Genomic DNA, 144,179 nt, shown 5'->3' on the forward strand with positions numbered 1-144,179 from the left:
TAAGGGAATAAGGGCAGATTTTTTGTTTATTACACTGGCAAACAGGAGAGAAGCAACACTCTCAGATTTCTGCTAGAGACTGCCTCCTTCCATCATGTATGTATGGTGTTTTGGGGGGTGGTCTTGGGGGCTACAGGGTGGGAAATTTCAAAAGTCTATATAGGAGCTTGCCCACCATTGTTCAGCATTCTCCCTCCTGTGTGTGGTGAGTAGGGACCCTGTTGCAACAGTTTATTTCCTTGAATAAAGATCAGGCTTACTAGCCGCGTTGCTTTCAATATACAGTGGTACCTCGGGTTAAGTACTTAATTCGTTCCGGAGGTCCGTTCTTAACCTGAAACTCTTCTTAACCTGAAGCACCACTTTAGCTAATGGGGCCTCCTGCTGCCGCTGCATGCTTTCTGTTCTCATCCTGAAGCAAAGGTCTCAGCCCAAGGTAATATTTCTGGGTTAGCGGAGTCTGTAACCTGAAGCGTATGTAACCTGAGGTACCACTGTACTATTGTTGACCTCTGCTTTCTCTCCGACTGATAGAGATCTCCTGAGGGACTCTATACAGGCTCTGGATACCCCATAAGAGAATTAGGGGTATTTTTCTTATAACAACAGTCACTTGCCGGCCTCTTTCCCCACCCCAGCAACTTAGCCAGTGACTCCTACTTCCTTCCAGCCAAAGTTGTGAGACAGGGGTTTCTGGGAGCTGGCACCACTTGGCCCATGTGGAGGAAGAGAAGGGGGTGGTGCATGGGCCCAAGACGAGAGTGTGACACCATTAAAAAATGCATCTTTGGTCTCATGCTCTGCCAGAGCCAAAACAGGACATCCCAGGATGGAATCAGAAGCTGAGGTGGCTTCTGTAATTCTGGGATGTCCCAGGACAGTTAAGCAATATGAAGTCACTCCAACTTTACCTGGAGCTACCAGGGATTGAACCTGGGACCTTTTATGTGTCAAGCAGGTGTTCTATGACCACAAAGCTATGGCCCTTCTGCATGTAACTTATTCCCAGAGCATGCTTCTCTCCCCCCCCAGATATGCTTAATTTTATGTTTTTTGACTAGCTATGTGAAAAGGTGAGCCCTATCATTCAAATGGCAAACTCAGGTGACAAGTGATGCTAAGCAGAGAACCAAACAGGGCCACTGGGAAACAATAGGGAGGCATGAGCTGCTTGAGCAAATCCCACATTTTTTTTGGGGGGGGGGGGGCTACAGTTCCCAGGATTCTTGAGTGTATGTGTTCTAAATACATTTTGACTCTATGATGTATACAGAGCCTCAAAATCACCCAGAGATCTAGCAGTCAGTCCCTGTTTGCTCACTTCTGCTTTATACAAACCAGAGTTTTAAGGAAATGACCAAGTTGCTGCTATTATTATTATTATTATTATTTTATAAGCATGAGATTTTAAAACAACAACTGCTGCCAAAAACTGCAGAGAAAAACACTTAAGAAAAACAGGACAAGGAACAAGTAAAGTTGTGACAACCAGGGAGACGAAATCCACCAGAGTTCAAGATGCCGCAAATGTAGGAAATGACAGCAAGGAATACTTGACTTTCAGGAATGCTGGGAGGATCCTCTTGCTGAAAATTGGCTGTTAGGCTGGAGAAGCATTAAATAACATGTGGCAAAGAAGTTTGGGTTTTGCAAATGTAATGCAAGATTGTATTTCCACAGAAAACGTTCAAAAAAAAATAATGAAGCTCTTTTGTGGATGTTGCTTGCCAGATCAGGGTTTTGAATTTAGGAGTATGAAGTAAGATAACTCATTCACTCTTTCGGTGGTTCTTTTGTTTTCAAGCTAAGGAAGGCTTATCTTGGCACAAAGGTGTCTTGCTTCTGAGACAGCAAAACAGGTCCTGGTGAAGCCTAGCTGCAGAATAAGGACAAAGGCACAGCTGGGCAGGGGCAGCCTGCTCTGTTTTGCCTCCTGAGGCAAAATGGGAAGGTGGTGCTGCCTCCCAACCAGAGCCTTGCTTAGCAGAATCAAATGGCACGGCTGCAGTTTCCAGATTCTGGCAAAATTCAATGAGAGGATCTCGCCGAAACCTGGCTGCAGATGCTTCTCCAGTGGCAGTGGCAACAGAGGAAAGGCCACCCCATCCCACTATAGGAGAAGTGAGAAGTGGCAGCAACAGCAAGATCTCGAGAGAAGCTGTCGCTTCTCCTCAATTCTCCGTCACCTTCACGAGACACACATGGCCTCAATATCTTGGTTAGCAGTGGAGTCTTGTCCATTGAAGCAAATGGAGCACTGCTCTACAACATGGGATTCTGCTTTCACTTTCACTTTTTTATTTTTCACAACTGACCTATCCTTCTGAGGGGATGGGGAGAGGGATCCCTCCAGACTGGTGGTTTTGGGCAGGTGTATTCTTGGGTAGCCATATGTCTGGGGAAACCCAGACATGTGCTCTTTTGGAGGGCCAACATGCCCACCCAGGCAGATTGTTACATTTTAAAGGAAATGTACGAGTTTTTCGGGCTTGGGCTTGCGCGGCTCTGCACACTGTAGCTGCTGCTAGCCTGAGCCAGAGAAGGAGGCGTGCAGACAGGCGGTGGCCCTGTGTGCCCACATGCCTTTCCCCCCAGGCTGGCAACAGCTCAGGCTGTTCTCTCTTTTGCTCTTCAAGATAGGGCAACCCTAGGTATTCTGCAACTTGCTATTAATGTAATGATAGTGCATCAGTAGTGGATTTATCCTGGACTCTCCATACATCATTCTGCTTTGTTAGTTATTCTGCAAGGCTTCCCTCAGCCATCTGGAGAGGTAACTCTTGTGCTATACCACAACAAAAGTGGGACAAAATAAAATAAAAAAACTAGAACATTTGTGGCATAGAAAGTTAACAGGTTTTCAGCAGGAAGCCAAAGGACATTTGCCAGTTGGAAACAGAAGGATTGCCCCATAAATTTTTGCAGGTGCAAACTGTATTCAGAATGGGATGGTGCCATGGTGTAGCATGGGTTGCCAGCACCTGGGGCAAGAGAAGTGTTGCGCCGCCTAACCCATGGGACGTTAGCAGTCCATGAGTTCCTTCCACCATTCTAGTATTGAATAAAGTAAATTAAATACTCTATCACACTGACTTCTGTATCTTCAATGTGCACATATCAAATCACTTGAGACAAGCACAGCGGAGAGCAAAACAGGGAATTGTTTGGAAGTGAATTTCTTTCTAAAGCCTGTGCAGACGGTGCCTTGGCCACCACCCAAATCTGCTCCTCAGCCCAAAATATTGGGAGATTTTCTGTGTGAAGGGGTGGGCGTGCTGTTTAATATGTATTATTACTACTTCCACCCCTCTCTTTTTTGACAGTTTTCACTCCCTAAGAATTTTGAGCCCAGGGCAACTACCCCTGTGACCCTGCCCACACAACGCCACTGGGATGGCTTATGACCTGATATCACAGTGAACACAAATATTCATGAAATTCATGAAATTACAATAAAAAAGGATGCCTCAGGGCCCAGAAACAAAGTGGAAAAGGCAAGGGAGGGTTTTCAATTAAAAAATTAAAATAGAATGCATGGCTACTTAGGGATTCCTCCAGCAGAAATCCCTGGAACTTCCCTTGTCATTCCTTTTTGCTAAAGGCTGGTTAGTTTCTTGCTTTCTAACACTGTCCAGTATCAAAGCAATGCAGCAGGAAGCCCAGGTAAAACCGCTCTAGTGAGCAATATGAAAGCATACAAGGTAGGCTCTGAGGGGCTCGTTTTCCTTTCAAGGAAGGCTGGAGATATCTCTCTCAGGAGGTGGGCCTGAAAGCTTTGGGTTGCTTTCGTTGGCTTTTCCTTCAAACATCATGACCCTGAAAGAAAAGCAGAGAAACAACAGAAGAAAACCTGTTAGGAAGAGCTGGGGTACAAATGTAATGACTAGCAACCTGTTGCTTGGGAATTCTCAGTGAGCAAAGAATCATTGCAGTTCTGGAGTCAGGGCTCCTTGATCTTGGGAACCATCATGCATTGATTACGATATCTGAAGAAGCACCCAGCTGCATAGCCAACTTTCCAAAATATAGATATAAAGGTAATAATAATAGTACAGTGGTACCTCGGGTTACATACACTTCAGGTTACATACGCTTCAGGTTACAGACTCCGCTAACCCAGAAATAGTACCTCGGGTTAAGAACTTTGCTTCAGGCTGAGAACAGAAATCGTGCTCTGGCGGCGCAGCAGGAGCAGGAGGCCCCATTAGCTAAAGTGGTGCTTCAGGTTAAGAAGAGTTTCAGGTTAAGAACGGACCTCCAGAACGAATTAAGTATGTAACCCGAGGTACCACTGTATTATGTCCTTAAATGAAACGTGTGTTTATCTAGCATTAGCCAGCAGAGGGCAATATTGGTCACTAGGAGTCACCCCAGAATCCTCCACTCCAAAACTTTGGCTCAAATTCTGTTTGGGGTGTGAATGCAAAGTGATCCATCCTGCTCCCAGGGGGAGCAACGAGAGGAGGAAACAATCTTATCACTGAACCACTTGATGCAAACGAAGCAAGACAAACAACTCTTTATCCTCTGTGTCCCGTTAGAAGTTTATGGTGTACTTTTGCTAGGCACACTCATGGTCATAAACTGCTATTTTTAATAATAGTATAAAAATGCTGCTTCTTATGAAAACAATGCATTGCAATTTAGGGTCTTAGTATGAAGTATAGATATTCAAAAGAGTGTTTAGATCTGTTCACATGGGTTGTATTGGAATCCCTCCAAACAGCCCGGCAAGGTAAGGCCCAGCTGGGACACAGGTGGAGAATCTTTTTCAGCCTGAGGGCCACAACAACTTGGCCCCTGGGCCTGCAGTTCCCCACCCTTACCCTGGAGCCACATTGCAGCAGAGGCATTGTGGGAAATCACCATGGCGATGCCAAGCCACCTCGTTCTTTTACTGCTGCTGTTCTCCACCACTGCCAGATACAGGCTCACGGACACAAGATGTGGCCTGCCAGAGACTCTTTTGCCAGACCCTCCCTCAGACCTAGAGCTGCCCCCTCCCCAAGGAAATGCACAGTGGTGGGTCAGCCACCATCCCTTCCTAAAACAGCAACATGCCGCTTGAAAGTCTTATGGCTGTAGCTATTGCATTTTGCCCCACCCCACTGGTCAGCTTTTGAATTAACAGGCTGAAGAGGAAACTCAGTAAATGGACGGAAATATCCCAGAAGGCTTTGCAACAGGCACCACTTCACACACTCACAGCCGTGGGCACTTCAACAGCTACCTCGGCCCTCACTGTCTATTGTTTGCAGATGGGGAGTCGGCTTCTGGAACGGGAGCGGAAACCGGGACAGGAGGCCAGAGACAATGAGTGGCTTGTTTGCGTGCTCATTTCTGAAAAAGGGACCTGTGTCTTCTGAGGGCTATTCATGTCGGTATAGGGACAGGAGTGGGGGAGAGAAAACTGGCCTCCTCTATTCCTCAACAAACAGAGACAGAAGCCAACTTGAGAAGGAGGGTAACATGAGGAGATAAGAAAGAGCCCTGATGCACCAGGCCGAAAGGTTTTGCTGAGTCCAGGATTCAGTTTCCCACAGTGGCCAATCACATGCCTCCGGGATTCTCACAGCCCGGTTGCAAAGACTTGAGGATATAAGAAGAGCCCTTCAGGATCAGGCCAATGTCCCATCTGATCCAGCATTCTGTTCTTATAGTTGCTACCCAAATGTCTGTGGGAAACCTGCAAGCAGAATCTGAGCACAAGCGCCCTCTCCCCTCCTGTGTTTTCCTGCAACTGTCATTCAGAAGCACTGCTGTGGAGGCTGGGGGAAGAGGGGGGGAAAACCCTGTTCAGCCGCTGCCAGTTAGTGTAGACAGTACTGTATTGAGCTTGATGAACCAAAGGTCTGATTCTGGGTAAGGCAGCTTCCTCTGGTCCTAAGGCCAGAAAGCAGAAGATTGCAGCAGTCAAGGCCTCAGCCCTGAGCAGCAAGCAAAACTCAGTAATGGCAGAAGATGAGCTGGCTAAGAGTGGGACTGATGTTCTGCTGGCTGAAGAACAGAGCCTGGTTTCAGTCACCACATTCAAAACTCTAAGCCAGGGCACTCACAGATGCCTTCCCCTGAGCCCAGTTTACATGGGTGAGGGGTCACGTACTTCCCGATCCATAGCACCTGTCTAACAGCGCAAGGAACACAGCAAGCCAGAAGCCACACAGAGAGAGACGCACTTGCCTTTAGGAGCTTATCCCTTTGAGAAGTCGTGCCTCTCAGGTGTGAGGGGCAGAGCCTAGGATGGGAGAGGTAACCTGGTCAGAGGGAGTGAGAAGGCCTCAATCAACCTCCAGCTTTCCCTTGGAGCAAGCTGTGCAAACAGAGCTATTTGAGGTGCTGCCATGGATGCTTCAGCTCAGATTCCTGCATTGCAGGGGGGTTGGACTAGATGACCCTTGGATACCTTTCAGTTCTACGATTCTATGATACTATGAGTCTTGATCTCAGGGTTCCTTCCACTTCAGGGTCAGATGGCGCTGTGCCAATCATTATGCGAAGTGACCCATTTGCCCTGATGGGCCAGCCTCCACTGGAGCTCAGTCACCCCAAAACAAACCTCTATTCCTTCCCTCTTATTATGGATACTCACAACTTGAGGACTGCGGACCGTTTCCCAAGCATCAGGTTGACAAAATCTTGGTAAGAGATGGTGTCGCTGACACCTCCGGTGATTTCCGAGATCATTTTCTTCAGCTCCAGGTGGGTTTTGGGGGCTCCCAGCTTCTCCATCATCCTCTTCACTGACATCAGATCTACAAGGAATGATAACAAGGGGTGACGAGTGGTACAGACAATGAGAGACATGACTTCATAGTGCCTGATAGAGATGGATTAGGCATGGGAGACCGTTCCCCCTCCACTCTAGAAGATTCCTTAGAACCAACTGTGCCTCTAGTCGATTCTGAATGGCTATGATAGCTACTATAATAATAGCCAGGGCATATTTTTTTCCAGCCAGAACTCACTGGAACTCAGTTCCGGCACCTCTCAGGTGGGCACCATTGCCATTATAAGAGAACAAGGGAGATATTCACTGTGAGCTCCAGCACCTCTTTTTCTAGAAAAGGAGCACTGATAATAGCATTAATTTATATATTTTAGAGAATTCAAACACCTCTGTGCAAGCCACAGGGTGGCTTACAACAGGCTGACAGATTTTTAAAATCCATAAAATAACACTATCCTTAAAAATACATAACAAATCACTAAAGAACACTTGCACAATCAGGCCTCACCTCCTCCAAATGTCAACCAAAAAAATCTGCATATTAACCAGCCACTTTAAATGATGAAGAGATGGGGCCAGACAGTAAGGAGGGAGTTTCACATACAAGGAGCTGCCACTGAAAAGGCCCTTTCCTGGGGCCCCACACCATGAACGTCACATTGAGGAGGGACTACCAGGAGGGCCTTGTCCACTGATCTTAGAAACCATGAACGTCACATTGAGGAGGGACTACCAGGAGGGCCTTGTCCACTGATCTTAGAAACCAGGTAAGTCAATGCACACAGGTAGGTTAATAATAATTAAATGTATACAATGGATGGGATTCAGGGATCCACTGCACCAAGGGTTGTAGAGAACCTCTGGCCCATAGGTCAGAACTGGCCTGCCAGGACTCGCTGTTTGGCTCACCAAGCCATTTTTCTGTGTTCCTGTGTTCAGCCCTTCTTGGTTCAGGCATGCTAGCCAATTCGTAGGTAGAATTGGCTCATGCATCCGAACCCTGCAGAAAGCAAGAGTGAACACCCCATGCATCATACTTGTACAGTATCTACCCCAATCCCCAACAAGCTACCTCTGACAGGTGTTAGGAACAACCCACCTGCCAGTCAACTGCCATTAGATGGTTAGCTGGTGGATTGTCCCACCGAGATGGGGGAATGACAACCTGGTCCACTAGGTCAGAAAGGTTCCCCACCTCTGCATTCCCATTAACAAGGCTCAGCATAACCCAGGGGTGGAAGCTTTGCAAATTTTAGCAGAAGCCGCTCACCAATTTCACCTTGGTTGTTCAGGTCGAACTCCATGTACTTTTCTATAAAATAAAAGGAACATGTTAGCACAATCCAAACTTCTACCTGGCACCCTGCCACCTCCACTTGTCTTCAAAACAGCATCACAGTAGGGCAGGGAAATAAATTCAGTCTGGCTCTCACTTTCTGAATCTGCAATTTGCAAACTGAAACCCCGTTACCCTTCAAAATTTGCTTCTCCCTCAAATTTTGCAGTGCAGTTCTCAAAAAGAAAAGATACACAAAAATGCATTCTATTAAGGAAAAATGCTTGCAAAAATATGTATATGAGGAGGATTGCACACGTGGAACACAGGAAGCTGCCTGATACAAAGCCAGACCATTGGGTCCATCTAGCTCAGTACTGTCTTACACTGACGGGCAGCAGCTACCCGGGTTTTCATGCAGGTTTTCATCCAAGCCCTCTTGGAGATGCTGGGGATTGAACTTGGAAATTTCTGCATATAAGGAAGATGCTGGTGTGTTTTTTGAGGCCTTCTCAAAAAAAAAAGTAAACTCAAACAGATGTGGGAATGTGGTGAACTGAACTTATAACTGGAGTAAATGGAAAAAGAAACTGACATATTTGTCCATCACTCCTTCAGGGTCCTGTGTACCTGTTGGAAAGAAAATATAAGGGAAGATCCCTTTCATGGACCTTTCACGCCATGTCTATTTTGGCCGATTGTAGAAGGACCCTGTGAGATCTGTAGAACTTGTGCCCAGGTTGGCATCTGTAGAGACTGCAGCCTTGCTGCCTGTTTACTTGGAGGTTGGTGCCAGTAAGTTTTCCAAAGCATACAAAACCTTGCAAGCCATCTATCTCTCTGTGTTTGCAAAATCCACATTTTTGTTTTTTGGTTAGAGGTCCAATAGAATAATCAACAGCACCACTTCCCACCCTGCTGGAAAATTTCCCTGACAGATTTCCTGCTGCTGCTTTCTTTTCTCTTCTTTTTAAGTAACTTTCCCCAACTTAGAGCCCTGTAATAATTCTTCCTTTTCTTTCTTTTTCCTTTTGGGACCTTGGTTTCAGGCTTAAAAACTAAGCCACTTGATAGCTATCATCCTCGCTGGGCACTTAGCCCATGTCACAAAAAAGGAGGCTGGCAGGCATATTCCGTGGACCAGTCAGAAAGTACCCCCTCCCTCGATGGGGTTGTATGTGTGTGCTTGCGTGTATGAAATGGGTGCCACGTAGAATCACAAAGGCCCTTTAAGACAGGCCCAAACGTACTATGACAACCCAATTAGCCCATATGGCAGTTTAGAGGCTCTAATTAGGGGCCCCATTCAGAGGCTTTTCTTGGAGGTGGGACAGAACTGCTCTAGGGATGGCAGAGAATTCTGACAAAGCAGGAGCAGAAATTGCCGATGTTCGCTTATTTGTACCATGTCTGGAACGGAAATAAATCCAGTGAATGCAAGTGGTATTCACTGTTGTTGCTTTTAGTCCACTAATGATATGTAATTGATTATGTTAAAAAAAATAGACCCACACATGCCCCCCCCTTTGCACTGCATTCCCCCTTGCATTGAAATGAATGGGCTAGGATATTGCAAGGGCAATTGTGCAGTGAAGTTTTGTAATTTCGCCACAACAGAGCGCGAGAGGAATAGCATAGTTTTGGGGCAGGAGATGAACTGCAGCAGAACAGAAGTGCTACCGTATGTGATAAACACAGGGCAGAATTGGTAAAAGATGCCTTCCTTAATCTCCACACAGTTTATTACCTGTGGCATATTCTGGGAGGACTGGGTCCATTTCTGAAGCTGGTGGCCACACTGATGGGCAAAAGCACAATCCAGCCTTACCTAAACCAACAGCATTTTTTTCCTAGGTCTAGCTGGGAATCCTGGAGAATCACTTCCAGAGCTTCTTGGCTTGCCTGATTCAATTGCATGGCTTCCTTCACATTAAATATACCCCACTCTCTAACACTATGGGGCACCACCAGTAGAGCACATGATATGCATGCAGAAGGTCCCATGTTCAATTCTCAGAAACTCCAGGTACAGACAGGAACATGGAAAGATGCCATTGGTCCATCAAGCTCAGTATTGTCTACACTGACTGACAGCAGCTCTCTGGGGTTTAAGGCAGGGCACCCTCCTTGGAGATGCCAGGCATTGAACCCGGGACCTTAGGCATGCAGGGCAGATGCTTTGCTACTGGGCTATAGATGCTCTTGATGAGCGTAAGAAGCTGCCTTACACGGAGTTGGACCAATAGTCCATCTAGCTTAGTATTGTCTGCTCTGACTGGCAGTGGCTCACCAGGGTTTCAGGCACAGGAAATTCCCAGGCTTCCCTGGAAATGCAGGGAATCGAACCTGGGACTTTTTGCATGCAAAGGATATTCTCTATCACTGAGCTATTTCCCTTAGAAATGAAGATTCCAGTTCTGGATTAACAGCTGGTTTTAATAAGGAGTTGTCTATGGGCTTGATGCCGGAGGGCTGTTTCTTATAGCACCTGATCCTTGAATCTAGAAAGTTACCATGCCCTTTAGATTGCTAGGTTAGAATGTCTCTTACTGATACTCTAGCTTTCTATGTGAAAGGGTCTTCTTTTGGTAGTACAGTATAGAGAAGCATTCAGTTGTGTGATTCCCCACAATGCCACTCTTGATCAACTAACCGCACAGCCTGTTATTTGTGTAACCCGGTTCTAAGTTGCTCTCTGTGTGTTGTTGTCTCCCACCCCCAAATCTATTTCTGTCCATTGAGAATCCAGTTTCGGAAGCACAGCAGTGAACAAGACATGCTTTTTTTTAAAAAAAAAAAACACCAAAACCCTCCCCCTCCTCAAGCCCCTTCTCAGCAGTCTAAGCTTTCCTGTGTAGGGTCCAAAGGTTCCGTCTTTCATCCCCCGTTCAATGGGGCAAAATCTTGCCTTAGTACGCACACGGACAGACACAAATAGCTTTGACACAAATGCCAATTCTGCAGAGGGGCTCTTGCAACTTCTCATGCCCAGCGGGGGAGAAGGAGGCCAGAACAACAGGGTGATTGTTGGGAGACCCGGAGAAGGCGTTTGGCAGCAGTCTGAGCGACTCTAGGCTGAACGGGAGCTGGAATCGACATGACGAAAACATGGAAGGCCGGGGAGCAGCAGAATGAAGGCAAGTTGTGGGTTCGGGTTAGAGGAACCCACAAACTGGCGACCCACCAGCCACAATGTTTGAAGAAAGGCTTATTCAGAAGGGGAAATCTATCTGTGTGTGTTTCAGGCCTTGCTTAAAAACAAACAAACGAAAATGCAAGAAATAAAAAACCCACCCACACCACAAGGACACAGCTGTAGGGTGGGTTGAGAAATTAGAAACAGCATTGTTAAATATATTACCCGCCCTTCACTAGCAGGTACAAGGTCAAGTTAAAACAATTAAAAATTAAAAACAGCTAAAACAGATTACAGTGACAGGAATAGGGTGGGCCCCAAACACACATATCTCAAGTGTCGAAAGCCAGGGCAAAGAAGGGCATTGAAAGTTGTATAGTGAAGAAATGACAAACTGATATACATTGCGGGTTGTGACCAATGCTAGTCCTACTCACAGAGAAGACCCATTGAAAATGATAGACCCAGTGAACTTAGAGCCATCAATAGTCCTTGGTCCCTAAATTTTCAGACTAGATGTTGAGTGCAATGGCTCACTATGTGCAATGGCGATGATTGTTTTGCCAAAAGGGAAACCAGTAATTTCATAGGGATCCATGTGGAACCACAATAACCTTGTGTGGTTCTTGCAGAATCCTCCGGGCCCAGCGTGGGGGGAAAGAACTAGGTCAATTTGGGCCACTGTACCCACCTCAGACTAAATCCTAAACAGAAACATATCTGTGTACGCTCCAGAGTCCCCAGGCAAAGGAAATAAAGTGAGGCCAAAAAAACAACAACCCAAAAAACACAGATTCCTAAATCACATCTGTTTCTCAGAAACCTCGGTGTCAAAAAGAGGCAAGGAAGCAGCTGTCCCAAAGCCCTGACCCAAAGATTTGTGATCCTCTCCCACACCCTGACACTATTGCCAAAGAGTTATTACAAGACTATGGTGGCTTGTGGCTGAGGAACCTGCTTCCAAAGCCAGCTTTTCCATATGGACAAAGGCCACCTCTTAAGATTCTGGAAGCTCTCAAGCAGAAGCTTTCAGCAGACTGTCTTTCATTTAAAGGTCTTCAATCAGTGCGGAGAGTGGGCAGGGCATGTAAACCTAAGAGAGACTTTCAGCTTGAGTTGCTCTCTGAAGGGCTGGGCACAAGTTTTGGGACGGAGGAGAAATCAGGTTTTGTTTGCCCAAATTCACATTTATGAAATTAGTACTTCTCTGTATGTTGCAAAGCAGAACCAGAGGGTATGTGCAAAATGCACATATTGGGAGAGATTTGCAAAAATAAAAAATGCATTTATTTGTGAAAATAATGGATAGAAATATATTGCAGGAGGGGGAATTTATGGCCAAAAAAAATGTGTATAGTAGTCAAAAGTGTGCAGAAAGGTTAGGATAAATTTACACTAAAATGCTGATGAGGGTTTTTTAAAAAAAATAAAAAAAAAATAAAAAACCCAGCTACTACAGAAATGTAGAGAACTGAATTTACGACTGGACAAAAATTAGAAACTTAGAGAAACCAAAATTGACAGTGGTTAGTTACCATACACCAGCCATCTCTAACCTGGGGATTTCTGACTGTGGTTGGACTTCCACTCCTATCAGCCCCAGCTAGCATGGCCAATGGCCAGGAATGATGGCAGCTGGAGTGCTGTCTATTGCTGCCCATGCTTAGAAGGTGCAGGGGATATGTGGAGTAGCCATGGCTCAGTAGTAAAGCACCCACTTTGCTTGTAGCAATTCCCTGCTTCGGTCCCCTGCATCCTTAGTTGAAAGGGTCTCGGTATCAGTTATTGTGGAGCTGCTGCCATATTGGAATAAGGTAAAGGGACCCCTGACCATTAGGTCCAGCCGTGACTGACTGGGGTTGCAGCGCTCATCTCGCTTTATTGGCCGAGGGAGCCGGCGTACAGCTTCCGGGTCATGTGGCCAGCTTGACTAAGCCGCTTCTGGCGAACCAGAGCAGCGCACAGAAACGCCGTTTAACTTCCCGCCGGAGCGGTACCTATTTATCAACTTGCACTTTGACGTGCTTTCAAACTGCTAGGTTGGCAGGAGCAGGGACTGAGAAATGGGAGCTCACCCTGTTGCGGGGATTCGAACTGCCAACCTTCTGATCGGCAAGTCCTAGGCTCTGTGGTTTAATCCACAGCACCACCCGCGTCCCCCATATTGGGATAGAAGGATTAAATAGGCTGAGTCAGAGTTGGTTCACCTAACTCTGGTTCACCCAAGATGTAGTAGCATCAGCTGCTTTTTGTCACCCACTCTCAGTTTAAACAATGTACCTTTGAAAACTGCAAGTTTTTCCTCCAAATGCTCTTCATCGCTGAACTTTGGGTCACAGAGAAACTCCTGAGAAAGAAAGGGTGGTGGGAGAGAAATGAATTCAGTGCATTTAAGAAAGTAATAACAAAGTCTTCAGATGGGTTAATACCACATAACGCTGGTACTTCTTCAGGTGGGGAGAAGATCAATTTGAATTGGAGAAGCAGCAGGGTGTAGTTCAGTGACAGAGCCTTTGCCATGCATGCAAAAGCTCACAGGTTCAATCCCTGGCCTCTCCAGGTAAGCCAGATGTTTCCTGCCTGAAACCCTGGAGCGCTGTGGCCAATCAGTGCAGACAGCACTCAGCTAGACGAACCAATGGTATGACTCAGGGTAAGACAGCTCTCTAGGCTCCCATTTAAAACCGGATCTTTATTCCAGGACCTTGAGGACTAGAATCCTATTTTACTTCTGGGGGAAAGGTCACAGTTCAATGACAGAGCATCTAGTTTGCATGTGGAAGGTTCCAGGTTCAACCCTCAAGGGCATCTCCAAGTTCATTTTCGCCCCCATACTCCCATTATTTCTCTTGCTGTCTGTTGTGGTGAAGTGATGTAAATTACACAATTAACTGCTTACGTAAATGATGTTGTCATTGCTTCCCCGCCCCCCACTCGTTTCAAAGTGATGCAAGTTGTGTTGGAGGTGTTGTGTTGTGTTTACAAACATAACCACTTCTTCTCACTTGCAGACTGGAAGCAGCAAACTCCGGTCATATTTGCTAGATCCGTTCTGGACGTGGCATGAATATGCGGACACTGAGAATATTCGCTCCCATTTCTGTTTGTATTACGCTGGGCGGAGAGGAGCAAGAGTGCCGTGGGGTGCAGGCCAGGCTGCTTGGGTGACCCCCACTCAGCCAGGTCCCTCTGCAGCTGCGTGCCAGAGGCTCTTGTTCCAAATTTCCTCCCAGCCCTTAGGAACCTGATGGAATGTAATGGCTCCAGTCTGTTTGTCCCCCACCCCACCCCCACCCCATCCACCCCCAGGCACCAGCAACACATTCCACATGGCAGAAATCACCGACATCTGCTCACCATTTGGCTGTGGGTTTGTCCTCCTCTCTGCTCACAGAACCAGGACCTTCTGATGGGATGACACCCAGCTCACAGGATGCTGCCTCTCCCCAAGAGCATGTCTTCAAACACAAGCTGCACAGCAGGCTAGTGTTTTAGAGGCAGGCAGGCAAGATGTATTTAGAAGACATCTGAAGGCAGCCCTGCTGTATGGGGACGTTTTCTATGTTTGTTGTTTTATTATGTTTTCAATATTTTTGTTGGGAGCAGTCCAGAGTGGCTAGGGCAAGCCAGTCAGATGAGTGCCAGTCAGAAGGTCAGCCCCTTTTTATTTATTTTATTTATTTATTTGGAAGAAAAGGGGCCGACCTTCTGGATTAAATGGTGCCTGTTTTCCAACTGTCCCAAACTGATGAGCACAAGTTCCTGGTAAATTCCCATTTTGGCTTCAGGAAAGATTCTGGAGATGGGGCTCAGTAGCAGAGCATCTACTTTGCATGCAAAAGGTTCCAGGTTCAGTCCCCATTGGCCTCTCCAGGTAGGGCTGGGAGAGACCCTTGTCTGAAACCATGGAGAGCTGTTGCCAGTCAGTGCAGACAATATTCAACTACATGAACCAGTGATCTGACTCAATGTGAGACAGCTTCTTCCTTTTATCACCCCTTTATTTAGTGCCATGAGGACAGGGGTAGTATTTTAGTTTAGAGGCAGAGCATTTGTTTGCTGACATCTCTGGGTAGGGCTGGGAGAGATTCCCGGCCTGAAAACATGGAGAACTGCTGCCAGCCAGTGCCAGTGCCAGACACTATTGGGAGGGTGTCTTTCTCAGTTTTCCTCGGATATGCCAGGGGTTGAACCTGCAAGCAAAACAGATGCTGTACCACTGAGCTACGGCCTTTCTCCTAAAACAACAGGAAGCTGCTTTCTACTGAGTCAGACCAGTTGCCTACACTGACTGGCAGCTACACTCCCAGTATCTCAGATAGAAGGTCTCTCCCACCAATACCCAGAGATTCTGGGGATTGAACTGGGGACATGCAACACAGGTGATCTACCACTGAGGCCCTTTCCAGGAATATAGGAAGTCACACCAATAGTTCATTTGGCTGGCAGCAGCTCTCCAGCATCTCAGCTTGGGACCTTCTCCATTGCAAAGTAGGTACTCTGCCACAAAGCTATGGGTGCTGGAGAAATCAGTACCTAAAAATCACCCTTCCTGTCTCCATGCTTAATGCTCAGCCAGAGTCCCAATTTTAGGGCTCTGGTTTCATGCATGGAGTCAGAGGTTGTGTGCCCCACTTTGGAATCCCTGCCTGTTGCTGTGAACCCGAGACCAGGTTAGGAGCTGGGGATTGGCAGGGCTGCCATGTGCTGTGGCCAGTCGAGCCTTGGAAGGAGACTGAAAGAAGCTTCCTGCCTTTCCCATAGAAGGCCTTGGCTGTCTCCCAGGGGCGACCTTGCCATGCTATCCCCAACGAGGCTGGAATGTCAAATATTCCACAGTGATCTGGGAGGCTTTATGAGCAGGATCAACTGTGAGCCTCTGCACAGCTGGAGAGGTAATAACAAACTCTGACTCTGACTCATGCTTTCTAGCCCAGGCATGGGGAACCTTGGGGCCAGGGGGCCACATGTGGGCCTCTGGATCTCTCTACCATACCGTCTCAGCCGAATACCCTCTTCCCAGGCCTCATCCTGCACTGGCTCTGCTTTGTAACCCCCTTTAGTATTTCTGGTTGGCTGGGATGCGTCCTCGGACTCCAGTCATGTCTCTCACTGGGTGGAGGACAGAGATGGGTTTTTGTGGCCACAAATTAGCCCAACTGTACAAAGGAAAAAAATTCTCAAATATTGTTCCTCCTCCTTGTGTGTCCGGCCCCAACCACCCATGGCATGTGGCCCTTAGAGGGTTGCTCAGAATGAAACTTTCTCATCCCTGCTCCATCCCAAGAGGAAGACTGTGCATGGAGGAAAAATGGACTCAAGAGATTTGACAGCCATTCCAGATCCTCCAATATTTTCTCAGAGAAAGACAGATATTCTGGTCACTGGGAATGCCCTTGTCTACTCCTGTGTTAGTAGCTCCACTAATTTGAGATTGGAAAGGTATTTGCAGATCCTGAAGCATTGACAAGCCTTGTGTTTTCTCTCACCCCTTCTCAACACACCACTCCTCCAATTACCTTAACCAGAACCATTATCTCCATTCATTGGCTAGAGGCAGAAAGAATCTTATTTATTTATTTATTTTCAAATATTTTATTTGCTTACAAAAGCATATGCATTGTCTCTTTTCTCAGGTTGTAAAGTCTTTTCTTTATATCAGTTACATACAATGTGAGACATTGGTGTTGTACAGTCGTACCTCGGAAGTCGAACAGAATCCATTCTGGAAGTCTGTTCGACTTCCGAAACGTTTTACTTCTGAAGCACGGCTTCTGATTGGCTACAGGAAGCCCCTGCAGCCAATTGGAAGCTGCGGAAGCCCCGTTGGACATTCAGTTTCCAAAAGAACGTTCGAAAACTGGAGCACTCACTTCCGGTTTTCCATTGTTCGGGAGCCGAAACATTTGACTCCCAAGGCGTTTAGGAGCCAAGGTACAACTGTATACAGAATAAGGTTGTAGAAGAATAAAATAAGGGGTAGAAGTGGTAAAGTCATATTGTTATACTTAGTGTGTATGTGGGTTTTTTATGTCAGCGTCATTTGGGTAGGTTCTCTTTCTGTTTATTTATTATATTTCCTTCGTAGTGAGAGAGGTTGGGTGCGGGGCCCAGGGCTGGTTGTGTTTAGTTGGCTGCAATGAGATTTGTTTGTGAGTGTGAAGTGGGGTTGTTGGGTCAAGTTAGCCGGATTGATTTGTATGCTGTCAGTGGGTTCTTGTTCTTGTTGTCATCTTATTGGGATGTGTATGTAATAAAGTGAAGCCATACTGGGGTGAAGGCGTTTTCTTCTATTTGCCTCCTTGTCAGTTTGAGTCTGTTGGTTAGCTTTTCTAGTAAGGCTGTTTCCCATATGATTTGGTACCAGTGGTCCATGTTCACTCCTGACAGGTCTCTCCAGTCTTAAGACCAGAGGATGCTTAAAGCCTAGTTTGTGGGGCGACAGGAGATGAGGGAGGATGAAAGCAGGAAGAGGTGTGTGAGCACAAGAAACCTTGCAGCACCATATGTGAGAGGACATTCCAAAAGATACAGGCTCATCTTGCATTCCTGCCAGGCAGGGAAGCTGCCCTGAACACAGAATCCCACTCAATGAAAAGCCTCCTTCTGAAATGTACATTTAAAGCAGAATCATACCACTTTTAAACAGTCTGGGTGCAAGCATCCTGGGAACTGTAGCTTATAAAGGGTGCTGAGAGGAGACCCCTGTTCCCCTCACAGAACTCAAATTCCCAGAGTGGTTTAACAATCAGTCCCTCTTCCCAGGGAACTCTGGGAAGGTCAATGTATCAAGGCATACCCATATCAATTGTTTAAAGCATATAACTTCCCCCAAATAATCCTGGTAAATGTAGTCTGTTGGGAACTGGAACTCTGAGAGGGAAACTGCAGTTCCCAGGATTCTTTGGTGGAATTCTTAATATGTACTGTATCTTAATATCATTTGGTGGCATTGCTGGGAGGGGCTGAGGGGAGTTGTAGTTCAAAGCAGATGGAGGGCACCAGCTTGGGGAATGTTCCTTTGCTGATGAATCAGCCACACACAGTTTCCACTGGGAACTTCCTTTGCGCACGCACACACACACAAAATGAACCCAACAGTATTCTCCCAACCTAAACCAGTTGTCAAAGAGAGCTGTAAATTAGCACTTATGTGATCTTGCAAGAGGTAAACAGCAGCACATCCACATATCAACAGAGACAGACATTCCTGAAGTCCCAATGACATTGGAATCTCTTTCATTAAGGACCCCCCTCCCATATAAACAGGTGGGGAATAAGCCAGAGATTCTAAAGCAGGTTTTTCCACCTCCTGCAGGCTGAAACACCAAAATCAAAGCTGATGGTTACATCACTTTGTCACTTAAAGAGGTTGTTTTGAAATCTGTTTTGTTGCATCAGCAATGAGGTGGGAGATTTTGTGAGCCAAGGATCCTCAGCGGAAAGCTTTTTAACACAAAAATGGGGAACCATTGGGATTGAACCTGGCACCTTCTGCATGCAATGGTAGGAATAAATGGCATCTTAGGATGCTGCCTTGGCTTCTACAGAGTCAAACTATTAGTTCGTCTAGCTCAGAACTGTCAGCACTGACTAGCAGCAGCTCTGAGCTTTCAAAGGACTATCAGCCCTGCTTGGAGATGCCACTGAGGACTGAACCTGCATGCAGGGCAGATGCTCTACCACTGAGCTAAGACCCTACTCTTGCATACACACCTGTGTAGCTTCCTCTCCTCTTATCCTTGCCTCTGCTGACTGCAAATGCTTTGGGGGCAGGGACCCAGCTTCTGAATACTGTACATGGGAACACTCAGCAGTTGTGCAGCAGGGCTTCTAATCTCCACTCCACATTTCTGAATAGCTTCAGCCCACGTGCACCACCACAAACACCTGCACTTGTATACAGACAGCTTGCACGTGTGTAAAGGGATGGATGGATCTGCCAACAAGCAGACCTACATTTTGGGGGCCCTGAAGTTTCAACTGTCATGACAGCCCCTTCGCAACCAGAAACGAGGTTTAGGTAACCACTGTTAACCTCTTCAATGGGGTTGTTATATGACAGATCACCACACCTTTACAACACCTGTGCTTCTGACTCTCAGACTTTGGGATTGTTGAAATATGTACAAAAAATTAATCAATTTGAATCAAATCAAGGTGGCTCAAATTAAAGTCACAAATACTTAGTTGTTTCTGGGGCCCCTCTGGGATTAGGGGGCCTAAAGCTTCAGCTTCATTAGTTTCACAGTAGATCTGCCCCTGTCTGTCAGTTTCAGGCTCCATCTCTGAGACCCTGGAGAGCTGCTGCCAGTCAGTGTATGCAATGCTGAGCTAGATGAATCAGTGGTCTGATTCAGCATAAGGCAGCTACATGTGCTCTTAGTTCTTTTAGACTGCAAGCCTGATGGTAGGGAGCATCTTACCACTGACATTTGGGAGCTTCTCTATCAGTCTGATGGGGGGAAAGCTGGATTAGGGATTTGTGAGAAATTTGCATTTTGCATTTAAATGCACTTTGCCCTGAAATGCTGGTGAATTTCCACGAGGACTTAAAAAAGTAAATAGCAGACTGTGTGGAAATGTGGAGAACTCAAAACTTAAGAATGCAATTATTAGGAACTGAAATTGATAAGAGCCACCCATCCTAGAGCAGGCAGTAATGTAAGCCAGTAATTTGCGATTGAATTGCTCCCACCTTGTTGATCTCTTCCAGCCTTCCTTGCTGCTTGGCTTTGAGTAATCCAAAGGCTTTCCCTCCTGGATAAAAGAGAGAGAAGGGGCATGTAGTAAATCCAGGTGTGTCTGTGACCCTTTGGGTGTTCTTCAACTTCTGGGACTAGCGAGCAGGTGACATCCTCCCGGGCAGCGGCGCCGGTGTCTTGAGGATTTTGAAGCAGCCCTCCGGGACACCGCGCAGCAAGGAGGGGGCTCTCCGGTTGCTGTAGAGCTCGCTTGCCATGCTTTGAAGCAGGCAAAGTCCCATATTACCCCCACCCCCGGGCCTCCCCCCCCCCATCCCCGCAAGAATCACAACTGCACCACCATGCATACCTTGATATGCGCTGTTGAGCATGAGAGACATGCTGGAGATTTCACGAGCGAGACCCCGGCTGAGGAGTTTGCAGAAAGTTTCTCCGCTGGGTGCCGCCGCCGGCACGCTGCGGGTTTCCAGCCAGGGTGGCGAGCGAAGATCTCCCCTCTGCTCAGGACGGCTACCGAGCCAGCCCAGGTACTTCCAACAGAGTCATTCATGAAGTGGGACTCGGCAGAGGCCGGCTGAGGAGGCTCACACATCCCTCTGGCGGAGGAGGCGGAGGAATGCCGCCCTCCCCGGAGTGGGGCCTCAGACCCGTTGGAAATGAGCTGCGGGCAGGGTTAACCCTTTCCTTGCACAGAGAACAGAAAATGCAACGCCACACCATTCGGTTTGTTCGCTGGTTTGTTCGTAGCGTTGATGTGCCGCTTTCCCCCCGCTCCCGAGGAGCTCCAGGGGGCTGCGCTCATGGCTCTCGCCTTCCTGGTTTAATTCCCCACGCAACAACCCCGCGAGGTAGGTTAGGCTGAGACGCAGTGACCGGCTTCCAAGGTCACGCAGTGAGTTTTAGGGCCAGGAAGGGGATTTGAACCCAAGTCTAAGTTTGGCACTCTAACCACTGCACCACATTGCCTGTCTCTGCCTCTCCAAACCCACCCACCCAAACTACTCCAATCTGCAAACCGTGAGAGAGTCCAAGGGTTCCATGCACCTATGCAGGATCCGGATTCTGATTTTTTATGGGGCTTCCCTGGAGGCCTAGGGGCTTCACACCGAAGTCTCCCTGAACTGAGTAACTTGCTCAGGATCAGTCCATTTGAGAAGTGTCAGGAGCGTTATGGGAAACTTAAATGGTGTCTCCCTGATCCAAAGGCACAGCCCTTATCAGATCAGATTGCTGGTTAAAGGAGAAAAGGGGCAGGTGATACCTTAATCGAAATAACCTCCACTGTCAAAGGAGGCAATATGGTTCTGAACAGCAACTACTGCTAGGAACTGCCAGTGTGGAAAGTAGTACTGCTGCACTTGGGTCCATAGCTGTCAAATTTCAGATTTGAAAATAAGGGATCAGCAGCCTCACCTGTCCCGGAGACAGTCTACGGGATATATAACAATCCAGGATAGCAGTGGGAAGCAGCAGGAAACGGCGCTGAAATAAGGGAATTTCCCGCAAAAAAAAGGGAAGGTTGACAGCTATGCCTGGGTCCTGCTTTTAGGATCCCCATCTGGCCATCTGGTTAGCCATTGTGAAAAGAAGACACTGGGGTGGTTGGGCCTCCAACCTGATGCGGCTTCAGGGCTTGTATATTATTTTGTTATGTTCTTACCTCAGTTGCCCAAGGGTACAAAGGACGCTGGTGCCAGAACTTGTTATATGAATGAATACAAACATAGATGGATGGATAGATAACTCTACGCACGTGCAGAGTGCAGCACCCCTTGCTATGAGGCAAATTTGTGACAAATTTAAGCGGTGGCTCCCAGCTCCTCTTACCCTACTCCAGGGTTTTTTTTGGGGGGGGGTTAAAGAGAGGATCCTCCCTATGTGCTATAAATAAAGGATAATAACATGGATGCTTGTATACATAACAAAAATAATAAAGAATCTGCCTAAACCAGCTCAGTCTTGTTTTTTTAAATCTCCCCTCAAGTCTCTGGGAATAGATTTTTCTTCAAATACTCGTTTGAGGTGAGGCCCTTCCAAAACGCCGCCACCCATGTTGGCCAAGCCAAGGTTCTGAATCACCACTGGAGAGGCTCCCAAACATCCATTATGTAGTGACCTTCCTCTTTGGGCCTGGTGTCTTTGCCAGAAACAAAGGGAGGGGTTGGCAGCCTCTCCCCACCTGGCCCGGTCCCTCATGTTAATGGAACCCTAGTGGCTGAGTCAGACCACACACAACCCAATGCTGCCCCAAGACTCCTGTTTCTCAGGTCTGGATGTCATCTCCTTTGGGAGAGCACCACATACCTGGCTGTTGTTTCATCTCTGGAGTGAGCGGTGCTAAGGGTTCATCAGCTTGCCTTAAAGAACCAGAGAAGGCAATGGCTGTAGCTCAGAGGTTATAGTACCTGGAAGTCTCAGTTCAGTCTCCAGCATCTCTGGATAGGGCCTGCCTGAGGTCCTGAAAAGCTGCTGCCTGTCAGCGCTGACAGTACTGAGCTAGATGCAGCAAGGGGTCTGACTCTGCATAAGGCAGTTCCCAATGTTGCCATTCAGAATCATGAGGACCAGGAACTTTATTTCTGGATGGACAATAGTAAAGGTAAAGGGACCCCTGACCGTTAGGTCCAGTCGTGGCCGGCTCTGGGGTTGTAGCCCTCATCTTGCTTTATTGGCCGAGGGAGCCGGCATACAGCTTCTGGGTCATGTGGCCAGCATGACTAAGCCGCTTCTGGCGAACCAGAGCAGTGCACGGAAATGCCGTTTACCATCCCGCCAGAGCGGTACCTATTTATCTACTTGCACTTTGAAGTGCTTTCGAACTGCTAGATTGGCAGGAGCAGGGACCGAGCAACGGGAGCTCACCCTGTTACAGGGATTTGAAGCGCCGACCTTCTGATCGGCAAGTCCTAGGCTCTGTGGTTTAACCTACAGCGCCACCCGTGTCCCGTGGATGGACAATAGTGCATTCTAAACAGGTAGGAACCGAGTGCCAACAAACCAATGGTAAAGATTATGAACCAAATGGGATCTGAACTGTATGCAAACTAATGCAAACTGTATTCATGTAGAATTAACAGTGTTGTTATAAGAAAAATTGGGGTTGGCTTTTACAGCCAAACTCCCGAAGGACTTTGTATCCCCTCTGTCCATTATCAGAGAAGAATGGATGGAGGCAGAACCAGCAGAAGAAAGCAATATATTTATTTTCTGTAGCAACAGTTCCCCTCACCCTTGCAAGGAGGTGAGGACCCAGAACAAAGGTGGGTCCCAAACGTCTTTTAAAGGCTTTAGAAGTTGCCCAACCCCTTAAGCCAAAGGCCACCCAAAAGCATTATACAAGGAGTGCATGACTTGTCTCCTTTCTCAGACTTGATGCTTGCTGATTGCCTTATCCTGGCCACTCTGGGGCACTCTTTTGAAATTTTAAATATCCTAGTTCCTGAAACCATTGTCACAGACCTCCCCTATTCTTACATAAAATATGCTCCTTTGACAAGATTTGAAGAATTTATATGGAAAAGGTTTTTCCAACATACTTCCTTTTACTGCAGGGAAAATATCTGGGGACATTCAGCTACCCAAGATGGCTTCAGGATTGTTCTGTGTACTAAAATAGTCTGTTTTTTTCAGGGAATATTTCCTAATTTTGAAGTTGAAGGATTGGTTTTCTGTGGAGTGTGGCTTGCTATGTGTGTGCACCTTATAACAGGGTGGAAGTGTTTTATGTAATTAATATAAACAATGACAAACAGAAATCATGCCGGTCACAGGTTTAATCCCTGGCATCTCCAGGTAGGGCTGAGAAAGACCCCTGCCCAAAATCCCTGAGAGCCAATGCCAGTAAGGGTAGACCAGGGTTTCCCAAACTTGGGTCTCTAGCTGTTTTGGACTATAATTCCCATCATCCCTAGCTAGCAGGACCAATAGTCAGGGATAATGGAAATTGTAGTCCAAAAACAGCTGGAGACCCGAGTTTGGGAAACAGTGGTGTAGATGATACCGAGCTTGATGGACAAATTGTCTGACTCTGTACAAGGCAGCTGCCCATGTCCCTATTCAGAATCATGAGGACTAGAGTCTTACCTTGTATTTTCACTGGGTGGAATGTCAGACAGCAAAGACTTGCTAGCACTTGCCAAAATCCCAGGTAGGCTATTGTAACACATCAGGTTTGGAGGCGGACTCTGACCTTGGCTCCTCCAGAGCAGGACAAACAAGCCAGCTGTGATCTAACATTGCTTGTGTAAGGATTTCAAAGTGTTAGTAATTTCCCTCTGGAGGCCAACCCATAAGCAGCAAAGAGACTGCTTCCCTTCAAACCAGAATCTGCTTGTGCGATAATCCAATGTTCTGTTTGTTGTGTTTTGTAACACTGTTTGCTTTTGGAAAACTGTCCTTGAGGCAGGGAAAGGAAGAAGGAATCACAATGGACTTAGTTCCTCCCCCCTCCCAAAATAAGACAACACATTCCAGGAAAGGTTTTGTGAATAATGTGTGATTCAAGAATCCTGCATGCTTGGGGTTCGATGATCTCAGGGCCCTGAATGCCCTTTCCCCTAACTCCTAATATTTCAAAGTGGATTATTGTACTCAAGAAGACCAGCTATACAAGGTATGCATGTGCACTGCTGCATGTGGGAAGGTAAGAAGCTGCCTTAAACAGAGACCATTGGTCTGTTTACACTGACTGGCAGCCCCACTGCAGGGTTCCAGAGAGGGTTCTCTCCCAGCCTTCTCTCAAGATTGAACTTGCAAACTTGTGCATGCAAGGACTGAATTAAATGGAAACACAGGAAGCTGCCTTATACTGAGTTGCACCATTAGTCCATCTGGCTCATTGAATGGACAGGCAGCAGCTCTTCACAGATTCAGGCAGGGGATATTCCCATCCCTACTTGGAAAGTGAACCTGAGGCTGTTGTGAGTGAGTCCTGTGGAGACTTCTTGGCAGGGCTGCTCAGAGCGGGAGGAGTTGGGTCTTGGGGCGGAGTCCAGTGGTCATGGCAATATTGATCTGGATGCTGGGAAGAGTCTTGCCTCAGTGCCATCAGATGCCCATCCAAAGGCACCTTCAAACAGATTGGACCGTGAGCTGGATGCATTGACTCCACCTCCATTGTCAAGGAGAGGGTGCTGGCATGAGCAAACCCAGGAATGCATGTTTGTGTGCCCAGTCCTGAGGCTTCAGATGGATCCCATACAAATGACTATGCCCACCCCATTCTTCAAAAGGGGACGTCAGGGTGCATGTCAAGTGTGGGGACAACATATTAGTTTCCTCCTAACCATGGACCTCAGAGCTCTGATATAACTGCTGATCCATGCGCCTTGTGTCTATGTTTGGGCAAAATTCTTAATGAATTTTGGAATAAAGTCTTTGGCAATAACTGTGTTGAGAGTCCATGCATTGCATTCATAAGTGGTAGCCAGGACAGGGCCTTTATTTTGTGCAAAGTAGATGCTCTGTGGTTGAATAATTGTCCTTCATCAAAATATAAAGTAAGGCTTCAGCCCTCATGATTCTGAATAGAAGTTGCCAGGGACTGAAGTTATATCGGTGCATCACAAGCTTTTCATTAATATGTGCGTTATTATTCACATGTACCCTTAATATACACATCCACTGTTGCATAACTGAGGTGCAAATTTCAGAGAAGTGCAAATTTCAAAGGATACCTACATTTCAGTTCATGGATTGTTTTAAAGTGCCATTTTAATAGATTTGTATTAGTGGGATGCGGGTGGCACTGTGGGTTAAACCACAGAGCCTAGGACTTGCTGATCAGAAGGTTGGCGGTTTGAATCCCCATGACGGGGTGAGCTCCCGTTGCTCGGTCCCTGCTCCTGCCAACCTAGCAGTTCGAAAGCATGTCAAAGTGCAAGTAGATAAATAGGTACCACTCCAGCGGGAAGGTAAACGGCATTTCCATGCGCTGCTCTGGTTCGCCAGAAGCGGCTTAATCATGCTGGCCACATGACATGACCCGGAAGCTGTACACCAGCTCCCTCGGCCAATAAAGCAAGATGAGCGGCGCAACCCCAGAGTTGGCCACGACTGGACCTAATGGTCAGGGGTCCCTTTACCTTTACCTGCATCCCTACCTTGCCATGATGATTAATAATAGCATATTATGAAAGCTGAGATATTTGTAAACATTGATGACCTGCTATCTTCATAAGTGAACTGGGATTTAAAGAAACCTGTTAAAAACATTCACACAGCACACAGCCAAATAAACATCAAGTCCTCTATTTTTAAAACCAAGACAAGAATTTTCCAAAGGCTTTCCATTTGAAAGAAATCAGTTGGAATAGAAGCACCTGTTTGAAACTGATTTGATGGCCCACTGTCCTCTGTGGACTGCAAAGGCTGGCATTATAGCCAGACTAATGAGTCCTCAGGTCAAAGGTCAGAGAGAAGAAATGGTGGCTGGTGCCCACTGCAACTGCTAGGGCAGAACGCAGGGAGCCCAACACAAGGTGGAGCCAGAGTCAATGACAGACAGAGCCAGCTAATTCTAGTACTTCCCTCATCTTTCTCCCTGCAGAATTCTACAAGGGCAACACTGAAACTGAAGAGAAACCCAAAGCAGGAAGAGCCACCTGCTGAACTGGAGGCAAGGAAAAATGCAGCCAAGTGAGGTCTGGTGGGGAGCAGACTGAGGATGGTTGGGCAGAGTCCCATTCACCCAAATAGGCCAGCCTCCATTACAGGCAGAAATTCTGTGGCGAAGTGAACTGTTGGGTGGAAAAGGATTGGCAGAGGCTGTTTACAGACAGTTATTTCTGCCAAGCAATGGGTGAATCTTCTTTTTCACCACTTCTGTGTCATTAGCTCTGATCCAAGGAACTGATATTTTGACAAGGTAATGGGAAGAAAGGGAAGAAGACTTGCTGAAGAGGGTTCTCCCCATCCTTCTTTATTGTAGCTGCTTCCCCCACACCCCCACTCTAAATCAATGGAGCAGTGGAAATGAACTAGACCAGGTTGCATGGCATATTTAGGTTCAGTCAATCACGCGACTTCTGTTTCAGTCAATTCCATGGCTATGGGAAATTGCACATTTTTACTCCCTTTTTAAGGGCTACATGTTTTCGGGCAGAGGGTAGGGAGGAAAAGAGTGAAAATCTGTAAAAACAGCTCCAAAACTGCAAGCATAGTAACTGGAAGAAATTGTACTATCTGTCATGGGTGCCATCCATCAGATGTCCACCATTTAATGACAAAAGTGTTTATCGCATTTATAGGGCGTTAGTTTTTGGCTTTTCCACAATACAGTCTGAAGCTCTGTAAAGACCTGCAAAACTGGTTTTGACCTAAGACAATGGCAGATTCCCAAAAATGATGTACAGAAACACCACTGAACATGTCTTCCTGAGGATTTAAACTTTTAATATTTTGTTTAAGGTTTTACTTATTGCTGCAAAAAAACCCAACCAACCATAAGGACAATGACTGGTGAAATTCATAAAAGAATTTGAATACTATTTGCAGTGTTCAAAGCTATCATCTGTACACTGTTAAACTTACATAACATTCTGTTCTGCCTCCCCCCCTTTAGACTCATTTGTCAATGTCTGTCCATGGGAACATCTCCTTAGGAAATGGGTGGATCTGGCAATTTTGGATTTTCTCCCTTTCTCTTTCTTCCAGTTCAGTTCTCTGCATTTTCACACCAATCTGCAATTTATTTTAAAGTCCTTTTGAAAGTTCATTGGCACTTTAGTACAAATTTCTCCCGAACATGCACATTTTTTGCAAACTAATTTTCCCTAATACAATGCATTGCTGTATGTTATTTTCACCAATACAGTGGTACCCCCGGTTGCGGACGGGATTCGTTCCAGAGGTCTGCTGGATTCCGAAGTTTCCGCAACCTGAGGACCGCTTCTGAGCATGTGCGTGTGGCAAAACCCAGTCAAATACTTCTGGGTTTGCCGCTTTCGCATCCCGAAGTTTACGAAACCAGAGGGTTACGTAACTGGAGGTACTACAGTACTGTACATGCATTCCTAGGCACACTTTACTCCCAAGCTTTTGCATTTTTGTACACATTACTTGGCTGGAGAACTGCACTGCAAAGTTTGGAGAAGTGTGAATTTTGGGAGGGTGGCTGTGTTTGTTTGTATATTGTTTCAGAAAGCGCAGTGGGGTAGATTTGCCTTTAACTGCGAACTGAATAAAATCCCTCTTACATCCTGACATTTTCTCCATGGTATTGACCTTCATCTATCTTTCCCTCCCTCCACGCCATGTTCCTTAAGCCTTCAGTTCCTTGCGCTGCCAGGGATGGTGCTCTGGAGCACGTTTAAGGAGGCTGTGTCACTTCCTGCTGGAGCAGCTGCTGGGCAGGCTCTGGAGGATGGATTCCAGGTTCTGCTTGTCGCTCTGGATCTCCGCCAAGCCCCTCTCAAAGGCCTCGATCCTCTCCCTCTGGGTTTCAGCCTCATGCTGCAAGGTACTCAGCTGCTGGCCCAGGGCACCAGATCCCGCCAGGTTTGACTGCAAGTGCTGCAGCTGGGTTTGGCTCAAATTCAGTGCAGCTTCTGATAGAGCACTGTGGTCTATGTTGCCTGGCCAGGGAATGGGGTAAGGGGTGGGGATAGGAAAGAGAAACACATTTATGTATTATTATTTATTTCAATCATTTCTATACCACTTCACATTCTCTGCCCCCACCCCAAGCAGTTTACTACTTTAAAACATCAACTAAAATCTTATAATATGCTAAAATAAAACATGGCCAAATATAAAAATGAAACATTGCTGCTGAAGATCAAATAGAAAATGCAAGGAAGATCCACATTTAAAGCATCATAACAGACAGGAAAGAAACATATTCCCTGAGCATAAAGCGGGGTATCCAACTAATATGTCCTGCTAGTGCGAAGATTTCCACTTACACCATGGGGCTTCCCCGCACTCCCCCCCCCCCCACATCCTGCACCCTCTCCAGAGGGTAGGGGAAACCCCTGGAACAAGTTTAGTAGAGGATGCATGGGGAGGGGGAGCAGAGGGGAAAGTCCTGCTGTACAAACAGAAATCCTTGTACTGGCAGAACTGTGACTGAGCACCACTATGGATGCAACCCCCCCCCCCAACACCCAACACAAACTTTACAAATGAAAGCCCATTTGTTTTAAACTGTTTGGTTCACCTTCACCACTCCTTACCCTGCAAGAGTGTGGTTCTCTGCGTCTTTTTCTGACAAGAGCTCCTGAGAATGTGGTGAAGGGACCTGGTGAACCTATGCCAGCGATTGCAGCTACTTAAAAGGCACAAAGCTTCCCCTCTCAGGTAGCAATCCTAGCAAGAGGTATAAATGAAACCTCTATTCATGAGCTCTCTTTCCCTTGAAGTTCCTCAAAGCAGGGTCATATCTAAAGTTAGTCCTACACAGAGTGGACCCACTGTAGTTCATGGACATGATTGACTTTGGTCCATTAGTTTTCAATGGGCTTACTCTGAGTAAAGGCTTATCCATACTTAACTTTCCTCTGTTCTTTCCAGGCACAGAATGCTGTGCCTGAGTGCTGCCTGTCCTGCTCCACAGCTTTCCCTGCAAAAATCCACTCCTTAAAGGTCAAGTAGAGCAAATGGCAATCTGCGGGGGGGACGTGGACGTGGGACGACCCACAAGAAACTGAGCTTTTGAGCGCAGAACTGTACCTAGAAAGAGTGAGGCAAAAGGTAAGTGTGGATAAGCCCTCAGACTTAGTTGGACCCAATCCTGCAACTTCTGCCTTGTTCCTAAAATTCCCAGTTTGACAATAGACAGATATCCCCTAACTATATTGTTGTAGACACTTGCTGAAAACTTTTTTTTGTACCTAGATATGCAATCTAGATACTTCTAGGTGTTTTAAATGCTTTATTGGTTTTTATCTTTGATTTTAACGATGATGGCTCTCCATATATTTGGGTTTTTAAAATATATTTGTTTCGATGATGATGGTTTTAGGTATGTTTGTCTTTAATTGGACTGCTGAGTTTAGCTGTGTTTTGTCCCAATTTTATTTGGAGAACCTTTTTGATCAAGCAGTTTATGTGTTTTCTAAAGGATTAAAAAAACAACTCCCAAATATAAAAGCTGGGCACCTTTCCATACACCTTGCTCAACTGACATGCATCTTTTAGCATTGGAGGGTGTTCCTAATAATAAATCTGTAAAATATACTGCAGCTTTAAGTAAGGCTCAGGTATCTATCTCAGAGTCCCTGATTTCTTCTGTCTCATAGGCTCATAAAATTGTAGAGTTGGAATGGACCCCTTAGGGTCATCTAGTCCAACCCCCTGTGATGCAGGAATCTTTTGCCTGAAATTAAGAGTCTCATGCTCTACTGACTGAGATATCCCTCAGAGCCCTTAACCACAGCCTTGCAAGCAGAAAGCTTTGCCCATCATGGACCTGGTGGCAGGGAAGAAGTCTGCCTGCTTAATTTCTACCTGCCAGGCTTTTGTTCAAGACACAACATTTGGCAAACACTTATTAATCCCCAAAGGCTATTGATTGCAACATTAGGATTAAAGTTCACTGTAGTTCTTAGAAAAAGGTGACCAGTTTTAAAGGAAAGGCTGCCCTCTTGTGGTTGGCACAGGAAGTGCTGAGCTTTCAGCTGCATCACAGGTGTGCCCAGGATGCTACTGCAGGAGCAAGGAATTGGATCTGACAGGCATGCCAGATCTTTCATTCTCCTAACACACCCTGTAAACCAACTATGGCAGGTGGGTGGGGCTGCTGACCTGTCAATCACCTGACGTTATAAAGCTCAACATAGACAGTGAGCACCTTTGCAGAAGCAGTTTGAATCCAATCTGCACCTGCAAATGGACAAAGCCAGGGCAGGCCACAGGCCACATACAGCTCTGCCATTCACTGCTGCTCTTTGCCATTCCCATCAGCCGCTTGATGCATTCATTTCATTCTGCCTAACAACAGGGCTGGCCTTGTTCTCTGGTCTTATGAGGTTCATTGCGCTTCCTTGAATTGCTTGCAACCAACTATTCTCACACCACACTCAATGGAAATAAAAACAGCCAAGTGGTGTTGGTTGCTCACCGAGACTGGTGAGCAGGCTGTTCAGCGCCACAATGTCCATCTCCAAGGAGCCCTGGGCATTTCGGAGGCTCTTCTCAAGATCGTTCATCTCCGCTGCAACCTTCCAACGAGATTGTCTGTGCATTAGAATTGTAGGATTGGCAGGGACCACAAAGGTATCTTTTAACCCCTTGACACGTGTGACAGTGTCAGGGCTGGGGAATCTCGGGCCCAGAGGACAAAAGCAACCCTCTAGGCCTGTCCCTATCCAGCTCTTGGGGCTCTCCTGAGGCCCTGCCCTGCTCTCCTTGCCACACACCCATCTCCAGGCATTCTCTGCAACCTCTCCAAGTGCTTTTGCCTCCCTGGAATGCATCCTTAAACTGTGGTCATGCCTCTCGCTTGCCTGGATGGAAAGATTTATGGTGTGTGTGTGTGTGTGTCCAAACCTCTGGTTTTTTGATGGCTAGCATGTAATCTCCTGACAAAGGCACAGGTCACATCCATGGCTCTGCCCAGTTTTGCCTCTGGCCACATCTGCCACTGGCATGTAGGCCCCCACCCCCGAAAGTTCCCCACAAAGGAATGCAGCCCTTGGGATGCAAAAGGTGCCCCCACCCTGAAATAGGCGATCAGTCCATGGATATGGCTCTAGAGATATATCAATGTAAGACATGGAGCACATGTTGTAAGATGGGGAACCTCAGAGCCAGGGGGCAAAAGTGGATCCCGCAGGCTTCCCTACCTGGCCATTGGGACTGTGCCCAGGCCACACCTCTCACGGGCCCTACTCTGTGCCTTCCTCTAATGATTTCACATGTCCTTGAACTGGAATGATGCCTCTTGCTTTCCAGCACCCACCACATCCACCATCAGCATTCGGCCCCTGAAAGGCTGCACATGAAGGAAGGCAGCCCTTGGGCTTGAAAAGGTTCCCCATCCCTGGCGCAAACAAATAATATTCAGAGTAAACCAAAGATTTATGGAAAGTGGGGTCATGCTGTTTAAAAAGGGATAGCACAGGAAACTTAGGAAGCTGCCCTATACTCAGTCAGATTACTGGGGTCCATCTAGCTCAGTATTGCCGACACTGACTGGCAGTGGCTCTCCAGGCTTTCAGGCAGGGGACATTCCCAGCCCTGCCTGGACATGCTGGGGATTCTGCATGTAAAGGAGATCCTCTGCCCCTGAGCTATGGTCCTTCAACAACCCTAGCAGTGCACCCCCTTCAGCTAATGAATCCAAAGCATCACTGACTTGTCCAGGTCCAGCGAGGTCGTTGCCACGTTCTTCAGACTCGCCCTTCTGCCTGGAGGCTTCTGCCATGGTCAAAGCAACACGTGCCTTAAGTTTATCCACGCGCTTTTTCTCATACTTTGCTTCTCTGAGTGTGTCCTGCGCCTTCTGTTGAAGAGGATGACAAAAACAGGTGAGGAGGATGGGTCATTAGAGGGTGGGAAATCTAAAAGAAATAGCAGGCAGGGTCAAGCTAGGGTGGTGTCGTAGTTAAGAGCATCATGCTAGGACCTGAGGGTTCAAATCCCCATTCAACATTGAAGCCTACTGGGTCCTGTGGGCTGCTGCAGCCTCTATGCTCAACCTGTGTGTTTGTAAATGAACACAAATAATATGGGGCCCTGAGACACCCCCAGGGAACTCCTTCCAAAGGAAACCAAACCCAGACAAGCCCTGTGCCCCTCTTGAAGACCTTACCCTTCAGGAGAAGTGGGCTGAACTTAACAGTAGGCCTTAAACTTCACAGGTGTGGGCTGTTCATACCTTAGCGCCCTCCTTCGCGACTAACTCTGCATTGTTGGCAGTTTTATGGGCCTCAGCAGAGACTGAAAAGGAATCTCCCAGAATCTTCTGAGCTTGTCTGGTCTTCTTCTGGGCCTCTGCTATTGCCCGATCCCGCACAACTGTCATTTTCCTGTTTGTGGCAGATTGGCGCTTGTGACGTGCACCCAATTTCTTCATCCCTGATGGTGAGGGAGTAAAGAGCTTGGTTATCCTGATTATGATATTGAGATCCAGTGTGGTGTAATGTTTAGAGCATCAGACCTGGGAGACTATGGTTTGAAGAAGCTAAAATGGAAGGATCTTTTTTTTTTGTTTTTTGTTAAATTTAGGATGGAAATCGCAGCCAGTGGGAAATGGGAGCGGAATATATTGAACTGGGCTTGAATTAATGAATATACAATAAGCAAATAACTATGGATTACTTTTAATATATGATCATAGTGGAGAGACTCCTGTGTGAATAAAGATGAAGGATTTATTGTTTCTCAACATGGAGGAAGGGTTGTTAAAGTTTTTGGAGGACTGGAGGAAGCTATTGTTGGCACTTATTAACAACAACAACAACAACAACAACAACAACAACAACCGGAGAACCCCTTTTAAACTTTTTGTGAGGTAGGGAACAGGAATTAACTTTAGGTGTCTGCGTCTGATGACTGGGAAAATATTGCCTAATAGAAGGAGTAGTAGCTGGATAACATTCTGGACTGAATATTTTGACTCTATCCATCTATCTATCTATACTGATAGACTGAGAATAAGAAGTGCGCTCTCTCTCTCTCTCTCTCTCTCTCTCTCTCCCTTTGTTTTCTTTTCTCACTCTTGTATTATTTTTATCTTCCTGTTTCCTTTTCTTTTTTTTCTTTGTTTTTTCTTTTTTTTATGAGTCAATGAGGGCACTATATGCAAATGAAGGTGATGGCTAGTTGGTGAAGGACCCTGTCTGAGAGGCAGAGAAGGGAAGTTCTCCTGGGGTGGGAGGCTGGGAGAAGAAAGGGAAGCTTCCAGCTGGGAGATAGGAGGGTCAACCCCTTTCTGTGGGTGACAAGAATTAAGATCTACCTTTACGGAACAGTAAGCATGCATTTGTGTAACTGCTACACAGACAGTTTAATGTTCTTCAACATCAACTTTGTTGGACTGGTCATGTTGTCAGGATGTCTGATTATTGTCTTCTAAAACAACTACTCTATTCCCAACTCAAGAATGGAAAGCGAAATACCAGTGGATAACAAAAGTATCCTAAAGGGCCGTCATATGGAAGATGTAGCAAGCTTGTTTTCTCCTGCTCTGGAGGGTAGGACTTGAACCAATGGCTTCAATTTACAAGAAAGGAGATTCCGACTAAACATCTGGAAGAATTTGTTCAATAATGGAACAGACTCCCATGAGAGGTGTTGGACTTTCCTTCCCTGGAGGTTTTTAAGTGGAGGTTGGATGGTCATCTGCCATGGATGCTTTAGCTGAGATTCCTGCATTGCAGGGGGTTGGACTAGATGACCCTCAAGGTCCCTTCCAACTCTATGATTCTATGATATCGCTGTCCTCACAGGGGCCGATGGGAGTTGCAGTCCAAAAACATATGGAGGGTTCTAGGTTGGCCAAGGCCGATCTAGATATAAGTCGAGGTAGCCTACTCATCATGGAAGTAATTGATCAGGCACTCTTTTCTTACCATCCAAGGTAGCCAACAAGGTCTTTGTTTCGGAGAGCACAGCCTCCCCCTTTGAGAGCGATGAGGATGCCTGTGTGTGGGCGTCATTTGTCCTTTGCCATAGCTACAAAAAACAAAAAGGATCAGGGTTTTCTACCCCCACCTGTTTTGCCTATTTGTTTATTTCACAAGGTTTATATACTGTTTAGTTATAATAAAACCTCTAACGAGCTGCACACAAAAATTAAAACTTTAAAGCTATCAATAAAACAGGTATTAAAAACATTCACAAGATAATAAAAACAACAGTAAGGATTAAAAGATTAAAACATGGGTTGGCTTGACCTGGACAGCCATGATTAAACAAAAATGTTTAAAGCAAGCACCAAAGTAAGTACTGTACAGCAAAGGTACCCGCATTCTGTCAATCAGCAGGGAGTTCCAAAGTGTAGGTGGTGTCACACTAAAAGACCAACCATCTCCATGCACAGTGTTGGAGGCAACCTAGATTTTGTTTAAATGCACCATTATTTTTTAAAAAGAAAATCCATAAATTTGGCAGAAACATGCCCTGTACCCAAGAAAAGCACTACCCAATCTTGTTATCAAAGCAAGAAAGGGGAGATAGAAAGCATCTGAAAGTCTGCTCTTGAAGGAATTATCTTAAAAGTGTGAGAGAGAGAGAGAGAGAGAGAGAGAGAGAGAGGGGCTAGGCTACAATTGTAATAGTAGCTCCAAAATACATTCACAGTGATCCAGTAATATTTTTTTATAAATGCAGGTGATTTGGACCATGTGCACTGGGAGCTCTCCCATTCACTGTGGAAGCTTCAATTGAGGGAGGTCTTCACATGTGTTCCTGTAGGCCACGGGTGTCAAACACAAGGCCCGTGGGCCGAATCCGGCCCGCCAGACCTCGTCATGTGGCCCGTGTAGCCGCCAGCCCGGCCTGCCCGCTTCCCCCTGCGAGGCGGCGCTCTGTGGGCAGGGATGGGGGGCTGGAAGGCGGGCGGTGGAGAAAGCGAAGGCGCTGCCTTCCCGCGCCATTACTCGGCCGGCCTGAGAGAAAATTTCTGAGGCGGCGGCGGCCTTCATCCAGGCTCGGGGGGCTATGGCGGGACTTTGCCCTCCCGGTGGCCTGGAGCATCTGGAGCTGGGGCGGCTGCGGGACCCGCCAGGCAGCAGCAGCGGCGGCGCTTCTTCTCCTTCTCCTCCTCCTTCGTCTTGCTCGCCACCGCCGCCGCTCTCGTCTTCCTCAAGGCAGGACTGGAGCCGGGACAACCCGGGCTTCGAGCCCGAGGAGGAGGCGGGCAAAGCGGCCAGGGCGGCTGGTGGGAGTGCGGTGGCGGGGCCCGTGCTGCAGATGGGCGTGGTGGAGTGGGGCCGAGGAGGGGCGCCTTCGCCCCTGGAGCCCGATGCCCGACACCCGGGAGGGCCCGCCGAGAGCGGGAGGCAGCGGAGGCGCAGGCGGTGCGGCAAAAAGGAGGAAGGCGGAGGGGAGAAGGCGAAGGCCAGCGGCCTTGCTCCGCCGGAGGCGCCTCGACGCCGACGCCGCATTTCCCTCACGAGGAGACGGGCGAGGAGGTCGCCAAGCAGCCGCCGCCGCTGCCTCGCCTGGGCCAAAGGGATGGCGCACCGCCTGCGAGGTGAGTCGCTACCCGGCTGGGCCCTTCCGTCGCCCTTCCCGACTCGCATCTCTCCTCTTTCACCTTATTACTTTTATGTTACTCGCGAGTCTTCTGCTCTGAAGACAGATGCAAATAATCTGTTCAGCTCCTCTGCAATCTCCTTTCCCACCTTTAGCACACCTTTGATTCCCTTGTTGGCCAAAGGCTCTACCACAGACATGTCCAAAGTCTGTTTCAGGGGCCTAATCCAGCCCCTTCGGCAGTTTATGGGGTAAAATCCTCAAAAAAAACCCTCAACAACTTCAACCCTAAAAAAAAAAAGCTCAACAATTTCAATCCTAAAAAAGGCGCAACAACTTTTGGTTGGCCCTCATGGCCCTTCACTTCATCAAATCTGGCCCTCCTTGAAAAAAGTTTGGGTACCACTGCTGTAGGCATAGGTAAAGGTAAAGGACTCCTGACCATTAAGTCCAGTCGCAAACGACTCTGGGGTTGCGGCGCTCATCTTGCTTTACTGGCCGAGGGAGCCGGTGTACAGCTTCTGGGTTCTGTGGCCAGCATGGCTAAGCCGCTTCTGGTGAAATCAGAGCAGTGCACAGAAACGCAGTTTACCTTCCTGCCGGAGCAGTACCTATTTATCTACTTGCACTTTGACGTGCTTTCAAACTGGTAGGTTGGCAGGAGCTGGGATGGAGCAATGGGCTCTCACCCTATCGTGGGGATTCGAACCACCAGCAAGCCCAAGAGGTTTCATTGGTTTAGACCACAACGCCACCAGCCTGAAAAATGGATTACTGTTGAAGCCATGTATGCAACCAGAAAACAGCTCCTCCAACTCATTCATTTGTATAAATATTCCTCAAGGATTGTTTTAGCTATGTACTGAGGATCCTGGAAAATCTTATGAGGTCAGTATTTTGGCATTGATCCTGAAGCATTCTCGGTCAAGCTGGGAGAGAGGGAACCAGAGGGTCATTTTCAGGATTCAGTGTGATTGGCTTTACCCATTGGCTCAATATCATTAAATGGGTTAGTTTTGCCAATGTCACTTTTGGGGCTCTTCATGGCAGATGACCTCCTTTGCTTTCCACTTGCCTAAGAATAGCTGCTCAGAGCAATACGCCCATTACTAACATCATTACTGTCTTATTTTTTCCTGCTGCTATTTGGTTGTTTATTCTGTTGAGAGACAGGGAGGTGTAATGGTTAGAGCACTGGCCTGGGACCAGGGAGACCAGGGTTTGAATTCAAACACAGCCATGAATATTACCTTGGGCCAGTAACTGCCTCTCAGCCTAACTTTCTGCCAACCTAGCAGTTCGGAAGCATGCCAGTGCAAGTAGATAAATAGGCACTGCTGTGGTGGGAAGGTAAACAGCGTTTCCAGGTGCTCTGGCACTTGTCACGGTCTTCTGTGCACCAGTAGTAGTTTAGTTATGCTGGCCACATGACCTGGAAAGCTTTCTGTGGACATACGCCAGCTCCCTTGGCCTGAAAAGCAAGATGAGCGCTGCACCCCAGTCACCTCTGACTGGACTTAACCATCCAGGGGTCCTTTACCATTACCTACCTTGCCTCACAGGGTTGCTGTGAGGATAAAATGGGGAGAACCATGTATACCACCTTGAGCTCCTTGGAGGGAAAGGCAGTATATAAAATAAGTAAGAAAGAAAGCTTTTCTCTGTGTGATTATTATTTATTCATTAGCTTAGTGGTTTTCAGCTAGTGTGCCGTGGCACCCTGGGGTGCCTTGAGTGATGGTTAGGGGTGTTGTGGGCAGCACTGGCCTCTGTCCCTCTTTCCTTCCATCCATCCTTTGATGCCTTCTTGCACCTCTGCCTCCCAAAGGCTTGCACAGCTGTTTGGTGCAGCAGCCCTGGTAGTAAATATAATTTTATGATATACTGCAGTTATGTTAAATGGCCTCGGTCCTGTATACCTGAAGGAGTGTCTCCACCCCCATCGTTCTGCCCGGACACTGAGGTCCAGCACTGAGGCCCTTCTGGCAGTTCCCTCATTGCAAGAAGTGAGGTTACAGGGAACCAGGCAGAGGGCCTTCTTGGTACTGGCGCCCGCCCTGTGGAACGCCCTCCCTTCAGATGTGAAAGGAAATAAGCATCTATCTTATCTTTAAAAGACATCTGTAAGGCAGCCCTGTTTAGGGAAGTTTTTAATATTTAATGCTGTATTGTTCTTAACACTCGATTGGAAGCTGCCCAGAGTGGCTGGGGAAACTCAGCCAGATGGGCGGGGTATAAATAACAAACTATTATTATTATTATTATTATTATTATTATTATTATTATTATTCTAACATAAGCATGCAAGAAGAGCCCTGCTGGATCAGGGCAGTGGCTCATCTAGCCCAGCATCTGGGTCTCACAGTGGCAAACCAGACACCTGTGGAAAACCCACCCACAAGCAGCACCCGACTACAAGAGCCCTCTCCACTCCTGTGATTTCCAGTAACTGGTATTTAAAAGCGGTATTTTCATCATGGCTAGTTGATATTGAAAGCCTTCATCCTCCATGAATTTGTCTAATCCTCTTTTAAAGCCAGTTTGATTGCATTTTAATCTCTCAATTTATTTTGATGCTTTGTTATAAGATTTGTTTTTGCAATCTCAGGAGTGAATGGCACCCTCTTGTGGACACACGTTGCCATTTTCCCAATGTAAACAGCAGCGCTCAGCCAGAACACTGAGAGGGATTTTGTACTTTTTAGGATTGTATAGCAGCACCCTCTTGTGGATAAGTGTTGCCATTTAGTCAATGCAGACAACAGCACCCAGCCAGAAGAAGAGAGGGAATTGTGTCATTCCTGCCAGTGCAAATTGTCCTGGTTAGAAATGAGATGCAGCCCCAAGCAGAGAGTAACTCACTTGTTCCAACTCCTTCATCCTCTGAGCCACGCCCTCCAGTTTGGCCCCTACAATAAGAGATCCATTGGCCACCAGGTGTTTATTCTGTTCTGCCAGGTGCTGCAGTTCATTGGCACAATGAGTAAGATTTTCAGCCTGCTGAACCAAGGGGTGCTGTAGGAGGAAAAGCCGGAAGAAGTTTAATTTCTATTAAGCGATCTGACCCAAACAAGATGGTTTGTTGTTGTCATTGCCACCACTCAGTGGCTTTCAATCTGGCAATACAGTGGTACCTCGGGTTAAGTACTTAATTCATTCCAGAGGTCCGTTCTTAACCTGGAGCACCACTTTAGCTAATGGGGCCTCCTGCTGCTGCTGCGCCGCCGGAGCACAAATTCTGTTCTCATCCTGAAGCAAAGTTCTTAAACTGAGGTACTATTTCTGGGTTAGCGGAGTCTGTAACCTGAAGCGTATGTAACCCGAGGTACAAAAATGAAACGAAAAACCCCACAGAATAAAAGCAAATTAGTAAAAATGGTATGATACCCTTAGTAAAACAGCAATGGGAGATTATAAAAAGCAATCAGTGAACAACAGTTTTCTACCTGGGTATTAGTAAAGTTTCCAGGGAAAACTATAATTAAATTGGAAACTGTGTTAGCCAATAACAGCCAAATAGACTCCTCACAAGAATGAGGGATGTGGGGGAGAGAAAAACCTTTGCCACCTCATTTTTAAAGGTAAGAGCCATTCCCCAGATTCTTAAAGTTCATCCCCACAACCCAAAGTCACTGGGTTGCATTCAGCTACCTCCTATTCAGAGTAAATCTATTGAAACTAATAGGAATAAGTCATGTCCATGGGTTTCAATGAGTCTACTTTGTGTAGGACTGCCATTGGCTACAACCCATGGCATACTCCCCCCCTTTTTTTTATGTGGCATGGTCCCGTGAAAGGGGGCAGGGGATGTATTTAGTGCACATTTATTCCCCACTGCTCACCAGCTCTATGACACTGATCTGCATGAGGTTCTTTGCCATGTTGCCCTGATGGACTGAAGCAAAAGTCTCCTCAGCTTTGGCTGTAGCCTCTTCCATCTGGAAGCCAAGCTCCTCCTGTGCCTTTTGGATTCTCTGGTAGCTGTGAGAAGATGCCAAAGGAAACTGTGAGCCAATAGGGCAACAAAAGAAATAGAAAATTGATGCAGCATACACAATCACGTGGTCTGGGAATGGAAGTTCCTGAGAAAGACCAGGGGACATTTTTGCTGATTCAAAACTCCCAGTCATTATTTCAGAGTCAGTGAAAATTTAAAGCTGACATCAAAGAGGAAAATACTACCAAAACAATTAAGGAGCTGGGCTTTTCTTTTCGCACCTCATTTTGCCTAGATCAAAACTTGAAGCAAATTATGATGGTCCCTCATATGATGTTAATCATATGCTTATGAAGATGGCCATAACATTTGTGGAGCAGATGAGCTGGACTGAAAACATCCTCATTGCCTTCAGTCTAAACATATCAGTTCCTCTCTGAGGTTAAGGTTTGTTGAGGGGCAGAGAACACTTGTCTACATGCTTGCAGGGAAAAATGGCTGCGGATAGCACTGATTGGCTAATAATTAAGATCAGGGACGCGGACTTATAAAAAATATTGGGGGGCCCCGGGAAAGCTCATGAATAATAAATAAGCTCATGAATATGCAAATAAAGTGGCGCCGCCTCCTCGTGAGCGAATAGGGGAGAGCGTGCTGCGCCTATTAATCAGCTCCGGAACAGCTGATATGCGGGAAACGTGGGGCTAGCCGGAGGAGAGAGGGCGAGCCCCCTCCGCTCCGGCCCTAAACCGCTGAAACCGCCAGGAGGAAGGAAATTCCCCCCGGTGGTGCTGCGAAGCAGCGAGGCAGGAGCCCCCGCCCCCGGGGATTCCCTAATCTCGCGGGGGACGGCCGGGGCTCTCCGACTAGGGCGCGCGGCTGGCTGGCTGGCTGGCGAGGGAGCAGGTGGGGAGGAGGCGGGGGACGGCGGTGGCGCTCTGCTGGAAGGGCGCCCGAGATTATTGGGGGGGCTGAGCCCCCCCCAATTTTTTTTGAGGGGACTCGAGCCCCCTCAGGCCCCATGGAGTCGGCGCCTATGATTAAGATGTTTCTAATACTGTATATCTGTATCTCCTGCCTTCTAGAACTGAGAACAGTGTAATTCAGGGTCAACAATATGATAACTGCAGATGCTTACAGGCTTTGCATTTGGGCACCCACTTGGCCACTGTGGAAAAAGGATGCTGGACTACATCCCCAAGAGCTCACCTCTCTTCCATCTGTCCCCTAAACTCCAGGTTTGCATTGTCCTCTATGATACTCTGCAGAAGGTGATAGCTCTTCTTGGACAGGAGCATGGCCTTTTGGGCAGTGTCCTCTACCAAGGCTGCAGCCTCCATATGGCTGTGGAGAGAAGAGAGAAAACAGAGTGACTCTGGCATTGCTGGCAATTTCACCAGTCCAATCGCTAGGTAAAGGGTAAAGGGGACCCCTGACCATTTTGTCCAGTCATGGCTGACTCTGGGGTTGCGGCGCTCATCTTGCTTTATTGGCCGAGGGAGCCGGCGTACAGCTTCCAGGTCATGTGGCCAGCATGACTAAGCCGCTTCTGACGAACCAGAGCAGCGCACGGAAACACCGTTTACCTTCCCGCTGGAGCAGTACCTATTTATCTACTTGCACTCTGAGATGCTTTCAAACTGCTAGGTTGGCAGGAGCAGGGACCGAGCAACGGGAGCTGTTGCGGGGATTTGAACCGCCAACCTTCTGATCAGCAAGTCCTAGGCTCTGTGGTTTAACCCACAGCGCCACCCACATCCCTGTCCAATCACTACTAGTTGATTAATTGGGTGAACTACAGTACTCAGGATTTTGGGGGGCAGAGGAATGTGCTTTAAACATATGGTGTGTACGCAGCCTTCATTGTACTCAGGGCCACCCCACTGAAATCAGTGAACACATTAGTCCATTGTAAGTTGGAACTTATATATTCAACTGTGAATATGTGAAACATACCTCTGGGCCAGCACTCTAGACTCCTGTGCCTGGTGGGTCCAGTTGGTGGGCTGGTGCGACATCTCAGCAGGAAACTCCTTTAAGGGAAAGAGGGAAAATCCTCTGGTTTTCTGGAGAAAACTCTCTCCTCTGGCAATGCACTTCTGAAAATAATATACTCCTTGCAAGCTTCCCATAAACACAAGATGTGGGGCTAGAACATCAATGGGGAACCTCTGGCTCAGGGGCCTGATTAAGCCTGCCAGTATCCCCATTTGGCCTGCCAGGCCATTCTGGCCAAGCTCACCTGCTCTACACCGCCTTCTGATATGATGCCAAGCGTGCAGCAGGTAAAGATGTAGCTGTATATCAGGCTTCATAAGCTCTGACTATCAGCCAATTGTCAGGATCTGTGAAGCCCAGCGGACAGTGCTCTACGAATTCCAGATACAGTGGTACCTGGTGGTCAGTGGGGCTGGTGGGGTGGAACAGGAAGCAGAGTCAGAGACAATGAGAGGCGGAGCCAACTCATTCTAGTTTTGTCCCTATCACCCTGCTATTTTCTCTAAGGGCAACACCGAGACTAAGGAAGAGAAAGTTGACAGGCATGGCCTCCCTCTGGACTGGTTGTAAGTAAGAAGGCAGGAAGGGCGGGGATGGAAAAGGGCAGACTGAGGTTGGTGGGGCAGTGCCCTGTTCTCCCTAATGGACCAGCCTTCAGCACACAGTGATCAGCTGATCTCTGGCACTTGGCGAGCTGTGCCTTTGCCCATGGACGCTTTTGAATTCTGCGCCATGCCAGCTCAACTCTCGGTGTGGTACCATGGCATCCAGTGTGTCGGTGGCCATCTGGATCTGTTGTTGTGTGGACTGCAGGATGGGCAGGATGTCAGTGAGGAGGAGGCAGCCCTTGGTGCCACTCTGGTTGTCACAGCCCATAATCTCACTTGTGGTTCTCAGCCGGCTCTCTGCATCATGCACTAGGCTCTCCAGCTCAGCAAGCTCTTCTAGGAAAGCCACTTTGGCACCTGCAGGGGACAAAAATAGTTCTTTGCAATGGCTACTTCACATGCTTGGGGCTGTGCCAGAGAAAAGCTGGATATGGAGCATTATGGGATATGTTTGGGGGCGTGTTATTGGATCAACTCCTTTGTAGTGAAGAGGTACATAGCGTATTGTGCATAGAGTGCAGGGCAGGAGGGTACAACATTTTAACCTCTGCAATTGACCAGAGAACCAAGGGAAGCTGCACCCTCTGCCTCGCAGGAAGAACATCATGGCTAGGGAGAGACTAACCTGGCTGTATCCATTGGCGAAAGAATGACCAGCTACAGGGTATTGTAAGGGCTGGGGGAGGACTGTAGCTCAGTGGGTGAGCATCAGCCTTGCATGCAGAAGGCCCCAGGTTCAATCCTCAGCTTCTCCAGGTAGGGCTGCCTGAAACCTGAGACAGCTGCTGCTGTCCAGTGTAGACAACAGTGAGCTTGGCAGCCCAATGGCTTAAGCTCTTACATTCCTTAGAGCTTGTTTGCTTCCTTCCTGGCAGAAGGAACACTTCTGGGAACTTTATAACCAATGCTTCTTTCAGGGGGCTCTCAAGGGTACACAGTACCGGCACCTTTTTTTTCTAGAAGAAAAGCACTGGTTAAAAGTGTGGCACTTACTGTGGCAACTTCATGGTGAGTACCAGAACCCTTTTTCTAGAAGAAAAGCACTGTTTTTAACCAAAAATCAGTTCTAGTTGTTGTCTTCCTCAATCTCAATTCCTTTTCCTTTTTGTTGTGCCTTTTAGACTGTAGGCCTGCCAATCACCTTTTCTCTCCCATTTTTGAGCAAGGTGTGGAACCAGATGGACACACGTGAAATGCACATGAAGAAGACACAGAATGATCCATTCATCCATATACTTGACCTTTTTCAAGGCAAATCCTAGGACACTCTTGAATTGCTAGTTTGCTTTGGGAGGATTCTCTGTTGGTGGGTCCCTTCTAGATATTTCATGTGCTCCAACAGAAAGGGAAGACCCCTTTCCCACCCACCCAATCTCTTTACCTTTCAACAGGTAACGGCTGTGGAGAGTGTCACCCCGTGGTGAATCCCGCAGCATGGCAGAATAATAACGTGCCCTCATCACGCCACAATTTGGTTTCTCCAACCATGACTCCATCTTTGTCAACTTGGCCTTCAAATTGTCCGCCTGCAGGGAGAAAGAGAGCAATATGGGATGGCTTTCCAGGGAAGACATACATAATAGAAAAAAACAGCCTCACGGTGCAACCCTGAGCTTGGGTTCCACAACTTGCTGCTTGCAGAGGAAATGAGGCTGAAACAAGATGGCTTTGGGGAAGAAATGCAGACATGATAGTAAAAGACAGTGGTACAGCACAAAAGGTAGAAAATAGTTTATTTTATTAAGTTTAGGCAACTTTCCCAGGCAAATGCTTGTCTAAAATGTCTTAAGCTCAGAAATGATGAAAGATAAAAAGGGCAATACGAAAATGTAAAACTTGAAACTACCACTCAACAACACAGTCTTAGAAATGAATACATGTATTCAATCCAGAAATTTATCAAATTTTTAAACTGTTCCTGGTTCTTGGCAATATCACAGGGGCCAATTAGCATCACACATAACCAGATGCTGCTTCATATTTGTATATAAATGCAACTAAATCAACAAAAACGTTGGTTGACTAGCCATAAATTTGACTAAATTACCTAAATTTAAGTATTACTGCCTAGCCGCAGTAATTCATGATGTAGTAACTTCCTAATTTGATTGCCACAATGCATTCTACATGGGGCTGGCTACCCTTGAAGACAGTCCAGATGCTGCAACTGTTAGAGCGCTGAGTGGTGTAGCCAATCACACCCATACAACACCAATTTTTAAGGAGCTGTACTGGTTGCATATATGCTACTGGGTCCAATGATGCTAACTTATGAAATACTTAAAAAACCTGGGACCCAAATAACTGAAGAAGTATCTTTCCTTATGCCAACCTGAACAGGCCCTAAGATATGCTAAAGAGTGTTGGGTCTACTGTATAGTGACATGGGATAGAACCTTCTCACCAGTGGCACCCCACTTCTGGAACTCCCTCCACTTGGAAGTTTATATGGCACCTTCCTTTGCCTTACGACTTAGCTGTTCAGCCAGGCTTTGGTGGGCGTTCTGAGTTGAGTGGCTGGTGAGACCAGCTCAAAATGAAACGCTCTGTTTGCCCACAGAAATACAGCTATCATAATTGTTGATTTACATGTTTGGTTGCATTAACTGGTTTATGATTGCTATTGCTGTTGCTGTTTTTTGTTGTTTTGATACCAGGGATCTTAAGGGATGGACAGTAGTCTAGAAATATAGTAAGGAAGTATTTTTGTTTTTAATGGGGTTAATTGGCTGACTATACATTTAGCAAATCTGACTAAAATGTCTGATTAGCTGATTGGCTGACTGACTGGCTGATGCAAGCAAGCAAGCAGTGGGTTTTACCTCTTCCTTCACGAGACTGTAGCAAATAGGGCACTCCAGGCACTGATTGCTCCCAGGGTCATAGAAGTGGTTCACTTTGCACTGGTCACACTTGTACCCCACAAAGCCGTGCTTGCACACACATGTGCTGTTGTCATGGCACTGGAGGGAGACAGAACCGAGCTGGGAGCAGTTGCAGGCTGGAAGTAAGAAAACAATATGTGTGACTCTTAATTTGGAGACAGCATGTATGGGAAGGAGGAATAGAAGGGGAAAGGACATAGCCTGGTGATAGAGCACCTGCCTTGCATGCAGAAGGCCTCAGGTTCAATCCCTGGCATCTCCAGGCAGGAATGGGAAAGACCCCTGAGTCTAAAATCCCTAAGAGCCACTGCCGGTCAGTGCAGGCAGTACTGAGCTAGACAGACCAGTGGTCTAACTTGGAATAACATCCCACCTTTCCAGCTTTTGGGGATGCTTCCAGAGATGGGAAGAGAAATAGTGAGATTTCTTTTTAGGACAATGGAGTATCTCCAGCTCAGATGATTCTTAATATTTCTCAGGGCCACTTATTCCTGCAGGGTGTTCAGTATCACTGTAATTTATGTGGTAAAAATGCATAGTTCATTCGCTCCCAATGATGGGCACCAACTTAGATGGGTTTAAAAGCAGATTAGACAAATTCATAGAGGATAAGGCTATCAGTGGCTACCTGCCATGATGATTATGTTCTGCCTCCACCATCAGAAGCAGCAAGCCTTTGAATATCTGCTGCTGGGAACTCAGGTCCCTTTGTCCCCCCCTTAAAATGTTTGACGGGGCTGGAGGGACCCAAAGTTGATGGGCATTGCTGCCTTTCTTTCTATTCTACCTTTAGATTTTGTTTCCCAACAAGCCCTGTAAACGAACTTGTAAAAGGATTGCTGGATGGCAAGAGAGCAAAAACCATCAACATAATTTCTTATTTATCATTTCACCATTTACCCTCCCCATAAGTGGGCAGGGTAAAGCTCTCCTCCTCCTCCTCCTCCTCTTCTTTCTACCCTTTACCCCAAGGACCCAGGGCTCATTACAACAATTAAATCACAATATTTAAAAACAATTTAAATTAAAGCCTACTGTCACCGAAATAAGGTGTCCTAAAAATATGCCCAAGCAGGCAAATACATAATTTTGCAGCAAGCACTTGTTGATTTGGGTTTTGGGGGGGGGGGGGGAGACTACCAGATGCCTAGAAACTTGGGCTTGGAGACAGTTGGGTTCAGAATAGCCTTGGACCAGCTGCTGTTTTTGAAAACAATCAACCTCACAGAACTGTTTTAGGGATAAAAAGTGGATTGAGTAGGGAATAATCCATCTCACCAGTTCTAGGTACCTCTGTTGCTAGGACCTGCCCCCCATATTTTTTTCAAACTGGCGCCCCTGCAGGATATCACCAACAGGGAGAGTGCTGTTGGGTCCTGCTTGCCGTTTTGCACAGGCATCTGGTGGCCACTGTGAGAATGAGATGCTGGACTAGCCTTTAACCTGATCCAGGCTCTTCTGCAGGATATTCCACATTGTGACTAATTTATCAGTCTCCACCCCATCCTTTTATGACAGATCCTCTTAAGCAGTTGCGTTCCAGTGGAGTACAGGGAGCGAAGCCCAAAGAGAAAGAGAGCCCTGCATCCATGACAAGACATTATAGCAAACTGTGAAGACGCTCAATCAGACACTGGAGTTACCTCGACATCCTTGGAATGAGAAGCCAAAGAAACCAGCTTGGCACTGATCACATGACACACCTTCCACACCAGGTTGACAAGAGCATTGCCCTGTGAGCGGGTGGCAGCGGCTGTGTTGAGAACCTACTGGGTGACATTGGCAACTGAGGAGGGGGAGAGAGGGAGAGATAGAGAGAAGAAGAAACAGCTTAGAACCAGGTTACTCAATGGCCTGCTCATATAATCCTGTCTCTGTGCCAGTGGTTCTCAAAGGGTGTGGTTTGCCACAATGGTGTGGCAAGAGAGGATGGCAAGTATGGCGGGAAGATTCAAGGACAATCAAAGGAAAATAACAAACATTTCAAGGTAGTAGGGTAGATTATGCCATCACAATATTATTTGTATTTATTTGCAGAATATGGAAAGATAGCTTTTCAAAATCCAACAATGCTACGAGTTGTTTCTTTTTGTTTTCCAATGTATTTCTTATCAATAAAAATAGAAGTGGTACAAGCAAATGTTTATTCTGAAAATATGACCCAGAGGAAAACTTTGAGAACCATTGCTCTGCACTAAGATTTGCTTCCAGGTCCTTCTCAACCACACACTGTTAAGGATTGGTTAAGTTGGCTCAGAAAAGATACCGGACATCCTATGTGGTGTTAAAACTATGGGACTGCTTGCCTGCCCTAATTAATTAAATTTATACACCACTTGACTGTAAATAGAACCTCAGTGTTTTACTGATAATTTTAATTTTTTATAAAAAATTAAAATTATCAATAAAACACTGAGGTTCCATTTACAGTCAAGTAGTGTATAAATTAAGTTTTGTTTTGTAAATATCTTTGAGGTTTCATTTACAATCAATTAGTACAGTAATTTTGAAAAAACAACAACCCTAAAATGGGAAAAACCTTTAAGGAAAGTAAAACAAATACCATAATTATCAATAAAAGACAAAGTTCACTGCCATAGCAAGAAATCTTAGGAAGTATGTATGACGAGGTTGTTCAGCTCCATAATAGGGTATATTTGTCACAATATTGAACTCCAATCAGCAGCACAAAAGTAATCAGAATATGTTTAACCACAGACTAGGCTACGGGAAGAGGCTGTAGCTCAGAGGAAGAGCATCAGCTTTGCATGCAGAAGGTCACAGGTTCAGCCTCTGGCTTCTCCAGGTAGGGCAAGGAGAAAAACCTACTTGCAATACTGGAGAGCTGCTGCCAGTCAGTGTAGACAACATTGAGCTAGATGGACCCAATGGTTTAACTCAATATAAGGCAGGTTCCTCCTATATTACATATTCCCTGCCTGATTTTTCTCTAAAAATCATTTTCCGCCCCACCCTTCCTTCCTTCCCACCCACTCCACTTGATTACCTTTTGCAACCCTTTCCTGGCTGGAGGTCATAATAACCTGCTTGGCATTGGCTGCAGTCCCGCCCAGTCACATGGGGGAGGCAGATGCACTGACCGGTGACATCATCACAAGTCGCTGCTCCGTTGGTAGAGCCTCCAGGGTTACACTTGCAGGCTAGGAAGGATGAGAGGAGGGAAAATACATTCTTACACTTAAATACTTGGTGGGCTAAACCTACTGGTCTTGACACAACCCAGGCCCCCCATTCAACAAGCAACCCATATTTGTTGTGTGCATTTAAAATCTAAATTTTCCATTCTGCTGGCTTGTTTGTTTTTTAAAAAAATAAATAGTTTTATTGTTTTAAACCTGGGTGGGGAGCTTCTTTTGGCCTTAGGGCCACATTCTATTGCATTCAACATTCCAAGGTCCAGATACAAATGGATACTCCATCCTGGCAGTGGGCCACGGCATGCAGAGCAGTCTGAGGCTGAGCCACTGCCAGGCCAAGTGGAGGCAGGACCCCAGCTCCTACCTGATCTTTGCTGTGATGGCCTCGCTCCACTGTGGCTCTTCTGGGGCACAGTGCCCTCCCAAGCATGTGCATGCCCCCCAAACAAAAAAATAAAATAAAATAAACCCCAAACCCGGACATTTCCATTAAAATGTAAAAATCTTCCTGGATGGGCATGTTGGCCCCCCAAAACAGGATATGTCCTTATATGCAATTGTTCTAGAGCCGCTTCATAGAAGTGGCCAGGGCCAGAAGCAAAAAAAAGGTGGGGCAATGAATGTAAATTTTATCTTTTTACAATAGGGTTGTTTCTACACACATTTACATTACTCTCTATCCAGGCCAGGCAAAAACACTCCTTTAAAAATGATTAAGATAGTGTTGTCTGAGGTTTCCCACCTGTGTTGTAATTTATGATTTTGTGGAAACCATAATTTTATGATTATTTTTCCTTTTTAGTTGCCTTTGAAGTGTCCAGAAACATCAATTTGTTTAAAGAGGATTAGCTCCAGAAGGCAGCAAGGCTGGACATTCACCAGGGCACCAAGGTGAGCAACAGGGCCCACTGCTCTTGCTACAATTTCCATTTAGCACAGGAAATCCAGGAAGACTGGATGCAGCCTAAAAGAATTCTCAGTTTCCATATTTTGTGGCTTCCATGTTATGGGAGAGTCACTGAAGGCGTCACGCCAATAAGCCCACGTGGAAGTGGGCAGGACACAGGGGCCCCTCTTTCTTTTAAAAATGGGGAAATAATATCTGACCTATGCCAATGTCAGAGCATCTCACCAGACACAGGAGGGTGATAAAGGCATAATGAAAAGAGATACTTTCCAAGAAATATAGACTCCTTTCTTTATCTATGTTAATGACCAAAATCAAGATCAAAGTTGGGAGTTGAACATTTGCAGTGATGTGACCTAGAAGTAAAGCAGCAAGCTGGAGAGAGAGAGACAAAGCAACATTTGAGAGCAATGTTTGATTTCTGTTTGAATCCAAGGCTGCAACTGTAGGAGAAACAAGACCCTTTTGGGGTGTTGATGCTGTGAACCGCTCCATCGTAGGCTCAGGTTGTATATGTGTAAATATCATAAAAACACTACAGTCTCCACTGTGCCTCATTCCAAAAGGAAAAATGGACTTTGGGTAAGAGGCTGGAACCCCTGGAATACTTTTTTAAACTTCTGCATGCTGCTGGACCAAAAGGTTTCCAAGCAGCTCTCAGGATGAGTGGAAGGCCTGTACTCACGTGTACACTTCACAGCATGGTTGGTGGCTAGTGGATCTCCATAGAAGCCTTCCTGACAACTTTCACAGTGTCCTCCTGCTGTGTTGTATAAGCAGCGGAGACACTGGCCTGAGACAGGATCACAGTTGCCCACGGCATTGGGATCCACGTTGCCGTTGCATTCACAGGGGCTGCAAGGTCGGACTGGACCATTCCTTCCCAGGGGGTCCCCGAAAAAGCCATCATCGCACAGCTCACAGAGTCTCCCTAGAGAAGAACAGCAGAGGTAGGGAGAACCAGGTTTTGTCAACAAGTCCCGCCAAAAGAGACTGCAGATGGTACTGCACTTCTTAAGAGAGCTGAAAGCAGTTTGCAAAAGGTATCACTTTCCAAAGCGTACACATGTAATGCAGGTGCTTTCTGGCTGAGTAGAGTTGGTAGGTTTTTGGAACAATAGGAATATAACTTGTTCATCCTGTTCTGTGGGATGACTGCATTCACTATGCATTCCCTATGATTACTAATTCCTCTTTCAAGCCATCTTCAACTGACTGAAAAATATCAGTTGTTGGTCTCCTAGGAAGCATTACAGCAGCAGCCCATCCGCCATTATTAACTCAAACGGGAGAATTATTTCACTCTGCTCTGGGGTTTGTCATCATTAACATGAATCCAAACTTTCCTATAAGCCATAAAGACAAAATTGTATGTTCCTTTCCTTCTGAAATTGATTTCCTGTCACTAATTGCAAATGACACAGAGGTATAAAATGTTTGTTGCTGATTCCATGAGTCAATGTTTAAAATAAACATAGAGGTTCATTTGAACAAAGACCAAGTGACAGAGGAGAATGGGAGAGAGCAAAGGCGGAAATATATCCCCAGATTTAGTTCCATAGCCATAAGGACCAGCAACTTGCACTTTAAAAACCCCCAAGAAGAACTGAGATTCTCAGAGGGGCCTTGAAAAGCAGAGAGAGCTAAAGGAGGAAGTGGGAAAGAGCATCTATTTACTTTTCAAGGGGAAATAAGGCACCCACCTCAGGACCAAGGGAGCAGTTTGTGGAGCAGGAATCAGAGGCTTCATGGTCACCAGCAAAAAACCCCCACAGATTGGCAACCACTGGTTTAACGTATGAGCACAGCCCCAATAGTTATACGCACCTCTTTGTCCCAGTGGGCAGTGGGTACAGACCACCTCTCCGCTCTGTGGGAGAGCCAGGCAAGGTGTCTGGCCAGGGCAAGGGCAAGGCTTACAGTCATCAAAGCGGCCCGTGAAGGGGTTGCCATGGAAACCAGCAGCACAACGCTCACAGGAAGGCCCCTCTGTGTTGTGGAGACATTGGCAGAGGCCTGGTGGGAAAAGGAACAGGACAAGCCATCAGGAGTTAAGATAGGAGAAAAGGAAAAACAACTGCTTGCTTTCCCTAAATGTAATCATGGTTTTGTTTTTTTGTAAGAACAATATAACGGCCATTTTGGGCTGGGCAGGTAGTCCATCTAGGCTGGTGTTCTCTTACTGACCAGGGGTCCAGTTCAGATATCTGAATTAAATATATCTACATTTTATATTTATACTTTAACCAACTAATCTCCTTGGTCTGCTCAATGGCGCAGCCCTCATTTGAAATTGAAAAATGGAGGCGTGGTCGGTGTGTTGTCTCACATGGAAGTTATTTATTTTTGGAAGTCCTAGAAATATTGAATGAACAGTTAGCTGTCCGTGGCCTGTCCCAAACATTCTTCTTGTTTTATTTCCAAAATGTATAAATCACTTTATGTTAAACACGTCAAAGTGGTGTACAAAAAGGGACGGTCCTTAAAACAAAATATAAAAACAAAGTAGAAACAGAGAGCTTTCTGATTCAGCGATCTAACTGGTGGACATAATAAAATTATCAATAAAACAGATAAAATTATAAATAAAGCACACACACGGAAATCAGCAAAACCATTTAACGTTCAAATAGAAGCTGGGCTAGCATGAGGCTAATAATAATAATAATAATAATAATAATAATTGTTGTTGTTGTTATTTGTACCTGCCCATTTGAATGGGTTGCCCCAACCACTCTGGGTGGCTTCCAGTATATATAAAACATTGAACTTTAAAAAGCTTCCCTATACAGATGTCTTCTAAAGGTTACATAGTTACTCATCTCCTTGACATCTGAAGAGAGGGCGTTCTGCAGAGTGGGTGCCACTACCAAGAAGGCCCTCTGCCTGGTTCCCCATAGCTTCACTTCTGGCAGTGAGGGAACTGCCAGAAGACCCTAGGAGGTGGACCACAGTGTCCAGGCTAAATAGGCTGAACGGTGGGGGTGGAGACACTCCTTCTGGGCAACCTTCTGGGAACCACATGCCAGTGGTGGGCACGGCCAGAGGCAAAGGTGGACAGAGCAGTGCATTTTATTTTTTTACTTTAGGAAGCTAGTTTCTACACACAGAGACATACAAACACACACACATCTCCCTCCAGGCAAGCAAATGATACATTCCAACCAGGCAAAAAAGCTCAAGGAGGGTGTGAAGCAGGGCCAGTGAGGGTTGTGTGGCCTGTGGAGAGCTCCAAGGTCCAGACTAGGGCAGGGTAATGTATAGTTTTCAACGTTGTGATATGTTGTCTTAAATAAGGATGGAATTGTGTACAGGTGAACAGCATAATGTGCTGGCAACCACTACTACTTTTGGTGTCTAAAACTTATAAAATCGTACTTACCTTTAACATATTGTTACAACTGTTATTTTACAGAACAGGTGATTTTTAGATAATCATCTTTTCTCTAAAATAAAAGCTGTAGAAGTAATTAGAGGCATAAATATCAAAAGTAAGTTGGCAGAATGTTCCCTAATAGACCGGAGGGAGACACACACAGAGAGAAGAGGATAAAGGAGGAAAGAGGCTTAAAAAACAGGGCAAGTTTTATTTCAACTATTTTTAGCTCAGAAGTAAATACTCCCAGTTTATTTTTCCATTGGACTAGCTGTGGATGCCAGAGTCTTGTGCTGCCCTCCCAAAGATGGATAAACCGGACAGACTTTGGTAATCTTTCGAAGGCCAATAGTTGGCGCCCCCAAATAGATATTTTCAATGATTAATCTTCCCAGAACTCTGGGTGTGGGAAGGAAAGTCCAGGGCTCTGGCAGTCTCCTTCCTAATGCTGGGCAAGCATGTATATATATATTTTTAAAAAATGATATTTATTGAATTTTTTTTTAAAGTTACAAAAGAAAAACAAAGTAGAAAAAGAAAAAAAACAAGCCACTTCCAACCATACATATACAAATTCAAAATAAGAGAAAAAGACAAAAAACAAAAAACAAAAATACACCACAAACATTTAAAAACATTTAAAAACAAATCCATTATTCTCAACTCCTCAACTATCATTACCCTCTTTCCTTGACCTCCTCCTCCTCCCCTTCCTTGTATCCTGGTTGTTAATTGTCACAGCAAATCCCTTCCATATTTCATAATATTCTGTCATTACATTACCTTAAACTATTTTAATCTTATCTTACTATAAAAAACCTTTAAACTTAAAACTTAAATCTTATTTTTACCAACTTCTCATAACCATAATATTCTTGAATAATTCTTTAAACATTTTTACTAAGCCAAGTAATTTCATTCCAACATTTTTCTAACATTCATCAATTTTGTAAAACAATCCTAGTAGTGAAAAAAGGAAATAAAAACAAATCCAATCTTCATCCAGCGTCCCTTCCTCCTGGTCCCGGGTTTTGTCAGTCCTCATTATCCCATCAATCTGGCGCATTAACCTGGTATCCTAATATCCAAGGCCCTTAAGTCTCTTCCATGTCCCTTCCGCAGCTCTTCTTCATATTTATAACTGCATTTTCCCTTGTCTCCTGCTCGTTTCACTCGTGGGAACTCCAGCTTAGCAATATTTTTGACCCTTCTCGACAGATCAGCCCCTTTTCCATAATCGACACTAAATTCCATGTGGTATTTAAAGACATGTTTCAAAATCCCTCCAAAATTGAGAGCCCTCCCAATCCCAAACATCTCACGGCCCATTGCCAGACTTGAAAAGTCCAAACATCCCTGCATAGGAGGGTCTATCCAACCCCCCATTTCCAGACCAAACCAAACTGTTTCTTTCCAAATCTGGCTTTTTCCAAGTTCATTTGTCAAATCCAAAAGTTCATATTCCTGTTGGGCCTGTTCTGTCAGGGCACACTCCTGATTTAATTCCTGGGTGGGCTCCACATATTTTCCCACTGCCTGTTCAAAATTTCCCACTGCCTGTTCAAAATTTCTAATCGAATCAGCCATCAAATTTGTCTTCTCATGTAGCTGTTCCAGTAGGGCATTTGTTTTATAGAAAGCACACAACAGAGCTTCTGAATACATTGTCCTGAAGGTCAGATGTCTATTCCCACGATTGTAATCTGTAACAGCTGCCAGCTCCCAGGAGTTGGTTACAGTTTCACAGTCTCCCTCTAGGGGGGAAACTTCTATTTAATCTTTCTTTTAAAGACAAGTCTAGCAACAGAGTTTCCTTTTTTCAGATATTTTTCAGATATTTTGTCAATATTTGTTCCTTTAAGGTGCGAAAGGAAACAATGGAATCACTATGTTTCTCTTCTTTTAGCTAATTCCTTTCTGCTCGCCAGTCCTTATTTAAAGTCCAATTGTTCAAAGTTTAAGTACTCATGGATGCTTATTTTAGAAGCCAAATTGTCCCAGGAAGAAGGCAGCGCTCTCCGGCAACGGCTGTGCGGCTTCGCTCCACGGAAATAGCAGTTGACTCACAGCACCGCGCCACTTCCCCTTCTTCGCTTCGGAGCCCGTTAGTGGGTTCCTTTGCAGGTTGGGGGGCGCTAAGGGTGCCCACCGAGTCCCATGGTCACAGGCTTCATCCGCCTGTGATTTTTAAAAGGGTCCCCGCTTTGCCGTAGCGGAAAAGACCCGTTTTGCGAGGAGCTAGTCCCTCCAATTCAGAGGGAGTCCGCCATTGCCGATGGCGCCACCCTGGAAGTCCACGCTGGGCAAGCATGTAGTAGCCCTCATGCCACACTCCTACAGTAATCCTTGCAGCCTGCACAAGGCCAATATATGGCGAACCCAAGTGGATCTTCTCAATTTTGTGACACCTCAGATTTTATGACTGAAATGTAAAACTATGTAAAAAGAAGAACAAAAATAATGGAGGAATATAACCTACAACCAATGCAGGAACTACATGCAATGTGTTATATGATATATGAGGTTCTGAGAATGACAGGCTAAAATGAGTATCCCACATAAACATAGGTCAGAAAGGAAAAGACTTGCAGCAAGGGCTACAACTGTGATTTTATTTTACCGATAATTTTGAAATTAGCACCTTTCACTTAAAATAAAAGTTGTAGAAGATACTAGTAGCATGTGTATCAAAGGTAAGGTGAAATAATGTTCCCTAACAGAGAGGAGAAAGACACAGACACACCAGCACACATAGAAGTGGAGCGGGGAGGAAAGAGACTTAAACAAGAGGCTTTTGTGCCGCCCTCCCCAAGATGGATAAAATAGACCAGACTTCGGTAATCCTTTGAAGCCAATATTTGGTGCTCCCAAATAGATATTCTCAACTATGGATCTTCCCAATTTGTGCCGCCTTCACTCAGTGCCCTGTGAAGGAAAACTGTCAAGACCCTGGCAGTACCCTAGAGTCCTTCCCTCCATCCCAAAGATGGGAAAGTCCCCACAGAGTCCCTACAGAGCCCCAGCACTGCCCTCCCCACAGCCACATAATCATTGCATCCTATGCAAGGCAATATCTGGCACCTCCAAGTGGATCTTAATTTTGCACAACCTCCAATTTTAGGAGGACTGAAATAGCATAGCACTATCTAAAAAGCAGAACAGGAATAGTAATGGGCTGGAAACACTTTTAAGTATCTCAGGATGAATATACCCTACAACTAAAGCAGGTCCTACGTGCAATGTATTATATCCTATGAGGTTCTGCTACTTGAAAAGGCACAGATATTGACAGACTGAAATGAGCATCCAGTAGGTCAGAAAGGAAAAGGGCTGCAACGAGGGCTGGGCGATGTCAACATTGTGATATGTCACCAGCTAAACATCGTGATACACCAATATTTTTTAATTTATCTCCTTTGGTCTAAAATAAAAGACACACCAGCATACACAGAAGGGGAGAGGAGAGGAAACAGCCTTCAACAACAAAGGAAGGTTTTTTAATATTAATTTTAAATCAGCAATAAATAATCCTAGTTTATTCTTCTACTAGAAAAGCAAGCGTCAGGAACATGAAAGGGGATGACTAACTTCTCTCAAAGCCAAAATGTGCTGCCCCCTCCAATTGGATTGTCTCAATTATGGATTTTTCCAATTTTGTACCACCTTGGCATGGCAGCCTGCACAGGAAAACCAGGCTCTGGCAGGGTCCCAGAGCCCTTCTCTCTTTCCCAAACCTGGGCAAGCACTTACCAGACTTCAGGCTTTTGGAAGGTGGTGCCAGGACTCTAGCACCGCCCTCCCAAAAGCCACACAAAATGGATGCACTTTGTAATCTTTCCTAAAATGGCTGCGGCCTGTGGGAAGCTAGGATAGTATTTGGCGCCCCCAAGTGGATCTTCTCACCTTTGTGTGGGCAAGCCCTTAATAGGTTTCCGGCTTCAGTATGATGGTGCCAGGCCTTTGGAAGCACCCCTAGCACCGCCCTCTTCCAACAGCCACACAAAATGGATGCACCTTGTAATCTTTCCTAATATGGCTGCTGCCTGTGGGAAGCTAGGATTTGGCGCCCCCAAGTGGATCTTCTCAAGAATGCATCTTCTCACCTTTGTGTGGGCAGGCCCTTAATAGGCTTCCGGCTTCAATATGGCGGTGCCAGGCCCTTGGAAGCACCCCTAGCACCGCCCTCCAACAGTCACACAAAATGGATGCACCTTGTAATCTTTCCTAATATGGCTGCTGCCTGTGGGAAGCTAGGATAGTATTTGGCGCCCCCAAGTGGATCGTCTCACCTTTGTGTGGGCAAGCCCTTAATAGGTTTCTGGCTTCAGTATGGTGGTGCCAGGCCTTTGGAAGCACCCCTAGCACCGCCCTCCCAAAAGCCACACAAAATGGATGCACCTTGTAATCTTTCCTAATATGGCTGCTGCCTGTGGGAAGCTAGGATTTTGGCGCCCCCAAGTGGATCTTCTCAAGAATGCATCTTCTCACCTTTGTGTGGGCAAGCCCTTAATAGGCTTCTGGCTTCAGTATGGCAGTGCCAGGCCTTTGGAAGCATCCCAGCCTTAGCGCCGCCCTCTTCCAACAGCCACACAAAATGGATGCACTTTGTAATCTTTCCTAAAATGGCAGCCGCCGGCAGCCCAATATTTGGCGGCCCCAAGTGGAACTTCTTAATATTGCAATGAAGGCTGGGCGATTTCAACATCGTGATATGTCACCAGCTAAACATCGCAATATACGGATGTAACACAATGTCTAAAATAAGGATGAAACTATGTAGAAGCAAACGAACGGGATGATATTCTGAGAACGGCTATTACCTAGGGGGTCTAAATTTTATAGACTCGTACTTACCTTTAACATATTGTTACAACCGTTATTTTATAGCGCAGATAATTTTAAAATTTGCTCCTTTTCTCTACAATCAAACCTGTGCAGGCAATTAGTAGCCTAGATACCAAAGTTCAAGTGGGAGAACATTTCCCAACAGACACAAGGGAGACACACAGAAGGAAGGGGACAAGGGAGGAATGAGGCTTAAAAAACCAGGCAAGGGCTTATTTTTTGAAATAACCCCCGTTTAGGGAAGTAAATAAATAGAGCACACCCGAACGCACACACAAGCAGAGCTTTCCAAAGTTTTCATGCCTGGGACTCACTTTTAGGCATACATCATTTCGAGACACAGTAATTCAGTTTTCCTAGCAAACTGCAGGTTAAATGAATCCGTTTCCACCCCCCAGGAAAAAGGGGGGCGAGTGTTCGGGTGGCAGGACACAATTACGCATTGCGACACACAGTTTGGAAAGCTCTGCACTACAGCAAAGCTGCAATCGCATTTGTTTTACTCAGCTGTGGGAAGGTTCTGTTCGGGCTCTGGCAGTTTCCCAGAGTCCTTGTGTTGCCCTTCCAAGGGCAGATAAAAAGGATCCTTAAAATTTTGTGCCACCTCAGCTGGGCACCCTGTGCAGAAAAACTGCCCATACTGCTCTGGCTCTTGGAAGGGAACTCCAGGGCTCTGGCAGCACCCTAGAGCCCTTCCCTCCTTGCCACAGCTAGGCAAGCATTTACTGGACTTTCCACTTTCGGGAGGCGGTGCCAGGGCTCTAGCACCACCCTCCAACAGCCACACAAAATGGATGCACTTTGTAATCTTTCCTAAAATGGCTGCGGTCTATGGGAAGCTTTGGTGGGAAGCTAGGATAGTATTTGGCGCCCCCAAGTGGATCTTCTCAAGAATGCATCTTCTCACCTTTGTGTGGGCAAGCCCTTAATAGGTTTCCGGCTTCAGTATGGTGGTGCCAGGCCTTTGGAAGCACCCCTAGCACCGCCCTCCCAAAAGCCACACAAAATGGATGCACCTTGTAATCTTTCCTAATATGGCTGCTGCCTGTGGGAAGCTAGGATTTGGCGCCCCCAAGTGGATCTTCTCAAGAATGCATCTTCTCACCTTTGTGTGGGCAAGCCCTTAATAGGCTTCTGGCTTCAGTATGGCAGTGCCAGGCCTTTGGAAGCATCCCAGCCTTAGCACCGCCCTCTTCCAACAGCCACACAAAATGGATGCACTTTGTAATCTTTCCTAATATGGCTGCTGCCTGTGGGAAGCTAGGATTTAGTGCCCCCAAGTGGATCTTCTCAAGAATGCAACTTCTCACCTTTGTGTGGGCAAGCCCTTAATAGGCTTCTGGCTTCAGTATGGTGGTGCCAGGCCGTTGGAAGCACCCCTAGCACCGCCCTCCAACAGCCACACAAAATGGACCCAGTTTTTAATCTTTCCTAAAATGGCGGCCAATTTGGCGCCCCCAAGAGGATCTTCTCAATTTTGCAAGAAGTGCTGAGCGATATCTTGCTTTTCAACATTGTGATATGTCATCACAATATATACCGATACAGCACCATGTCTGTGTCTGAAATATGAACGGAGATATGTAGAGACGAACAGGGTTACGTGCCGGCAACTCATATTAGTTAGGGGTCTAAAACTTATTCATTTTAACTTACGCTTAAGAAATTGTTACAACTGTGATTTTATATTACCAATAATTTCTAAAATTATACATTCTCTCTAAAATAAAAGCTGTAGAAAAAATTATCAGTTTAGATGTCAAAGGTAAGGTGAGAGAAAGCTCCCTAACAGAGATGAGGGAGACACAGATTGCCGGGGGGGGGGAGAGACAACAGGAAGAAAGAGGATTAAATAGGGCAAGAATTATTTTTATTGTTTTAAACTCAGCATTAAATAACTCCAGTTTATTTTTCTACCAGAGTAGTGGAGGCTGCCAAGCGAGCCACAGTAACATGCCAGGCTTTGGGGAAGGGAGGCAGAAAAGGCTTCCTGCTCATGCAACAACCCCAAATTTTGTGCCACCTAGGCAGGGTGACTCTTGCTTAAAAACTGCAGGCTCCAATTTGGCTCTGGGAAGAAAACTGGAGGGCTCTGGCAGCACCCTACAGCCCTTCCCTGCTTCCCAAAACTGGGCAAGCAGTTACTAGACTTCCAGCTTCAGGAAGGCAGTGCCAGGGCTGCAGCAGCCTCCAAGAGCCCTAGCATCACATTCCAACAGCCACACAAAATGGATGCACTTTGTAATCTTTCCTAATATGGCTGCGGCCTGTGGGAAGCTAGGATTTGGTGCCCCCAAGTGGATCTTCTCAAGAATGCATCTTCCCACCTTTGTGTGGGCAAGCACTTAATAGGCTTCTGGCTTCAATATGGCGGTGCCAGGCCCTTGGAAGCACATCAAGCGCCGCCCTCTTCCAACAGCCACACAAAATGGACCCAGTTTTTAATCTTTCCTAAAATGGCGGCCAATTTGGCGCCCCCAAGAGGATCTTCTCAATTTTGCAAGGAGGGCTGAGCGATGTCTTGTTTTTCAACATTGTGATATGTCATCACGATATATACCGATACAGCACCATGTCCGTATCTGAAATATGAACAGAGATATGTAGAACGAACAGAGTTACATGCCAGCAACTCATATTAGTTAGGGGTCTAAAACGTATTTATTTTTACTTACACTTAAGAAATTATTACAAGTGTGATTTCATATTACCAATATTTCTTAAATCTGCACCTTTTCTCTAAAATAAAATCTGTGGAAGAAATCAGCAGCACATATGTCAAAGATAAGATGAGAGAATGTTCCCTAATAGAGATGAGATAGACACAGATGGGGGGGGAGGCAAAGAGAGGAAAGCGGTTTAAACTCACAATTAAATAACCCCCGTTTATTTTTCTATCACAGTAGTGGAGGCTGCCATGTGAGCCACAGCAACATGCCAGGCTTTTGGCAAGGGAGGCAGAAAGGGCTTTGTGCTCTTGCAAGAGCCTCAGATTTTGTGCCATCTAGGCTGGGTGCCCTGTGCATAAAAACTGCAGGTACAATATTGTGCCACCTTGGTGTGACACCCTGTGCAGGAAAACCAGGCTCTGGCATCTTCCTAGAGCCCTTCCCTGGTTCCTAAAACTGGGCAAGCACTTACTAAACTTCTGGCTTTTGGAAGGCGGTGCCAGGGCTTTGTGCCGCCCTCCAACAGCCACACAAAATGGATGCACTTTGTAATCTTCCCTAAAATGGAGACCTCTGGGAGGCTAGTATAGGCACCCCCAAATGGATCTTCTCAAACATGCATCTTCTCACTTTTGTGTGGGCAAGCACTTACTAGACTTCCGGCTTCAGGAAGGCATTGCCAGGGCTGCCTTCAGAGCCCTAGTGCCACCCTCCCAAGGCCACACAACACTGATGCACTTTGTAATCTTTCCTAAACTGACAGCAGCTTTTTGGCGCCCACAAGTGGAGCTTGTCAATTTTGCAGCACATCAGATTTCTGAATGACTAAAATAGCATAGAACTATGTAAAAAGGAGAACAGGAGTAATGGACTAGAAACACTTTTAAGTACCTCAGGAGGAATATACCCTACAACCAAAGCAGGTCCTGCATGCAATGTATTATGGCATATATGACATTCCGCTACTTGAAAATGCATAGAAATTAACAGACTAAAATAAGCATCCTACATAAACATAGGTCAGAAAGGAAAAGTGCTGCAACTAGGGCTGGGTGATGTCTGGCTCTGGAAAGGAATATTCAAGCTCTGGCAGGGCCCTAGAGCCCTTATCTCTTTCCCAAAGATGGGCAATCAAGTACTAGATTTCCGGCTTTGGGAAGGCGGTGCCTGGGCTCTGGCATCACCCAGAGCTCTAGCGCCGCCCTTCCAAAAGCCACACAAAATGGATGCACTTTGTAATTACTCTTAAAATGGCATCCTCTGCGTGGCCAATATTTGGCGCCATCAAGTGGATCTTCGCAAGTATTTTTGGATGAAATAGCATAGTACTATGTTAAAAAAAACAACAAGAATAGGAATAATGGTCTCGAAACAGCATTAAGTACCTCTGGAGAAGCATACCTTACAACAAAAGCAGGTCTTACATGCAACATATTATATCATATATGAGATTCTGCTATCTGAATAGCCAAGGAGATTGACAGACTAAAATGAACATCACACATAAACATATGTCAAAAAGAAAAACAGCTGCGATGAGGGCTGGGCGATGTCTGGTTTTCAACATTGTGATATGTCACGATATACTGATATATAAGACCATGTCTGAAATAAGGATGGAACCATGTAGAGACAAATGGGGTGATGTATTTTGCAACTCTTACTACTTAGGGGTCAAAAATTTACCTATAAGCTATTGTTATGCCGGTTATTTTACAGTACAGATAATTTCAAAATTAGCACCCTTTCCTAAAATCAAAGTTGTAGAAGTAACTAGTAGCATAAATTATCAAATCTAAGGTGGCAGAATGTTCCCTAACAGACAGGAGGGAGATTCAGACACACCAGCACACACAGAAGGGGAGAAGGGAGGAAAGGGGCTTAAACAACAAGGCTATGTTTATTTCAATTATTTTAAACTCAGAAATAAATAATCCCAGTTTATTCTTTTTCTTGTATTAGCAGCAGCTGCCAAGCAAGCCTCAGCAACATGGGGGGCTTTCGAGAGGTGAGGCAGAAAGGGCTTCCTGCTCTTCCAAGTGTCCCAGTATAACTTTGGCGTCAGGAGGTGTGTGGGAAAATAAATATTTATTCCCCACCCACCCAAAAACACCTGAACAAAGTTGTGATCACATAAGGTTTACTCCTATTCCAGAGCCCTTGCAACACTCTCCCAAAGACAGATAAAATGGATGGACTTTGGTAATCTTCTGAAGCCAATATTTGGAGCCCCCAAATATATCTCTTCTCCAGTTATGGACCTTCCCAATTTTATGCCTCTTCAAAATTACCGGCACTGCTCTGGCTCTAGGAAGGAAGCTCCTGGGCTCTGGCAGGGTCTTAAAGCCCTTCTTTTTTCCCCCAACGCTAGGCAAGTGCTTACTCAACTTCCAGTTTTGGGGAGGCGGTGCCAGGGCTCTGTGCCACCCTCTGCAGAGAACTCCAAGGTCCAGACTAGGGCGATGTCTAGTTTTCAATATTGTGATATGTTGCCAGTTAACATCACAATATACCAATATTACAAGATGTCTGAAATAAGGATGGAATTGTGTAGATGTGAACAGCATAATGTACTGGCAACCACTACTACTTATGGGTCTAAAACTTACAAAATCGTACTGACCTTTAACATATTGTTACAACTGCTATTTTACAGCACAGGCGCTTTTTAGATTATCACCTTTTCTCTAAGATAAAAGCTGTAGAAGTAATTAGTAGCATAGATATCAAAAAATAAGATAAAAGAATATTACGAAACAGACACAATGGAGACAGACACACCAGCATAGGGTTGTCGTACTTCCAGATTTTCCTGAACATACAGGAAATCGCTGAAATGTCAGGGGAAATCTGGATGTACAGCAAGCTAAGTCGGCTTTTGTGTCTAGATTTTCACTTTTTGAAATATGGCAACCCTACACAGAAGGGGAAAGGGGAGAAAGGGGCTTAAACGACAGGGCAAGGTTTATTTTTATTTTTAAAACTCAGAATTAAATAACCCCAGCTTATTTTTCTACGAGATTACTAGTGGCTGCCAAGTTAGCTCTGGCTGAGGGCTCAAAAGCATGGGGGGCTTTCGGGAGGCAAGGCAGAAAGGGCTTCCTGCTCTTGTGACAGTCCCAGCAAAGTTCAAGTATCATGAGGTCTCCTTCAACTACCTCCTAGCCTGGTGCTGGCACTTTAAACAAGAAACTCATGGTGTCTACGTAAGTTACTGAGGAAAGGTCCTTGATAGGCTGCTTTCTTTGATACATGCTCTTGTGCTTCTCTGCCCCCTGCAGAGCAAACAGAACACTGCTGTTTGAATCAGGGTAGAGACGAAATTTTTTGAAACCCTGACGTAATGCTACCCATGTCAGAAAGTTTAGATTTTGGTGAATTTCCTTAAAAAAAAAAAAAAGCTCAACAACTTTTGTTTCTGGATTTGGCAACCCTGGGACATGCACACATCATAGTTTGTGCCATGTCAAACCAGTTTTGGACAATGTATCACATACCCTCCAACATTTCTCCAATGAAAATAAGGACTTCCCATTCCATAATGATGATTTTACTATTTATACCCCCCCCCCACATCTTACTGGGTTGCCCCAGCCACTCTGGGCAGCTTCCAACATAATTAAAATTAAAAAAAGATTGCCTTCAGATAACTCCATCACCTCCAACATTTCTTCAATGAAAAAGAGACATCCTAAGGAAAAGTGGGATATTCTGGGATCAAATCAGAAACAAAATCAGGGACATCCCTGGAAAATCGGGACACTTGGAGGGTCTGGTATCACCCAGCCCTAGCCCAAACAAAAAGGTTTGGAGGGCTGCATTTGGGCCCCAGGTCCTAGATTTCTCACCCCTGTTTTATCTGCACATAAACCATCAGGTATTTCTGTTGAATAAGCTCCATTGACATGAATGGGCATTACACAAGAAAACAGCTTCCTGGAACTGGAGAAAGGATGCCTGTTGCTAGTAAGCCTTCTTAAATAGTTTCAACCACCAATAAATCACACTGGCTCATCATTTCCATGCTGCTTGGTTTTCTGTTAACCATCAGCAGTTTTAGCCCATAAAAAGTGGAGACAGCATAAAGAAATAAATACAAGCTTCAAAATGGGATGCAGGTGACTTGCAAAGGTCTTAAACTTCAAATAGAGCATAGCCAGAGAACCTCTGATTATGAAGGGCCGTGTCTGTAGATTCAAAATGCCCTTTCTTAGAGATCGCTCCAGGTAGACAGAGAAGCTGTTTCCAATACGAAATCAAAAGAGAATTGGAAGAAGAAAAGAGTGTAGAGCAACACACTTTTGCATGTGGTTAGGAGTGATATGTCACAACTGTAAACACAATTGCCATTATTAATTTTTGAAATTTGGTAAGCCATAAGAAAAGGTTCCATGTGATGGCAAATACTGTAGGGGAACTGCCACAAAATCAGTAAAGTTTTTGGATCAGCAGTAGCTATCATATATAGTAGCAGGAGCTGCAAGAAAATGTTGCAGCATGAAGTCCTCTTAGGAATGTAAGGAGGTAGCAGTTTCCATCCCATTCACCATTCACTGAAATCAGTGCTGTTTCCATTTCCCCACAGTTCAAGTTCCACTAGAGCCTATTTCATTCACTTCACTAGCCACTACAACTGAAACAAACAAGATTAGTTATGTGATTGATTTACATGATAACGCATTTGGATAATGTGTCTTATGTGATTTCTGTTTTGTTTCCTTGATGCTAGTTGCTGACCGTAACAATAAATATTTTACTTGATTTTAGTGGAAGGAAATGTTAAAAGCAATGCATACAATCACATAATTATTTTTGTAGCATTTATAGAAACAACAGTACTCATATTTGCTTGCTTGGTTTTAATTTCTGACTTTGATGAACAAGCACATTGTGGCAATTTCCGCTCCTGTTTTGCAGCAGGATTTCCCAACATGTCTAGGAGCTTCTGTTCAGGGGTTCAGTCACCTATGTTCTCTACCAAGATAATCCATTTCATTTACACCACCACCCACCATTCACTCGTGTTCTACACCCACTGAACACACTCAGTTCACAATTTCCTGCAAAGGTCCATCTAACCAGTATAGCAAGCAACACAAGATGGGAACAAGGCTGTGTTGGCTGGCTTGGAGTTTGCTCTGGGAAACGGAGTTGCAAACAGAGTCGGGCAAATGGGGGCAAGGAAGAAGAGGGTGGATGTGGCAGGGCTGGAAGAAATCAAATGACTGGCAAGAGCCTATCTGACGGACGCACAGCTTGATTGAAGGAAATTAGAGCTGCAAGATCAAAGCCCTGGAATTGCATCCAAGGATTGCGTGGAACCAGAAAGGAGGAGACCAGACGCAGTGGAATTCCTCAGTAAAAAAAAGGCGGGGGTGGGAGAAGACAGCAAAGCGTTGTGCTGTTTCCATTTGGTAAAACAAAGGAACTTGTTAAGAATTTTCCTTTTTTTTTTTTTTATAAAAAGGAGCAATACAAGCCTTTGTGCATCTCAGTCATGTCCCATGAAGCAGCCCATATGTTGCAGTAACAGAGCACGAGCCAGATGCTGGCAGCCACTAAGCACATGTGTGTGTGGTTTGTAGAATCACACACAACAGCCATACCTGGATTGGGTTAACTTGGTCACTGTGTGGACATGTCCAGTGATATTTTCCTTTCAGTCTGAATGTTACTGTCCATGTTAACTTTGTACAGCTGTACCTCAGGATGCGAACGGGATCCGTTCCTGAATGGAACATAAGACGCAATGGCACGACGGCGAGTCTACGCGTGCACAAGTCACGTTTCACCGCTTCCGCGCATACACGTGATGTCATTTTGAGTGCCTGCGCATGCGCGAGCGACAAAACCTGGAAGTAACGCGCTCCGTTACTTCCGGGTTGCCATGCAGCACAACCTGAACACGCTCAACTTGAAGCACATTCAACCCGAGGTATGACTGTACTGGAGAAATCCTGGGAGTACCATATTTTTCGCCCTATAGGACGCACTTTTCCCCCTCCAAAAATGAAGGGGAAATGTGTGTGCATCCTATGGGGTGAATGCAGGCTTCAGGAAGCTATCATTTAATCCCCACCACAACCTTGTGAGATAGTTTAGGCTGAGAGTCTGTGACCAACCCAAAATCACACCTAGCGAGCTTCATGGCTGAGTGGGGATTTGAACCCTGGCCTCCCAGGTCCTTGTCTGACACTCTAACCACTATACCAAACAGGATGGCAGAGACAGAAAGAGAGAGAGAGGACTGACCTGTGTCAGGGTCACAGCTGCCATGTTGGTTGCAAGAGCAGAGAACACAACTGACTTACAGAAACATGGTAAAATTAATGAATGTTAGAAGGATGTTGGATAGAAACTAAGCGGTTTCCAGCTGTAATGCTTTAGGAGATATGAAAAAAAAGAGGTTTTACAAATGGGTAAAAGTTTAATGGTAAGGATTTGCTGAACTAACAAATCGAACTGGAATACAAAGAAGGGAGGTATGAGGAGGTCCGAGGAAATAAGTGTATGGAAGTTATGTTATTGAAAATTAATGTGTGTTTTTAACTGTTTTTTATTTTGTATGTTTATTTTTCTTTTTTCTTGTTATATCTTAAAAACTTTTAATAAATATCTTTTTTTAAAAAAAGAGAGAGAGGACTGACCTGTGTCAGGGTCACAGCTGCCATGTTGGTTGCAAGAGCAGGGAACACAACTGACCAAGGGGCCACCGAATGGCACCTCCCTCTTGAAGCCAGGAGCGCAGGACTCACAGAACTGGCCAACATATCCTTGCGGGCATATACATTCTTCGACCCACAGGGCAGGCTGAGAGAGGCCTGGGTGAGCTGACGTAAGCTGGACTTCCTTCAGGAGAATCCTACCTGAGGGGAAAGAAGGGAGACCCAGAGGGAGGAAAAGACTCAGTTGCACAGCTAGTCATGGTGGCTGTGCTAGCAATACAGGCAGCTCCTTTACACCATCAGATCCTTCGGTCCATCTAGCCCATTCTTGCTTATGCTGACTGGCAGCAGCTCTCCAGGGTCAAGGCAAGTGATCTCTCCTAGCCCTACATGGAGATGCCAGGGACTGAACCTGCAACCTTCCAGCAAAGCAGATATTTATCAGTGAGCTACAGCCCCTTCCCTATGTTCTACTTCCAGTGTTGAAGATAGTCTGTCTCTGAATGCTAGTTGCTGGTAACCATGAATGGGGAGAGTTACTGTTACATTCAGGTCCTGCTTTTGGCCTTCCCATAGGGCATCTGGTTGGCTAAGTGTGAGAATAGGATGCTGGACTAAATGGACCATTTGTCTGATCCAGCAGGGCTTTTGTTAGGTTCTCAGCCTTCCAATACTCTTATTTTTCCTTCCCCTCTCCATGCATCCAAGATGCAGTAGAAGCCACCAACCTATATGTTGGATGGCTTTAAAACAGGATCATCATCATCATCATCATCATCATCATCATCATCATCATTATTTTTATTTATACCCCGCCCTCCCAGGCCACCTTGCGGCTTGGGACCTCCAAAGTGTTGTTATTTGTGGACCTTAAGGTCCTCTGCGGGGCATACCAGGAGAGGCGTACCAGATTAGACAAACTATCCACAATGGCTATGTTCTACCTCCATTTTGGGAGGCAGTATGCCTCTGAATACCAGTTTCTGGGAATCACAAGAGGGGAGAGAAAGGTTCTGCTTTCACAGACTTCCCATAATGGATGCCTGGTTGGCAATTGTAAGGACACTGGACTAAATGGGTCTCTGGTTTGGAACAAGCCAGGATCTTTTTATGCTCTTATTCAAATTCAAGCTCACTTAAAACCAGAGGTCTTGAGGAATTGCACATTTTACATGACTGCCTACACCAGGGACCAACTACACATAGCAGGTTTTCAAATGACTAACCTGGTCCATAACTGCTTTTGGCCTGGATCCGAAGCGCTGTCAGGTTGGAGAGCAGGCGCTGGAACTGGAAAGCTGACAGAGCTGGTTGCATTTCTTCCTCAGCCTCGTGAAGCCTTTGAGTAATACAGGATTGGAAACACACAAAAGGGCTCATGGGGAAGCAGGATGAGAGCTTTAACAATGGCCTTATCACCCCCAGTGAAATGACACTTATCCGACTTCTGTTTGCTCCCTTGTCAGACCTGAGCACTTGACCATTTAGTGGCCAAAGTTTTAATGGATCGCAAATCAAATCTCTCTGATGCCAACTAAAAATTGACTAGAGTTAACTGAAAAGCAATAAAGTGCACTACCCTGCCCTGTGTTGGTTGTATTTATTTCTTTAAATGCTCCTCAAAGCTCAAGCAAAAAATGAGCTGGTTATAGGAGCACCTAACAATAACTTATTAATATTACTATTTAGTTAAGAGTGCTACATTAGGACCTGAGAGACCAGGCTTCAACACTCTCCTCAGCTGCAGGGTGACTTGTTGCCAGTCACAGCCTGGGTTGCTGTGATGATAAAAATGAGGAGGGGAAGAACATGCTAGCATTTCACTCCTCCGCTGCAAATACGGCTGTTGCTAGCAGCTCAGAACAGGTTCAGGATTTCAGGTTTAGGATTTCAGCTTAGAAGATGTAAGTACTTTGCAAGAGGTTTGAAAAGCGGAGAGAGGGTGGCCTGCCAAAACTCTTGGTGGGTTGGCTGTAACAAAGGGAGAGGTACCATGGCTGGTTCCTGTTTGTAGACCTAAGCCTGCTGCTCCTAAGAGAGGAGCAAAGAATCTTGTGATGTGAATGCTCTGTACACTGTAGGCTCAGGTTGTATATATGTGTAAATAAACCATATATCATAAAGACACTGCAGTCTTTGCTATGCCTAATTTACAAAGGAAATACACTTCGGGTAAGCACCTGGAACCCCTTGCACCACTAAGAGATCGGGGTGGCATGGAACAATATATGTATATAAAAATATAACATTTTTAAATCTAGAAAGCACCACCATGAGCAATGTGGTGCCTCCCAGATGTTTAGGACTACAACTCCCATGATTCCTGACCATTGGCCATGCTGGCTGGGAGTGATGAGAGCTGCAGTTCATAAAAATCTGGAGGAAACCAGCTTGGCTACCCTAGTTACATATCACAACAAATATCACACATATATATTCACATGAGCAAAATAAAACTTTTTAAATTGGGTGACCTTGATTCTCTCTTGACCCTCTCTTTACTTTTCATTTGATCACCACAATGCCATTGTTTACTGTTTGCATGCTTGAGAATTTTTAAAAGGCTGTTAGATCAGAACACCTTGGCTTGTGATAGGAACAGGTGAGGAAGAATGGTAGAGAAAAAGATACCTGAACGCTATCATGTGCTCTTCACAGTGTGTGCCATTTCTGCTGTCTTCTGTATCGGCATAACTGGCTGACACTGAGATGCCATCCCCCTCCAAAACCAGCCCAATGGGGAAAGAATGGAAGTCAGGTGTGGTGCTTGCTATGCGGAAGAACACGGAGAGAGTCTGCCCGTAACTAAGGCGCTGGTCACCCAGGAACCTCTCTAAGGATTGAGAGGGAAATTCAGAGGAAAGGCAAAAGTTAGATAGTTTATTTATCACACTGCATTTATATCCCATCTTTTCCTCCAAGCAGCTCAAAGTGGTCTACGTGGTTCTTGTCTCTTCCCATTTCATCCTCCACAATAACCCCATGGGTAGGTTAGGCTGAGAGATAGCAACTGGCAACTATCTCCCTGACAGCTTAATGGCCAAGAGGGGATTTGAAACCCCGACTCAGATATCCTAGGCTGACGCTCTAACCAATACACTATACTGGGGCTGGATGAACAAATATCTCTATTTCGGTTTCTATCAGTTTTTCAGTTTTCCAATTTTAAGTTCAGTTTGCCACTTTTCCACCAGCTGTTTGCGATTTATTATTATTTAAAAACATTGCAAAAAATTGTCAGCATCTGTCAACGCTGTACACATTTTTGCCCAATAAATACATGATTTGCAAGCAATTTTCCATAAGGAAATGCATTTTTCGATGTTGTTTTTCAGAAAAATATGCATTCTTAGGTACACTTTCCCCCCGTAACACACATGTCTTTTGGCTACAGAACCTGCATCAGAAAATTTGGCAAAGTGTGAATTTCAAAGGATAGCCTTGATGGTATTGTTCTGTGAAGTGTAAATTAGATAGGCTTCCATTAAAGTGTGGATTTAACACTTTGGGTTCCGCACCTTTGCCTCCATCACCCATTGATGAGGAATCTGACTCCTGGTCCCTGACATAGTCAAAGTGATGACCTCAAGCTGGAAGGATACTGGCACCACAAGCTACTCTTGCAGAACAGTGAGCATCGAGTGACCAGCTTGCTATGTGCTTTTGGGACCGGCCCCAAGGGCAAATTCCTTCCAGAGGGCCATTTGGACCTAGGGTCATTATGATAAACTGCAATGGAAGGAGCTAGCAGCCTTGGGAGAAGGAATTTTCATCACTTCCTGCTTTGCAGATACTATACCTGGCGCTATAAAATCAGCCTCTTCCTCCTCTTGCTCCAGGAAGATCTCTCCTCTAGTCCAGAGGAGGGGTACCTCCTGCTCACTTGGATTTACTGCTTTCCAGCCATCGTGTCCTAGTAAAAAACAACAAAACACAAGCAAAGAGAGAGATAGAGTGACAAAGCAAGTCTGGCTGACCTTGCAATTTAGCTCACTTTTGCCTACAAGGTTGAACCTAGGATCTTCTACATGCAAGACAGATGAGCTACAGCCCTTCCAAGAAGAACATGGGAAGCTGCCTTATACAGAGCGAGACCCTTTACTCTATCTAGCTCAGTATTGTCTGACGGGAAGCGGCTCTCCAGGATTTCATTCCCAGCCCTACCTGGAGATGCCACTGGGAGCTGAACCTGGGACCTTCTGTGTGTAAAGCGGGCACTCAATTAATATCCTTCCCTTCTTTCGCCATTCTTGCTCATGGAGGCCTGATGAAATTTCACCCTATAACTACATAGAATCATAGAATTGTAGAGTTGGAAGGGACCACAAGGGTCATCTAGTCCAACCTCCTGCAATGCATCTTTCACCCAACGTGGGGCTCGAACCCACAACCCTGTGACTGAGAGTCTCATGAGCTATTCATGTTGAAACAGGAACTGGAGCTCTGGAAGAATGGAAAAAAACCCAAACCAATTGTTACTTTGCACCACGATAGCCATGGGGAGAAAGCATCTGGATTCCAGACACTAAGAAATGTTATGGTATAAAGGCAAGCTATATGAACCAAGGAAAGGCATTACAACGAAATGTGTTGCTTCCCCTTCCATTTTAAGAATAATTGGAACAGATTCCAATACAATGGGTATTTCATGCTATCCCTATTTGGGTGTTTTTAAAAACATATTGTTAATCAGTTAATTATTTGATTGATGTATACACCACTTAAGGGACGCGGGTGGCGCTGTGGGTAAAACCTCAGTGCCTAGGACTTGCCGATCGCATGGTCGGCAGTTCGAATCCCCGCGGCGGGGTGAGCTCCCATCTTTCGGTCCCAGCTCCTGCCCACCTAGCAGTTCAAAAGCACCCCTAAGTGCAAGTAGATAAATAGGTACCGCTTTATAGCGGGAAGGTAAATGGCATTTCCGTGTGCTGCACTGGTGCTGGCTCGCCAGAGCAGCTTTGTCACGCTGGCCACGTGACCCAGAAGTGTCTCCGGACAGCGCTGGCCCCCGGCCTCTTAAGTGAGATGGGCGCACAACCCTAGAATCGGACATGACTGGCCCGTACGGGCAGGGGTACCTTTACCTTTTTTATACACCACTTAATTGTCAATTTGTCTGTGGCAGCCCCATAGCTGTGGAACTCTCTTCCCATAGAGATGCATCTGGCAGCTTATGCAACTTGTGATAAATGATAAGACACACCTCTTTATCCCAGATTTTGACACTTGAGATATATATCTGTAGGATCCACCTTATTTCTGTGACTGTAACTTGTTTTAACTGCTTTTAATATTGTTGTAATTGTTGTAACCTGCCCTGGGACCTTAGGGTGAGGAGTGGGTAATAAATTGTAATAATAGTATTAGTATTAGTAGTAGTAGTAGTAGTAGAAGAAGAAGTACTAATATGGATTCAAAGCAGATTACAAGAATAAAGGTTGCCATATTTTGAAGAGGACACATTTGTCAACTTCTATTTTTAACTATGGATCGCTATGACGACTCTACCCATGAAAAAGAGAACGTTTCCTGGAAAAGGAGGACATTTGGCAACCCTATCAATAAAAAATCCACCAAATAGTAAAGAAATAAACATCTACAATTAAATAAAACACATACACACAAAGACTGTCAGGGCCGGCCCAGGACATTCTGCCACTTGAGGCACAACAGAAAATGCTCCTGACTCAGCCTTCATAGCTCCCCCCACCCGAAGGCAGTGGGGAAGTAAAATGAGACCAGAAAGGAATGACTGGCAGCAGGCAGTGGTTTGCGGTGTGCTCCCTGGAGGCTGGATCTGCTACCAAAGGCAACTGCACCACCTCACCTCATGGGTAGCCTGGCCTGGCAGACAGTAATAGCATGTTCAGATTATTACGTTAACAGCTACGCACAGAATAATTCACACAGGTTTTCCATCGGAGCAGGAGCCCCTTGACCACTGGGCCCTGTGGGTTTTGACAGGTTCTATAATGAGCGTTCCTTGGGCTGCTCACCAGAGGGTGATCTTTCACACACAAGAGAGAGGTCTATGAACTTGCTTCAGCACCATCTTGGATGCTGGATGGCGACTGAGTGAGCTACTTGATAGGTTCACACAGAGTCCAAGCTAGGTTCACACAGAGGCCTTCAGCCAGTGCAGAATAAACCCCTGCTGTGCAAAGGGAGAACAGGAGACAGAAGGCCTCATATGCTCCATTGGGTTTACTTTGGGTCACCAGCTGTGTACTCGCCCACATGTCTCTCCACTGGCCAAACAGAAAGCTATAACTCAGCCAGATACAGCTCAGAATTAAATAAATTATGAGTGCTGGGTTTACACAGCTGCTTTTTCCTTTTATTGAAGTTGCTGAGCCATTGATGCTGTGCCATTGGGGAGGCTTTCACATACAGTGCTACCTTGGTTTACAACTGCTTTGGATTACAACTGTTTTGGATTACAACCACGTCAAACCTGGAAGTGCATGTCCCTTTTTTTGGATTACAACCCATTTATTATTATTACAACCAATTATTACAACCCATTGGCGAAAGCACGCCTTGGGTTACAACCTGTTTTTGTTTACAACCGGACCTTGGGAATGGATTATGTTTGTAAACCAAGGTACCACTGTAAAGTGAGCTATTTGCCTGGTCTCTGATGCTCTACAGTGCCACCCAAATAATGGCCAGATTTGGGTACTGCAGCTCAACAGTCCAGCCACACTTAGGCAATCTGGGGAGCCAATAGGGGCCTAGCTGGATTTATAGAACAGTTGCTTCAGGGTTGGCTCCTTATGCTGAGCAGCATGCTCAATGGGGCAGCTGCTTTAGAGATTAGTAAGTGAACTGGGATGCAGTGGCACATATCTGAGCGATTCATAGCAAGACTGACAGGGGTATGTGATTTTCAATTGCTAAAATGCAGCAATTGCAAAATGGTTGCTTCTTCCTGCTCTAGAGCAGGGGTAGCCAATTTGTCCTATGGCTTGTGTGGGATTCCAGCTCCCATCATCCCCAACTAGCATGCCTAATAGCCAGGGATGATGGGAACTATAGTCCAACAACACCTGCAAGGCATCACTTTGGCTATCCCTTAGGTAAGGTTACCAGATTTTTTTCAATGAATCCGGGGACACTTTTCAACTTCCTATTAGATAGATGGATTTTGTCAGGGGACTGATTTGTAAATCCGGGGACTGTCCCTGGGAAACGGGGACATCTGGCAACCTTACCTTAGGGTTGCCCTACGTCCGGAATTTCCCAGACATAGCCAGAATACTGCAGTCGGAAGCAGTGTCTGGGCGGAAACCGCTGAAATGTCTGGGAAGATCTGGATGTATGGCAACCAATGTTGGAAGTCTCAGGTTTTTTGTGGATTTCCTTAAAAACAGCTCAAAAAATTCTTCTTTTTTGAGATTTTGAGCTCAACAACTTTGGGCAAAACTAAAAGAAGCTCAACAACTTTGGCAAATATTGCCATATTTGAAATATGGTGTCAGGGAACTGCCATCGGAAGGAAGGGAGGTGGAAGGGCTCACACAGGTTGGGAGAGATTCAGCAGCTGAAGAGGGAACCAGCAGGGGGAGAGGAGGTGAGCTGAGGGGAAGTGAGCAGGAGGGATGGCTCAGAGACACTTCCAGCGAAAACAGTGGGGCGGTCTCAGGACCTCCTATAGGGACACCCACTCCTCGCCGGAAACTGTCACGCAGAGAGTCCAGAAGACGTGTTTCCGTTAAGGAGCTTTTATGTTGGAAACGATTCCGAAAGCAACCACTGTCGGAATCTGCCAGCGACTGACGGAGCCATGTTTAAGGGGCTCCGTTACAGACAGAGGTTTGTAAACTTGACCAAACTCTGAGGGACTTGGATTTTACGCACAAGCAGCTCATCATCCCATCACATATGGCAACCCTACATCCCTGCTCTAGAGAGTCCTATGCCTCACACTGACTCCACCCACAGACAGGAAGGCTGCCTTTTCAAAACTGCCAATCTGTGTTACCCTCATTCACACCTGTCTCAGTAAAAACTTGTAAAAACTAGTAGTGATGTGCAAGTGCTAATGCATACACCACTTTTGGCTTGAGAACTGGGCGGGCTCAGAAGGGGCTTAAGCATGACCACTGCCATGTGTATTGACTTTGAACGCAACCCCTACACAAACTGCCTGTACAGATTTTAATCCTTTAGTTTTCTTCTACAGGTATTTATTTATTTGTTGCTATTTTGCATAAACATGTGATGCCCTTGTGCACTTTACACTATGGACTTCTACTGCTTTAACTGTTTTTCTGTCTCTCCTGGGAGCCCTGGGATATAGTTGGGTTGAATGGAGCCTAGGGAAGTTCAACAGAAATCCTACCACTTTCACTAAACTACAACTCCTAGAATGATATCAAGGAAACTGCAGCTGTTAAAAGTGCTATAAGCCCAACTTAACGTTGTAGTGTGCAGATATACCCATATAGAAAAGTTCCCCAAATACCTTGGCTGAAGTCAGAGATGATATTGTGAACCTCATACCCCTGGGCCACTGTGCACGCTGTTGAATGGCCATAGCAGAAGCAGCTGGTGCAGCCAGTAGGGTTGTGGAGCTGTAGATTGAAGCTACCAGGTTGGCACCTGGACAACAAAGAGCATATGTCAGTCAGCTTCATGGAGCAGACCAATTTTTATTGACAGTGTATCTTTATCCATGGAAGATAAGGCTACCACCCACAGCGGCTAAATTCTCCCTCCACTGTTGGAGGCAGTATGCCTTTGAACCTCAGTTGCTGGGAATCACAGGTGGGGAGGATGCTCAGGTTGTACTTGTGGGCTTCCCATTGGGATATCTGGTTAGCCACCATGAGAACAGGATACTAGCCAGATGGGGCAGATCTGATCCAGACAGACTCTTCTTGTGTTCTTTGAGAGTCTTGGCTGCTCCCCAGATTCAGGCTCATGACACAGTGCCTGCTTGTTTGTTTGTTTGTTTGTTTGTTTGTTTTTAAAATCAGATGCAGAGAAATTTTGGCCCACCAGATGTTACAGAACTAAAACTCCTCTCATCCCTAGCCATTGGCCATGATTGCTGGGGCTGATGGGAGCTGTAGTTCAGCAATATCTGGAGGTGCTTTTATTCTCATCAATAAAAAAGACAGATCCCTCCTCTGAGGAGGTTACAGTCTTATGTTTGCACAGGGCTAGGAACAACAGAGGGAAAGGAAGAGAGGCGGGAGATCAAGATTACTCACCTGTTGCACAGGTACCCTTCTACCTTCTCTTTGCACCTGCAGTGTCCTGTGTTAGGGTCACATGTTCCTACGCTGCCAGCTGCATCACAAGCACAAGGCCTGAAAAAGAAGGCCAATGACACATACCGGTAAGTTGTGTCACTCAAACGAAGGCTGCAGTACAGCAGCGCCAGTTCCAGCATGTGCGATGTGACCAGAGCAAGGTATCCACATGCATCATGGCTGCTGGGGTGTGTGGCCTGGCCTGGCTGCCTCTTTGCCTGCTCTCTCAGTAAGGGGACTTTCCCAGACAACGTCTGAGAAGTGTTGAAAGAAGGGAACTAGGCGAGGCAGCCAACCTTGCAACAAGAAAGCGTTGCTGCCCGCTAGGGATGGACAAATGTGTCAGTTTTGGTTTCTCCTCCCCCCCCCATCTTAAATTCAGTTATTCACAATTCTGCAGCAATTATAGGTTTTATATCTTCCTATATACCGTATTTTTCGCCCTATAGGACGCACTTTTTCTCCTCCAAAAATGAAGGGGAAATCTGGGTGCATCCTATGGGGCAAATGCAGGCTTTCACTTAAGCTTGGAGAGCGAGAGGGGTCGGTGCACACCGACCCCTCTGGCTCTCCAGGCTTCAGGAACACATCCGCAGCCTAGGCAGCCCTGCGGGAGTTCCCGCAGGGCTTTCTAGGCTGCGGATAGCAGCCTGCCGCCCGGTGCGAGGGGTGCCCTGAAGCAGAGCGCCCCTCGCGCTGGGCAGACATCGGCCAGCCCCACAAGCTCGGGGGACAGCAAGGAGGCGCAGCGCCGCCATCCCGCTGTTCCTCGACCTGGTTCAGTTTCCCCGACCTGGTTTTTTTTGGGGGGGAAATAAAGGGGGGGAAATTCCTTTATTTCCCCCCCCAAAAAACTAGGTGCATCCTATGGGACGGAGCGTCCTATGGGACAAAAAATACGGTACATAAAAATGTAAGACTATCATTACATAATCCCCATCAGAGGATTCATAATTGCATGGAGAGGGAAGGCGCAGTTCTAGGGGGTCAATGTGGGTGGAATGGCAGGAGGGCTGGTGACAGGAGTGAACAAGGGCACAGCCCCTAGTAGATGTAAGAACAGTCAAGAAATTTGTTAGCATCTATTGTGAATTCCTCCTAATAAACACACTTTTATATGCAGTGTAGATTAACATGCATTTTTGCAAGCAATTTCTTCTAATGTAGCGCACTTTGTATGTTATTTTGCCCCAGTAAATGCGTTTTTATGTGCATATTTTCCTAATACATGCACTTTGGTTGGAGAATCAAACCAAAACACTCTGAGAAGTTAATTTTGAAAGGTAGCCATGTTTCGCTTTGTGTATTGATTTGAGAAGTGCACCTTCCCACTGAAATGCAAACAAAATTGAATTTCTTCACCATTCCTAGCATCAGCTCAGAAGAATGGGAACAGGTGGAGAGGAGTATGCTGAAGAGTGACAATGGCTTGGGGCCCAGGAGGAATCCCAGCTTCTACCACCTGAAGTGGCCACCTCACTTTGCCTAAGGGTAGAGCTAGTCCTGCCCCTGCCACAGTTCCAGGGGGATACTATTCCTCCTCCTCTCACCTGCACCCGCCTTCACTGAGGGAATGGAATCCATCTCGGCAACGCTCACACTTCCAGCCTGTCACCGTTGCTTTGCATTCACAGGCCCCTAAACTGTCACACTGGGGATTCAAGGAACCTGGGAAGATATAAAGTGTCAACAAAGGAACTGAGGAATCCGATTTATACTGAGTCAGACCATTGGCTCCATATAGCTCAGGATTATCTACATTGACTGGCAGTAGCTCTCCATTGTTGTGTAGTGGTTAAGAGCAGTGGACTCGTAATCTGGTGAACCAGGTTCGCTTCCCTGCTTCTCCACATGCAGCTTCTGGGTGACCTTGGGCCAGTCACACTTCTCTGAAGTCTCTCAGCCCCACTCACCTCACAGAGTGTTTGTTGTGGTGGAAGAAGGGAAAGGAGAATGTTAGCCACTTTGAGACTCCTTAGGGTAGTGATAAAGCGGGATATCAAATCCAAACTACTACTACTACTACTACTCTTCTTCTTCTTCTTCTTCTTCTTCTTCTTCTTCTTCTTCTTCTTCCAGGGTTTCAGGCAAGGGCATTTCCAACCCCACCTGGAGATGCCAGGGAGGAAGCTGGGGAGAGCAGCTGATTGCTAAACCACTCTGAGAATTTTAGCTCTGTGAGGGGAATGGTGGGTTTCCTAACAACTCTCACCTCCCTGTACAAAGGATACTTGGGGGGGGGGGGAGGGGAGAGCCATGGCTGTTTAAACTTAAAGTGGCATAATAATATGTGGGTGGAGTCTCTGTTGTGAACAATCTTGTATTAAAAACTCTCTCTCTCTCTCTCACCCTCTATATATATTCATGTGCTACCAATCAAAGAAGATAGCTAGGAGTTTTATGTCACTTCTCCCTTCCTACCCCCTACCCTTCATACTGCCTCCCCAATCTGCCTACCTGCTGGGTTGCAGCTGCAGGGCTGGCATGCCGCCTGGGTATCCCAGCGGTAGAAATTCTGGCGGCAGCGCTCACAGTGCGGGCCGTCCGTGTTGTCCTGGCAATTTCGGCAGTGGCCACCGTGCCCCGTGCGTCGGTATAACTCCCAGTCATAAAAGCACTCGTCTGATCGGCCGCTACAGTTGCATGCTGGGCCCAAAAAACCCCAAACAAACACAAGATTGTTTTGCCAAAACTTATTGTCTTAACTTTTATTGCCTTGGGGGCAGAGACTTCTCTGTTTTATTTTTGCTTACGGTATCCTGATTGCACTGTAGATTAATAATAATAATAATAATAATAATAATAATAATGGGTGCTCTCCAACATACTCAAGAGTAGACCCACTGAAATAAATTTTCCGAGGGGGAAAGGAACCCGGAACTATAGGTGGTCCTTCTGCTCTGAGGCTATTCCTTATACTGGAAATGACCACAGTTGCCAGACTCCAACATGCCACTTACGGAGACACTCGTTGGCAGCCTCAGCGGTGCCCCGTGCCCACGGGCGGTCCTGATAAAACGGCTGGCACAACTCGCAGTCTACCCCAGTGGTGTTGTGCTGGCAGAGGCAAACCAACTGATCCTCTTCATTTGGGATGCATTCACTAGCATGGCCATTACACTTGCACCTAGGAGAGACCCAAACATGGACAACTGACCCTTTCAGTATTATTCACCTCTTCAGTTAGGAACTTCTCCAAAGCAGGGTAGGCTATTTAAAACAAAAACAAACCCAACAACATTCTCTGCACTCCAGACCCCTCGTCTGTCCTGAATGCGCCTTTGTTGAAAATGAGGAAAATACATTCTTCTCCTCAAGGGAACACATATGCTAAGCAAAGTTTGAGAGATAGAACACAAATCAAGTCCATAGCACCCTTCACCTCTTTTATCCAGGGCTTATCCCTGACCCCTAATCCCAGGACTCGCTGTGCTTGGAGTCTCTGAGGGTGGCCTGTTCAGAAGAAAACAAATCCCAGCTGCTTGGGAGAAAGACTCAAGACAGATAAAGCCAGTGTGGTCCTTGCTGTGCTTTCATAAGACCACCCTCACCCTCCCATCCTCCTTTTTCTCTAGTGTGTTTTCTTAACACTGCAGCGGAAATGGGCAGAAAGAAAACCAGGAACGGGGGAGGTAGAATGGGGAAACATTTGGGACCATGATTTCCCCACTCCTATTTATCCCTCCCTCCACCCAAAGGACACATGTTTTGCTTCTTTAATCAGCAATCCTTATCCGGCCTCATTTGAAACACTGTCTGAACTACAGTAAAGCATGATTTGCATGCAGAAGGTCCCAGGTTCAATTCCTGTTATCTCCAGGAAATTGTAAAATAGCCATTTGCTGGGACCCAGGAGAATTTCTTTGATTCCAGATGTGGTGACCCCTCATGCCCCAAAAAGGGTAGTGGTCCTTGGGTTAGGATTTTACACTTGAGCCTTAAGAAGCGGGGATTCATAAGACAGCAGGAAGTCATGATTTAAGGTTGGCAACACTTTCCTTTTTCCCAGGTGAGAGCAATCACCCCTTCCCAATAAAAAAACTACCCTTTATGATTGTCCTTTTCTTCTTTCCGCCCACCTTACCTGCCCCCTACGGAGAAGTCTGAGATGGCATAGTAGTAAGACTGCAGCACCTTGGGATCCTTGAAGATGTCATCCCCAAAGGTATTTAGCCGGTCCAAAGAAATCTTCAAATCCGTCCCGGTCACCCACTCCTACAGAATTACACAGGATCAGTATTGACAATCCACTGGGACCGAAATGTATGCTTTTTTCCTATAAAAAATAGGTGTTGGTACTCACCATGAAGTTGTTACAGTAAGTGCCACACTTTTTAACAACAACAACAACAACAACGTGCCGGTATTGCGTACCCTTAAGTACCTCCTGGGGGGAAAGCACTGACCAAAATGAATGTTTGCAAAGGCTCAGATTCTAAGAGAAGAGGAGGAGCCTGGGACTTTGAAGGGTGGAGACAAGAACAGCAGATTGTTTTTGAAATATACTCTGAGTCCTGTAGTGATTTCATGCTCTTTATTGCAGCTTGTAAAACAGTGATTCAATTGCCCCCCAAACCTCAGGCTTTTATATACATTATTTACACAATGAGTCCTGTCTGATTGGGTGATTCTGCTTCCCTCCTGGAGCCTGATTGGTCTTTTCCTGCAGGCCAATCTGTTGTTGCATTCTAGAATCTTTCTTGCCTATTGTTCTAGGATTCAAGCTTAGTACATAACAGTTTTTGTTTGTTACTATTTTATATATTTTTGTGTTTTTATATTGTAAACTTCCCTGTGATCCTTGGATTAAGAAATGAATTATAGTAAGTGAGAAAGTAAGGAAATAGTAGGGGTGCAGGACATCTGATTGATGAAGAGCAGAAGGGCAGAGGCTTTTTAGAGTTCAAAGGCCACATTCCTACATGGGTTATATTTCTTGAACAAACCATTTAGAAGGTGTCAGTGGCTGTCAGTTCCATTCTGGATTCAGGGAGGCGGCCATGTTGGTCTGACGCAGTCAAAATAAATAAATAAAAATTTAAAAATTGTCCAGAAGCACCTTAGAGACCAACTACTGGACTATTTATTTATTTATTTATTTTAGTTCCATTCTGCTTAGTCTCAGCACTCACCAGGGAGGAGGACAGGGACAAAACTAGAATGGGCTGGCTTTGCTTGCCATTGGCTCTCTGGCTCCACCTACTGTTGGTCTCTCTGCCTTCCACCCTACCAGTCCCAGTGGACTGTACCCCAGAGGTACAGTCTTTTTCAGTCCACAGCACCCGTGACCAGTTACATTGTTTCTGTGACACCCCTGAGGGACCTATGAGCCCAGTTATGTCACCCCTTGCCTGCAGAGCCAGCAACCCCTCACCCCTTTTCAAACACTTTCCCTTGTGGACTGTTCCCTCAGCCTCCTCTCTCCCCTCTTCTTGGGAGTCCCCTGGACAGCTGCTACCCCTCCTGTACCCAAAAGAGGTGCCTCCTCACGTTGCCCCACCGGGGCCTGGGACAAGGATGCCCCCAGCCTTAGTGGCCCAACAGAGACTGGCCAAAGGTGAATGTGAGGCCAGTACCTTGGGAGGCAGCAATGGCAGCAGCAGGCACTGCCAGGCCTGCTTGGCAGAAAGGCTCCCCTTCAGCACCAGGCACTCAGCTCCCAGGCAGGCCTTGCACACAGCAAACGCTTGCTTGCTTGCCTACTCCAAGGTCACCTTAGCTCCTGGCAACCAGTACCCCCTGGCCAGCCCCAGAGGTACCATTTGCCAGGGGAGCGTGTGGCTGGGGATGAAACAAACAGCTGTGAAAGTCTTTGGGAGACAGAGATGTGAGAGGGCATGGGGGGGGGGGAGAGGAGCAGAGCATTGTTCAAGGCACCCAGGTTGCCATGGCACACTGACTGAAAACAACTGCTGTGGCCAACTGAAACCAACGGACTTCCTAGGTGCAGGGCCAGTCCACCTATGGGGCTGACTGAGGCAGCCACTTCAGGCAGCAGAACCTAAAGAGAGCATAAAGTGGCAGTAGCAGGTTCTGGCAAGGTCTCTCAAGATCTCACCAAAATCTCGCAATAACTCCTGTATACCGCAAAATCTTGCTGGAAACCACCATCACACTGTGGACACTGCTGCCTGACCAAGGTAAGGGAGGTTTGTGGGGAGCTGCACTGGTAGGCCGGCACCTTCCTGTTTTGCCTCACCCTGCCTGCATGGATGGATGGGTGAAGTTAAACTGAAACACAGTTCCAAGATTGGGGAACCTGTGGCCTTCCAGATGCCAGGCCCCTCCAGGCTGGTCTTTTATTGCAGGCAAATTCTGCAACATGTTCTTCACAAAATCATAGTGCCTTTCTGGTGGATTTATTCTAGAGTGGTACCTCGGGTTAAGAACTTAATTCGTTCTGGAGGTCTGTTCTTAACCTGAAACTGTTCTTAACCTGAGGTACTGTAGCCTTTTCGACGGGTGGGAAGAGCATTGCGCCCGGGGGAGGGAAGTGGGAGTGAGAAAGTAATTTTGAAAAGTCTTGAGGCTTGAGGCCTGCCTGGTGGGGGGAGGGGGTGACTGCACAGGTTTTAGGGTATCCTAACCTGTCCTCTCCTCCTTCAGTACCACTTTAGCTAATGGGGCCTCCCACTGCCACCGCACTGCTGCCACCCAATTTCTGTTCTCATCCTGAAGCAAAGTTCTTAACCCGATGTACTATTTCTGGGTTAGCGGAGTCTGTAACCTGAAGTGACTGTAACCTGAAGCATCTGTAACCCGAGGTACCACTGTATTTTGTTCTGCAGTGTTTCCTGATGATACTATCAGGCCGTTGTCCTTGTGTTAAGGGACCACCCACCCAGAGATTTGTACCTGGAGAATGGGACTCTGGTCAAAGCTGTAGGCACTAGGCCGGCCTTCAAGTGTGGAGAAGGCCACATTTCCCCCACTCAGTGGGGAAATGTCGCTGAACTCGTCTGTACAGAGCGCCACCCGCTCATCTTGGCCAGGCCGCAAGAACTGTCCTTCTGGCTTCCTGTATGTCTTCTCACACGAGGCGCTGTAATACTGGTAAGGGATCCAGGGGCTGTTAGAATGGCTCCGCTTATAGATGGCAAAGCTCTCTGGGCGGCTGGTGTGAAATTTCAACCTCACGTAGGTGATTTCATAAGATTTTCCTAAAAGGGGAGAAAATAAAGAATGGTCAAGTATTCTTAAGTGCTGCACTTTAATCACTCTTTATCTTCGGATGGGCTCTTTTTGTTAAAGTGATAAATTCTCCTCATCCATAGGGGAGATTTGTTATTTGGCCAGTCATCACCCTGTCCCTGAACAGGGAACACTCCATGCTACAACCTTTTTGTTGATGTGCCCTATTGTCTCTTCTAAAAAAAAAAATATTACCTTGCTTATAAACATTCTGCTCACTCCTTTCCTGGAAAACCTATCAGCTGGGGATAGGAGAATCTGTCAATTTCAGTTTCTTGTTTTTCCAGTCTTAAACTCATTTCTCCACATTTCCACATCATTTTGTGAATATCTTTTTTTTAACAAGTCCCCATGAAAATTCACCAGCATCTTAGGGAGAAAATTTCCTAATACACTTGTCTGTATATAATTTTGCCTAATGTACACACTTTTGCAATAAATTTCCCTTAAAATAATGCATTAAAAAAAAATATTTTTACTAATCTATGCATTTTCCTGCACACATGACCATCACTTACGGTTTTTTGTGTACGTAACTTGGTTTGAGAACTGCAATGCAAGATTTTGAGCATTTTGAAGGATGGCTAAGTTACGGTTAGTACAAATTATGGCCAGTTTGCCTTTAACTGTGAACTGAATCAATTTTCTCCAGCATCTCTATGTCTCGGCAGGACCGTCTAGTGTTCTTGGAATAAAACACAGAGAGTTCCACTTTCCCCGCTATCTCTTGGATCTAAATGTGAATGTTTATTTCTTCTTCTCCTTCTTCTGCCCTAAATCAACAAGCAAAGGTCTTTCATCCACAGAAAGCATCATGGCGCAGTGGCATCAGGGCTGTTCCGTGCCAGCAAAAGATGGAAAAAGCAGCTGGAACGGATTAAATCATTAAGGGCCATAATGCAGTTATAGCAATCAGAGGGTTTAAAACAACAAAAACAAAAAATAGTTACACCCTTGCCCGCATCAGTTCATCTGCTGAGGAAACTCAGAACTTCCCAGAGGATTCTTTGGCATGTTGTAGAATGCTTGTTCCTGTTAATGTGGGGTACTGCTGGCTGGGCTTCAGAGGTCTTACTGTCACATCATGTGAATTGACTTTATGTTCTGGGTATCAAAACCCAATCCATCTTCACAGGGAACTCTAGGAATTGTAGCTTTGAGAGGAGTAGCGTTATTCTAACAACTCTGCTTTTGACCTTTAAAGCCCTTCACGGCCTAGGACCCTCGTACCTACGGGACCGCCTCGCCTGGTATGCCCCACGGAGAGCCTCAAGGTCCATAAATAACAACACCCTAGTGGTCCCAGGCCCTAAGGAAGTTAGATTGGCTTCAACCAGAGCCAGGGCCTTTTCAGCACTGGCCCCAACTTGGTGGAACGCTCTGTCTCATGAGACCAGGGCCCTGCAGGATCTGATTTCTTTCCGCAGGGCCTGTAAGACAGAGTTGTTCCGCCTGGCCTTTGGCTTGGAGCCAATTTGATTCCCTCCCCCCCATTTTCTTTTTTCTTTTCCTTCTCCTGCAATGAGGCTACATTTTAATATTCCATTATTTTAATGTATTTTATTTTTGTTTTTAAGTTGTAATCATTCATCTTGTTTTTATTATTGCTTGTAAGCCGCTCTGAGCCCGGCCTTGGCTGGGGAGGGCGGGGTATAAATAAAAAATTATTATTATTATTATTATTAACTCTCACCACACAGAACAAGCTACAGTTCCCAGGAATATTTGGTGGGTGGGAGGAAGCCATGGCTGTTTAAAGCAGGGGTCAGCAAACTTTTCAGTGGTGGGCCAGTCTGCTGCCCCTCAGACCTTGTGGGGGGCCCGCACTATATATATATATATATATATATATATATATATATATATATATATGCAGGTTTTGGTGTCTTCGGGTGTCTTCCCGTGTAAGAGTCGGGGTGTCTGTGCGACGTTTCGACGAGGTCTCACTCGTCATCTTCAGGCTGGTGCTTTCGGCTTCTTGTTACTGGAACAGAGCAGAGTCTGGTGTTTGAGTTCCTATAAATACTGTTGAGGGGTGTGGTGTATAGCCTCCAACGTTCTGGGCAGAGAGGAAGTTCCTAGATTAGTGTGCCTTTTCTTCTTTTGTTCCTTAATTACTTGAGGGATATCTTGGGTGATTTCATGAGTGATATTCTGAATACCACTGGGTGGGTCATTAAGTGTAGATTAGTTGCTAAAGCTTTCGTGTCTTGACCTCTTGAGCTTGTGAAGAGTTTTTCTGAGAAGATGGCTGTGCTGCATTTAGTTGTGCTCTGGCTTGGCTTCGTGTATAGGGGCGAGCTGTGGTTTTGTGCCTTGTGCCAGCCAGATCTGTGTAGGGATTGCAGGGGGGTGCAGCATCCGGAGGTGCCACTATAGTTTGGCTACTGGATGGAGTCTGTAATATGTCTGTGGAGAGGGTCTGGGTTTGGGTCTGGTGTGGTTGATTGGTGACGGCGTTCTGTGTGCCTATGGTTCTGGTGTCGGTTTTTGTGGGGAGGGCTAATTTCCAGATGTCTGGCAGATGTCTGGCTCCTTCTATCTGTTTGTGTTGGTTAGGCAGTGGTTGGTCAGGTCCAGGATGTATTTGGGGGGGTTGTATTTGTTTTGAATGGCTGTCAAGGCTTCATTGTAGAGGCTCACCTCTACAAAATCTCGCTAAATTTCTCGCTAAGCAACTTCAGCCCTATGCAGAATCCATCGCTTCACACGTTACTAACTCCTTCCAGTTCATAGAAACAATAAAGAAACAATACCTACATCCCGATGACCTACTTGTGAGCTTCGATGTTGTATCTCTCTTCACTCAAGTGCCCATTAATGAAGCCTTGACAGCCATTCAAAACAAATACAACCCCCCCAAATACATCCTGGACCTGACCAACCACTGCCTAACCAACACGTACTTCATCCACAATGGACAAAGATACAAACAGATAGAAGGAGCACCTATGGGATCACCCCTCTCACCGGTCATCGCAAATTTGTACATGGAACACTTTGAAACCAATGCTTTAGACAAGTCAGAACACAAACCCAAACTTTGGCTCAGATATGTTGACGACACCTTTGTAATTTGGCCACACGGGAAAGAAAAACTAGATAGCTTCCTCACACATCTCAACAGCCTACACCCCAAAATACAATTCACTATGGAAATAGAAGACAACAACCAACTCCCCTTTCTTGACGTCCTAATCTACAAAAAACCTGATGGCTCCCTAGGACACACTATCTACCGGAAAAAAACACACACCAACCGCTACTTACATGCACAATCACACCACCACCCTGCACAAATAAACTCCGTAGCCAAGACTCTCATCTCCAGAACCAAACGCCTGGCTGACAAAGACCACTTGACAACTGAGTTACAGAATCTCTCAAATGTGTTAATCGCCAATGGATACCAGAAAAACAGGGTTACGAAGCTAATCCAAAAAGAAACACCCCCCAAAAACCAAGACACAGAAGAAAACAATGGCATGGCCCTCCTTCCTTATATCAAGGGCACTACAGACAAAATCAGCAAAATCCTCCATAAACACAATATCAAAACAGTCTTCTGCACCAACCAAAAAATAGCCAATATCCTCAGAAACCCAAAAGACAAAATCCAGCTGGAAAACCAAGGGGTCTATGAAATACCCTGCAAAGTCTGCCCAGCCACGTACATTGGACAAACAAACAGACGAATAAATGCACGTATCGCAGAACACAAGAATGCCGTCAAAAAAGAAGAAAAAACTTCCTCTCTTTTCCAACACATGAAAGAAACAGGACACGAAATTAATTTTGCAGATTCCAAATTGCTCTTTAACATGGAACATCACCACAAGAGAATAATCATGGAAGCCATCGAGATAGAGAAACACCCTCACAACATGAACAAGCGTGACGACACGTCCCGCCTGCCAGACATCTGGAAATTAGCCCTCCCCACAAAAACCGACACCAGAACCATAGGCACACAGAACGCCGTCACCAATCAACCACACCAGACCCAAACCCAGACCCTCTCCACAGACATATTACAGACTCCATCCAGTAGCCAAACTATAGTGGCACCTCCGGATGCTGCACCCCCCTGCAATCCCTACACAGATCTGGCTGGCACAAGGCACAAAACCACAGCTCGCCCCTATACACGAAGCCAAGCCAGAGCACAACTAAATGCAGCACAGCCATCTTCTCAGAAAAACTCTTCACAAGCTCAAGAGGTCAAGACACGAAAGCTTTAGCAACTAATCTACACTTAATGACCCACCCAGTGGTATTCAGAATATCACTCATGAAATCACCCAAGATATCCCTCAAGTAATTAAGGAACAAAAGAAGAAAAGGCACACTAATCTAGGAACTTCCTCTCTGCCCAGAACGTTGGAGGCTATACACCACACCCCTCAACAGTATTTATAGGAACTCAAACACCAGACTCTGCTCTGTTCCAGTAACAAGAAGCCGAAAGCACCAGCCTGAAGATGACGAGTGAGACCTCGTCGAAACGTCGCACAGACACCCCGACTCTTACACGGGAAGACACCCGAAGACACCAAAACCTGCATTCCTGTACCCGTGAAAATCTACGAAAGCATATATATATATATATATATATATATATATATATATATGCAGGTTTTGGTGTCTTCGGGTGTTTTCCCGTGTAAGAGTCGGGGTGTCTGTGCGACGTTTCGACGAGGTCTCACTCGTCATCTTCAGGCTGGTGCTTTCGGCTTCTTGTTACTGGAACAGAGCTCTGTTCCAGTAACAAGAAGCCGAAAGCACCAGCCTGAAGATGACGAGTGAGACCTCGTCGAAACGTCGCACAGACACCCCGACTCTTACACGGGAAAACACCCGAAGACACCAAAACCTGCATTCCTGTACCCGTGAAAATCTACGAAAGCATATATATATATATATATATATATATATATATATATATATGCAGGTTTTGGTGTCTTCGGGTGTCTTCCCGTGTAAGAGTCGGGGTGTCTGTGCGACGTTTCGACGAGGTCTCACTCGTCATCTTCAGGCTGGTGCTTTCGGCTTCTTGTTACTGGAACAGAGCAGAATCTGGTGTTTGAGTTCCTATAAATACTGTGGAGGGGTGTGGTGTATAGCCTCCAACGTTCTGGGCAGAGAGGAAGTTCCTAGATTAGTGTGCCTCTTCTTCTTTTGTTCCTTAATTACTTGAGGGATATCTTGAGTGATTTCATGAGTGATATTCTGAATACCACTGGGTGGGTCATTAAGTGTAGATTAGTTGCTAAAGCTTTTGTGTCTTGACCTCTTGAGCTTGTGAAGAGTTTTTCTGAGAAGATGGCTGTGCTGCATTTAGTTGTGCTCTGGCTTGGCTTCGTGTATAGGGGCGAGCTGTGGTTTTGTGCCTTGTGCCAGCCAGATCTGTGTAGGGATTGCAGGGGGGTGCAGCATCCGGAGGTGCCACTATAGTTTGGCTACTGGATGGAGTCTGTAATATGTCTGTGGAGAGGGTCTGGGTTTGGGTCTGGTGTGGTTGATTGGTGACGGCGTTCTGTGTGCCTCTGGTTCTGGTGTCGGTTTTTGTGGGGAGGGCTAATTTCCAGATGTCTGGCAGGCGGGACGTGTCGTCACGCTTGTTCATGTTGTGAGGGTGTTTCTCTATCTCGATGGCTTCCATGATTATTCTCTTGTGGTGATGTTCCACAGCTCGCCCCTATACACGAAGCCAAGCCAGAGCACAACTAAATGCAGCACAGCCATCTTCTCAGAAAAACTCTTCACAAGCTCAAGAGGTCAAGACACAAAAGCTTTAGCAACTAATCTACACTTAATGACCCACCCAGTGGTATTCAGAATATCACTCATGAAATCACTCAAGATATCCCTCAAGTAATTAAGGAACAAAAGAAGAAGAGGCACACTAATCTAGGAACTTCCTCTCTGCCCAGAACGTTGGAGGCTATACACCACACCCCTCCACAGTATTTATAGGAACTCAAACACCAGATTCTGCTCTGTTCCAGTAACAAGAAGCCGAAAGCACCAGCCTGAAGATGACGAGTGAGACCTCGTCGAAACGTCGCACAGACACCCCGACTCTTACACGGGAAGACACCCGAAGACACCAAAACCTGCATTCCTGTACCCGTGAAAATCTACGAAAGCATATATATATATATATATATATATATATATATATATATATATATATTGGGGGGGGGGGATGAACCAATTCCCATGCCCCACAAATAATCCAGAGATGCATTTTAAATAAAAGCACACATTCTACTCATGTAAAAACATGCTGATTCCAGGACCGTCCGATTGGGCCGGATTCGGCCCGGGCCTTAGTTTGCCAACCCATAGTTTAAAGCAAGGGTCAGCAAACTTGTTATGTACTGAGTTGAATAGGATCCAAACTGCAGCAGTCTGACTGGTCCTAGAACAATAGGATCCAAAATGCAGCAGTCTGATTGGTCCTAGAACAATAGGATTCAGAATGCAGCAATCTGATTGGTCCTAGAACAATGCAGCCGTATGATTGGTTGGCAGGAACCACCCAATCCTGCTCCAGATAGAAGTGAATCCACAACCTGATTGGCTTACAGTAGAATTCTGGAATTAGCCAATCATGTGCAGCCCATTGTGTAAATAATGTATATAAAGCAGATACTGTGAGGGGACTTCCATTCATTCCTCCTCACCACTATGAGCTGAATAAAGAGCATGAAATCACTTTGCGACTCTGAGTATATTTCAAAACTTTTTCAGCAGGGGGTCCGCCCACTGTCCCTCAGACCTTGGGGGGGGGCAGCGGTCTATATTTTGGGGGGAAAGTATGAACGAATTCCTATGCCCCACAAATAACCCAGAGATGCATTTTAAATACAGTGGTACCTCGGGCTATGTACTTAATTTGTTCCGGAGGTCCGTTCTGAACCTGAAACTGTTCTTAACCTGAAGCACCACTTTAGCTAATGGGGCCTCCTGCTGCCCCCGGAGCATGATTTCTGTTCTCATCCTGAAGCAAAGTTCTTAACCCGAGGTACTATTTCTGGGTTAGCAGAGTCTGTAACCTGAAGCATATGCAACCTGAAGTGTATGTAATCCAAGGTACCACTGTAAAAACAAACATTCTACTCATGTAAAAACACCAGGCAGGCCCCACAAATAGCCCAGAGATGCATTTTAAATAAAAGGATACATTCTACTCATGTAAAAACACGCTGATTCCCGGACCGTCTGTGGGCCGGATTTAGAAAGCGATTGGGCCAGGATCCGGCCCCCAGGCCTTAGTTTGCCTACCCATGGTTTAAAGTGATACTATAGTGCTTTAAATGTATAGTGCAGAGTGGGGCCTTATTCTTTCAGTGGAAAATATTTGGTGGGAAGTATGTAGTGCCTGGAGTGCCTGGCTTGCTCTGGTCCATGGGGTCACGAAGAGTCGGACATGACTAAACGACTAAACAACAACAACAACATATAGCGGCAGGTGAAAGGCCAAAGCCACCGACCCCTGTTTGCAGCTCAACCACTAATTCCTTTCATTCCCACTGTTGGTTCGCGGGGACCTCTAAGTTGCCCTGCTACCTATCCACTTCACTTTTCCTTTCAGGGACAGACATTTCCCCCTCTAAGTTTCAGTGACCTTTCAAGGGACTGCGTCAGAGCCTGAGGGTGCTGCACAGTGACGCCAGCCTGCCGAAAATAGTCCTCAAGAATTAGATCAACATGTGCACTGCTAGCCATTTTTTGGGTTGGAAAGAAGGTGACACAGTGTCTGTTTCCCCTTGTGGTGAGCAGAAACAGGATTTCTCAGTTCCTTCATCCAGCGTTCATATTTTTTATTTTTTTATAAAAAGACAACAACCACCAAATCTTTTGTCAGCCGCAAGGGAAAGAATGCAACCAGTGAAGAGCCACTTCCCCGCTGCAAAATTATTTGCGATGAAAAAAGACGGCACAATCAGCTAGCCTCATTTGAGACCCTAATGAATCCAAAATGTTGAGAAAAGGCAATTATTCTGGGACTAAGGGGTGGGGGAAACAAACACTTAACTGCACCCATATGAAAAATGTCTGTGAAGGAGCTGGGACAATGCAAGAACCTTGCAGGCATGTGTTGAGTTAACCAACGGCTACTGCAAGGGTAGACGTCAGCATCTGTCATTGATTAGCAAGTAAAAGATGAGATTTTGAATCCACCAACAGACTTTCTGTGCCCCTCACTTGGGCAGGGTAGGGGATTGGCAAGTAACCCTGGAACAGATGAGGGGGAGATGTCTGTTGTAGGCGTTTCTGCGTCAAAAACAATGAGCAATTGAAAGCTCTTGTGAGTGCTAAGGAGTGAGTTTTTTTCTGGCGATACTGAAGGGTATGCAGTACCAGTACCTCTTTTTCTAGAAGAAAAACACTGGTGCTAAGCATTAAGTCACTGAGGAAGTGATCCCACTGCCCTACTACACTGTTCTTTCAGTTGGCCCATGCACAACTGAAGATGCACAATCAGACCTGCTTGATGGATTCCTGATCCATTCATGCAGTGGAATTGTGTCTCTGCATGAGTCAATTTTCTGAGCCCAACAAGAACAGTGACTCATGCAGAAAATGAAGCTGGTGGTCCTCAAAACTGCACTGATTTTAACCACAGATTTCAAAACAGAACTGATTGGAAGGAGTTTGTTGGGAATTTTGAGCAACAAGGCTGCTGTTAGTATTTAAAACAAACATTGTGTCCCCACCCCTCAGCATCTAGTATTTAGACGCATTCTGCTTCCAAAGTTTGATCCTTAGCTCTCATGGTTAACAGCTGAATTTTGAAATAGATCTAGGGGACCACAGTATGTTAGTGAATGGTGGAAATTAATTAACGGTAGTATTTAGATAATATTTGGAACATTGAAGGGAAGACTCCAATCTCTGCTGAGAGGTACACACAATTACAGCGGGTTTCAGGCTCTCATCTAGGGTTGTGTTTCTGTTGAGAATCAAGATGTGGAGGAGGCTGTAGTGTCTATAAGAAATATGGCTTAATTACAGGCAAGTTCCCATTTACACATGCACTGTTTGCATGTGACTGTGCACATATGCCGTGCCAGAATTCTGGAAGTGAATCCTGTAATTGCACCCTGAAGGGTCCTCTTGGCTCAAGAAGAGGCTTTCTCCAGAGCCCAAAGAGGACGTCCTCTTAGGGTGCTGGGGAGGGTCTCTTCAGGAGCCAGTGCCACAGCAGGGCTTTGCTGAGACCTCCTACCTAACAGCTGATGTGGGGGGTAGAGCAGTAGGAACTGCAAGCCACTGGCTTGTCCTCTGTGGGCTCTGGGATGGGTCTTCTCGGGAGCCAGGAGGACTCTCCAGGTGCTCCCCATTTTATGCGATTTCACGTATGCATACGGAGGTTCAGAATGTAACCCCCACATAAATACACATATTTACAGCTGAGTTTAGATGAAGGAGGTGCAGATCTTACAGCATTGCCATCTCACAGCACAGTCTGCCTCATTTTCAGTCTGCCTCCACAGTCTTATTTTCCTTCCCAAACCTTTCTCTGCCTGAAATACACTCAGAGTCGCAAAGTGATTTCATGCTCTTTATTCAGCTCATAGTGGTGAGGAGGAATGAATGAAAGTCCCCTCACAGTATCTGCTTTATATACACTATTTACACAATGGGCTGCACATGATTGGCTAATTCCGGAATTCTACTGTAAGCCAATCAGGTTGTGGATTCACTTCTATCTGGAGCAGGATTGGGTGGTTCCTGCCAACCAATCATACTGCTGCATTGTTCTAGGACCAATCAGACTGCTGCATTCTGAATCCTATTGTTCTGGGACTAATCAGACTGCTGCAATTTGGATCCTATTGTTCTAGGACCAATCAGACTGCTTCAGTTTGGGTCCTATTCAACTCAGTACATAACACTGCCCCAGTAATCACAGACCCAAGGTGTTCTCAGGGATGGGCCATCAACACTTCTTGTCAACTGCCTCTATCCTGGGTGAGGCCCTGACCTGGAAAAAGAGCTTAGCCTGTATTTTTCCACTGGCCTGGAATCTCCCCTTCAATACTCCAAATATTATCTAAATACTACTGTTTATTAATGACAATATATTAATGATTCCTTTGGAAGAAGGTAAGGATTTTTTGCTGGTCTGGATCGCACCATCGAATTCAGCATCCTCGTTGTATCAGTGGTCCACAGATGACTCTGAGAAGCCTATTTGCAGGGGATAGAGATAGGCTTTCCTTTGTGGAGGCGGTAGTGTGTTTTGGTGAGTTTTCAACATCCTGTTTAAAAATAGCAATGGTATTTACTTTGCCACTGTTAGACTCAACTGCAATTTGCTCCGGTTGCCGGAAAATGTGTTGTTCTTCAGCTAAGACAATGTGTACTTCTCCCACCTCCAACAGAGCCTGCGGGGATTGCAATCTCTCATAGATTGCCTACAGCCCTACACTAAGATGTTGCCAGGCTGTAACTCCTATCATCCCTCACCATTGACCATGTTGGTGGGAGCTCATGGGAGTTGGAAGCAAGCAACACTCAGAGGGCCACAGGTTCCTCCAGGGCAAGCCCAAACAATTTGCTGCTACAATTCCCTGAGTGGTTTAACAGTCAATCCCTTTTCACAGGGAAATTCTAACTCTGTGAGGGGAACAGGGGTCACCTTAAGATTCTCAGCACTTTTAACAAACTATAGCTCACTATAGCTCAATCTTTTTGGGCAATCTGTTTCTGCTTAAAGCAGTATCATAGTGCTTTAAATGTATGGTGTAAATGTGGCCTCTGGGAACAGATTTTCTGTGAGGGAGGAGTAACAGAAACAAATGACAACCAAGTTCTGCTTCAGTGGACACCAGCTTGTTCCTAGTACAGTGGTACCTCTAGATATGAACGGGATCCGTTCCGGAGCCCCGTTCGCATCTAGAAGCAAACGTAACTAGCGACGGCACGTCTGCACACGTGTGTGTCGCTTTTTGCCGCTTCTGCGCATGCGCGTGACGTCATTTTGAGCGTCTGCGCGTGCGCAAGCGGTGAAACCCAGAAGTAACGCACTCCGTTACTTCCGGGTTGCCGCGGAGCGCAACTCAAACACGCTCAACTCGAAGCATATTCAACCCGAGGTATGACTATAGTCACATTCCTGTCCCCGTCCTCCCATGTCATGTCATGTCTAAGGGCTTTTAGAGAAGCTGTCTCTAAAACACATATTGTCTTTTCCTTGAAACACAGTACTGGGTCAAGCGGGGGAAAGTCTGGTTTAACAGAGGTGTCAGAGATTGGAGCTAGGCCAGCTCCTTTCATCCTAAGTAGAATGGCCAGTCCAAACATCCTGTCAATTTGTAACAGATGTGGGCGCGTTCACAGGGGGTTGGGAAAGGAGTGACCTCTTTCAGAAGCAGACTATTCCAAACTCTCTTGGCCTAAAGGGCCTCTCTTCCCTTGGGACTCGATGGCCATCGCTTGAACCTCCAACCCTCCACCCACCCCCTCCAGTTTTGCCATCTGGGAAGGGCAACAGTACAGCCCCCCCAAACATAGACCATGCTAAATAGACACACACATAAAATTTTGTCCTCAGAGATTCAGGCTAGAGCAGTTACTGCTTATTTGTTTAGCAGTCATCAGAGATCATTCCATAATTGCAATGGAGCCAAGATTTGGGAGGGCAACAGGATATAAGGATATAATGAAATTGCTCAAAGCTAGCGAGGCACCAAGATGGTATGTGTGTTGCTATTGCTATAGTTACCAAATATATAGTAACTATACAGTTATCCCCCCACTTATGTGGGAGTTATAATTAGGGTTACCAGACGTCTCTGTTTCCTGGGGACAGTCCCCAGATTTGTGAATAAGTCCCTGGAAAATTCCATCCCTGGAATGTCCCCAGATTTCATCAAATGTCCCCGGGAAACGCAGCAGCGGCAGTCTCAGCAGCCCGGAGCAGTTTCCGTGCGCCGCTCTGGTTCGCCAGAAGTGGCTTAGTCATGCCAGCCACATGACCCAGAAGCTGTACGCCACCGGCTCCCTCGGCCAATAAAGCGAGATGAGCGCCGCAACCCCAGAATCAGCCACGACTGGTCCTAATGGTCAGGGGTCCCTTTACCTTTAAGAGGGTGGTCTTCTCATCTCGGCAGTTCAGGACCACATGACCCAGAAGCTGTATACCGGCTCCCTTGGCCAGTAAAGCGAGATGAGTGCCGCAACCCCAGAGCTGGCCATGACTGGACCTAATGGTCAGTGGTCCTTTTACCTTTATCTTTACACCTGAGTTTAGATTAAGGGGGGTGCAGATCTTACAGCATCGTCATCTCAAGAGACATTTGTCCTTCATAGCAGCCCAGCACTGCAGACAGAGCCATCCTAAGCACCACCCCTTTATTCTTGCTTCCCAGCCAGTCCTAATAGCTGATGGCCTCCTGCTCCTGGATGGTGTTCTCTCTTTTTTCTTCTTCACCTTCCCAGAATACATAGCCAATTGCAACACCTCCTGTCAGCTCCCCCCACCCTTCTTCTATATTCTTGTATGGCATTAGGGCAAGGCTAAGAGGGTGGTTAGGGATGCTGGTGGCGCTGTGGGTTAAACCTCAGAGCCTAGGGCTTGCCGATCAGAAGGTCGGCGGTTCAAATCCCCGCGACGGGGTGAGCTCCCGTTGCTCGGTCCCTGCTCCTGCCAACGTAGCAGTTTGAAAGCACGTCAAAGTGCAAGTAGATAAATAGGTACTGCTCCAGCGGGAAGGTAAACGGCATTTCCGTACGCTGCTCTGGTTTGCCAGAAGCGGCTTAGTCATGCCAGCCACATGACCCAGAAGCTGTACGCCACCGGCTCCCTCGGCCAATAAAGCGAGATGAGCGCCGCAACCCCAGAATCAGCCACGACTGGTCCTAATGGTCAGGGGTCCCTTTACCTTTAAGAGGGTGGTCTTCTCATCTCGGCAGTTCAGGACCTCAATACACACTGCCCAGGCTTGCACCCCAGGGAGGTCACTTCGGTGCTTCTAACACAGCCATTTGACTTCATCCCTGGAGGTACACTCCATTGTCTCTCGAGACAGATGGATGCCAACTGCTATTCAGGCCCCTCCCCATTACCTTTGCAACCCCTGTTTTGTGCAGACCCAGACACCTTCTTTGATGTGTGGATGCCTGGCCCTGGTTTCATAATGGTTTACATTCAACCAGCCCAGCCAGACTAGTTTGCTTAGGCTAAACCCAGGAATTTCCATGTGTGGCACTTTTCAGGGGAATTGCTGCAGCGGTTATCTTCCCTTCAATATGCCCAATATTCATTTATTGCTAACATTCACTAACAAATTCTAGTATCCCAGAAATAGCAATATATACAAGTCAGTTAATATTGGGAAAGGTGGTAAGACCTTAGCACAGTAATAGGGAACCTGTGGACCTCCAGATGCTACTGGACTTTAGTGTCCGTCATCCCTGACTGTTGGCCATGCTGTCTGGGGCTGATGGGAGCTGGAGTCTAGTAATGTGTGGCGGGAGGGCAGCACAGGTTCTCCATCTCCATCTTAGCAGAGAGGAATTATTATTTTGTCAGAGATAAACCATTAGCTCAGTATATAACAATGGGTTTCTATTTGATTGATTATTGCTATTTTTCAAGCTTTTTCACTAGAATTCTTTTGGACCACACACATTTTTTTAAGCTCTTTTTTATTTGTAGGCCACCTTGAGTCCCTGTCAGGGAATAAACTGGTATATAAATTAACAACAGCAGCAGCAACAGCTATTCTTTTACGGAGCACTTCAGTTGCAACAACAACAACAACAACAATTATTTTAAGAAGCACTTCAATTACTTGCTAATTTTTCAGGCTGACTATTGTCCACTGTCACAGGTGGAAGCAATATGCCTCTGAATTTGAACTGAATTTATTACGGTCCCAGACCAGACACACATACCGTACTAAACAAATCAGAAACACAATAAAATTCAGTTTAAGTTAACAATAAATATAACAATAAACAAAACAGTTATGGCAGCAGTTAAAATATGGTTTAGGTCTTAATCTTACAATATTATCTATAGTTTACTTCTAAGACCTTATTGTATAATGTCTCTGAATCGTAAGTGCTGGGAATCGCTAGGGAAAATAGTGTTCTGGCTGCAGGCTTCCCAGAGGCGTCTGGTTGGCCACTATGAGAACAGGATAGTGCACTAGATGGGTCACTGGTACCATACCACAAACTCTTCCAATGTTCACATGTTGCAACATGAACACATGCATTCCAAAACAGAAATAGAGCCTATGTACTTGCACTTTGTTCTTTTGAACTGCTAGGTTGGCAGGAGCAGGGACTGAGCAATGGGATTCGAACCACCGAAAGACTTTTATCAGGTGCTAAAAACATTCAAGGATATACACCTGACATCCATAGGCAGGGAGTTCCAGAAACTAGAGCCCCATTTGCACTACAGATTTCAAGGAGTATAATAGTGCTTTAAAAGCCAAATAATCCTGGGAGCTGTAGTTTCTTAAGGGTGCTGAGTGATGTTAGGAGACCTCCCTATTCCCCTCCCAGAGCTACAATTCCCCAAGTTCCATGGGAGGAGTGCTTGGCTGTTAAACCACTCTGGATATTGTTGCTCTGGGAGGGAAAAGGGGGTTTCCTAACAAAACACAGCTCTATTAACAATTTACATTTTCCAGGATTCTGTTTGAAGTGGTGTGAAACTCAATGAAATGTATAGTGCAAACGAGGCCTTAAAAGATCCCATTCCTTGCAGCCACGGAATGAACATTATGTGGCAATTCTAAAAGTGCCAGTTCCACTGACTGCAGCTATCAAGTGGGCACATATGGGTTAGTTTATTTGAATTAAAATAGAAACTTTAGAAGCTTGTTGCAAGTTGATTTTCTAAATAATTCCATTACCCTAACCTAACAGAAATAAAAGGTTAAATGCTGAGACCCCAAGATAAAAACAATAAGGTAAAGTGGCTGAGGAGGGTTTCGCCCTTTCAGATATAGGTAGGAGAGATCACCCCACTCATCCCTGAATTTCATCCTGCCAGCCTGCCTGCATGTGATGCTGAATTAAGGCTGTGTACACATCATTCATTTAAAGCACACACACACCCAAGAAACTTGGGAACAGTAGTTTAAGGGTGCTGGGGGTTCTAGGTCTGTGAAGGATAAACAACAGTTCCCAGGGGTTTTGGGAGATGAAAATGTGCTTTCAATGTACCGTTTGGCGGCTGCATCTTAAAAAATAATTTCTGCAATTTGCAGGGGAGAAGGGAGAAAAACAAAGTCACTCTAACTTACCCAGGTGAAGAGTGATATTGACTGAGTTGGGGTGCTGAACCTCAAAGGCCATGGACTGGCTCTGCCACCACGTGGGCTCTTCCTGGCTATGAAAGTCTGTCAGGTAGGTGGCGTTGTGGTGGAGCACATCGCTGCCGGCATCACAGCGGTGGCAGAGTGTGGTGGAGTCTCGTGTTCCCATCTGGAGACAGTAATCCTCTGGTGGGAAGCCACATGTGTTGGACACCTGCGCAAGCCTCCCAAATGCGGCATTCTCAAAGATGGGCATACAGCGCTGTGCCCGTCCATGGGCATCATAGCATGAATCCATGGCCCCCATGGTCAGATGCAGGCCCAGCCAAACCAAAGCCAGACACCAGATAACCCCAGCCATGATCAGTCTCAAAGAAGCCACTGAAATGTCTTTACACAATCCCAGGCTCTAAAGAGCCGCTCACAATTCCCTCCTTCTCCTCCTCTGACTGAGCAGAGAGAATCCCACAGATCTTCTCTCTCCCAGTTCCATCTTGTGGACGGAGATGGAAACGTCACACTCCACATCCAAAGGTTATTTTGTAGGGCTGGGTGAAAATGGCCTCCCAAAATTCTCGGGATCAAAGAAAGAGAGAAGGGGACTGGATGTTTGTTTGTTTGTTTGTTTGTTTGTTTGTTTTGGAGGGAGGACACTTAGAGAAAAGGCCCCTAAAGAACCAAAATCTTTTATTGTGCTCAGATAAATCCCTTCATTGAGGCAGCACATCTTATGGTACTAGCAACTTTCCAAGGCCACATTCACACCATAAATTTAAAGTGCTATTGTTATAAGAATTTAAAGTTCATATTATTAAAAAATGTTCACAACTGTATATATAAACTACATGTCTGAAACCCCACAGATTAGGTCCTGAACAAATTGACCTCAAAAATTTCTCTGCCAGGTCAAAGGAAGGGAGCTGGGCATGTTTAGCCTGGAGAAGAGGAGGTTAAGGGGTGATATGATAGCCATGTTCAAATATATAAAAGGATGTCACATAGAGGAGGGAGAAAGGTTGTTTTCTGCTGCTCCGGAGAAGCGGACACAGAGCAATGGATCCAAACTACAAGAAAGAAGATTCCACCTAAACATTAGGAAGAACTTCCTGACAGTAAGAGCTGTTCGGCAGTGGAATTTGCTGCCAAGCAGCGTGGTGGAGTCTCCTACTTTGGAGGTCTTTAAGCAGAGGCTTGACAACCATATGTCAGGAGTGCTCTGATGGTGTTTCCTGCTTGGCAGGGGGTTGGACTCGATGGCCCTTGTGGTCTCTTCCAACTCTATGATTCTATGATTCTATGATTCTATGATTCTAAAGTGGGAAACCTCCCCATTGTCTCTTTCCTCACAAATCCTGTCTTCAGGGCACATTCAAGATATGAACAGGGTGTGAGCCTGTGACCTGTGACCTAGATTCAGGAATTAAGTAGTTATAATAACAAAAGAGAGGCCAAAATCCAGATAATGCAATCAGGCAACTTGCCAGACAGGAGATAAACAACGCACTCAGATTTCTGCTGTAGACTGCCTGTTCTGTGATGTAGGTATGATGCATCTTGTTATGTATTGAAGTTTTCACCCTGGCCACCAGGGGTATTGTGTATATGGTTTTCACTCAGGTCCACGTCAGTTAATTTAGGCGGGAAACCCTGGGTTGTGGTTGTTACAATGTTGACAGTCGACTGCCTATAAAAGCAGGCCGGCTGAACGGTTTGCTGTTCAGTTCAGTTCCAGCTTACTTATAAGGAACTACTTGGAGAAATCTCTGTGTCATCTGCTATGTCCACCCACTATTTAATATATCTGGGGGGTGGTCTTGGGCTACACCTCTTCTGTGATGTATGTATGATGTTTCTGGGGGTGGTCTTGGACTCCAGGCCGGGCAATTTAAAATGTCTATATAAGGGTGGACATACCTTGGTTCTGGGTCCTCCTCCTCCTTCTCCTGGGTGTGAAAGGGGCACCCTGTTGCAACAGTTAATAAAGATCAGGCTTACTAGCTGCTTTGCTTCTCAATATTCTCTAGTTGGTTTCTGTTATTTTCTCCTACCGATAGAGAACCTACAACAGGACTCTATATGGGCTCTTGGGTACCCCATAAGGGGAAAGGAGCAGTTTTATTACTTATAACAGCTATGATAGCAATTTAAACAGTCATGGCTTTGCCTAAAGAATTCTGAGAGCTGTAGTTTGCTACAGGTGCTGAGAGTCATTAGGAGGCCGCTATTCCTCTCACAGAGCTACAATTCTCAGAGTTCCCTGGGAAGAAGGATTGATTGTTTATACCACTCTGAGACTGTAACTCTTGGAGGGCAATTAAGGCTCGCCTAACAACTCACAGCACATGTAAAAAAAACTAGAGCTCCCAGAATTATTTTGGGGAAGACATGACTGCTTAATGTAATAATAAACAACATAATAAAAACAAGGAAAAACCCAAAGCAAACCTATAAGCCCCACTCCCACAAGCATATTTAAAGGGACATAGAATGTTAATCCACCAAGGCCCCTTGAGATTAATCTACTGTAACAGTGGAGTCAAGATCCTGGTGAATGCAAGCAATTTTATCCTCAAAATGCCTTGCAAACAAGTCACAGCAAGCTGCCATTGGTTCTGCCACCTCCTTCGGGCCAGACTGTAGCAGGCTCCATACTACCTGGAAAAGCTCTGCTGGACAGCACAATGAGGATGCAAAGGAGGCAGCAGAGTAAAGCTTCTTTGCTGTCTTCACTGCCACTAGGTAGCCTCAATGATGAGCCCTCACCAGTATTCAATTGCATACAACCAGAGTTTCCCCCCACTTGTGCTCAAGCCGTCTTCCAGCCTGTTTTCTCATTCTAAGCTCTAGAGTATAGCAGGGAGCCGGTCGCCTCTGCATGGATGTTGAAGTCCCTCAAAACCAGCATTCTGGGATTCCTCAGCACAGCCCCTGAGACCATCTCTGTCAGCTCAGGCAGGAGAGTGCTAGGCAGCAGGTAGGTGGATGATTGATTGGTGAGTGCCTATTTTGTCAGGGAGATAAAAGAGCCAGGTTTTGCTGAAGAATGCTGAAGAAGTGGGGGGTTTCCTCTACCCTTCCTCAAAGAGAACATCCCTGTAGAACACCCATTGGTGTGCGGGCCTGTTATAGAAAGAAATAGGGTTGAGTTTTGCTGCCCAACTCCCCAAGGAACTGAGTCCCCCAAGTCCGTGATCCGTTAAAGATGAATGGATGGAGGAGGTAAGATCCATAGAAAGCAAGGCAGATCTTTATTTTCTGTTGCAACAGTTTCCTACCTACCCTCCTTCCATGGAGGTAGGAAAGACTCAGAACAATGGTGCGCAAGCCCCTATAAAGACTTTTGAAATTGCCCACCCTGTAGCCCAAGACCACCCCCCAAAACATCATACATGCATCACAGAAGGTGACGGTCTCCAGCAGAAATTTGAGAGAGAGTGTTGCCTCTCTCCTGTCAGGATACTTGATAATGCCTTACTTGATTGCATTTTCTGCGTAGCCTGGTCATTCCTTTGAAATGGTAAATGCTTTAGTTATGTCCTTTTTTCTAAATAAATGATTAGGGGTACTCTCATTTTGAATCAGGAAAATCACCATTTTATAGTTCAAATCGGGGGAAATAAATACAGTAAATAGACAAAAGTACAGGCAGATGAATGTGATGGACTATATGGAACTGGCGGAAATGACTGGCAGAATCCGAGACCAGGGAGAAGAGTCGGTGGAAGAAGATTGGAAGAAATTTAAAGACTATTTACAGAAATATCGCAAAATTAATGAATGTTAGAATGATGTCAGAATGAAGCTAAGTGGTTTTAGCAGTAATGTTATAAAGGTGTATGTAAAAATGGATTGTTAACAGGTGAAAATTCAAAGTTATAATATATTAAGTTAAAGGATTAAGACAAAAACAAAGAGGGAAAGGAATTGCTGAATTAACTAACAGAACTGGAATACAAAAAAGGGAGGTGTGAGGAGGTCAGGGAAGTAAGGAAATGAAATGTAAGGCATGGAAAGATTGATGTGTTGTTGTTTTTTAAGTGTTTTTTAAAAATATTTTTATTACATTTTTCAGATACAAAGTCAGAGATATACACAGAATATAAGAAATATAAAAAGAAATAAGAAAAAAGAAGAAAGGAAAAGGAAGAAATCCAACTTTGCAAAGCATTTATATACAGCCCACTGGACTTCCCCACATCTCCCTCACCCTGCATTCTTTACAATAAAAATATCAGCAAATTATTACCTTGTTTCATGCCTTACTTTATACCTTTCAAACATTGTATCTCCGGATTTAAAGTACTTTTTGTCAATTACTTATACCTTAAATTTAAACATATTATTACTTTAAATTTCAACCTTTTCTTACTCATAACTTAGTTTCCTGTTTCGCCAAATCTATTTGCTGAAGCTAAAATTCCAACTTATAATGTTTTTGTAAATAGTCCTTAAATTTTTTCCAGTCCTCTTCCATTATTTCTTCTCCCAAGTCTCGGATTCTGCCAGTCATTTCAGCCAGTTCCATGTAGTCCATCAATTGCATCTGCCACTCTTCCAGTGTGGGCAAATCTTGTGTCTTCCAATGTTTTGCGATAAGTATCTTGCTGCTGTAGTTGCATACATAAAAAAGGTTCTATCCTTCTTTAACACTTTCTGGCCAACAATGCCCAAGAGGAAGGCCTCTGGTTTCTTGGGAAAGGTATACTTAAATACCTTTTTTAACTCATTATAGATCATTTCCCAGAAGGCCTTCACTCTTGGACAGGTCCACCAGAGATGAAAGAATGTCCCTTCAGCCTCCTTACATTTCCAACATTTATTATCAGACAGGTGATATATTTTTGCAAGCTTGACTGGGGTCATGTACCACCTATATATCATTTTCATAATATTTTCCTTCAGGGCATTACATGCCGTGAATTTCATTCCGGTGGTCCATAACCTTTCCCAGTCCTCAAACATAATGTTGTGTCCAATGTCCTGAGCCCATTTTATCATGGCTGATTTGACTGTCTCATCCTGAGTGTTCCATTTAAGCAGCAAATTATACATTCTCGAAAGTACCTTAGTCTTTGGTTCAAGCAGTTCTGTCTCTAATTTCGATTTTTCCACCTGGAATCCTATTTTTTTATCCAGTTTGAAAACCTCTTGAATTTGGGCATAATGTAACCAATCTCGCACCTTATTCTTTAATTTCTCTAGGCTCTGCAGCTTAAGTGTTTTTTTTTAAATCTTTTTTCTGTATTTTGTATTTTTATCCTTTTTATTTCTTCCCCCTTTTTATTTACGTAATCTTTTCTTTGAAACTTTAATAAATATCATTTTTTTTAAAAAAAGTACAAAGAACATGCATTACCTCATATTACACAACATCCTTTAGTTTTACAGAGTCCTCAATAACTTTACACTTCTTTGCTGGCTGTGATGATGAAAAATAGTAATTTTCCTACTCATATTGAAATACTACCCCTCAGTTTTAAAATTTTAAGTTTCTTCTCCCGTTAGATTCATGCATAAATATTAAGGGGAACAATGCCCATTGTTAAGCAAAGTAGCTAAAGTAATGGTGTCATGTCCTCCATTGTGACACGTCCCTCTGCTGAGTGACTTTGGGATGAGGACTTTGGGAAGAGCAACTATTTGAGGATAGTTCAGGCAAGAAGAGGTAGTTTGTGAGTAAGCAAAAATGTTTTCTAACGCAAAGAAGAGACACTCTTCATCTAAAGTGTAAGTAGGGTTCTTAATTCTTTCTGCATTCTGCTTCTTTTGCTATCCCTCAAGATTTAGAAACATAGGGAACCTTGTCATGGTTAGATTAATTTTTAAAGATTGTCCTCAAGGCCACCTTAGATGCTTTGAGGGAAATGGCTTGCCTTCTCCTTTGTGGGCATCATCACAAGAAGGGCATCTCCCAGTTTTGGAGGGACTTTGGACAAGATGCCTTCCTCAGTGGGTTCAACTATATGCTGCACTCTCCATTAGAGGTTTCTGAAAGCAAGTTCAGCTGCCAGGTGCCCCAAATTCAGTCCAGAGATCGAGAGTATCAAGGAAGCAACTAGAATCCATTTCCTGACTATTTCCCCTCTTCTTCCCTAGGTTTCATGGTCTGTGCAGGCTGCACGGGCTGCTGGCCGCCTGCTGTCATGCCCGTAAACTTCATCCCCTGGCCTGGGAGGAGAAGGTGAAATCAATTTATGTTCGACCAGGTGACCAGGGGATGGATGCCACCAATGCTGATATGGATGCTGAGTGTTGATCTTTGTTCACGAGGAACAGTGATACCAGAGAGAATCTGGTTCACTTGCAGGCAGGGAGTTGGGGAAGAGAAGCAGCACTTGACTCCAATACATCTCCATGCCTCTGTCCCACCCTTCCTTCAGCCAGCCTGCCAAGGTGGTCCTGACCTTCAGCCCCTCTACGGAGGTCTTATTATTTGCTCCTCCTTGTTCCTATAACACCTTGTCCAAAACCCTCTGTGTAAAATAACAACTTTTTCCCCAGTGTGACATCACACACACGTTGCCCTGGCAACTTGATGCTCAGTTACCCTTTTGACTTGTAGATGGTTTTTGTGATGCGTTAGTAGCAGGGCCATCATCTCCCTCTGTCACTGGCGGAGGAAGGGGGTTGCAGGGGGTGCGGTTTGCCCCAGGTGTCATCCCTGAGGGAGGTGACATTGCCACCCCACCCCCGTGGGACGCTTGCCCCACCCCCAGGTGCACAGCAGCTAGCTCCGCCTCTGGCCAGTCCCACCAGCTAAAAAAAGGAACAGGAAAAACAGTGGTGATAGGAACAGTCTGTCCTAATGGAAGAACAACTAGCAAAAGCAATTTGCATAAACAATTACCTTAAATATGCACCTTAAATATGGCACTTTCACTCATGACTAAAATCAGATTAGCAATATGTTTATGGAGTTTTTTAAATATGTTTATAGAGTTTTATATAACCAAAATAACCCTTTACCTAAAATAATAATAATAATAATAGTGAAAAGATGTGGTATCAAACCTTTAACAAAGAAAGCGCCACAAAAGATAACATTCTGCAGAAGAATTGATCAAGCTGTTAACAAACTGAAGTACTGTATAATAAGAGCCATTGACCCGATGGGCTTGACAACTCATTTTTTAAGAAATACAGAGACCTACTCACACTTTATATTTGTCAACTTTATTTATCCATCTGGCAAGAGGAATCAGTCACTGATACATAGTTGATCCAGAATAGCTGTCCTACTAAGGCCAGGCAGAGATAAAGCACAGGTGTGCTCATACAGGCCAATTACCAGATTATATTCTTCTCCATTTTAGTTGCACATTAAAAAGTAGTAATTAGAAATATAATCCATATAGCCGAAATATACGCCTAGGGTTGCCCAAAGAGGGCCAGATTTGATGGAGTAAACATGTGTGAGGGCCGACCAGTTGCAGTTTTGCAGTTGTTGAGCTTTTTTATGATTTTACCCCCAAGTTGTTGAGCATTTTTAGAATTGAGGTTGTTGAGCTTTTAGGATTTTACCCCAGGAGATAGACTGCCACAGGGGCAGGATTAAACCAGATGACCGTTTGTTGAATGTGATTCACAGTGCCTCACCAAACCATTCTTCTCGGCTTTATGTTCATAGAATCATAGAATCATAGAGTTGGAAGAGACCACAAGGGCCATCGAGTCCAACCCCCTGCCAAGCAGGAAACACCATCAGAGCACTCCTGACATATGGTTGTCAAGCCTCTGCTTAAAGACCTCCAAAGGAGACTCCACCACGCTGCTTGGCAGCAAATTCCACTGTCGAACAGCTCTTACTGTCAGGAAGTTCTTCCTAATGTTTAGGTGGAATCTTCTTTCTTGTAGTTTGGATCCATTGCTCCGTGTCCGCTTCTCTGGAGCAGCAGAAAACAACCTTTCTCCCTCCTCTATGTGACAGCCTTTTATATATTTGAACATGGCTGTCATATCACCCCTTAACCTCCTCTTCTCCAGGCTAAACATGCGCAGCTCCCTTAGCCGTTCCTCATAAGGCATCGTTTCCAGGCCTTTGACCATTTTGGTTGCCCTCCTCTGGACACGTTCCAGTTTGTCAGTGTCCTTCTTGAACTGTGGTGCCCAGAACTGGACACAGTACTCCAGGTGAGGTCTGACCAGAGCGGAATACAGTGGCACTATTACTTCCCTTGATCTAGATGCTATACTCCTATTGATGCAGCCCAGAATTGCATTGGCTTTTTTAGCTGCCGCGTCACACTGTTGGCTCATGTCAAGTTTGTGGCCAACCAAGACTCCTACATCCTTTTCACATGTACTGCTCTCAAGCCAGGTGTCCCCCATCTTGTATTTGTGCCTCTCATTTTTTTTGCCCAACTGCAATACTTTACATTTCTCCCTGTTAAAGTTCATCTTGTTTGTTTTTGCCCAGTTCTCTAATCTGTCAAGGTCGTTTTGAAGTGTGATCCTGTCCTCTGGGATGTTAGCCACCCCTCCCAGTTTGGTGTCATCTGCAAATTTGATCAGGATGCCCTTGAGTCCATCATCCAAGTCGTTGATAAAGATGTTGAATAAGACCTGGCCCAAGACAGAACCCTGTGGCACCCCACTAGTCACTCTTCTCCAGGATGAAAAGGAACCATTGATGAGCACCCTTTGGTTTGATCATCTACCTTCTTATTTAAAATTGCAAATTGTTGAAGCATTTCATTTAGAAGAGTATCAGATCCCCCTGCAGCCATATCCTCTGTTGTTGTCTGTTCAGCTTCCTTTAATACAGCTGTTGTTGGCAATTCAGCTCCCTTTAATACAGCTGGCACTGATGATCTACGTGCTTGTGTAGTCAAAGTTGTTTGCACAAGTTGACCTTTCCCTGCTTTCGCTTTTGCAGATCTTGTTTTCGGAGGGCCACTCATTCCACACCTGTCTATGAGTCAAGGTCAAATAGTCTATTGTCCCATGTGAAAGACAGTTCCTCAGTGTAGATAACAAAACAGCAGAGAGTCAAAACAAAGTTAGTTCCCAGGAATTTGTAAATCCCAAACTCCACTAGAGGGAGTGTTGTTACAGTTCAGGAGAGAAGGAGAAAAGTTTAGCCGCCATTAAAGTCCCTGCAGCTAAATAGCTTAACAATGGTCTTTAAAACTTTTTCCACCTGCAGAGCCTTTCCCAAGTTACCATTTAGTTGCTTCTAAGGGGTGCAAGTTACAGTTACTTAATTGTATCTTCCAATAGTGCCTGATGTAACAATGTAACAGTTTCAAGTATATACTGTATCCGCAAAGACAGCTCACTTCCCCTCTGTCAGCCCGAGGTTTGGTTTCTTAAGTTTACAAAGTCCACAGAGGGAGGAAGGTTCTCAATTTAAATCGTCCCAAAAGTATAAGAAAATAGAAAAAAGACTTGCCTTTCCTTTCAATTACCAACTCCTCCAACGCACGATGTTTTAAAAGAGTTTTAAAATCCCTTTCCACTGCTTACCAGCTTGTCAGTTCTTTGCCTTTGATCTGTAAGCCTTGCCGGGAGACGGACTTCCTTTTTTTGTCTCCCGCTTTCAGCCGAATTCATAAATTTGTAATCCAATGTAAAACAACTCTTACTCACGAGTAGATGGTTTGTAATCCAATATTTAAGGAAGAAAGGTCAGCGCTCATCAGCAACAGCCGCGCGGCTTCGCTCCCGCAGAAAGAGCGATGAACTCACAGCACCGCTTCCCCTCTGTGCTTCCGGAGCCCCTTACGGGGTCCCTTCTTCGTTTTGGGGGTCGCTCCAGGTGCCCGCCGAGTCCCACGGCCACGAGCTCACTCTGCTCGTGGTTTATCTTAGTGGGTCGTCGCTTTGCCGCAGCGAACGACCCTTTTCTGCGGAGCCCCTCTTCACAGCGCGAAGAGGGCCTCCATTGCTTGTTTCGCGCCGCCTCCGGAAGTCTGATGAGCACCCTTTGGGTTCGGTCAGTCAGCCAGTTACAAATCCACTGAGTGGTAGCATAGTCAAGACCGCATTTTACCAGCTTCTTTACAAGAATATCATGGGGCACCTTGTCAAATGCCTTGCTGAAATCAAAGTAGGCTACATCCACTGCGTTCCCTTCATCTACCAGGCTTGTAATTCTGTCAAAAAACGAGATCAGGTTAGTCTGACATGACTTATTTTTCAGAAATCCATGCTGACTATTGGTGATCACAGCATTCCTTTCTAGGTGCTCACAGACTGTTTGCTTAATGATCTGCTCCAGAATCTTCCCTGGTATTGATGTCAGACTGACTGGGCGGTAATTATTTGGGTCCTCTCTTTTCCCCTTTTTGAAAATAGGGACAACATTTGCCCTCCTCCAGTCTGCCGGGACTTCGCCTGTTCTCCAGGAATTCTCAAAGATGACTGCCAGTGGTTCTGAGATCACATCTGCCAGTTCTTTTAATACTCTTGGATGCAGTTCATCTGGCCCTGGAGACTTGAATACATCTAAACTAGCCAAGTATTCTTGTACTATCTCCTTAGTTATTCTGGGCTGTGTTTTCTTTGCTGAATCATTTGCTTCCGCCGGCGGGGAAGGCTGCCTTGGTATCTTAGGAATGCGGTAGTCATGACAACGCTGCTCTCTGCCTTCCCGCCTTTCCTGAGCCCGCGCTTCCTGCCTCACACCAATCGCAAGTGCAGCTTTGGTCAGCTGGTCCATGGACTGTGGGCAGGGTGCGCGCGAAAGCTCATCCTTGACCGTTGGTGACAACCCCTCCTCAAACAACATTTGTATGGGTTCAGAGTCCAGCTGCCACCCGAGACGGTGAACTATCATTGCAAAACGTGACCAGTAGTCTCTAACTGACTGGTCTCCCTGTTTACAGCTCATCAGTTCCCGTTTTGTCACACTTTCCTCAATATCGCTGGCAAACATCACGTCCATCGCCTGATAGAATTTCCGTACGTCCCGCATGGCTGCATTCTGTGTCGCCATCAGGGGCCTGATCCATGCCCTAGCCCCATCCTCCAGGTGACCCACGATATAACCCACTCGCGCTTCATCGTCTGCAAAATCGCTATGCTGCAATTTCAAGGCGTATTCTATTTCTGTTCTAAACGCCCCATAATCTTGAGGTCTCCCCCCAAACTTATTCACCAGTCCCGGTACCTTCCTTGCTATGGGGGTTGGCTTGCTCTGGGCATCTTGAGACCGTCGTTCGTCCAGCCTTCTTCTTCTTTAAGTCCATCTTCAAGAAACTGCAGTCCGTGATCTAAGAATCCAAACCGTTCCTGTTTACACCATTTGCGAAGCCGGCTGTTCACTTCCACTATTTTCCCCTCTCTCCCTGGGCCACATCGTTCAACTGGGAGGACAGATGAGATGACAATTTGTGCATGTGGCGCTCCTGTTCCTTAGGCGCTCCTGTATACCCTTGTATATCCCCATCGTTCTGTCCAGACACTGAGGTCCAGCTCTGAGGGCCTTCTGGCGGTTCCCTCACTGTGCGAAGTAAAGTTACAGGGAACAGACAGAGGGCTTTCTCGGTAGTGGCACCCGCCCTGTAGAACGCCCTCCCACCAAATGTCAAAGAGAACAACAACTACCAGACTTTTAGAAGACATTTGAAGGCAGCCCTGTTTAGGGAAGTTTTTAATATCTGATGAATTATTGTATTTTTGTTTTTGTTGGAAGCCGCCCAGAGTGGGCGCCCAGCTAGTTGGGTGGCGTATAAATAATATATTATAAATTATTATTATTATTATTATATTTACAAAGCCTTTGATGGTCTGGAATTCTGTTATCTCTTAACATTTTGCAGACATGCCAACTAGGCAATCACCTTAGTACAGCAATAGCTAAACTCTAATCAAATAATTCAGCTGCCCTAACAATAACAGACTCCTCAGCAATTGCTATCTGGAGGGGGACAAAACAAGGTTGTCCCTTGTCCCCACTGCTCCTCACCTTCTCTCTTGAACCATTCACTAATATCTTACGTCTTAATACAAATGTAAAAGGATATTTGAGAGAGGGCAAAGAGCATCTGTTGACAATGTATGCAGATATTGTTGTGATGATGAAAGGCCCTAAGGGGTCAGCCTGTGCATTAAAGGAAGAATTAACATCCTTTTCTGAAGTGGCAGGTTTAAAAGTAAACATTGGAAAATCAATGCTGATGTTTTTCAGTCTTCCACCACTTGTCATATTCTTAATACACCAATGTGCTGCTCTGCATTTAGAGACTTGGGTGTGCCGATTCTAAAAATCATGAACCATGAATCTAAACTGAGTTATCCCATTATTTTAAAAATGAACATGGACTTTTAAAAGTGGAACAAATTTAATGTTTCCATTTTAGGCTGTCTTGCAGCAGTACATATCATGTTAATTCCTTGTTTTCTGTTCCTCTTTCGGGTCCTCCCTACTTTTCTCCAACTTCCAAATAGCAAACTAAAATTGTTTCATATTTCAAGTTAAGTCTTCAAGGTTGCCCATGAAATCTTTTATTTATTTATTTATTTTTAATGAAGGTGGTTGAGGTTTACCAAACCTCTCGGTATACCATGATGCATTCCAATAGACACAGCTAGGTTTCTTGATTATGAAGGATGGTAAGAAATGGATCAATTTGAAGAAAAACAAATAGGCCTAGGTCTGCTATGTGCTTTATCTTTCAAAAACCTTAATCCTTAAAATTACTGCCCAAATGAATAACCCATATTTACAAACTAAATTGAGGATATGGAAAAAATGAAAGTCGAATATCCCCAGGTTGTTCACTGCTCACTGCTCTGCAGGCATTTGCCAGTCTGAAAGATTATACTTTAAAAGCTAAAATAAGGAACAGGGTAAGATTGGGTTATTTCAGACTGTGATTTTTTTACAGGAGTAAGACCAGTAACTTTAAATGTACTAAAAATGGGAATTAACTTTAAACAGGCTTCAAATTCTACAAATTAAACATTTACTAAAGGATCTGATAAGTTAAACTACATGCAACTTCGTTTGAATGATCAAAGGTGCCACTAGGTAATGGGAATACCCAGGAAATAGTATCAAAAATTTATGGTCACTTAACACAGAACCAATTTGGTCTAGCCTAAAATCAATATGGGAATATGATCTAAAAATAACAACGGAAGACTCAATTTGGAAAGGCATATGGACGAACAAACCCTTCAAGTCAGTGTCAGCAAATATTAAAGAACTTTCACTCAAAATCTTTCACAGATGGCATAGGACTCCATCCCAACATCACATCAGCTATAAGCCCCTAATATTGGTGTGGATATGACGCTAAGGGGACAAATCTACATTTATGGTGGACTTGTTCCTGTATACAGGTTGTTTGGTCCCTGGTTCACATACAGCTAACAGCAATAATAAAGAACACAACTGAATTCACTCCAGATCTTTTTATTTTAACAGTGTTCCAAGATACAAAACACACACACACAAAAACCACACCGTAGTATCTAAAGAACTCATCACTTTCTTACCAACCGTAGCAAGGAGGTCCATTGTCCAACACTGGAAATATTTTGCTAACTATACAATTGCATAGTTTGTGTGCACACAAACACAATTGCAACAAAAAATGTGTGAAACACTGCAATTTCAGTAAAAATAATATTTAGTTTTAAATTAACTCAAGGCGAAGCATAATCTTTGGATTTTCATCCACTGTGGTGGGATTTTATAGAGTATGTTATTAATACTAAATGAAGTACCGGTAAGTTGATTCCACAAGTAAATAAGAATCTTTGCCTATCCTGAGAATATAAGATAATGGTGTCCTGTTTGTTTGATAACTATACAATTGCATAGTTTGTGTGCAACACAAACACAATTGCAACACAAAATGTGTGAAACACTGCAGTTTCAGTAAAAATAACATTTAGTTTTAAATTAACTCAAGGCGATGCATAATCTTTGGATTTTGGTCCAAAAAAACGTAGTATGTAAAGAACTCATCACTTTCTTACCAACTGTAGCAAGGTGATCCATTGTCCAACACTGGAAATATTTTGATAACTATACAATTGTATAGTTTGTGTGCAACACAAACACAAAAGCAGAGGGAGAAGCCTCCAGGGATGCTAAGAGATTGCAGTGACCAGCATGCGTAATAGTGACATAAGTGGAACGGGGGCTATTAGGCTATATATTTTCATGTTTGATGTTTTAGTATGTTCTGATATACTGTAGGCTGTGAGCCGTCCAGAGCGGCTGAGGAAACCCAGCCACGTGGGCGGGGTATAAATGGTAAAATTATTATTATCATTATTAGTTATTTACATTCACGTTCCCCAGCAGGAGGTACAGTGGTACCTCGGGTTACAGACGCTTCAGGTTACAGACTCTGCTAACCCAGAAATAGTGCTTCAGGTTAAGAACTTTGCTTCAGGATGAGAACAGAAATTGTGCTCCGTTGGCGCAGCAGGAGCAGGAGGCCCCATTAGCTCAAGTGATGCTTCAGGTTAAGAACAGTTTCAGGTTCAGAATGGACCTCCGGAACGAATTAAGTCCCCGAGGTACCACTGTCCCTTGAGAATTATTGAACCCAGCGCCAATCTTCCCCAAATGCCCCTTTCGTAAAACTAGCTGCTCTCCCCACAAGATACGACGTCCCGCAGCTGGCGAAGGTCCTGGCTGCGGCCGGCCCGGAAAGCCTGAAGGGCCTGGTGGACGTAGAAGGGGACCGTTCAGCGGTTCACCGCCTCCTTGAGGGCCTTTTCGCGAGCCTCCGCGGCTCCTTCGGACGCTCCGCAGCCACCCTCCTCCATCTTCTCTCCTACCGTGCGCCAACACGCCGGGAAGGGGGCGTAGCGCAAGTTGCGCCCTTTAAGGCAGTGTTTTTCAACCACTGTTCCGCGGCACACTAGTGTGCCGCGAGATGTTCCCTGGTGTGCTGTGGGGAAAATGGAAAAATCCGAAAGATATTTTTTTTATAAAAAAAAGACAAATTTTTGCCCACTAGGCGGGCACCGGACTCTGTCCACCCAATTCTCCATCCGTCCTGGGTGGGGATCAGATCGGATGAGAGCGGACAGGGGGTTTCCCCATAGAGAGCAGCGGGGCTCTGACATCTCCCTCACCGCACACGGTGGTGGTGTGCCTCGTGATTTTTTTCATGAAACAAGTGCGCCTTTGCCCAAAAAAAGGTTGAAAAACACTGCTTTAAGGATTCCTGCCCCTGACGTGGTCGGTGGGTGAGGCAGGAGGGCGTCGGGGGGACCGCCGAGAGCATCGCTGGCTCAGAGCCCGGGACCCTGGAGTCTCAGCGGCGTCCCGGTCCCAGCGGGGCTCTGGGCTCGCGCCTATGCCTGGAGGCCCACAAAGCGCAGAGGGCGGAAGGGAAGGCGATGCGCAGCGCGCTGCTTGCCCAGGGAAATCCTGCACATGGTGATTTGAGCCCTTAAAGGAAGCGAATCCCTTCCTCCATTTCCAGGTCTTCCAACGGGGTTCCCCATCTTAAATTTGGGCATCCAGTTCGTCCTGTACTGAGAATCATCTTCCCTGCCTCTTCCAGCGGGTCTACAGAAACGTCACACCCTGGAGATTTGCTTTGTGTGGTTTGTTATACTGCCCTTTCTCTTCCTGGGAGTCTGGAGTGGAGTTTCAAGACAGCCCTGGGAAGTAGGCTAGGGCAAGGCTTGCCTGAGGCTACCCAATAAAGGTTGCCCTCCCCTCCACATGGATTTTCCAAATACTCTTTCCTCCTCTGGAGGAGCAAATCCTGCATTTCATTGATGATCCTTGAGGAACCCTTGCAACTCTACAAGTCTATTAAATCAAGGGGGCAGCCGGGCAGGTTCCCACAGACATCAGGCAGAGAAATCAGACTTGGGGAGGATAGAGGACGGAGCATAACTGTCAACTTTCAGATTTGGAAATAAGGGATCAGCAGCCTCACCTGTCCCGGGGACAGTCTACGGAATATCTAACAATCCGGGATAGCAGCGGGAAGCAGCGCTGAAATAAGGGAATTTCCCGCAAAAAGGGAAGGTTGACAGCTATGCGGATAGAGCACGAGGGCACTGGCTAAGGAAGGGGATGCGGGGCGCCCCCGGTGTCATCCCTGAGGTGGGGGTGACATCGCCGCCGCGCCCTCCCCCGGGACACTCGCCGCGAGTGGCACCGCCCCCGTGGGACTGTCGCGGCAGGCGGTGCCGCCCCCGTGCTCGCCACTCCGCCCCTCTGGGAGGATCGCCCCACCCCCGGATGCCAGCTCCGCCTCTGGGTACCAGCTCTGGGTACCAGCTCCGCCTCTGCACTCATATATCCCCAGTGGAACCACACCTCCATGCTCCTGATATTTAGTTGCAGGTAGATATTTAGTTGATATTTAGTTGCCGTGTAGGTCTGTCGTAGTCGAAAGAAAATAAAAAAACCCTTCCAGTAGCGCCTTGGGACCAACTAAGTTTGTTATTGGTATGAGCTTTAGCGTGCATGCACACGTCTTCAGGTACACTCAATACAGTGGTACCTCGGGTTACAGACGCTTCAGGTTACAGGCTCCGCTAACCCAGAAATAGTACCTCGGGTTAAGAACGTTGCTTCAGGATGAGAACAGAAGTTGTGCGGTGGTGGCGCGGCGGCAGCGGGAGGCCCCATTAGCTAAAGTGGTGCTTCATATTAAGACAGTTTCAGGTTAAGAACGGACCTCTTGATCGAATTAAGTTCTTAACCCGAGGTACCACTGTATTTAGATAACATTATTTATAATATTTAGATAACGTTAGGTTAGGAACAACTTTTACAAGGGGTAGAAGCATTACAGAGAGGTGTTCCTAGCTGACCAAGACGGAATACTGTTAATCCTTGGGATGGGGAAGAAACAGGCAATCCATTTTTATCTACCCCTTTACTGCTGATTCTTGGTCAGGCATTTTTCCTTCCATACCTTTTGATCCACATGTTTTTTTTCCAGACTCCAGACTGTTTCAGATTTGATTGCAGTTTATTACTACTTTAATTAATTATTTTATAAAATACAGCCTTTCATCCAAAGATCACATGATGGTTCAAGACATAAAAGTTTTTCGGGTCCCTTGGGGTTTGGACATTTGACAGAGGACTCTGTTACTGGACTCTTGGCACCTCCAAATCTTCCTGTGGGATATTTGTTGGCAAAGGGTTGCTCCAGCAGATTGTATTCATACATTGGTCATTGAAAGAAAGGAAGGAAAAAACAGAAGGACTATATGAGGACAACCCCAACCCCTAACCTGCTCACCATTTCTAGTTTGCTTGGACAGAGCATGAACCAATTACATATTGTGTATGATATCTCAACATTAGGTAAGAATGGGATGGCGTTCTCCTTGCTCAGGTCCTTGCTGTTTGCTCCAACTGAGTGCTAGAGAGCGGTTTTCGGGGGGAGTAGTGGGAAAAGAGGAAATATAGATATGCAACAAGAGTAAAGCAGCCCGAGAGCGCGGCTGCCATATGTCCGGATTTTCCCGTACACACACACACACACACACACACACACACGGGATACGAAAATACGTAGCAACCAGGGGGATGTTTTAGGAAAGGCAAAAAATGCTGTGCCCTGTCGCTACCTTTCCTCCTGAGACTCCTCCCTCCAGGCCAGATCTCCGCTGTGCCAGGAAGCCTGGCTCTCTGGGAACGCAGTGCCAGCTGGAGCTGCATCAGCCACGTAGGAGATGATGTTGTCCTGTTTGTTTGATAACTATACAATTGCATAGTTTGTGTGCAACACAAACACAATTGCAACGCAAAATGTGTGAAACACTGCAGTTTCAGTAAAAATAACATTTGTTTTAAATTACCTCAAGGCGATGCATCATCTTTGGATTTTGGTGCAGTGTTGTGGGATTTTATAGAGTATGTTATTAATAGTAATTGAAGTTAGCTGATTCCAAAAGTAAATAAGAATGTTTGCCTATCCTGAGAATATAAGATGATGTTGTCCTGTTTGTGGATAGAATACGGTATATCTTATTCAAGTCCTGTTGGCTGAATCTGTATTAGCAGGGAGGGGCAGATCCTATGTGAGAAAGCAGAGGGATGCTAAGAGATTGCAGTGACCAGCCTGCTGGCCCAATGCAATACACTGCAAAAGTATTTCTGGCCCACCCTATGTCCACATAGCGTTGTAGCTCAGCCACTTGCTTCCAGGTCATTCCCCAAGAGCCCCTGATTCTTCATCGTCCGCCATCGGTCCTTGATCGCCACAGGCGTCCGGTTCTTAAAGGGGAATGCCTTGCAGATGGCTTTCCACCTCCCTTCCCCAAACCTCTTCACACCTTCCTTAATCCACTGAGACTCCTCTGAAGTCCAGATCTAGAAAGAAGAGGGCACAGGCTCTCGTGAGCAACCATCAAGTGTTGCAAGACTTGCCCCCTGCCCCCATGACAGAAAGACAGATACCCCACCCTCTGGAGATGGCTCCATGGCTGTTGCTAACAGAGGATTACCGCTGACCTGGGCTGTAGCCCAGTGACTCAAAGCAGGCAAATATGTGGACCATATTTCGAGACATTAAACCCAATTTGATGGCACGCTCTCCACACTTAGTTCTTCTTCTGCAAAATGTGGGTAATAAAATTCAGCCACCTTACAGTGTGGTTCAAGAGGCTATCAAAGATTGCAGATATGACATGCTGAGATTGCCCAGGCTTCTTGGAAACATCTGGGTATCCAAGACTCTTGATCAGTGATGGCCAAACTTGGCCCTCCGGCTGTTTTGGGACTACAACTCCCATTATCCCTAGCTAACAGGACCAGTGGTCAGGGATGGTGGGAATTGTACTCCCAAAACAGCTGGAGGGCCAAGTTTGGCCCTCACTGCCCTTGATTAATTAACTAGGAGATGCCCCTTAGTCCAGGGGTTGAACACGCAGAACATCCCAGCTTCAAACCTGTGACATATCCAGGCAGAGCTGCAAAAGAGACACCTTGCCTGAAAGCCTGTAGCACAGACAATACTGAGCTAGACGGACCAGGATTCAGCATATGGCAGCTTCCTATGTTCCCATTAATGGGGCTTTCATCAGTTACTTCATTTGGGAGAGGCGGTCCTCATCAACTGGCCTCCATTTAGAGGGGTCTTATCAAGGCAGACCTATCTGTCCTCACTGGTGTGCTCAGCTCCAGACTGGGTATAGGCTTGGTTACCTTCTTTTTAGAACCCAAGCGGGAAGTGCTGCTGCTGCTGCTGCTGCTTTTTTCCTTCGATTCTGAAACATAAATTCATTTACAGGATGGATGGAACCACTCAGTATGCTGGTTATTGCTACTGGCTCAGTAATTGGGAGGTTTTACCACTACTGTCCCCTCATCAGAAATCCAGGGTAGTGGTCAATTTCTACCCAGCCCTTGGCAGCATGATGCATAGGCAGCCAACTACTGATGAAACTATGTTGGGGTTGCCAGACATGTCCTCTTTCATTACCGTATATACTCGAGTATAGGCCGACCCGCATATAAGCTGAGGCACCTAATTATAGCACAAAAAACTGGGAAAACTTATTGACTCAAGTATAAGCCGGTTCACCACACAAGAAACCTGGTGGTGGAGGCAGCGGTGGAAGAAGAACACTTTGCTTTGTAAGATGTTTACCAGGTTTTGAGAGTTTTGCCTTTAGCCAGCCTGTGCATAGCCTAAGCAAGCCTCCTGAAGGATTGCCTGCCATGCTGGCGATGTTTTCCCCCATGTCATTGTGATGTCACTGGGTAATGCAATGTGGGAAGCCATCCAAACTGCACAGGTGCTTTAATTAGAAGAGTGCATGGAGCCATGGTTGAGCACCCTGCAGAACAAGAAGCCAGTCTGAGGCAAAAGGCAATGATTTTGTCCGCACTGCTGCTGCTGCTGTGCACTTGGAGCAGGCAGTCCAAATATGTTACTTTTTTGAGCCAAGAGCTGTACCCCAAAACCCCTCTGCTTACTGTGTACAGGATACTAGCTGCTTCAGCAGGTTCCAAATCTATGGAGCAGACAATGGGAACTCAAAGCTTCTGGCATTCTGACATTCAGAGGAGAGCGTCAGCTGCTTGGCAGCTTTGCTCTTTTGAGAGTAGCTTTGCTATATTTCTGCAATAGCAGCCTTGGGGCAAAGAAACCTTGATCATGCCGAGCACCCAAAAGCAGGCAAGCAGATTCAAACAGTTGCTGCTTACCCAGGTGTCGGGGGTCTTGGGGGGTCTCGGGCTGGTCCCGGTCCCTATGAACCTCTTCACCACCTGGGAGATCCTCTTCTTCATTCTGATCTGAACAAATTAGTCTCCTCTTAGCTAATCTGAATGGAACAGAGAAACACAAGTGAAGAAAGACTTACCCCACAAGGAGATGGGACAGGACTGAGCTGCATCAGTTAATGTCACACATAACCAAAATTATGGAGATGCTGAGTTTAAGTATCAGACAAGGAGGGAGGTTAATTTGTCACAGCAAACACACTACTGCAGAGACCTATGACAGTTTAAATAGGAGCAAATAGCTGGTGGCAGAAACCTAAACCCTTATCCTTGAAACTGACGGAAGGAGGGAGGGAGGGGGGAGAGAAATAACAATGTCTACCTTTTGTCTGGCAACTGAAGCTAACATTCCAGGCATCTGACAAAGCAGAGTCTGGCACAGGTGTTTCTGCCACAATAAATTTGTTTAGCAGTCTTTAATGGGGCCAGAAACCGTATAGCCAATTCTGCTGTCTTTGCAATCTGAGTAATAAAGATTAAGACAAGGTATGTGAACCTGATTCTCTCGCCACCTGATTCTACTAGCTGGGGGAGAAGATGCACAACAATGCAACCCTACCACTGCAAACCACCTTTGTCTTCCTTGGAGCTTCTGGGCTGAGGTCTAAGGCCTTCGAATGGATTCCTTGCAAAGGGGAAAGTGGCACCAAATGCTTCATGCTGTGCCAGCTCCCCAGCAGACCTCACAGCAGTCTTGGACTCTTACCTGGGAGTTTGGAAGGTGTCATCAGGCTGGGTGGGTATTTGGGGCTGTGCTGTCTGGACATCCAAAGTTGCCGCAGGCCTCTTGGATGAAACTTGGCAGGAAGTTGGGGGGTTCCCGCTCTCTGACCCCATAAGCAGTGTGCTTATGGACACTGAGCATTCACTAGGGTGTGGCCTGGAGGCAGAATGGTTCTCCTCCTCCCTTTGGCCCTTGGCTGCGTGGAAATCAGAAGCCAAACATGGATGCGAGCCCATCCTCTTAGGCGAGCATCTGCAAAATAAAGAAACATCAGCAGGTTGCTCCACAAGTTTGGCCAGTTTATGTTGTTGACCTCACCCCAAAGACCTTGTTCCCCTGGCAGGAGGTGCAATTTGAGTTTGAGTGCTGAGAGCCAGAGGTTGTATGGCAAAACAGCTGCCCGGAATGGCAAAGGAGTCAAAACTGGGAGAGGGCATAGGCTGCTAACCTGTCCGTGTCACTGGAAGCTGCTGAGACAGTGGCATCAGCAACTATAGCAGGCTCTGCAGCTCCACTGGTTTCTTCTTCTGGCTTTGAAGCTGCCTGGCACTCATCAACCACTTTAGCAACTTCCAAAACAGCTCCCTTTGCCTCCATCAAAAGCCTTGCAACTGTCTCACGGCCTCCCTCCAGAGACTTTGGTTGTTCTTCTGCTGTATTGCTAAGCCCTCCCTCAGGCCTGGGCTCTTCCAAAGTCTCATCAGATCTTCCCACAGATTCAGGCTTATCTGCTGCTGCCAACTCTGAAGTTTCTTTCACCATTTCCTCCTTGTTGGCCATTTCCAAAGGACTGAGCCCGGTCTCTATCTGATCGTCCAAATCCTTTTTGGCCATCTTAAACAGAGAGTGTGAACACAGTTACTAGACAACACTTCTCTACTTTCTTTTTCTTTTTCTACATCTATACAGCAGCCATGCCCAAGCTGGTGCCCTGAAGATGCTTTACCTACAACTCCCCTAAGTCCCAGTCACCACAGCCTCTGTTGGGTATTGCTAGTCCAAAACATTGTCAGGTTACAAGCTTGATATATGTCAAATGTGACATTGCAGCCCTGTTCTGTTCTGCAGTGGGGCACTTGGCTCTTCACAAAAATATTTCCCAAGCACATAATAGTTTGTCCAGGGAGAAGGCTTCTGTCTTAAGCCTCCGGTGTTGAATGTGCTTTTTTGATCACAGTGGTTAGACGGCAAGAGCTCTGCTGTGGCAATGTGGGTGATATTCAAGTGCTCCAGCAACACACGGGAACGTCGGAAGAAAAAAAGGCTGGCTCACATATCACCACACATTGAGTGACGGTGGCTCTCCAGGGTTCCAAGCAGGGGACATTCCCAGTCCTAGCTAGAGATGTCAGGGATTGAACTTGGGACCCTCTGCATTCAAAGCAGATGCTCGGCTACGGAGCTATGGTCCTACCACTACTACAACAATCAAACAACACCCCATACCCTTGCTTACCTCTAAAAGAAAGGGCTCAGGGACACTCCAGCAGCTTTCTAAAGACAGAAGTATTCTCTGCTGGAAAACTTTGTAGGAAAAGTTCCGGATGGCTGTGTGACTTAAGTTTTTTCTTTGGATGATTCTCTGCAACATTGACCTCATTTTCTAAGAAAAGGGAAATGTTTTTCAGAACTTGCAAGCAAATTGCAGTGCAGGGCAGAGAGTATTTAAGAACTGAATAGGAGAATTTGAGAAGGACAAACCATGACTCTGCTTTGTAGTGAAATGACCCTACAAGAGGCACATTTCAACAACAACAATTGCAACATGAACTACTCATACCTGCTGAAAGCTCACCTTTGAACTTGGGTCCTTTGTCATGTGCTTATTCAAGATCATTCTGGCTTGTGCATATTTTTTGTTTTTAATGCAGGTTATGACAGCCTGAAGAAGAAAGACAAAATAATGGTTTGCAAGGAAGATTTTGGGGAAATGTTCCTAATCTAAGAAGATACTGTTTGGGAGCAACCCCCCGGCAGTTTTCTAGATCTGCTTTACATTTTCAACTCAGTGGGTTTTCATTGTGTAATATTAGATCACTTATTCAAGAAAACTATTTTTAAATTCAAGTAAGGCAAGCTACTTAAATATCTGTAGGCTAACAACATTGGAATAATGGATGCCTTAGGAGATTCAGTCAAGAAGCCAATTTTTCCTGGATTACCCTGGATTTCCTGAAGAAGGAAAACATGCTGAGTTCCAATAAACCCAGGCACCTTTGAGCATACGTTTCTCTCTCATTTCATCCCACCATATAGGAATCTTGCCTCCTTGCTTCTACTAACTTTTGTGAACTTATTTAAAAGCTTAATTTAAGCATGGAGAAAAATAGGCAAGAGTTAATCCTGGCATTGAATTAGAACCTTAATTAAACCCTTTCTGAAATATACTGCATTTTGAAACTTAAAGGCAGCTGTCCTCTTACTTTCTAACTAGGCTGAGAAACAGTAATCAGTGACTACAGAAGAGGAAATGCTAACACTTACCGCTTCCTTTATTTTTTTTTCTTATTTCTTCTACTATGTCACTGTTTAAGTCCAGTTCATCCTTCATCTTATCCAAAATAACAAGGGCATCTTCAAGAGGCATTAACTTGGTCTCGGGATCAATGGTCCAATCTTCATCAATCTTAGACAGAAACTGCACAATCTGCAGCTGAATGCCAATACATTTCTCTTGCGCTAGGGGCCGTGCAAGCACAGCTGGAGAAGAACAAGACAGTCCAAACAGTCACTGAGCAAAATCAGATAGTTCAGCAAATCAGGTGTAATGAGGCTTGGGCCAGGGCACCAAAGCCCTGTCCCATACATTATACCCCTGACCATATACAGACAGCCAGCTTCATCCCAACATGCCCTTTGGCCCAGGAGTCACTTCGTATTTGCGTGCTTTTTGCGTGTAATCTACAATATCCTTAGTATGCATATATACACAAACACATGGCTTTTTAGTGTCTTAATCTTTGTGGTCAGATATTTTTCTGGGGCTCCTGTTTTGTAGGGCAGAAATGCAGTATGTACAGATTTTATTTACAGACATACAGAAATAATTACTGTAAGAAAATGAGTGGTAAAGTAGTTGAGCTTCTTAAAACTATACTCCAAAGGTGCTAGGCCATTCCTAGCGGTTGGCTTCTGGAAACCATCACACTCAACTACGGGCCATACCCAAAACTCATTAAACTCATTCTCTTAATATACGCATCAACAATCTCCAATTTGAAATAGATTTCAAGAGGCCGCTGAAGTTTTCAGGTACAGTGGTACCTCGGTTTAAGAACAGTCCTGTTTAAGAACGATTTGGTTTACGAACTCCACAAAACCGGAAATAGTGTCCCAGTTTGAGAACTTTACCTCAGTCTACGAACGGAATACGAACGGTGGAAGGGCACCGGGGGCAGAAGGTCTCATTAGGGAAGATGCACCTCGGTTTAAGAACAATTTCGGTTTAAGAACGGACTTCCAGAACGGATTAAGTTCATAAATCGAGGTACCACTGTACTTAGGAGGCTAAGGGGGGGGATCCTAACCCTTCTCGTGACCATCTGTGATGGGCTTTGGGAGGCATTCATTTAAGGGGGCATGTATCCTAACCATCTTGCTGAGAATCACAACTGGCTATTTGCAGACCTTCCTTTTGGCTTCAGTGCAGTTGGTTAGTTGTACGTTGTGCCTTTTCTTTTAAAATCGGTTCCCTTAATTTCTAAAGGCAAATGACAAACATTCCAGGGATATAGATTGTATTATATTTTAAGTTGCTTTAGGTTCACTTTTTCTTAAATGAAAACACCTAAGGACTATTAAATGTGATATATAAATGTAAATACGTAATAGTGACATAAGTGGAACGGGGGCTATTAGGCTATATATTTTCATGTTTGATGTTTTAGTATGTTCTGATATACTGTAGGCTGTGAGCCGTCCAGAGCGGCTGAGGAAACCCAGCCACGTGGGCGGGGTATAAATGGTAAAATTATTATTATCATTATTAGTTATTTACATTCACGTTCCCCAGCAGGAGGTACAGTGGTACCTCGGGTTACAGACGCTTCAGGTTACAGACTCTGCTAACCCAGAAATAGTGCTTCAGGTTAAGAACTTTGCTTCAGGATGAGAACAGAAATTGTGCTCCGTTGGCGCAGCAGGAGCAGGAGGCCCCATTAGCTCAAGTGATGCTTCAGGTTAAGAACAGTTTCAGGTTCAGAACGGACCTCCGGAACGAATTAAGTCCCCGAGGTACCACTGTCCCTTGAGAATTATTGAACCCAGCGCCAATCTTCCCCAAATGCCCCTTTCGTAAAACTAGCTGCTCTCCCCACAAGATACGACGTCCCGCAGCTGGCGAAAGTCCCGGCTGCGGCCGGCCCGGAAAGCCTGGAGGGCCTGGTGGACGTAGAAGGGGACCGTTCAGCGGTTCACCGCCTCCTTGAGGGCCTTTTCGTGAGCCTCCGCGGCTCCTTCGGACGCTCCGCAGCCACCCTCCTCCATCTTCCCTCCTACCGTGCGCCGACACGCCGGGAAGGGGGCGTAGCGCAAGTTGCGCCCTTTAAGGATTCCTGCCCCTGACGTGGTCGGTGGGCGAGGCAGGAGGGCGTCGGGGGGACTGCCGAGAGCATCGCTGGCTCAGAGCCCGGGGCCCTGGAGTCTCAGCGGCGTCCCGGTCCCAGCGGGGCTCTTGGCTCGCTCCTCTGCCTGGAGGCCCACAAAGCGCAGAGGGTGGAAGGGAAGGCGATGGGCAGCGCGCAGCGCTGCTTGCCCAGGGAAATCCTGCACGTGGTGATTTGAGCCCTTAAAGGAAGCGAATTCCTTCCTCCATCTCCAGGTCTTCCAACAGTTCGTCCTGTACTGAGAATCATCTTCCCTGCCTCTTCCAGTGGGTCTACAGAAACGACACACCCTGGAGATTTGCTTTGTGTGGTTTGTTATACTGCCCTTTCTCTTCCTGGGAGTCTGGAGTGGAGTTTCAAGACAGCCCTGGGAAGTAGGCTAGGGCAAGGCTTGCCTGAGGCTACCCAAGAAAGGTTGCCCTCCCCTCCACATGGATTTTCCAAATACTCTTTCCTCCTCTGGAGGAGCAAATCCTGCATTTCATTGATGATCCTTGAGGAACCCTTGCAACTCTACAAGTCTATTAAATCAAGGGGGCAGCCGGGCAGGTTCCCACAGACATCAGGCAGAGAAATCAGACTTGGGGAGGATAGAGGACGGAGCATAGCTGTCAACTTTCAGATTTGGAAATAAGGGATCAGCAGCCTCACCTGTCCCGGGGACAGTCTACGGAATATCTAACAATCCGGGTTAGCAGCGGGAAGCAGCGCTGAAATAAGGGAATTTCCCGCAAAAAGGGAAGGTTGACAGCTATGCGGATAGAGCACGAGGGCACTGGCTAAGGAAGGGGATGCGGGGCGCCCCCGGTGTCATCCCTGAGGTGGGGGTGACATCGCCGCCGCGCCCTCCCCCGGGACACTCGCCGCGAGTGGCACCGCCCCCGTGGGACTGTCGCGGCAGGCGGTGCCGCCCCCGTGCTCGCCACTCCGCCCCTCTGGGAGGATCGCCCCACCCCCGGGTGCCAGCTCCGCCTCTGGGTACCAGCTCTGGGTACCAGTTCCGCCTCTGCACTCATATATCCCCAGTGGAACCACACCTCCATGCTCCTGATATTTAGTTGCAGGTAGATATTTAGTTGATATTTAGTTGCCGTGTAGGTCTGTCGTAGTCGAAAGAAAATAAAAAAACCCTTCCAGTAGCGCCTTGGGACCAACTAAGTTTGTTATTGGTATGAGCCTTAGCGTGCATGCACACGTCTTCAGGTACACTCAATACAGTGGTACCTCGGGTTACAGACGCTTCAGGTTACAGGCTCCGCTAACCCAGAAATAGTACCTCGGGTTAAGAACGTTGCTTCAGGATGAGAACAGAAGTCGTGCGGTGGTGGCGCGGCGGCAGCGGGAGGCCCCATTAGCTAAAGTGGTGCTTCATATTAAGACAGTTACAGGTTAAGAACGGACCTCTGGATCGAATTAAGTTCTTAACCCGAGGTACCACTGTATTTAGATAACATTATTTATAATATTTAGATAACGTTAGGTTAGGAACAACTTTTACAAGGGGTAGAAACATTACAGAGAGGTGTTCCTTGGCTGACCAAGACGGAATACTGTTAATCCTTGGGATGGGGAGGAAACAGGCAATCCATTTTTATCTACCCCTTTACTGCTGATTCTTGGTCAGGCATTTTTCCTTCCATACCTTTTGATCCATATGTTTTTTTCCAGACTCCAGACTGTTTCAGATTTGATTGCAGTTTATTACTACTTTAATTAATTATTTTTTAAAATACAGCCTTTCATCCAAAGATCACATGATGGTTCAAGACATAAAAGTTTTTCGGGTCCCTTGGGGTTTGGACATTTGACAGAGGACTCTGTTACTGGACTCTTGGCACCTCCAAATCTTCCTGTGGGATATTTGTTGGCAAAGGGTTGCTCCAGCAGATTGTATTCATACATTGGTCATTGAAAGAAAGGAAGGAAAAAACAGAAGGACTATATGAGGACAACCCCAACCCCTAACCTGCTCACCATTTCTAGTTTGCTTGGACAGAGCATGAACCAATTACATATTGTGTATGATATCTCAACATTAGGTAAGAATGGGATGGCGTTCTCCTTGCTCAGGTCCTCGCTGTTTGCTCCAACTGAGTGCTAGAGAGCGGTTTTCGGGGGGAGTAGTGGGAAAAGAGGAAATACAGATATGCAACAAGAGTAAAGCAGCCCGAGAGCGCGGCTGCCATATGTCCGGATTTTCCCGTACACACACACACACACACACACACACACACACACACACACACACACACACGGGATACGAAAATACGTAGCAACCAGGGGGATGTTTTAGGAAAGGCAAAAAATGCTGTGCCCTGCCGCTACCTTTCCTCCCGAGACTCCTCCCTCCCGGCCAGATCTCCGCTGTGCCAGGAAGCCTGGCTCTCTGGGAACGCAGTGCCAGCTGGGGCTGCGTCAACGTCGTAGGATCCCTTAGGCAGCCTTGTCAAAACCAGGCAGGCTTTGGGAAGGTGGCGCGGCGGCGCCACCTTCCTAGTCTCCTAGTCCACAGGCAAAGGTGTTTACACAAAAGGGGCAAGGCTTGGGTGGCTTAAGGTGTTTCTGGGCATTGTGCAAAAAATACATAAGTATCTCTTACATAAGTATGCTAACTCATGAAAGAGAGAGAGAGAGAGAGAATGAGCCCTATTCCAGGACTACTGTCGTGGGTTTATTTTGGCGTTTCTGCTAAAAAATGCTTAACAACTTTCGTGGTGTCCTGGTTTTTACCTTTCGGAATATAGCAACCCTGTCCAAGAGCTACAAACCAAGGAGGCCCAACATAATGGTATCAAAATACATTCAACAGAGTACAGATCTAGATCTGTGTTAATTATTTGTTGGGAAATCTGGAGACTTACACATAGTGGGGCTTATGTTAATTCAGACTAGAGGGATACCTGCGGATTGGCCAGCATCTACTGATGTATTGGTAGAGTTCGTACTCCTGATGTAAATGAATCAAGAGGGATTGATGGTTCTACAATAAAAGAAGTCATTTCACTGCCTGGACATCTGGAATGAAGACTCGAAGAGACAGGGCTTTAGAAAAAAAGAAAAAAGGTAAAGGAGCCATGACAGTTAAGTGCAGTTGCAGACAACTCTGGGATTGCGGCGTTCATCTCGCTTTACAGGCCGAGGGAGCCAGTTCTATTTATTCCATTGTTATTTGACTATCTGCAACAGTTGCGAACTATTATTTTATTAAACATAATAATTTTTAAATGATTTCCAAAATGTATAAACAAAACAGTAAGTTTTCCTCATTCTCCATCCTCCCACCCCTGAACAGAAGACTTACCATATACCGTATATATAAGATTTTGCCATCCGTCCATGTGTGTGGTCGGTGGCTGCCTGTCATCAGGATGTTCATTTGAATATTTTATGATGAGATACCAAATAAAATGTCTGCATCAGCTGTATTGTTCAATGCATGTACCCTCTTCATTAGTTTTTCAGTTAGGGTAATTGTTCTTACATTCTCTCTCCATGGTGTGATATGCAGATGTTTCTTCCAATTCTGTGCTATAAGTAATAGTGTTGCCACCAGAAGGAAAATGATGATCCTTATATAACAAAGCAAGTTGGTCTTCCTTAAAAATTGTTAATAACCCAGATAGACTGAAATTGGAGAGTTTTGAGAAACTAAAAAACAAAGTGCGAAATTGGCTTCACTACTATCAGATAATGGAAGCATATAATTTGGACAAGAAAATTGGTTTCCAGGTGGAAAAATCAAAATTAGAAACAGAACTGTTAGAACCCAAAACTAAGATTTTGTCAAAGATGTATAACTTGCTGTTGAAATGGAATACTCAGGATGAAACGGTGAAATCTGCTATGATTAAATGGGCACAAGATGTTGGACATAACATAATGATGGCTGACTGGGAACAGTTATGGACCACAGGTATAAGGTTAACAGCATGCAATGCCTTAAGAGAGAATATTATGAAAATGGTATACAGGTGGTACATGACCCCAGTCAAGCTTGCAAGAATCTATCATTTGCCCGATAATAAATGTTAGAAATGTAAAGAAACTGAAGGTACATTCTTTCACCTTTGGTGGACGTGCCCAAGGATTAAGGCTTTCTGGGAGATGATATATAATGAATTGAAAAAGGTATTTAAATATACCTTCTTGAAGAAACCAGAGGCCTTTCTCCTGGTCATAGTCGGCCAATTGGTGCCAAAGAAGGACAGAACTTTTTTTATGTATGCTACAACAGCAGCAAGAATACTCATTGCAAAGTATTGGAAGACACAAGATCTACCCACTCTGGAAGAATGGCAGATGAAGGTGATGGACTATATGGAACTGGCGGAAATGACTGGCAGAATCCGAGACCAGGGAGAAGAGTCGGTGGAAGAAGATTGGAAGAAATTTAAAGACTATCTACAGAAATATTGTAAAATTGATGAATGTTAGAATGATGTTGGATAGAAATTAAGCGGTTTTCAGCTGTAATATTATAAGGGAATATGAAAAATGGATTATTTAGGTAAAAATTTAATGTCATAATATTTTAAAATTAAAGACCAGTATAAACAAAGAGGGTAGGGATTTGCTGAACCAACAAACCGAATTGGAATACAAAAAAGGGAGGCGTGAGGAGGTCCGGGAAACAAGCTAATGAAAAATAAGTAAAGGAAAGATGGAGTTGATTTTAACCATTTTTTATTTTTTATTTTTTTCTTTCTTTTTTATTTTTATTTTGTAATACTTTGAAAATCTTAATAAATATCTTATAAAAAAAATTGTTAATAACCCAAACTTTGATTACACAGCACTTTCTGATTTCTAATATTGCTTCAGTGAATAGGTAAAGGGACCCCTGACCATTAGGTCCAGTCGTGGCTAACTCTGGGGTTGTGGCACTCATCTCACTTTATTGGCCGAGGGAGCCGGCGTACAGCTTCTGGGTCATGTGGCCAGCATGACTAAGCCGCTTGTGGCGAACCAGAGCAGCGCACGGAAACGCCGTTTACCTTCCCGCCGGAGTGGTACCTATTTATTAACTTGCACTTTGACGTGCTTTCAAACTGCTAGGTTGGCAGGAGGCTTCAGTGAATATTCCTCCCCATAATGTCCACCTTATAGGGAATGTAGTACCAGTTGCTCTGCATCTCTCCAGTATGCTGGCAAATATGTTTTGTCTATGTAAATGTCTTAAGGGTGTTTAGATGCCATCTGTGAATTAACTTGACTGAGTTTTCTTTAAGCCTTTTTCTTTCCATTTCACAGTTAGATTTCTTTCTATCTTTTAAATAATGTTTTCATTTATTTTTCATGGTACAGAAGATACATTTTGAGAAAACAATTTCCAACAGTAAACAACAAATAACTTGTCCTGATAAAATTACAGACTTTCGTCATGCTATGTAATAAAGTTGCATTTGATTGCTCCGAAAAAACCATGCCACATTTTCCCATGAGTGTTGGGTGGATTCCTGCCACAGTCAGAACAATTTATGTGTTCAATAAACATTTGCCCTATGTTATGAAAGGAATAGGGATTGTGTTTGCCACTTGGCCCTGACATGTTGTTTCTCTGCCAATGTGACTGAAGGAGCGTTTCCACCCCCATCATTCATCCCGGACACTGAGGTCCTCCTAGGGTATTCTGGCGGTTTCCTCAAAGTGAGGAAGTTTTTTTATTTGATGATTTATTATGGTTTTATCTCCTCCTCCTCCTCCTCCTCCTCCTCCTCCTCCTCCTCCTCCTTCTTCTTCTTCTTCTTCTTCTTCTTCTTCTTCTTCTTCTTCTTCACCATACTCTGGTACACCAAGAATCGGTGTTCATCCCAACACCAGTTTTCCAACATCTGGCTATCTCCATATAGCAAGCTGTCAATAGAATGGCTAATTACGGTGGTACCTCGGGTTACATACGCTTCAAGTTACAGATGCTTCAGGTTACAGACTCCGCTAGCCCAGAAATAGTACCTTGGTTTAAGAACTTTGCTTCAGGATGAGAACAGAAATTGCATGGCGGTGGTATGGCGGCAGCAGGAGGCCCCATTAGCTAAAGTGGTGCTTCAGGTTAAGAACAGTTTCAGGTTAAGAACGGTCCTCCAGAATGAATTAAGTTCTTCACCTGAGGTACCACTGTATTAGGGTAGTCTTGAGCGGGTGGGATCATAAGCCCAAGTAGTGCTAGTGCAGGAGACATTTCAATTGTTTTGTTATATATAATTCCACCCTCATTTGGGCCAGGACATGCCATATTTACACCAGCTTTACAATTTCCCTCGCAAGATTCAACGTCTTACTATCTGCAGTTTTGCAAGGTAGACTTTAGAAAATCCCCTACTCTGAAAGATACAGTACTGCCCTTTCGGCACAAAACAGGTCGAATCCATCACACACGTTTTGTTTTATTTCCCATTCTATGCAAAAATATATGATAAGTATTTGGCCCCCTTATTGAAGGAGGGGATTTATTGCACTGATTCTTCCAGGGTGTCGTATCTGCTGAACAATTGTAGATTGTGGGTAATGTGGAAATATTTTTGAGTGATGCTATGAATCTCACGATGTCGGGACAGGTTTGTCCTAAACTATCTTCTACTATGTTTCGTTAACTGTGTTGTGTTCTGATCCATGTATATGATGCACTTTTTCTATGCCAATAAAGGAGATTGGTTGATTTGTTTTGTTATATAACAAGCTATTTCTTTGAAGACACAACTCTGAAAAGGTTTGGTGATGTCACAAAACCACCACATATGGAAATATGTGGCTTTGACTGTGCAACCCCTCCGAAAATTAGGATCAGCTTCCTTAAATATTCCGGATAGCATGACCAGTGTATAGTGCCACCTAAGCAGAAGTTTTAATGAGGATTCCCTAATTTATGCAGAAACTGATTTCAATGGTCTCCTGGACCACAAAGTCATCCCACAATGATATGATTTTTATACCGGATCTGAAATTTCTATATTTGCCCTTTGGTCTGTGAATCAAATGGATTAGTTGAAAGGCATTGTAATAAGTTTGGAGGTGTGAGATTTAAACTCATCATTTTGAACACTTCCATAAATAATTTCGGAGCCTAGTACAGTAGTGTGTCCTCCCCCTCGTGTTGTGTTTTGTTTTGTTAGTTGAGGTGTATGCAATATTTATTCAGAATGAATACAATTATAAGGTGGGGGAGGAGGGGTGGAGAGATAGATTGGGAGGGGGAAAGAAGAAGGTAGTAAACTTTAATTCATTTACATAGTGTATGTGTGAGGTTTTCTATGTCAGCTCTGGCAGGGTCCTAGAGCCGTTCACTCCTCCCCAAAGATGGGCAATAACTTTATAGACTTCCGGCTTTGGAAAGGTGGCGCATGGCTCTGTGCCACCCTCCAACAGCCACACAAAATGGACGCACTTTGTAATCTTTCCTAAAATGGCGGGATATGTTAGACCAATATTTTTGGTGCCCCCAAGTGGATCTTCTAAATTTTGCAGCACCTCAGATCTTGAATAACTGCTATAGCATAGCACTATGTAAAAGTACCTCCAGAGGAATATACCTACAACGAATGCAGGTCCTACGTGTAACAGGTCCTGTTTGCAATGCATTATATCATATATGAGGTTCTGCTACTTGAAAAGGCAGGAAGATTGAGAGACTAAAATGAGCATCCTACATAAATGGAGGTCAGAAAGGAAAGGGGCTGCAATGAGGGCTGGGCGATGTCTGCTTTTCAACATTGTGATATGTCACCAGCTAAACATTGCGATATATTGATATAACAGCATGTCTGAAATAAGGATGGAAACAGTGCATTCTTTCTGGAAAAATAGGTGGGGGAACTCACCACCAAGTTTGTCTATTGCAGTGCCACCACGCAGCACCCTCAGTGGCTAAATGTAAGATGGGAATAATAAAGGCAAGTGGACAATGATCTGGATTGGAAATGGCCACATCTTTTTTTATTACAGATACAGGTGGATTTTTGGATCAGGCATTGGGTGTATATCCATTCCAACCCCACCCTGCCTGACAAAAAAAAATATTGAATTTAAAAAAGGCAGCAAAACTGAATTTCCTCACGTTCTTACTCAAAACCCCTGGATAGAGCTATATAGAGGCAAACAGGGAAGCAGGTGCAGTTCGACAAGGTCCGTGGCTCAAAAGCATATCAGGGCAAGTAGATAAATATATGGAGGCGAACCCCATAGTCAATAATGACAGGACATAACCATCCAGGGGTCCTTTGCCTTTACCTTTTACCTACTACTTGGGGGTGTAAAACTTACAAATTATTTACCCTTAAAATATTGTTACAACTGTTATTTTATCGTACAGATAATTTTTTTAATAGTACCTTTTCCCTAAGGGGAAAAAAAAGCTGTGAAAGTAATTACTGGCATAGATACCAAAGGTAAGGTAAAAGAATGTTCCATAAAAGACAGGAGGGAAACACAGAAATACAAGCAAACACCCCACTGGCACTGATCTGGCTCTAGGAAGGAAACTGCAGGGCTCTGGCAGTGTCCTTGAACAGCTCCCTCCTCCGCAATGCTGTGCAAACAAGTACTAGACTTCTACTTTGGGAAGGCAGTGACAGCATGTCTGAAATAAGGATAGAACCAAAGCATTTTTGGGGGGAGGGGGAAACTGGGGAAACTTGTCTTTTTGTATATTTATTGCAGACTCAGTTGCATTGGCACCCCCAGCACCCATGTATAAATGAAGATGTGATTAATAAATTCAACCAAACGATCTGGATTGGAAATGGCTACAACATTATTGATTACAGATACAGGTGGATGTTTGGCTCAGGTGTTGGGAGTATATCCATTACAGCCCCCCCCCCCAGCAATATATATATATATATATATATGCAGGTTTTGGTGTCTTCGGGTGTCTTCCCGTGTAAGAGTCGGGGTGTCTGGGCGACGTTTCGACGAGGTCTCACTCGTCATCTTCAGGCTGGTGCTTTCGGCTTCTTGTTACTGGAACAGAGCAGAATCTGGTGTTCTGTTCCAGTAACAAGAAGCCGAAAGCACCAGCCTGAAGATGACGAGTGAGACCTCGTCGAAACGTCGCCCAGACACCCCGACTCTTACACGGGAAGACACCCGAAGACACCAAAACCTGCATTCCTGTATCCGTGAAAATCTACGAAAGCATATATATATATATATATATATATATATATATATATATATATATATATATATTAAAAGGTAGGGGAGCTAAGCTGTTTCCCGAGTTCTTGATGAAAATGATGTAGAGTTCAACAGAGTGCTGTGCTAGCATCTGCTGCTGCTTAAGAATCTAAGACTTCTACATTTTTACTTACCCTTATGATTTTCTTACAACTGTTATTTTTGAGTTTAATAGAGTTTATTAGTATTAGTAACACAGATATCAAATGTAAGGTGAGAGAATGCTCCCTAACAGACAGGAGGAAGACACAGAGACATACACACACAGAGGGGCAGAGTGGAGGAAAGAGCACAAAGTTTATTTTCTTTTAATAACCCCAGTTTATAACCAGGGGTTACAAATACCACTCTCCATTCATTTATTCCCCCCCCACTTGCAAAGTTGCAATCTCATAAGGTTTAGTTGTGTCAGGGGCTCTGGCAGCACCCCAGAACCCTTGTGCCACGCTTCAAAAGGCAGACAATATGGATCTTCTCAATTTTGTGCCACCTTGGCTGAGCAACCTGAGCAGCGCTCTGGTTCTGGGTAGGGAAGTCCAAGGCTCTGGCAGTGTCCTAGAGCCCTTCTGTCCTGCCCAAACCTGGGCAAGCAAGTACAGTGGTACCTCAGGTTACATACGCTTCAGGTTACAGACTCCGCTAACCCAAAAATAGTTCCTCAGGTTAAGAACTTTGCTTCAAGATTAGAAGATGCTTCAGAAATCGTGCTCCGGCAGCGTGGCGGCAGCAGGAGGCCCCATTAGCTAAAGTGGAACCTCAGGTTAAGAACAGTTTCAGGTTAAGTACGGACCTCCGGAACAAATTAAGTACTTAACCCAAGGTACCACTGTACTAGATTTCACACTTGGTGAAGGTGGTGCCAGGGCTCTGGCATGCTATTCACCTCCAACAGCCACAAGAAATGGATGCACTTTGTAATTTTTCCTAAAGTGGCAGCCTCTGGGAGGCCAATATTTGGCACCCTCAAGTGGATCTTCTCACCTTTGTGTGGGCAAGCCCTTACAAGGCTTCCAGCTTCAGGAAGGCCATGCCAGGACTTTGGCAGCATCCCAGAATCTTTCCTGAAATGGCTGCCCCCAAGTGGAACTTCCTAATTTTGCAACTAGGGCTGAGCGATTTCAACATAATGATATGTCACTAGTTAAACATGGCAATATACTGATGCAACACACTGTCCACGGACTGCAAGAAGACCAAACCTATCAATTCTTAAGGAAATCAGCCCTGAGTGCGCACTGGAAGGACAGATCCTGAAACTGAGGCTCTAATACTTTGGCCACCTCATGAGAAGACTCCCTGGAAAAGACCCTGATATTGGGAAAGATTGAGGGCACAAGAAGGGGATGACAGAGGATGAGATGGTTGGACAGTGTTCTCGAAGCTACCAACATGGGTTTGACCAAATTGCAGGAGGCAGTGGAAGACAGGAGTGCCTGGCGTGCTCTGGTCCATGGGGTCACGAAGAGTCGGACATGACTAAACAACAAAACACTGGTTAAAATAAGGATGGGACTATGCAGAGGCGAATGGAAGAGATGATGTGCTGGGAACTGCTATTACTTAGGGATCTAAAATTCATAAAATCGTACTTACCTTTAACATATTGTTACAACCTTTATTTTATGGTACAGATAATTTTAAAATTCAGACTTTTTCTCTAAAATCAAACCTGTGTAAGTAATTAGTAGCCTGGATATCAAAGTTCAAGTGGGAGAATATTTGCTAAGAGACACAAGGGAGACACACAGAAGGAAGGGGACAAGGGAGGAATGAGGCTTAAAAAACCAGGCAAGGGTTATTTTTTGAAATAACCCCAGTTTAGGGAAGTAAATAAATAGAGCGCGCGCGCGCGCGCACACACACACACTGATTTCCAAAGTTTTCGTGTCTGGGACACACTTTTAAGACATACATCATTTTGAGACACAGTAGCAAACTGCAGGTTAAATAAATCCCTTTCCACCCCCCAGGAAAAGGGGGGTGAGTGTTTGGGTGGCAGGACACACTTACACATTGCGACACACAGTTTGGAAAGCTCTGCACTACAGCAAAGCTGCAATCGCATTTGTTTTACTCAGCTGTGGGAAGGTTCTGTTCGGGCTCTGGCAGTTTCCCAGAGTCCTTGTGTTGCCCTTCCAAGGGCAGATAAAAAGGATCCTTAAAATTTTGTGCCACCTCAGCTGGGCACCCTGTGCAGAAAAACTGACCATACTGCTCTGGCTCTTGGAAGGGAACTCCAGGGCTCTGGTAGCACCCTAGAGCCCTTCCCTCCTTCCCACAGCTAGGCAAGCATTTACTGGACTTTCCACTTTCGGGAGGCAGTGCCAGGGCTCTGTGCCGCCCTCCAACAGCCACACAAAATGGATGCACTTTGTAATCTTTCCTAAAATGGCTGCAGTCTATGGGAAGCTTTGCCGCCCCAAGTGGATCTTCTCAAGTATGCATCTTCTCACCTTTGTGTGGGCAAGCCCTTAATAGGCTTCCGGCTTCAGTATGGTGGTGCCAGGCCTTTGGAAGCACCCCTAGCTCCGCCCTCTTCCAACAGCCACACAAAATAGATGCACCTTGTAATATTTCCTAATATGGCTGCGGCCTGTGGGAAGCTAGGATTTGGCGCCCCCAAGTGGATCTTCTCAAGAATGCATCTTCCCACCTTTGTGTGGGCAAGCCCTTAATAGACTTCCGGCTTCAATATGGCGGTGCCAGGCCCTTGGAAGCACCTCAAGCGCCGCCCTCTTCCAACAGCCACACAAAATGGACCCACTTCTTAATCTTTCCTAAAATGGCGGCCAATTTGGCGCCCCCAAGAGGATCTTCTCAATTTTGCAAGGAGGGCTGAGCGATATCTTGCTTTTCAACATTGTGATATGTCATCACGATATATATACCGATACAGCACCATGTCCGTGTCTGAAATATGAACAGAGATATGTAGAGACGAACAGGGTTATGTGCTGGCAACTCATACTAATTAGGGGTCTAAAACTTATTCATTTTAAAATACACTTAAGAAATTGTTACAACTGTGATTTTATATTACCAATAATTTATAAAATAATACATTCTCTCTAAAATAAAAGCTGTAGAATAAATTATCAGCGTAGATGTCAAAGGTAAGGTGAGAGAAAGCTCCCTAACAGAGATGAGGGAGACACAGATTGGGGGGGGGGAGCAACAGGAAGAAAGAGGATTAAATAGGGCAAGAATATTTTTATTGATTTAAACTCAGCATTAAATAACTCCAGTTTATTTTTCTACCAGAGTAGTGGAGGCTGCCAAGCGAGCCACAGTAACATGCCAGGTTTGGGGGAGGGGAGGCAGAAAAGGCTTCCTGCTCATGCAACAGCCCCAAATTTTGTGCCACCTAGGCAGGGTGACTCTTGCTTAAAAACTGCAAGCTCCGATTTGGCTCTGGGAAGAAAACTGGAGGGCTCTGGTAGCACCCTAGAGCCCTTCCCTGCTTCCCAAAACTGGGCAAGCAGTTACTAGACTTCCAGCTTCAGGAAGGCAGTGCCAGGGCTGCAGCAGCCTCCAAGAGCCCTAGCATCGCATTCCAACAGCCACACAAAATGGATGCACTTTGTAATCTTTCCTAATATGGCTGCGGCCTGTGGGAAGCTAGGATTTGGTGCCCCCAAGTGGATCTTCTCAAGTATGCATCTTCCCACCTTTGTGTGGGCAAGCCCTTAATAGACTTCCGGCTTCAATATGGCGGTGCCAGGCCCTTGGAAGCACCTCAAGCGCCGCCCTCTTCCAACAGCCACACAAAATGGACCCAGTTCTTAATCTTTCCTAAAATGGCGGCCAATTTGGCGCCCCCAAGAGGATCTTCTCAATTTTGCAAGGAGGGCTGAGCGATGTCTTGCTTTTCAACATTGTGATATGTCATCGTGATATATATATACCGATACAGCACCATGTCCGTGTCTGAAATATGAACGGAGATATGTAGAACGAACAGAGTTATGTGCCGGCAACTCATATTAGTTAGGGGTCTAAAACATATTTATTTTTACTTACACTTAAGAAATTATTACAACTGTGATTTCATATTACCAACATTTCTTAAATCTGACCTTTTCTCTAAAATAAAATCTGTGGAAGAAATCAGCAGCACGGATGTCAAAGATAAGATGAGAGAATGTTCCCTAACAGAGATGAGATAGACACAGATGGGGGGGAGGCAAAGGGAGGAAAGAGGTTTAAACTCACAATTAAATAACCCCCATTTATTTTTCCATCAGAGTAGTGGAGGCTGCCATGCGAGCCACAGCAACATGCCAGGTTTTTGGCAGGGGAGGCAGAAAAGGCTTCCTCCTCTTGCAACAGCCCCAAATTTTGTGTCACCTAGGCAGGGTGCCTTTTGCATAAAAACTGCAGGCTGCAGTCCGGCTCTGGGAAGGAAACTGCAGGGCTCTGGGAACCTGCTAGAGCCCTTCGCTTCTTCTCTAAACTGGGCAAGCAGTCATTAGACTTCCAGCTTCAGGAAGGCAGTGCCAGGGCTGCAGCAGCCTCCAAGAGCCCTAGCATCGCATTCCAACAGCCACACAAAATGGATGCACCTTGTAATCTTTCCTAATATGGCTGCGGCCTGTGGGAAGCTAGGATTTGGTGCCCCCAAGTGGATCTTCTCAAGAATGCATCTTCCCACCTTTGTGTGGGCAAGCCCTTAATAGGCTTCCGACTTCAATATGGCGGTGCCAGGGCCTTGGAAGCACCTCAAGCGCCGCCCTCTTCCAATAGCCACACAAAATGGATGCACTTCTTAATCTTTCCTAAAATGGCGGCCAATTTGGCGCCCCCAAGAGGATCTTCTCAATTTTGCAAGGAGGGCTGAGCGATGTCTTGCTTTTCAACATTGTGATATGTCATCGTGATATATATATACCGATACAGCACCATGTCCGTGTCTGAAATATGAACGGAGATATGTAGAACGAACAGAGTTACGTGCCGGCAACTCATATTAGTTAGGGGTCTAAAACGTATTTACTTTTACTTACACTTAAGAAATTATTACAACTGTGATTTCATATTACCAACATTTCTTAAATCTGCACCTTTTCTCTAAAATAAAATCTGTGGAAGAAATCAGTAGCACGGATGTCAAAGATAAGATGAGGTAATGTTCCCTAACAGAGATGAAGGAGACAGATGGGGGGGGCAAAGTGAGGAAAGGGGTTTAAACTCCAAATTAAATAACCCCCGTTTATTTTTCCATCAGAGTAGTGGAGGCTGCCATGCAAGCCACAGCAACATGCCAGGTTTTTGGCAGGGGAGGCAGAAAAGGCTCCCTCCTCTTGCAAGAGCCACCAAATTTTGTGTCACCTTGGCAGGGTGCCTTTTGCATAAAAACTGCAGGCTGCAGTCTGGCTCTGGGAAGGAAACTGCAGGGCTCTGGGAACCTGCTAGAGCCCTTCGCATCTTCTCAAAACTGGGCAAGTAGTTACTAGACTTCCAGCTTCAGGAAGGCAGTGCCAGGGCTGCAGCAGCCTCCAAGAGCCCTAGCATCGCATTCCAACAACCACACAAAATGGATGCACCTTGTAATCTTTCCTAATATGGCTGCGGCCTGTGGGAAGCTAGGATTTGGTGCCCCCAAGTGGATATTTTCAAGTATGCATCTTCCCACCTTTGTGTGGGCAAGCCCTTAATAGACTTCCGGCTTCAATATGGCGGTGCCAGGCCCTTGGAAGCACCTCAAGCACCGCCCTCTTCCAACAGCCACACAAAATGGACCCACTTCTTAATCTTTCCTAAAATGGCGGCCAATTTGACGCCCCCAAGAGGATCTTCTCAATTTTGCAAGGAGGGCTGAGCGATGTCTTGCTTTTCAATATTGTGATATGTCATCGCGATGTATACCAGTACAGCACCATGTCTGTGTCTGAAATATGAACGGAGATATGTAGAATTAACAGGGTTACATGCCAGCAACTCATACTACTTAGGGGTCTAAAACTTATTCATTTTAACTTACATTTAAGAAATTGTTACAACTGTGATTTTATATTACCAATAATTTTTAAAATAATACTTTTTTTAAAAAAAAAGCTGTAGAAGAAATCAGCAGCATAGATGTGAAAGGTAAGGTGACAGAAAGTTCCCTAACAGAGATGAGGGAGACGCAGATTGTTTGTGGGGCAACAGGAGGAAAAAGGCTTAAACAGAGCAAGATTTATTTTTATTGTTTTAAACTCAGCATTAAATAACTCCAGTTTATTTTTCTACCAGAGTAGTGGAGGCTGCCATGCGAGCCACAGTAACATGCCGGGCTTTTGGGAGGGGAGGCAGAAATGGCTTCCTACTCTTGCAAGAGCCCCAAATTTCGTGCCACCTAAGCTGGGCTTGCTGTGATGAAAACTGCAGGCACTGATCTGGTTCTGGGAAGGAAACTGCAGGGCTGTGGCAGTGCACCTCTCTTCTCCGCAATGCTGCACAAACAAGTACTAGACTTCCCGTTTTGGGAAGGCGGGGCCACCCTAGCGCCACCCTCCCAAAAGCTATACAAAATGAATACACTTTGTAATCTTTCCTAACATGGCACCCTCGGGGAGGCCAATATTTGGTGCCCCCAAGTAGATCTTCTCAAGTATGCATCTTCTCACTTTTGTGTGGGCAAGTCCTTACTAAATTCTGGCTTCAGGAAAGCAGTGCCAGGGCTGCAGCAGCCTCCCAAAGCCCTAGTGCCGGCCTCCCACAGCCGCACAAAATAGATGCACTTTGTAATCATTCCAAAAATGGCAGCCTGTGCATGTCCAATATTTTTGGTGCCCCTAATTGGATCTTCTGAATTTTTCATCATCTCACATTTTGGAATGACTGTAATAGCCTAGCACTATGTAAAAACTGACTGAAAATAGTGTAAAGTACCTCCAGAGGAATATATCCTACAACAAAAGCAGGTTCTATACGCAATGTATTGACAGACTGAAATGAGAATCTTACATAAGCATAGGTCAGAACGGAAAAGGGCAGTGAGATGTTTGCTTTTGAACAGCATGATATGTCACCAGTTAAACATCACTATATACCACCAATATAACACCATGTCTGAAATAAGGATGGAACTATGTAGAGGCAAACATGTAGAGGGGTGATCTGTTGGCAACTGCTACTGCATAGGGGTCTAACCTTTATATATAAAAAATTATTACCTTTAGTATATTGTTACAACTGTTATCTTATACTGCAGATAATCCTAAAATTATCATCTCTTCTCTAAAATTTAACCTGTAAAAGTTATTAGTACCATAGGTATCAAAGCTAAGATACAAGAAGGTTCCCTAACAGCCAGGAAGGAGACACAGAGACACATGCCCCCAAAGAAGGGGAGAAGGGAGGAAAGATCCTCAAACAACTGAGGTAGGTTTTTTTTTTTTTTTGAAAATAACCCGTTTTGGGAAGTAAATAAATAGAAAGCAGAGGAATCCCACCCTCCATTTATCTATTCTCTCCCCACCCCCACCCCACACAAGTGCAAAGCTGCAATCTCATGAGGTTTACTTGGTGACAGGGGCTCTGGCAGCATCCCAGAGCCCTTTTGCGACCCTTCCAAAGGTAGTCTGGGTGCCCTGGGCAGAAAAACTGCCAGGGATACTGCCACAACTCTGGCTCTGGGAAGGAAACTGCAGTGTCCTTGAGCAGCTCCCTCCTCCGCAATGCTGCACAAGCAAGTACTAGATTTCCGGCTTTGGGAAGGTGGTGCCAGGGCTCTGGCATCCCAGAGCCCTAGCGCTGCTCTTCCAAAGGCTACACAAAATGGGTGCACTTTGTAATCTTTCCTAAAATGGTGATACAATGAGACTGGGCGATGTCTGCTTTTCAACATTGTGATATGTCACTACCTAAACATTGCGATATACCAGTACAGCAGCATGTCAGAAATAAGGATAGAACCAGAGCATTTTTTCTAGAATAAAGTGGAGGAACTCACCATGAAACGTTTTGTTTGTTTATTGCAGCCCTAGTTGGATTGCCACCTTCCCTGCCCAGTACCTAAAAGTAAGACGTGGTTAATAAATTCAAGCAGACAATGATCTGAATGATCAAGCATTGTGTGTATATCCATTCTAGTCTTCCCAGACAAAAAAAATAATAATAAAAAAAGGTAAGGGAATTCAGCTGTTCCCCAAGTCCCTACTTAAATACCGCCCCCAATGGATCTATGTAGATGTGAACAGGGTCCTGTGCTGGCAACTGCTACTACTGAGGGGACTAAAACTTGTAAATGTTTTCTTACCCTTTAAATATTGTTACAACTGTTATTTTATATTACAGTACATGAAAATTTAATATTATCACCATTTCCCTAAAAAAAATAATATGTAGAATGATTTGCAGCATAGATATCAAAGGTAAGATGAGAGAATATTCCCTAACAAACATGAGGGGAGAAGGGAAGAAAGAGGCTTAAACAACTGGGACAAGTTTTTTGTTTTTTGTTTAAACATAACCCCAGTTTAGGGAAGTAAATAAATAGAGGAATTCCACTCTCCGTTTATTTACCTCCCCCCACTGCAATCTCATAAGGTTTAGTGGTTTAGTGGCAGCACCCCAGAGCCCTTGTGCCACCCTTCCAAAGGCAGACAATATGGATCTTCTCAATTTTGTGCCACCTTGGCTGAGCAACCTGAGCAGCGCTCTGGTTCTGGGTAGGGAAGTCCAAGGCTCTGGCAGTGTCCTAGAGCCCTTCTGTCCTGCCCAAACCTGGGCAAGCAAGTACCTAGCACCGCCCTCCATGGATGCACTTTGAAATCTTTCCTAAAAAGTGTGCCTCTGGAAGGCCAATATTTGGCACCCCCAAGTGGATCTTCTGAATTTTGGAACACCTCAGATTTTTTGGCTGACTGAAATAGCATAGCACTATGTATAAAGCAGAAATGGAATGATGGACTGGAAACAGTTAAGAACCTCTGGAGGAACATACCTAAAACAAAAGCAAGTCCTGCATGCAATATATTATGTCACAAATGAGGTACTGGTACTTGAAAAGGCAGGAAGATTGACAGACTGAAATGAGCATCCTACATAAACATAGGTGATAAAGGAAAAGTGCTCCATCCAGGGCAGGGAGATGTCTGCTTTTCAACATTGTGATATTTCACCAGCTAAACATCATGCTATACCGCTATAACAGCAAGTCTGAAATAGGCACGGAGCTATGTAGAGGCAAATGGACACATAATTCTTAAATGAGCAGCTTTTATCTAAAATAAAAGCTGTAGAACTAATGAGTAGCATTGATATCAAAGGTAAGGTGATGAAACGTTCCCTAAAAGAGAGGAGTGGGCACAGAAACACGCACACAGGAGGGGAGCAGAGAGGAAAGAGGCTTAGAAAATAAGACAAGTTTATTTATTTTTAACTCAGTAAATAACACCAGTTTACTTTTTTCATTGGAATAGTGGTGGCTGCCAAGCAAGTCTCAGCAACATGGGAGAGGGGGAGGTGAGGCAGAAAGGGCTTCCTGCTGTTGCATGGGCTTAAGCAGAACTCTGGTGTCAGGAGGTGTGGGGGAAGTAAATAAATAGAGAGCAGAAGAAACCTACTTTCCCTTTATTTACTGCCGCCACACAAATACACCTGATTAAAGCCTTGATCGCATAAGGTTTATCCTCCCCAAGAAGGATAAAATGTGCAGACTTTGGTAATCTTTTGAAGCCAATATTTGGAGCCTCCAAGTGGATCTTCTGAATTTTGCAGCCCCTCAGATTTTTTTGATTACTGAAATAGCATAGTACTATGTAAAAAGGAGAACAGGAATAATGGACTGGAAGAAGCATTAACTACTTCAGGAGGAATATACTCTACAATAAAAATAGGTCCTACCTTTTTACCATTTAAAAAAAAATTCCAAATTATTATAAATCAAACCAAATTAATTTAATTTACTACAATTTCTTAAAATCAGGTTTCCCACTCCTGTTCCAAACATATGGTCGTCATTTCCTCACATAGTCACACCATTTCTTATTTAGAGTCCAGTTCATATGTTCACATGGTATCCCAGGCAGCCAAAGAGACACAGGTACAGGAGTGTTAAATATTCATTAATTCCCCATTCCACTTAGAATAGGGAGTTCTGGGACTTCTGGGTTAGCGCCTCCGGCAATGGCGGATTTCCTCTGATCGGGAGGAATCTGCTCCGTGGAAATCAGGGTCTGGACCGCCACGGCGAGGCGGAGACCCACTAAAAACCACAGGCAGGAGAAGTCTGTGGATGTGGGATTCGGCTGGCACCTTTTGCGCCTCCCCTACTCACGGGGAAACCCGGTTTCGGGGATCCGGAGCGACGTGGGGTGAGTGGCGCGGTGCTTCGAATCGACTGCTTCTTTCACGGAGTGAAGCCGCATTGCTGTTGCCGGAGAGCGCTGACTTTTTCCTGTGGACAATACTGCTTTCTTTAATTCTTAAACTTTGAATAAATATTATTTTTAAAAAAAGAATAGGGAGTTCTGTTCATCAGAATCCCCCTTACGCTTGAGCAATATTGTGCAGACTGCTCCATGCATGGAAACTTAACACCCCACAATCTAATATCCTAGCATCCCAGTGCAGAATAGGAACTTCTCAGAGTTCTTGAAAACAGGAAGATTCAACAGGATGATTATGATGATGCAAAATAATTTATTGCCATCTCTATGACAACCATGGAACTTGTGAGGAAGGAGACTATTATGATGCCATCATGTAAGATGGAAGTGTAGAATAAGAACTACTCAGGGA

General features: G+C 45.5%; 3 protein-coding genes across 3 annotated transcripts; all 3 read right to left on the reverse strand.

Annotated features, from left to right (window-relative positions):
* Positions 1-1,366: 1,366 nt before the first annotated feature.
* AIF1L (allograft inflammatory factor 1 like) lies at positions 1,367-20,450 on the reverse strand. The gene is made up of 6 exons (XM_082208118.1): positions 20,194-20,450; positions 19,838-19,899; positions 13,420-13,486; positions 7,998-8,039; positions 6,590-6,752; positions 1,367-3,816 (listed from the first exon to the last, which is right to left on the reverse strand). The coding sequence occupies exons 1-6, from the start codon at positions 20,222-20,224 to the stop codon at positions 3,729-3,731; spliced, it is 453 nt and encodes a 150-aa protein (XP_082064244.1). The 5' UTR covers positions 20,225-20,450; the 3' UTR covers positions 1,367-3,728.
* Positions 20,451-27,219: 6,769 nt separating this feature from the next.
* LAMC3 (laminin subunit gamma 3) lies at positions 27,220-99,152 on the reverse strand. Its single transcript, XM_082208093.1, has 28 exons — positions 98,765-99,152; positions 83,148-83,452; positions 80,377-80,507; positions 79,253-79,419; positions 78,750-78,938; positions 77,843-77,960; positions 76,251-76,349; positions 75,500-75,636; positions 70,832-70,945; positions 69,664-69,865; positions 68,259-68,371; positions 67,015-67,233; positions 51,305-51,493; positions 50,163-50,408; positions 48,420-48,573; positions 47,056-47,198; positions 45,350-45,528; positions 43,909-44,053; positions 42,679-42,884; positions 41,878-41,954; positions 41,131-41,265; positions 39,827-39,965; positions 38,847-38,999; positions 34,358-34,460; positions 32,662-32,861; positions 32,140-32,286; positions 30,904-31,003; positions 27,220-28,417 (listed from the first exon to the last, which is right to left on the reverse strand). The coding sequence occupies exons 1-28, from the start codon at positions 99,135-99,137 to the stop codon at positions 28,167-28,169; spliced, it is 4,734 nt and encodes a 1,577-aa protein (XP_082064219.1). The 5' UTR covers positions 99,138-99,152; the 3' UTR covers positions 27,220-28,166.
* A 17,369-nt stretch (positions 99,153-116,521) lies between these two features.
* On the reverse strand, positions 116,522-124,950 carry LOC309523887 (telomeric repeat-binding factor 2-like). Its single transcript, XM_082208112.1, has 8 exons — positions 124,932-124,950; positions 121,472-121,558; positions 121,133-121,279; positions 120,125-120,510; positions 119,659-119,928; positions 118,875-118,993; positions 117,870-117,931; positions 116,522-117,035 (listed from the first exon to the last, which is right to left on the reverse strand). The coding sequence occupies exons 2-8, from the start codon at positions 121,511-121,513 to the stop codon at positions 116,853-116,855; spliced, it is 1,209 nt and encodes a 402-aa protein (XP_082064238.1). The 5' UTR covers positions 121,514-121,558; positions 124,932-124,950; the 3' UTR covers positions 116,522-116,852.
* Between the last annotated feature and the right edge of the window lie 19,229 nt (positions 124,951-144,179).

This window comes from Podarcis vaucheri (genome assembly GCF_965113315.1).
Source record: "Podarcis vaucheri genome assembly, chromosome: Z".
In the NCBI taxonomy this organism is placed as follows: Eukaryota; Metazoa; Chordata; class Lepidosauria; order Squamata; family Lacertidae; genus Podarcis; species Podarcis vaucheri.

Bases quoted from the DNA above. Each gene is read 5' to 3' on its own strand.
- LOC309523887 (XM_082208112.1), bottom strand. From the start codon at position 121,513: ATGATCTTGAATAAGCACATGACAAAGGACCCAAGTTCAAAG. The intron at 119,929-120,124 runs GTTAGCAGCCTA...TTTATTTTGCAG, and splicing joins GCTTCCAGTGACACGGACAG to ATGCTCGCCTAAGAGGATGG. The intron at 117,932-118,874 runs GTAAGCAGCAAC...TTTATGTTTCAG, and splicing joins CCAAGACCCCCGACACCTGG to AATCGAAGGAAAAAAGCAGC.
- AIF1L (XM_082208118.1), bottom strand. From the start codon at position 20,224: ATGTCTCTCATGCTCAACAGCGCATATCAAG. The intron at 8,040-13,419 runs GTACATTGTTTA...TTTATTTTATAG, and splicing joins AAAACTTGCAGTTTTCAAAG to AAAAGTACATGGAGTTCGAC. The intron at 3,817-6,589 runs GTGAGTATCCAT...CTTTTCTTTCAG, and splicing joins CGGTCCGCAGTCCTCAAGTT to GGTCATGATGTTTGAAGGAA.
- LAMC3 (XM_082208093.1), bottom strand. From the start codon at position 99,137: ATGGCTGGGGTTATCTGGTGTCTGGCTTTGGTTTGGCTGGGCCTGCAT. The intron at 77,961-78,749 runs GTAGGCAGATTG...ATATCTTCCCAG, and splicing joins CTGCAGCTGCAACCCAGCAG to GTTCCTTGAATCCCCAGTGT. The intron at 34,461-38,846 runs GTGAGTTACTCT...TGTTTTTTGTAG, and splicing joins GGATGAAGGAGTTGGAACAA to CTATGGCAAAGGACAAATGA.